This window comes from Acipenser ruthenus, chromosome 5 (assembly GCF_902713425.1).
Source record: "Acipenser ruthenus chromosome 5, fAciRut3.2 maternal haplotype, whole genome shotgun sequence".
Lineage (NCBI taxonomy): Eukaryota > Metazoa > Chordata > Actinopteri > Acipenseriformes > Acipenseridae > Acipenser > Acipenser ruthenus.
The window spans coordinates 1,057,063-1,201,241 of record NC_081193.1 but is presented as its reverse complement, the minus strand read 5'-3'; the positions used below and the strand labels follow the sequence as shown (position 1 = coordinate 1,201,241).

At 41.2% G+C, this 144,179-nt stretch overlaps 2 protein-coding genes across 16 annotated transcripts in view; both read left to right on the top strand.

Annotated features, from left to right (window-relative positions):
• Window positions 1–7,421, top strand: part of LOC117403069 (SR-related and CTD-associated factor 8) — a 37,860-nt gene extending 30,439 nt beyond the window's left edge. For all 7 annotated transcript variants that reach the window (XM_034004957.3, XM_059023495.1, XM_059023494.1 and 4 more), the window contains 8 exons: window positions 2,063–2,163; window positions 2,380–2,493; window positions 2,682–2,838; window positions 3,308–3,438; window positions 3,630–3,768; window positions 3,954–4,016; window positions 4,480–4,707; window positions 5,686–7,421. In XM_034004957.3, coding sequence (XP_033860848.3) covers window positions 2,063–2,163; window positions 2,380–2,493; window positions 2,682–2,838; window positions 3,308–3,438; window positions 3,630–3,768; window positions 3,954–4,016; window positions 4,480–4,707; window positions 5,686–6,791 — 2,039 coding nt within the window. In that variant the 3' untranslated portion in view covers window positions 6,792–7,421. The remainder of the gene's footprint in view (window positions 1–2,062; window positions 2,164–2,379; window positions 2,494–2,681; window positions 2,839–3,307; window positions 3,439–3,629; window positions 3,769–3,953; window positions 4,017–4,479; window positions 4,708–5,685) is intronic.
• A 31,249-nt stretch (window positions 7,422–38,670) lies between these two features.
• LOC117402918 (rho guanine nucleotide exchange factor TIAM2-like) lies at window positions 38,671–140,367 on the top strand. Of its 9 annotated transcripts, XM_059023487.1 has the most exons (27): window positions 38,671–38,943; window positions 71,070–71,226; window positions 72,634–73,767; window positions 75,670–76,087; window positions 79,988–80,160; window positions 80,826–81,050; window positions 89,903–90,088; window positions 90,631–90,771; window positions 92,644–92,700; window positions 97,697–97,864; window positions 101,336–101,440; window positions 101,646–101,724; window positions 102,559–102,648; window positions 103,473–103,682; window positions 113,432–113,535; window positions 126,171–126,350; window positions 126,762–126,830; window positions 127,443–127,568; window positions 128,705–128,813; window positions 131,211–131,390; window positions 132,541–132,659; window positions 133,944–134,052; window positions 134,501–134,559; window positions 134,768–134,873; window positions 136,606–136,693; window positions 138,362–138,516; window positions 138,998–140,367. In XM_059023487.1, the coding sequence occupies exons 3-27, from the start codon at window positions 72,640–72,642 to the stop codon at window positions 139,654–139,656; spliced, it is 5,043 nt and encodes a 1,680-aa protein (XP_058879470.1). In that variant the 5' UTR covers window positions 38,671–38,943; window positions 71,070–71,226; window positions 72,634–72,639; the 3' UTR covers window positions 139,657–140,367. The 9 variants fall into 9 exon arrangements, with proteins under 9 accessions (XP_058879470.1, XP_058879471.1, XP_058879473.1 ...); XM_059023488.1 differs by lacking the exons at window positions 38,671–38,943; window positions 71,070–71,226; window positions 72,634–73,767 and adding an exon at window positions 74,801–74,945; XM_059023490.1 differs by lacking the exons at window positions 38,671–38,943; window positions 71,070–71,226; window positions 72,634–73,767; ... (1 more) ...; window positions 79,988–80,160; window positions 80,826–81,050 and adding an exon at window positions 81,557–81,570.
• Window positions 140,368–144,179: the final 3,812 nt, after the last annotated feature.

Genomic DNA, 144,179 nt, shown 5'->3' with positions numbered 1-144,179 from the left:
GAATGAATGCAAAAGCGGAACGCAGTATTAAAAAAATAAACAATTCTCATTGTGCGATATGAGAACAATATACAGTGCAGTGAAAGTATTTGCCCGCTGTCTGATTTTCTGCATTTTTGCACATTTTTCACATTGTATTTGGTCAGATTTTTTCGTAGGTTGTAGTAGTATATAGAGGGAGTCTGAGAGAAAAAATGATCATCAAAGTTTAGTGCTTATTTCATTTGTTTGGTGTGCAAGGTAATCAAACATGCAATCTTCAGGTGTGAAAAAGTTATTGCCCCCCCCCTAGTTAACTCAACCCAATTAAAGGGATAATTAGGGTCAGCTGTTTGAGTACTTTGGTTAACAACCAGGCCTGATTTGGGCCAGCCCTGCCCAATATAAATCTGACTAACTTTGGCCCTTACCATCAGAGTGAAGTTCTCAGCACACAGGTTCTAGAGGCACATCATGCCACGAACAAAAGAAATTCCTGAAGACCTCCGGAAAAAAGTTGTTGATGCCTATCAGTCTGGAAAGGGTTACAAAGCCATTTCTAAGGCTCTGGGGCTCCACCGAACCACAGTTGGAGCCATATTGTCCAAATGGAGAAAGTTTGGGACAGTAGTGAATCTTCCCAGGAGTGAATCTTCCCAGGAAGTCACAAAGAACCCTAGAACAACATCCAAGGATCTGCAGGCCTCTCTCGCCTCGGCAAAGGTCAGTGTTCATGACTCCACCATCAGAAAGACACTGGGCAAAAATGGGATTCATGGCAGAGTAGCAAGGCGGGAACCATTGCTCACTAAGAAGAACATGAATGCTCGTCTCAAGTTTGCCAAAAAGCACCTGGATGATCCTCAAAAGAGTTCTGGAACAATGTTCTATGGACAGATTAGTCAAAAGTGGAACTTTTTGGCCGACATGGGCCCCGTTATGTCTGGCGAAAACCAAACACTGCATTCCACAGTAAGAACCTCATACTAACGGTCAAGCATGGTGGTTGTGTCATGGTTTGGGGATGCTTTGCTGCATCAGGACCTGGACGCCTTGCCATCATTGAAGGAACCATGAATTCTGCTCTGTATCAGAGAATTCTGCAGGAGAATGTGAGGCCATCCGTCCATGAGCTGAAGCTGAAGCGCAGCTGGGTCATGCAGCAAGACAATGATGTGAAACACACAAGCAAGTCTACATCAGAATGGTTGAAGAACAAGAAATTTAAAGTTTTGGAATGGCCTAGTCAAAGTGCAGACCTAAACCCCATTGAGATGTTGTGGCAGGACCTGAACCGAGCAGTTCATGCTCGAAAACCCACAAATGTCACTGAGTTGAAGCAGTTCTGCATGGAGGAGTGGGTCAAAATTCCTCCACGGCGCTGTGAGAGACTAATCAATAACTACAGGAAGCGTTTGGTTGCAGTTATTAAGGTGGCGTAACCAGTTATTGAGTCTAAGGGGGAGATTACTTTTTCACACGGGGGCATCGGGTGTTACATAACTTTCTTTAATAAATAAATGAAATGTGTATCAAATGTGTCAAATATGCAAAAATGCAGAAAATCAGACTGGGCAAATACTTTTTCATGGCACTTTTTTTTTAAACCTCTTGTATAAAACGTACAAACTCAGCACATCTCCTAAAATGTCAATTTTTCTAATTACGCGAATGCAGTCTATTTAAAGTATGAACGACAGCTGCGCAGTCAAAAAGGCTGGGACCCAATGCGTCCTCCGTACAGCGAATAATGAAGCTGCACAGCTTTTATAGCTGTCCAATGCGTCCTCCGTACAGCGAATAATGAAGCTGCACAGCTTTTATAGCTGTCCAATGCGTCCTTCGTACAGCGAATAATGAAGCTGCACAGCTTTTATAGCTGTCCAATGCGTCCTCCGTACAGCGAATAATGAAGCTGCACAGCTTTTATAGCTGTCCAATGCGTCCTTCGTACAGCGAATAATGAAGCTGCACAGCTTTTATAGCTGTCCGCGCCTGCTGTATGAACCAGCCCTTAGTCATCTTTTGCATCCCCATTTGTTCTGTGACAAATATGGTCTCGTGTTAATACATTTCTTTTCAGTGTGTAGTACAACACTCTGGGTGGGACAAGTGGATAAAAAGGCCACACAACAAGATCTCACTAACCTGTTTGAAGAATTTGGACAAATTGAATCAATAAATGTAAGTGAACTTCATTTTTGTCCAAGAAACTTAAGTTCTGAGTTTTTCAGTTTGAAAGTGCTTTTTTTATGATTTGAAACCAAATTTGATATGTGAAATAGATATTTACAAAGTTTTTTTTTTTTTTTTTTTAATGTGCATGAATTTAAATGTATGAATCATTTTCTGTTGCTACGTAGGATTTAACGGAAGAGAATGTTTCTTGTATACTTTCAGATGATCCCTCCTCGAGGCTGTGCATACATTTGCATGGTTCATCGACAGGATGCGTACCGTGCCCGGCAGAAACTCAGTACCGGGTCTTGCAAAATTGGCTCAAAAGTCATTAAGGTATATATACACATATATACAGGTGTATGAACCCTGTTCATTATATGAGTGTATTTGTTGCGTCATCTTCATCTTTAATTTATAATACGCCTGCCTATTTAGTCCAGAGTCTGAAAACTTCTGTACAGTAACTAATTGTTTTAGAAAAAGTTTTTCACAGATTGTCTTATGATTCTTTTTTTCTGCAGATTGCATGGGCATTAAACAAAGGAGTAAAACAAGAGTACAAACAGTTGTGGGATGTAGATTTAGGTGTAACGTATATACCATGGGAGAAGGTGAAGATGGATGATCTCGATGGCTTTGCTGAAGGAGGAATGATCGATCAAGAGACTGTAAACGGTGGTGAGAGCTTCATTATGGTGGAGGCATACATGAGTGATACCTACATTTTGACATGTATGTTGTAACAACTCGTTTAAAAAAATTATATATATATATATATATATATATATAAATATATAAATATATATATAATTTTTTTTAAAGTTGTTACAACATACATGTCAAAATGATGTAGGTATCAATATACCATTATTCTGTTTCAGAAAGATGTTACAAACAGATAAATACAAGAGAATGTTGAGTGCCATGCATTTAATTTGGGCTTTATGGAAATTGCATTCAAGTACTCCTAGTCTGATTTGGAAACCACATATTTACCCCACCATTTGGTACCTGCAATTCCACCCCCAACAACCACACCACAACTGTCTTTTAAAATCACCTGGTATAGAGTGTGTCATGTACGGACTGGAAAATGTGACTTGAAGAACTTGAAATTTGATGAATTCACCTGAACGTTTGTCTTTAGAATGGGAGGCAGCGAGGAGCTATGACTCTGCAAGAGAAAGCCACACTCAAAGTGCTACAATGGATACCAGTACTATGATTACTACACAGGCAGATGCATATACTCAGCCAGTCACCATGTTACCTGTACAGGTTAGTACTTTACATAAATACACTAAGCATGGGGCAGTTTAAATTGGTCGTGGGCTGACGTTTCTGAAACCCCTGCATTTGAAAAGAGTTAGAGACTTGCTTATCTAACTTGGGGGTTCCAGAAAAAAAAAAAAAAGTATAAATTGAGTTTTTTTAAAAATTAACCTGTATCTAATGTTAATACATTTCAGATGCCAGTGGCTCAGGGAGTCCCTGCTGTTAGCTTGATGCCACCAGCCTATCCAGTGACAATGGCTATGCCTCCTCCAGGCTTTGGCCACCTACCTCCGTTTTTAAGAGCTGGTTTCAATACATCTCAGCCACCGCCTGGTAAACAATTAGTACAAATGCTTTTGTTTCATTTTTGTTTCATTAGTGATTCTTTTCAGGCATGTTTTTTAAATATGTATGTAAATGTGGGGGAAGCCATTCCAGTTTGTTTATAATGCAGTTCAATATAGAGGAAACATGTTAAAATCCTTCAGTTTTTGGATTGATTTTTATTTTATTTTAAGGTTACATGCCACCACCTGTTCCTCAGTCAGCCATAGGACCTGGAATCCCTGCCATACCAACATGTAGGTATAAACACACTTGTTAAAGTAATTGGTGTTTTGGAGATCATATTGGCCAGAATTATTATTATTATTATTATTATTATTATTATTATTATTTATTTCTTAGCAGACGCCCTTATCCAGGGTGACTTACAATTGTTACAAAATATCACATTTATTTTTACATACAATTACCCATTTATACAGTAGGGTTTTTTACTGGAGCAATCTAGGTAAAGTACCTTGCTCAAGGGTACAGCAGTGGGGATTGAACCCACAACCCTCCGGTCAAGAGTCCAGAGCCCTAACCACTACTCCACACTGCTGCTCTATGCAGTGTGGAGTAGATGTACACAACATGGGTTGCTTAGGAAAACTAAAAATATATTACTTTTAAAGTAATTTTGAAAAATCTTTTTAATGTGGCTGCAAATGCAATAAGTGAAAGTTAAGTGCTTATGATTTTTCTTTTTTCTTTTTTCAGCTTTGGTTCAGCCTTCAGTTTCCACATCTCAAGACAATTCAAAGGATCCTTCCTTTGGCAGCCTTGTGACATCAGTTAACACTATTCCTGGAACATTCATTTCCCACGCCATCCCAGGGGGCGGTGACTATAATCTAGGCATGCAGACTCAGCAAGTCGACCACAGAGAATTGGATGACAAAGGGTTCCAGGTTGCAGAGAATCGGACTGATAATAAAACTGCACAAGGTAAGGGACCATGCACAAAGCATGGAGCTAAAGTTAAACTTAATGTGGCACCCTGAAACTCTAGTCAATTAAAGATGACCGACCTATGATTTGAAAACCTACATATTTAAAGTAGGTTTTTAAAGAGTAAATAGATCTAAATGGTTTAAAATCAGCACATGGATTCAAATGATATAAGGTGTCCTTTTGCCTTTTTATGCCATTAAGTTTGTGTTCCATCTTTTTCACTTAACCCTTTGCAGTCCATTTATTAACTGCGCGTCAGGCACGCCAGGTCTAATTAATTTTCACACGCGCAGTTAATTTTATACGTGCTGTTTAAAAGTATTTTTTTTCACAGTCAAACGGGTTTAAATGGCCCTGCATATCAACAAAGCACTCACTAGGCATCTCCAGCCCTGCCCCACCCTTTCGTTTGCTATAGCGTTCAGCTATGTAAGAAATAAATAATAATAATAATAGTCGTACATACCGATCGATCATCTCCGGATCACTCGTTTTATCACCAAACTCCTCAATAATGCGATCCAAGTCATTATTTTATTACTATAACATCTGAAAAAAGCTCTGCAAATGTCCATGATAGTCTCTGTGCGCTGACGCACTCAGCCAGCTTGTTTACTATGAACGCCCTGTTATCAGATACCTGATACCATGTATGACTATTCATGAGATACGCCTTTTTTTTTTTTTTTCCGACTTGTCTCGGCTCCTGTCGCTCCCACTCGGCAATTGAATGGTTTTCTCGGCTTTTTCCGGAGGAAAAACGACTAAACACCCGTTTATTGCGTTGCTATAATGATGTCGGACCCAGTCCGACAAAGGACCTGTGAGGAATAATTGCAATGTCGGACCCAGTCCGACAATGGACTGCAAAGGGTTAACATGCATTCAAATGTAAAATGCCACAAAATGAGGTAATGAAAACGTGTATCCAAAATCTAACCATTATGGGGTTTTTTTTTGTTTTTTTTTCAGGAATCCTAAGTGATGCTCGGAGCTCAGTTAGCCTCCTGGGGATGCATCCGTCTGCAACGTCATTGCACCATCCAGATATTCATGGCCAAAGGATGCCTGGATTATTGCCCTTGGACATCCGCCCAGGAATGCTACCCCCCTCACCTGGGGCACGTTTTTCTATGTTGATGCAGCCTGGAATGCCTCCTCAACCAAACATGCCTCCCACATCAATGCTTGACCCTTCCCTGCAGGCTAGACTTCGCGGGCCATTCCCACCAGTTGACAATTTCACCAGGCCTGAAGGACCTTTTGAGAGACTTGGGAACCAGGCTGACAACAGTATAGGCAAGCCTGATGAGGGGATGCCAGCTGGGAATGACAGCATCCAACAGGAATGCGATCAAGATTATCGATTTCCCCCCGTGGAGAAACGCGAGAGCCTTTTAAGACCCCCAGTCGAGCCGAGTGACAACGTAAATAGACCTCCCCCGTTAGACGGAAGGGATGGGTTCAGAGGGCCGCCAGGGGAAGGAAGAGAGAACCTTGGTAGAAGGCAGTCTTTAAGTGGCTTTAGGCCAGAGAGCCGGTGGGGTCCCCCGCGAGGAGACTTTGATGAACGTGAGCACCGGGGGATGCCCTTTGGTGGTCCAAAAGGTTTAAATGATGATCGTCCAGGCACTGGAAACTTCCGCTTTGATGGGCGTGGTGGGCCGACGTGGAACCGGGGTTTCGAACCAGACGTTCACCGTGATTTTGATGACCGTCGTCGTCACTGGGAAAGGCAGAGGGATCGGGACGATAGAGATTTGGATTTCCGCAGGGAAATGAACGGGAGCCGTTTTGCCCGTGAACGAGACCGTGAGTCCTGGACTGCCCCTCCTGCTCCGCCACGAGCGTTTAAGTTTTTCGAAGGTGTAGCTGAAAGCCAAAAGCGAGACAAGCCACCACAGGTAAATGGTGATGAAACAGACATTGAGCAAGACCAGAACCATCCTGAACTAGCAGAGCAAGAAGCTTCTCCCGAGGATGTAGACAATGAGAAGAAGAATGAGCCAGAAACCGGAATAGACAAACAGCCAGTGGTAGAGAAAACAGAAACTGAGGGGACAGTCATCACTCAGTAGGTAAAAGATACTTTTGTAAAGTTGTCAATTCTCTGTAATAGGTAAATGGCTGACTGGACCTTTTGAGTAATTCACTTCATCTTTCACACAATGGTGTACAACTGACTTGTATAGAGTGCTCTTTTAGTTTATAAAAAATGGTAGGTAATTGTTTTTAATTATTCTTATGATGAAAGCCACTCCCACAACTTTTAATTGGGTACATTTTCATTTTGAGCTCGCCACATTTTTTTTAATTAAACAACAAAAAACAGTTTGACCTTCCTATGGAAGAAAGTAGAAGATCCTGGCTGTTTCCAATGGTTTCACTGCAGATGTTGTAATACTTGAAGACAGCAGGTGCTGGCCTGTGTTCGTCTATTTTTAAATGCTGCTGCAAAATTTTAAAACAATGCCTAGGTGTGTTATGCTTTTGTCTTTTAAGCAAAATATACGTAAACCAGGTACTGAGGTAATAGTACTGAGGTATATAGAAACTGTAAGAACTTTGTGAAAATAAATCTACAACATGCTCTGTGTTATCCCCAAAATGAATGTCTGTGATTTGTTCCTCGTACTGCAGTGAGTAAAAGAAAAAGAAAACAAAAGTGAATGTTTTTAGTTGCTAATAAACATTATTTGTTTGATAAACATGTTCTAGGAATTGTATTTTGTACACACATCCAAAGAATATTTGAATGTGAAATTGCACACATGCTTTCCGTCTCGCTAAAGCGTTTTCTGCTAGACACACGAGCCCGTCGACAATTGTTGCTGAAGTTGAATGATGAATTTGGAAATGAAAGAGAAAGGACAGAGACCCAGATTTAGACATTGGTGTGAGAAGTGTAGCCTATCCTGACAGACTTCTCTAGTCGTACACATTGCAATTTGTTCTTGTAAGACCGAAGTGGGATAAGCTTGGTAGATATAGGAATGGTTTTCCCAAGTGTGTGTTCTTTTGGAGTCTATTTTGTTATTTATAGTTGCTTGTAGGTTTTCTGGGGAAACCAGATGGAAATTCCCCTTTTCATAGCCCTGTCAGAACCCAGTTTAGCCGAAAGTTGCACAAATGAATTGCTAGTGTTACCTGGGCCTCCCTAGGTTGCACAGACCATAAAGACCATATCCTTTTTGTTTGTTTTTTATTTTGAAATACAACAAATAGCAGGTTTTAGAGATTTATGTTAGTGTACTACATGTTTATAGAACTTTAAATGTGGCAACCTTTGTTCTGACGTGTAAATCTTTTTCTGGAGATGAAAAGTGGAACATTGCAAAAACCTGTACTTCATGCTGACTGCTCAGTAGTTGACAGGTAGCTACTGTTGGAGAACTCCCTCTCGTGGTGTTAGTCTTTCATTAGGAAGGAGGAATACATTTGAGTAGTCCTGTGAAAACTGCTTTCAGTTTAGTTGAATTTTGAGCAGTGTGTCAAGCATAGGACTTAAATGGTGTAGGGAGTAGACCTACTAACAAATGTGAACATGAATTTCTAGACACCGTAGTATGTTATTGGTATTCAAAGTAATCATAAAATGCATGAACACAGGAGAGCGAACTACTACCGTAAAGCACCAGCCAGTACAGCACAAGCATTGTTGACAAGTGTAAAATTATCAGAAAACAATGGGTTTGTTAGGTAAAAAAAAAAAAAGTGAGGCAGAACATTGACAAATACTCGTGATCGTTCAACATGAAGTCTTCACAGTTTATTTAGTTTTATTTCCCCCGTTTTAATCATTTATATAAAATAATTTTAGTTGGCATCTCTGTACACACTTGTGTTCCAAATAACTTGCTTTGCTTCATTCTAGGGGAACTGTTTTGTTTCTATTAAAGATCTGCTCATTTTTAGTTACATTGATTTGTTTCAGCCAGCAGAGGGCATATGAAATCGCACAATTTCTTGAATTTGGTACAGTATTATTGTGTTTTTTTTTGGGGGGGGGGGGGGGGGAAACGACGACTCTAGACTTTCCCGTACAGTATGTTCATGAAAAGTATGCATGTGGAAGTGTGTTGTTTTCGTCGCCCTTTTTGTACTGAAAAGTGTTTAGGTATTAAGTGCCATCTCTGCCCTAAAGTTTTTCACTACACTGGTGAAGGGTGAAGGCACTATTGAAAACAAGTTACTGTGTACTTGACTGGATGTTTGTAGGAAGTCTGCAAGTTAAGAACATTTGTAACCTGCAAAAACTAAATGAAATGTAGTTATTAGATGGATTGTGGATAACTAACTGAACTTATTGCATGTAATTGATATTGTTTAGACATGTAGGAAAACACACACATCCTGACCAGCATGTCTGATTAATCCATGTCTCCAGCCCTTGTAATCAACACACCATGCATATAGGGGTTGAAGAAACAATTGGATGCACAGTAGCACACTTGTAAATAATCTTGCCCTCACATGACTTCTTTTGTTAAGTAAATAACCCCCCCCCCTTCACATGTATTCTGCATGTTTAGGAACTACTTTTTTTTTTTTTTTTTTTTTTAATTAGCAGTGGGAGAAAAAAACTTCCAAGTACAGTAGAATCTGCCAGAATTGACGAATACTAAATCTACTAGGTTGGATACTAATGAAAGCATAAAAAATACAAAGGAAAATTTGGCAATTGCAGATTGTTTTCGAAAAAGCTGGGACACTTTGTATGAATGGATTTGAATATGTGAAGGATCGCCTTCTGGTTTGTGAGCTGCCAGTGATGTTTTGCTATTAAAATGCTACTATAGTACTGTATTGGTGTAAGAAAAGGGTGTTTTAAAAACACTTTCAGCTTCTCACCCCAAAGACGGAGCACAAGGAGGTTAAGTGATTTGCTCAGGGTCACACAATGAGGGATTTGAACCAGGGACCTCCTGGTTACAAGCCTTTTTCTTTAGCCACTGGACCACACAGTCTCTTCAGTCTTTTTTCTTTTTCTTTACATTTTTTCTCTACATTTTTTTTTTTTTTTTATTGAGTACGCTTGCTTCAAAGATGCAACATGTTTCAGTAAAATCAAACGCCCAATAAACTTCACATCCCATGCAGAGGGAGAACACAAACGTACAATGTCATTAAGTGGGGTTAGCATTGCAGGGGAGATGCAGAGGTTTCAATCTGTTCCGAGTGACTGTTTTGTAAGTATTATGAATATTTACTCGCCACTGCTACACCCCGTTTTAGAAAATTGACTCTTCCTGCATTTCTACACAAGACTTTGAACATGAGTATATGTGTACATTTGTTTTAAGTACTCGTCCAGAGAACAACTGAGACACAGACAGCAACTAGTCCTCATTAGATTTAATTCGCCTCGGGCGAGCGGGAGTTTCTAACCTTGATTCTGTCATACTCGGCATTCCTTCTAAGCTTTTAATTACTGGGAAACTTGCCGTTTTGACAGAGAGGGTAAATTTATCAGTGAGAAACCTTTGGCCACGCATTAAACAAATTTCCAACAGAAGTATCTCAACAAATTGTACAATTTGATTTAAATTTAAACAAGACATTTATTGAGACTCTACTTCTGATTCTGAATCATCCTCTGATTATGTAAATATAGCATTTATGATGCGTATATTTACCTTTATGAAGCCTCTCTGTGATCTTATAATGAATGCGGCTCTGTCAGTAGGCTGCATGCTTAACTGGTGGCCTGCATGCAGTTGCTTTATACTACTGTATAAAACACTGGCGTCTGCACTGCTTTCAATTGTAACCATCACGGCTACTGATTTTCCTTTCTTGGGATAGCAAATTCAGTTTATAAAAATGGCCAATTCAGGTTTTCTACACCCACCCCACTTAACATATTAAACATGGCATTTGAACATAAATACAATGTTGATAGTCAAAATAAGTAAAATTCATAAATATTGCCATAATTCTTTACTTTTATTAAACCAAAAGTTTTTTTAAAAAGACTTGTTGCTGTAATATTAAGTAAAGCATCTGAAGACACTTCAGACCTGTCATAGTGTTTATAGACATGATTTGGCTCGTTTACTGGCATTAAAATAAAAATAGTTTTGAGCTTGTTTCTTCATCGTCAGATAATATAATGTAATTAAGAAACGGCCATTGTTTAATATTGCGAATTATAGCTTTATTAAAAGGCAGGTAGCATGGAAAGAAATAAACTAAACAATAATTAAACATGCAATTAATTTGGCTTACTTCGGGAAAGCCCCGTCTGAGTGCAGTACAGTACCTTATTTTCCAGCACAGAAGAATGCAGTGCTTTACCATTGCTGCTGTCTTATTTGCTTTCTTGTTCTCTACGTGTTCACAACTGGTAGTATAATCTTTTAATGGCATCAATGATCAATGGAATGACAGCAAAATCATAGATAGTCAGATTTTTTTTAGTTGTATTTTACTGAACCATTGCAGGTTTTTCATTGGTGAAGACGCCTTGTTGAGTTTCACAGAGACACATGAGTGAAGTCACATGATGAATACTCAACTTGCAAAAAAAATGCACATGGTATCATCTTCAGTTACTATATTATACATTTAAATGTATTTTCGACTCAATTAATATTTTGATTTACACTTTTACTAGTTTCAAAACGCTTGATATTTCTGAAATGGTCGTTTTTTTAAAAGGGAAATAAAACAAAAAATGTCAGTATTGTGATTTTTATTTATGTTTACTGTAATATTTATACTTCTAAATAATGCTGAAAGATTGTGCTTCACTGATTTAGTATTGAATTATACGATGAGTTAAAAACTGCAAAGTTCATAAGCAGCCTTATCCATAGAGGCAGAATCGCCAAACACCTGGTTCGCCCACCCTGCAGAGCATGTGACTGTAGCAGAGGGGGACCATTTTGCTAGGAGCATGGAGTGGAATGAAAAATATTTTACACTGTACAAATATGATAAAAGATATGATCCATAAATGATGCATCTGTTGCGATGTCCGACAACATTGTGTAATCTATGAAATTTAACAAAATAATTAATATACAATTTGCACAGTAATAGTTTTATTACAACAGTGAAAGCCATTGTGTGTTTGTATATGAACCTTGTTCATTGCAAATTTCACAAAGCTTATACAATTAAAAAAAAATCTTTAAGCACATGGTATGTGCAAAAAGGTCAGTGTATGTTAGGATCCCAAGCCGAAATACAACCGCATTGGCTTGGGGTTTAATTACTTTTTTTAGATAGCTGAAATGGTGTCGTTGGGCTTGGGGTTGTTTTGCGAATTATCCCATCGAGGTGCAGAAGATTCCCTTTACCCAAAGCGTTTTCATCACTTCATGTAAAAGTGAGACTGAATTATTAAGGGAAATTAATATTTAAAAAAAACTTTCAAAACCCTGTTATTGCTGTGATAAATGTTATGCAGACCTTTTTTTTTTTTCCAAGTGTGAACTTGTCAATTAAAGATATCAAATGTATTTTTGACAAATGAATGTTTTAATAATCAGTTTCACTAAAAACATAATAGTACTCACTGGAACCGGATCCCTGATATTTGTATCTGGTTCGTCGGTACCAAAGCAGGAACCGGGTACTCGATTTCAAAGGAACTCGTTCGCACATCTCTACATTTTACACTAGCAGCTGAGTGTGAGTGGAGCTGGCTGCAGAATTAAAAGCACCGGAGCAGACTGGGTAAATAAAATCCTTGGAGCAAGCGATTTCAAAGAGGAAGAGAGCGAGGAGCGGTGTTTATGAGCGCTCTACTCCGCTCACATGCTTGCGCACATCCGACTTTGCTGTGTTTATGGTACCCTGAACAATTAAGCATCTAATGAGTTATTCTGCACAACCTAAAGTAGGCATTTCAACCCCTGTTTCTTAAGAGGAAGACAATAATCCTCGAGCAGACAGTTTTCACCTGGGAGATTGGTGCGTTCAATTATTTCCACCCTTGATGGCCCTGACGATCAATCGGAGAAGTTAGTATGCTGCTTAAAATGAAAGGTTGGACCCTGGCCAGTGTCCTAATAGCACAGACCCCAAGCCAGGCTCCCTGGGACAGTGTTATCCTGGCCAGTGTTCTTATAGCACAAGACCCCAAGCCAGGCTCCCTGGGACAGTGTTATCCTGGCCAGTGTTCTTATAGCACAGACCCCAAGCCAGGCTCCCTGGGACAGTGTTATCCAGCGCTCCACAGGCTGAAACTATTGAATTAATATACACAAGGTACCAGGAACAGATTCATGTTTTTTTTTTTTTTTTCTGTATCGCTTCTACCCTCCATATCACAAAAAACTGTGTGTGTGTGTGTGTATATATATATATATATATATATATATATATATATATATATATATATATATATATATATATATATAATATAGCTCTGGAAAAAATTAAGAGACCACTGCAAAATTATCAGTTTCTCTGGTTTTACTATTTATAGGTATGTGTTTGGGTAAAATGAACATTTTTGTTTTATTCTATAAACTACTGACAACATTTCTCCCAAATTCCAAATAAAAATATTGTCATTTAGAGCATTTATTTGCAGAAAATGACAACTGGTCAAAATAACAAAAAAGATGCAGTGTTGTCAGGCATTGAATAATGCAAAGAAAATAAGTTCATATTCATTTTTAAACAACACAATACTAATGTTATAACTTAGGAAGAGTTCAGAAATCAATATTTGGTGGAATAACCCTGATTTTCAAGCACAGCTTTCATGCGTCTTGGCATGCTCTCCACCAGTCTTTCACATTGATGTTGGGTGACTATGCCACTCCTGGCGCAAAAATTCAAGCAGCTCGGCTTTGTTTGATGGCTATCAAATGGCTTTCTAAAAGACATCTGTTTATTATAGACTTCTAGATGAAACCTTTGTCATTTGAAAGTTCCTTTTAGTATTTCTAACTTCAACACAATTGTGTTTAATAGTAATTAATATTGAGCTGCAGGACACACTCCTAAAATTCCTACATGACAACCAAAAAAATGATGGCCATGTGCCCTTTGCTGCCTTCACGGTGCTGTGGAATTCCTATGCCAGAAGTAAATGCATTTCATGCTTTTGAAAAAGACAACAGATGTAATTGTTTTTGCAAACAAGCATATTAAACAAGCATATCGATGACAACATTTTAGGCATAAGTAACAGGAAAAGAAGTTCCATGACCATTGCAATCTGTGACATACAGTACGTCTCTGTTTTGCTAAAGAATGTCCCTTTCAAATGTCATCATAACTGGGTAAGCGGTTCTCTTGATGTAAATGTATTGTGTTATGTACAGACAGAGCTTCTACAGTCCAAACAATGATACACTCAGTAGCTTGTGGTAAACGAGGAACAGTTTTAAGTTTCATCAAACTTTGAAAAGTATTGGTTATGTATCCCCAGCGGGAGTTAATATATCAACTAATACAGTACTTTCATAGATGAACGTTGGCCTCTTGAAAGACAATTGAATTGTGTAACAGGACAACATGCAGCACTGTAATACAAATTCATGACTTGTATATAGTTTGTTATAGGACAGCAGATGTCTGTGTAGAATGCATTATCAGCAGAAGTGAATGGAACAAGGGTGGCATGCAGCATTCCAAATGTGTACTCTGTTTGGCCGAAAGATACTCGGCAGTCTATAATAAACTGTCTGGAATTGACTGCAAGACATCATAACTCCGTACTGAATTGGTACCTATTCTGATAAACCCAATGTCACACTTTTTATACCAGAATAAGATTAGCACCGCCCTGTAATTTCAAAGGCTGCCACTCCATTGACTGCCTTGTTGGACGTTTAACCACTTCTGTGCTGCCTAACGTAACTGTTACGTCTCAATTAAAAACAATTTATTTATTTTAAATACTCACTGGATTGTTTTTTTCACTCGAGATCGATCATCGAGAAGCTTTTACAGATGTATGGTCGGTGGTTCTATTTCATTGTTACAATGAAATTAGTGGTGGGACAAACACAGGATTTTCATGTTCGGATGTCATTCGTTTTCAAAAAGTAATAAAAGCTGTCAGCTCAGAACTCAGGCAGAGACAGCATAGCAGCAGGAGCAGGGGGGCATGTCCCGTGTGTGTGTGTGTGTGCGCCTTTATTTTACAGCAAGACGTCAGAATATCCCAGAAGTAAAGAATAAGTTGTGTAGGCCTTACTTTACTCCAGTGAATTAACTACAAAACAAAGCATGCTAAATAGCAGTTTAAGTTAAACATTGCTTTGCTTATTCCCAAAATAAAGTACATAAAGTTGACAACGCATTTCATTTATTTTTTACTTTTTTTTTCATTCCTTGCCATTGCCGTTTCTTCAGAGTAAACAGCGGCCATAGACACGTTTTCATAAAGTGATAACATGAGGTTTACTTGTGCCTTTTTGTAGCTGAACAAGCAAACGAAAACTGAAATTTAACTTTAAACACTTAAACGTGGAAATGGCGTTGTAAAACGAAGGGGGGGGGGGGGGGGACTCACCGTTTTGGTTCTCGTTTATTACATTCCGCATAACAAAGTCGCAACCAAAAATATATAATATATTTAAGCGAGGCATTTCAGAATGACGTGCTTGCCTTTTTTCTGTCCCATGAGATTCTGACTCGCTCTAAAGTAGCACAATGCTTTTTTGATCCAGGTGTCTTTCCATAGAGATCACTATGCGTGCAGGTGCATAAATAGTCTTGAACTGCTGTGTTGATCCTGTGGGGTTTTTTTTGCAGTCAAAAGTTTAAATACCCCAGTGGAAATTGTATAATTTCTAGACATTTCTCAAAAACAAATTGTAGGGAAAATCTTTTGTAGCAAAAGTTTTGCTTTTATGGATGTGGAAAAAAGTTACAATAAACAATTATTGCAATTTGCAAAACTCCAAAAATGCTAATTCAAAAGTATTCATACCCTGACAAGGAAAATTAAATTAATAGCTAGTTGAGGCACCTTTAGCAATAATAACCTCTTCTAAACGATTAGGATATTTGTCAATGAGCTTTTGGCATGATTCTTTAATGATTTTTGATCATTCTTAAACACAAAATCGTTCCATTTCATTCAGATTCCGAGGACTTCTCTTGTGCACAGCCTTCTTCAACTCATACCAGAGATTCTCAATCAAATTTAGATCATTCCTGCACCTTGATTTTATTCTTCTTTAACCATTCCAAAGTAGATTTTGATGTGTGCTTTGGAACGTTGATGTGTTGGAACATCCAGTTGTGCTTTAAACCAAGTTTTGTAGCGGAGGGTTTCAGATGATTGGCCAATATCTTTTGGTATGCTATGGAATCCATCTTACCATGTATTGGAACTAAATGTTCCGTGCCATTTAGAAGAAAAACAGCCCCATAGAAGGATATTACCACCTCCATGCTTGACAGTAGCTATGGTGTTCTTTTATTTGTACACCTCACCAGACTTTCTTCAAACATAACGACTATCAGCGTGACCAAATAGCTCTTTTTTTTGTTTGTTTTTGTTTCCTCACTCCACAAAACCTTTGACCAGAACACATAACCACCATTCAAATGCCGTTTTGCAACCTTTAAGTGATTTGTCCTTGCGATGTTTTCTTAAGAGTGGCTTTTGCCTTGGCCTGCGACCGGTGACCATGCAATACTCGACCTATGGTTGAAATGGAAACCCCAGTCCCACTTGTGGCCAATTCACTTTGAATATCTTTGGCAGTCAATCTCGGATTGTTATTAACCTTCCTCACAATTCTTCTACTTGTTCTTGTTGAAAGAACCTTCTTTCTTCCAGACTGAGGGAGCGTTGTGACAGTATGTGATCAGGATGGCGTGTGTGTTGACGTCAGACCAGGAGGAAGAAACTTGCACACAGACAGACTGGAGTACAACTGCGCTGCTGCACGCTTTTTAATAAATAAAAAAAGCAACTCCACACACAGACACACACAGACTGGAGTACAACTGCACTGTGGCGAGTTTATTAATAAATAAAAGAAGCAACTCAAATACACACACACAGACTGGAGTACAACTGGAGAAAAGCTAGTTTTAATATCCAGTTAGGGTCGGAAAACTTTGCTTCGTTTTTGCCTTGCTCGGTTAAAAAATCCCGAACTACTGGAACAAAGACAAAAAACGCTCAAGTACATGACCGCGAGACAACCACCGAATCTCACCGTGCAGAATGATGTCGTTATACTCTGCATCGCAGTGACTGAGAAACTCGCGTTGGTTTAAGGCTAGTGCACGCAGGTAGTTTACTGTTTTCACAACAAGTTCCATGACTTGAGAGAGTTCCCCTTCTTTTATCTTTGCAACCAGAGCCTCTTGTTGAATTATGCAATGGTATGAAATAAACTTCATTATTCAAAGATACTCTATGATGTGGCTTCATTATTCAAAGATACTCTTGATGTGGCTTCATTATTCAAAGATACTCTATGATGTGGCTTCATTATTCAAAGATACTCTATCATGTGGCTTCATTATTTTTTTCTCCAGTGATGTTTGAGGTCAGCGATCAGAGGCTCAAAGGAGTGTTTATTTTATTGGTTCCTGTACTTGCAACCTTGTATCTCAAACTGCGTTGAGTCTAGTTGAGTTGGTTTTGGAGAGAAACGAGTTCAGCTGATTTTCGATCGATCCGCTTATATAAAATATAATTTAGACTTTATTTTATTTTTTATAATCGTATATTTGATCTAATTTGTCTACCATCCGCAGTTTGTATTTACCTCAGATTGCATGAGGATTATGGGTAACAAACCATTGACTGGAAATGTTATGTTACTCATTTTCTAAAATCCTTCTATAAAATATATACTTTTGCCTGGGTAACATACACCATGGGCTGCATAGTACGAAGTGGAAAAGTCAAAGTGGCCTGGTCTCAGCCTAGAGCACATCATGCCCCCAAAATGAATGAAACAATTTACACAAAGACATAGTCAAATCGAGCAGCTTAACACTAAAATCTTACATCAAACATAAGGATTTTAAGGACTAAGGATGATATAGGTATAATACATTTTATGAAAAAGTTGCATTTTGTATACAATAAAAGCTGTATTTTTGTTGTCACATGACTAAAAATCCATAAAAACTTGTCACCAATGAAAAGTTCAGACTATGACAAAAAAAAAAAAAAATATATATATATATATATATATATATATATATATATATATATATATATATATATATATATATATATTGCCTGGGGTATCTTAAATGGAACATAAGGTGTGAAACAGCAGACTCCCAAAATCACAAAATTATTGTAGCACAGAGCATTAAAAGGGCTTCAGAAGAAAAGGTTAAAAAAACACTTGTTTATTTTGGTTCATTTTAATTTGTAAAAATTGGGCGATGATATGCTTTTCCCCCCTGACAAGACTGTCTGGGTAAAATTCAACCAACGTTCAGGGCCAAGAATGAGCAACACAAAACTTCCATTTGCAACTGCACTATTTATATGAGAGGCTAAAGGTAGAGAGGATCCACAGATAAACAAGCATGTCAGTGCAAACACATTCAACTTTTAAAATACACAACATGATAAAGTAGACTAGTGTAATCTACATCCAATCTGTGGACATGTAGAAATGTTAACTTTGACTTACAGACGAACAGATGTCTTCATATGCCCCTAGATACTTTCAATAGCTTTTGCAAAAGTATGTCCAGAAGTTTTAGCAATGAATAAGTGCTTTTCTATTTACATGTAAAAACTTTGTGTGACACCCAGATTGTTACTTCTTTTTCTAAAGAATGTTCTTAATACGATTCATCAGTTTTTGACAAGTGATTCCCTATATAAATTAAAAACCTACAAGATTAATGAAACCAGTCATATAGCTTGTGCTAGAGAACGTCCTTCGCAAGTTTCATTACTGTTGAGCAAGAAAATCTCTGCATACATAAGAATATAAGAAAGTTTACAAACGAGAGGAGGCCATTCAGCCCATCTTGCTCGTTTGGTTGTTAGTAGCTTATTGATCCCAGAATCTCATCAAGCAGCTTCTTGAAGGATCCCAGGGTGTCAGCTTCAACAACATTACTGGGGAGTTGGTTCCAGACCCTCACAGTTCTCTGTGTAAAAAAGTGCCTCCTATTTTCTGTTCTGAATGCCCCTTTATCTAATCTCCATTTGTGACCCCTGGTCCTTATTTCTTTTTTCAGGTCAAAGAAGTCCCCTGGGTCGACATTGTCTATACCTTTTAGGATTTTGAATGTTTGAATCAGATCGCCGCGTAGTCTTCTTTGTTCAAGACTGAATAGATTCAATTCTTTTAGCCTGTCTGCATACGACATGCCTTTTGAACCCGGGATAATTCTGGTTGCTCTTCTTTGCACTCTTTCTAGAGCAGCAATATCCTTTTTGTAACGAGGTGACCAGAACTGAGCACAATATTCTAGGTGAGGTCTTACTAATGCATTGTAAAGTTTTAACATTACTTCACTTGATTTAAATTCAACACTTTTCACAATACAGTGGCTCTCAAAAGTATTCACCCCCCTTGGACTTTTCCACATTTTATTGTGTTACAACATGGAATCAAAATGGATTTAATTAGGAGTTTTTGCCACTGATCAACACAAAAAAAGCCCATAATGTCAAAGTGAAAAATACTCATATTTAAAAGTTTTCTTTTTTATAATCTTAGAACTCTGACCATCTAGATCCTTTAAGAATTGTTTTTATGGTGTAAATACACGGGCAACAGGAACAGCTGCTAAAACTGATCAGAAAATTCCTGCAAGATTGGCATGGCAATTGTCACAGACTGAGGGGATTTAGAAAATGCTAACATTTTACAAAGCTCTCTGAGGAAATGTCACTTATGCCACCTAGTGGTTAAATACTGTTAAATCTTTATTATTATTATTATTATTATTATTATTATTATTATTATTATTATTATTATTATTATTATTATTATTGCTCCAGTGATATTATAAACTCAGCCAACCTGAAGTAACAATTAATAAAGCGAAATAACAAAATACAAAATGTACTGCTAATTTTTACTGCAACAAAAAGCTCTCTGACGTAATTACTGTGCCAGCAATCCCAGAAGCTTGATTTTATGTCCAATTCATCAACTACGTCCCCACCCTGACTGCTGCCACAGACGCTGCAAAATTCCCTTCATGAGTGCCCTCGTTTGTATATATTTTTCCTGGTGCAATAGTTTAAATTTAGAAGCATTTCTTCTGGAATAATAAAGGTCACATATCCTAGCTGTTTTAATGATTAGGTGACCATTACAAAAAACAATCTTTTTTTCTTTCCAAATTGCAGTGATATGTTAGGCAGGTCTGGTATATTCTTTCAGCTTGTGAGAATTGGTGCTCTCTATCTGCACCACTATAGTTTTATGAATATAGCTATAAAGCTTCATTAAATATTGCACAAGTGAAATAACGGCAAGGCACAGGTTGGAATTATTTGATTAGGCTCCATGTGGCTACAATACAGGTTGCTGTAACAATGTGTTATCTTCATGCCCTGCACAGAAGGGTTTTGAAATTTAGTCCGTTATCTCATTTAGACAAGACATGAATTGCTGTCCTTCTGATATTATCAATTCAATGTTTAAAACAGAGAAGGTCAGTCAAGCCTAGGTACTATCTCAAACTCATGAAACAGAGACGCCATCGCGCAGGAATCATCCCCTGACTCAACCTGATGAAACAGAGACGCCATTGCGCAGGAATCATCCCCTGACTCAACCTCACGAAACAGAGACGCCATCGCGCAGGAATCATCCCCTGACTCAACCTCACGAAACAGAGACGCCATCGCACAGGAATCATCCCCTGACTCAACCTCACGAAACAGAGACGCCATCGCGCAGGAATCATCCCCTGACTCAACCTCACGAAACAGAGACGCCATCGCGCAGGAATCATCCCCTGACTCAACCTCACGAAACAGAGACGCCATCGCGCAGGAATCATCCCCTGACTCAACCTCATGAAACAGAGACGCCATCGCGCAGGAATCATCCCCTGACTCAACCTCACGAAACAGAGACGCCATCGCACAGGAATCATCCCCTGACTCAACCTCACGAAACAGAGACGCCATCGCGCAGGAATCATCCCCTGACTCAACCTCACGAAACAGAGACGCCATCGCGCAGGAATCATCCCCTGACTCAACCTCACGAAACAGAGACGCCATCGCGCAGGAATCATCCCCTGACTCAACCTCATGAAACAGAGACGCCATCGCGCAGGAATCATCCCCTGACTCAACCTCACGAAACAGAGACGCCATCGCGCAGGAATCATCCCCTGACTCAACCTCACGAAACAGAGACGCCATCGCGCAGGAATCATCCCCTGACTCAACCTGATGAAACAGAGACGCCATCGCGCAGGAATCATCCCCTGACTCAACCTCACGAAACAGAGACGCCATTGCGCAGGAATCATCCCCTGACTCAACCTGATGAAACAGAGACGCCATCGCGCAGGAATCATCCCCTGACTCAACCTCACGAAACAGAGACGCCATCGCGCAGGAATCATCCCCTGACTCAACCTCACGAAACAGAGACGCCATCGCGCAGGAATCATCCCCTGACTCAACCTCACGAAACAGAGACGCCATCGCGCAGGAATCATCCCCTGACTCAACCTCACGAAACAGAGACGCCATCGCGCAGGAATCATCCCCTGACTCAACCTCACGAAACAGAGACGCCATCGCGCAGGAATCATCCCCCGACTCAACCTCATGAAACAGAGACGCCATCGTGCAGGAATCATCCCCTGACTCAACCACACGAAACAGAGACGCCATCGCGCAGGAATCATCCCCTGACTCAACCTCACGAAACAGAGACGCCATCGCGCAGGAATCATCCCCTGACTCAACCTCACGAAACAGAGACGCCATCGCGCAGGAATCATCCCCCGACTCAACCTCATGAAACAGAGACGCCATCGTGCAGGAATCATCCCCTGACTCAACCACACGAAACAGAGACGCCATCGCGCAGGAATCATCCCCTGACTCAACCTCACGAAACAGAGACGCCATCGCGCAGGAATCATCCCCTGACTCAACCTCACGAAACAGAGACGCCATCGCGCAGGAATCATCCCCCGACTCAACCTCACGAAACAGAGACGCCATCGCGCAGGAATCATCCCCTGACTCAACCTCACGAAACAGAGACGCCATCGCGCAGGAATCATCCCCTGACTCAACCTCACGAAACAGAGACGCCATCGCGCAGGAATCATCCCCTGACTCAACCTCATGAAACAGAGACTCCATCGCGCAGGAATCATCCTCCGACTCAACCTCACGAAACAGAGACGCCATCGCGCAGGAATCATCCCCTGACTCAACCTCACGAAACAGAGACGCCATCGCGCAGGAATCATCCCCCGACTCAACCTCACGAAACAGAGACGCCATCGCGCAGGAATCATCCCCTGACTCAACCTCATGAAACAGAGACGCCATCGTGCAGGAATCATCCCCTGACTCAACCTCACGAAACAGAGACGTCATCGCGCAGGAATCATGGTGGTGGCAGCATCATGCTATGGGGATGCTTCTCTGCGTCAGGGCCTGGAAAGCTTGTGAAGATAGAGGGCAAAATGGATGCAGCAAAGTACAGAGAAATCCTGGAGGAAAACCTGCTGAAGTCTGCAAGAGACCTGGGACTTGGGAGGAGATTCACCTTCCAGCAGGACAATGACCCCAAACATACAGCCAAAGCCACACTGGTGTGGCTTAAAAACAAAAAAGGTCAATGTCCTGGATTGGCCCAGTCAAAGGCCGGACCTCAATCCAATTGAGAATATGTGGAAAGAGTTGAAAATTGCTGTTCACCAAAGGTCCCCATCCAACTTGACGGAGCTTGAGCAATTTTGCAAAGAAGAATGGGCAAAAATTGCAGTGTCCAGATGTGCAAAACTGGTAGAGACTTATTCAAATAGACTCATGGCTGTAATTGCTGCCAAAGGTGCCTCTACCAAATATTGACTCAAGGGGGTGAATACTTATGCAATCAATTATTTTCTGTTTTGTATTTGTAATTAATTTAGAACAATTTGTAGATTTTATTTTTCACTTTGACATTATGGACTTTTTTTGTGTTGATCAGTGGCAAAAACTCCTAATTAAATCCATTTTGATTCCATGTTGTAACACAATAAAATGTGGAAAAGTCCAAGGGGGGTGAATACTTTTGAGAGCCAATGTATATCCAAGCATCTTGTTGGCCTTTATTTTATAGCTTCCCCACATTGTCTAGATGAAGACATTTCTGAGTCATGCATGCGTACCTCTGATGTGTGGTGTACAGTATGTACACCCGTCCACGCTATATAATAAGGCAGGCTGTCTTTACTGCTGACAAGTCTGGGGGTAAAAATTCCCTATGTATCCAGATCGTTCTTAGCATATTTCGTTACAGTTGGATAAGTGGATCGCTAGATATGTGTAACAAATATGAGCTCTCCCATGCCTTTATTTGACAGTAAGGGAGTATTGCTGCAAATACTGTCCACTGTATTCTGTTAAACACAAAATGCTTGCTACCTGCTGACAGAAATATGAGGTCTGATTTAGCATTTTGAAAGCCACAAAGAGGTTTAACATAAAATTAGTTCTTGGTGCACTGAGCTCCCACTCTGAATAGACAAAAGAATTGTGCTTTGGTCAAGCTTCTTAATGTAGCTATAGCAATGCACACCACATATAGTAGGCTGGTCCAAGCTATTCTGTGGAGTTTATACATACTGTGAGCACATGACAGGTTCAAGAGAAGCCAGCATCACTTTGTGACGTGTCTTTGCAACCACTAGGTGTTCCAGCAATCTTTTAATATATACTCAACGAAACATCTCCTAAAACCCCTTCATTTTCTGTTGCTACTACGGCTTGTATATTGTAGGAAGTGCTGAAGTTCTTTTTATTTTCATAACAGTACTTCAGTTGATCACCCTTTAGAAAGATACTGTTCCAATTTATTAGACATGCATCACTTTTACACCTACTGGCATGCACTTAGGAACTGAAGTGTTGATTGCTGATAAAAAAGAATGTTGTGTCCTCAAATGACTAACCATATACGACTATATACAACAACCCGCACACCTAGGGCCCAAACGGTGTACTTTGTGGCAATAAAAAAATGTGTTCTTGGTACACTTTACATCTGCCATTGCATGCTGTAAGAGGCAAACCCTAATTATCACACCTCTTTACTCTTTACATTAGTATCATTTATTTTTTTCATTAACCAGAAATAAATGGTGGACATTTCATTTATAGGGCATGAATGTTATTTCATATTGTTTGTTTTTATAATTGTAATTGGTAAATAAAAAAAGGTTTGAGAGTGTGGCCCACTGTTTCCATCTGCATTGTGAAACCGCTTTATAAAACTCGTCTCGTTCCGATATCAAACTGGGCTGCAGTCGTTTCCATCTGCACTGTGAAGCTCGGCTCTGCAGTGGAAAAACAACCCAGGCTCCCCTTAACTGCACCGCGAGGGCTCGGTACGGCCCCGGCGTGTCTCGGGTGTACAATGGAAAAGAGGCATTTGATACATCGTGCTGGTTTATATACCAAAAGTACAGCTTAAATGCACTAGCTTTCATGTGAGTTCAGACCCGAGTAAATACAAGAGTAGAGAAATCTTTACCTTTCTGTTTTGAAGGTGTAGAAATGTTTTAATTTAAGCAGTGTACTGGACCACAGGCACATCTAGCTGAAAACATGTTACTTTAACCCTGTCCTTTTTCACACTTCATCCTGCATAGCCACTAGACTTAGTTGCCCGCAAAAGCACTTACAGACTAAGAATGGAGGAAAGGTTTTGGTTAAATCTGATACATCAGTCAGTGTTTCTGAGTTTCACCACCTTCACCAAAGCTTTGTAAAATACTAACTAACCAACAAACAATATCTGGAAATGCTGCATGCTATTGATTGCTTGAAATACATTTAATAATAATAATAATTTCTTTCTTAGCAGACGCCCTTATCCAGGGCGACTTACAAGATATCACATTATTTTTTACATACAATTACCCATTTATACAGTTGGGTTTTTACTGGAGCAATCTAGGTAAAGTACCTTGCTCAAGGGTACAGCAGCAGTGTCCCCACCGGGGATTGAACCCACGACCCTACGGTCAAGAGTCCAGAGCCCTAACCACTACTCCACACTGCTGCCCACTACTCCACACTGCTGCCCAATTACATTCATTACATTACATTCAAAGACATTTTAGTTGTAAATTAGAAAAATACTAGGTATGATATTACATTAGTGTTTGAAGTTAGTTAGAGTTGGTTCATGACCTTGTTTTAAAAAAATAATAATTCAAGTGACATTTTGGGGAAGCAGGTTTCTTTAGAAAAGCATTTATATCAATTAACATACCAACTCAACAAACAGTAAGAGGAAAACCAGTATTCCGCTTGTATGAACCAACGCTACTTTCAGATCAATAACCTAAGCATATGCCACTCTAAACAATTTGATGTCAGGTAACACTTAACCTCAGAATGAGCCTCACGGATGAAGCCCATGTTACCACCAGGTGCCGCTGTTTCATTATAAATGTTTTTTTTTTGTTTTGTTTTGTTTTTTTTAATGGCAACTTTATATTTTGAGTGTTAAGGAACTTCCTTGGCCAAAATCTAACGGGACGTTTCACTTTGACCTGTAACCTAAGATGGCTGATAAATTGACTGACTCATTGGCTCCTTGCTGATATTACAGTCATTTAAGTCATGATTTAAATCATTAGATTTTTTTTTTTAATCATTAAAATTAAATCATTTTTTTCATTTACTACCTATTTTATATAGTTTCTCAAAGAGACGACATGAAAAGTATGTTTTAAAAACCTTTTATTAACACAAACATCTTAAACTCTTACTGTCTATAAACTAAAACTCTTAGGGCTGTATTCTGATCACAGCACAAATGCGAGTGCAAGTGTGAACGGCGCTTGCCCCGATTCTGTGACGCATAAATGAAGTGAAGACGTAAAAAAAATAAAATAAATACTGCACTGACATGGTATTCTGAAGACGTGTCTTGCCCTGTTATAGAGCGCCTGCCCCATCATTAACATATTCGCCTAAGCGATTCTCATGACAGTGCAGTGGGATCCCAAATAGACAATTGAGCTCTGTGTTAAGACCCGCTGAAACCAGGTTTATGTAGTGGTGCAATCAGGAACTTTAACAATTGAACACACTATAAAAAGCAAAGTAGTCCTAAGTAACAACTGTGTGTGTTTGGACTGGCAGAGAAAGAGGAAATCAAAGAAAGAAAAGTAAACTGGGATGAGTCAGGGAGATTTTTCTCTGGCTTACTTCATCGCTAAATTCTTGTAGTTCACATATTGTAGTTCACATTTAGAGGATGCCACAATGATAAATAATTTGCTTTATTTATTTATGTATTCATTTAAGATTGAGTAATTTAGTTTGGTATGTAACTATTCACAAACCACCATTTCCAACATTCTTAAATGTGCAGTTTGGAGGAACTGTAGAGCTACAACTACGATACTACAAAAAAAATTCCATAATTAAAAAATAAAAAATAAATAAAAAAGAATTGATTCAAATCGCCAACCCTGGCTTCTTCCTGGGGGACAGAGGCAGAGTTTTTGTGGGCACCGTTATAGATCAGCTGCCAGCTTGTGAAATGTTTGCAAACTCACTTTCTCACACGCTCACAACTAACTGGGGTACAGCCTCCCCTAATTTCTTGTTTCTATAAATAGAGGTAAATCCGCTCTTGGTATCTATGGAAACCGTTATGAAATGAAGGGGTTAGGTTTAAAAAAAAATAATACAAAAAAAATACACAAAGAAAATAAAAGTAATGATTGTAAACTCTTTTTAAAGGAACCACCTGTACACATCAAAGAATATGTTACACCAACCATCCAGGAGGGAATCTGTATCCGTAACTGTAGAAAACCTTTAATGTTTAATCCCAAACATTGCAGCAATTCGACTGGCAGATGATCAATTACAAAGAGTGGAAGCCTCCACATGTGACACGCTGTGAATATGATGCTGCTGTGATCCTGACATGCAGCCCCCACAAGAGTGATTGTTACAGGATCTGGTTTTAACAAAGGAATAACGATAACACCTCTGGTTCTATCTTTCACATTGTAATGTAACAGGTAACTTGTACTTGTATAAAAACCTGAGCTTCCATTGCATTGGAAGGGTTGTAGCTAACAAAATAAATCCATTAACCTTGCCTGCTGTCGTACACATCCAGTCACTGCCTGGGTCTCAAATGTGGATTTTCAAAACATGGTGGACCCCAGAAGCAGGTTCTTGGCTTAAACTGTTCTTAAGTGAGTAAGAAACGCTCATTAAAAAAGTTTGAAAAGTTTTGTAAATCATGTTCCGACGCTAGGTTACAGAATGGATTTAATTGGGATTTTTACCATTTGATTTACACAACATACTTAACACTTTGAAGGTGCAAAATATTTTTTATTGTGACACAAAAGTTAATTAAACAAAAAAAAGACATTAGTTGGTTGCATAAGTATTCACCCCCCTGAGTCAATACTTGGTAGAAGCACCTTTGGCAGCAATTACAGCTGTGAGTCTTTTTGGGTGTCTCTAACAGCTTTGCACATCTGGATCATGCAATTTTTGCCCATTCTTCTTGGCAAAATTGCTCAAGCTCTGTCAAGTTGGATGGGGACCGCTGGTGAACAGCAATTTTCAAGTCTTGCCACAGATTCTCAATCAGATTGAGGTCTGGGCTTTGACTGGGCCATTCTAAGACATTCAGGTTCTTGTTTTTAAACCACTCCAGTGTAGCTTTGGTTGTGTGTTTAGGGTCATTGTCCTGCTGGAAGGTGAACCTCCGCCCCAGTCCCAGGTCTCTTGCAGACTGAAACAGGTTTCCCTCTAGAATTTCCCTGTATTTGGCTCCATCCATCTTGCCCTCAATCCTGACCAGTTTCCCAGTCCCTGCCGATGAAAAGCATCCCCATAACATGATGCTGCCACCACCATGCTTCACCGTGGGGATGGTGTTCTCAGGGTGATGAGCAGTGTTGGCTTTGCGCCACACATAGCGTTTTGCGCTAAGGCCAAAAAGTTCAATTTTGGTCTCATCAGACTAGAGAACCTTTTTCCACATGTTTGCTGTGTCGCCCACATGCCTTTTGACAAAATCCAAATGGGATTTGATATGGGGTTTTTTCAGCAGTGGCTTTCTTCTCGCCACTCTTCAATAAAGTCCAGCTTTGTGGAGCGTCCGGGTTATATTTGTCCCATGGACAGTTTCTCCCATCTCAGCTGTGGATCTCTCCAGCTCCTTCAGAGTTACCATTGGCCTCTTGGTTGCTTCTCTGACTAATGCCCTCCTTACCTGGTCACTGAGTTTTGGTGGACGGCCTTCTCTAGGCAGATTCGCGGTTGTGCCATATTCTTTCCATTTTTTAATAATGGATTTAACGGTGCTCCGGGGGATGTTCAAAGTTTGGGATATTTTTTTTATAACCCAACCCTGACTGGTGCTTCTCCAGAACTTTATCCCGGACTTGTTTTGATACCTCCTTGGTCTTCATGATGCTGTTTGTTTAGATATGCTCTCTAACAAACTCTGGGGCCTTCCAGAAACAGGTGTATTTAATCTGAGATCATGTGACACTTGCACAGAGGTGGACTCCATTCAACTAATTATGTGACTTCTGAAAGCAATTGGTTGCACCAGAGCTTATTTAGGGGTGTCACAGCAAAGGGGGTGAATACTTATGCAATCAAGACTTTTCAGTTTTTTATTTGTAAATAATTTTGAAAAATATGTAGATTTTTTTCCCCACTTCGACATTATGGACTATTTTGTGTAGATCAGTGACAAAAAATCCTAATTAAATCAATTTTAATTCCAGGTTGTAACACTACAAAATGTGGAAAAGTCCAAGGGGGGTGAATACTTATGCAAGGCACTGTATATGTTACTGAGAAAAAAAAACAAAAAAACATGCATTTTAAACCTTGGTAGAGCCCTTACAAAATGTGAAAATGTAAACTAATCCTACATGCCCTAAGTATACCGCTATGGCCAAAAGTTTTGCATCACCTACAATTATAGGATTGAGATTTTCATTTAAAAAAATAAACTATATGAACATAATTTAGATCTTTTATTTACCATCATGTAATCAAAGAAACTACAAAATTGCTATAAGTCTACTGGAAGCCATAATAATAGCACAGTATTTCATGTTAGATTTTGAAATGTCACATTTTTCCATTTTTGTCTGTTTATCTAAGTATAAGGAAGACTACAAAGCAGTATGTAATTCAATATGTTAACGTAACATTATTCAGCAGGTTTTATGTGACTTTATGAAGCCAAATTAGTTAATTCTTTAGGGTGAGGCAAAACTTTTGGCTAGAGCTGTAGAATAGCCTCCATGTAGGGTGTCCTCAATAACACACAACGGTGTGTCTTACTATACTGAGATACACAGAAGCCTAGGTATGTTGTGACGTAAAGATGTAAACATGATGTGCTGGTATGGGAGCCGAGTGGATTTGCCCTGGGGCCTGGATGTAATCCAAGCTGCTTCATCCACTAAAATATTACTTAGTAGATTCTGTGAACCAGTGGTGTAGTCCTAAATCTGAAGCTACCGGAATACCACTAAAATATCTGAGCTGCCTAAAGAGAACAGTACCGAAACAGCGTTCCAGCGTGTTCCAGCCCGACTACACCACTACTCTGCTGTTTCCAGACATCCTCTTAGCCTAGCGTCCAGGGGGATTCACAACCATTGCACCAGGAAACAAACTCCAACATTATTACATTACCAATCAGCAGCTCCATTGCACACAGTCATTTACATGAAACTTTGCAAATACACAAGGCACTGTCATGTTATTGGGCTTCAGCATCTGGATACTTTCCTTGGAAAGGCAGCACTGTTGCAAACTAGAGCACACATCAACATCACATGCTGTCCGCCAAGACCGTCCACCTGAAATGAAACAAAAAAGACAGGTGTACCTTCCAGTCTAGTATAAAGATCAACCCACTTTCCCTGCAATCCTTTTGCAGTTAGCAATGAGCCTAACCAATCCTCAGCCACCAAAACCATTGAAAATCCAAAGGAGGTGCAGGTCACTCCGCTGTGCCAATCAACCAGGGTTTCACTGCATTGTTACATCAACACGGAATTGTAATGTAAACTGCTTGTCTATCCTGTGTATGTAAGCTCAATAAAAAAAATGCGCCTCACTTGTTTTTGCTGATGCAATATGTGTGTGTGTGTGTGCGTGTGTGTTTCTAATAACTAAGAGTTTGCACTGAATGTAATGCGCTGGATGTTTTTATTTGTGTGTATTCACATATTACTGCCATCATATATCAAATATGTGCTTCAAAAAAAGAAAAGAAAGCCCCCAATGATCTACTATGATATACAAAGCTAGACATGCAATCTGCCATTGTGAACCACTGTATGTACTGTAGTATTGTTTACAGCACTGCAAATACAAATGCTCTGCCCTATAATGCAATGCCATATTCAAAACAATGACAAAACATTGCTAGCAAGTGTTAATGAAATCTCCCCTTGATCAGGGCAGCAGGAGAGGGTCCATCACACTTGAGAGCGGGGTCCTTGAAGATAGCAGGCTGGCTAGGGAGCTAGATAGGAAAGCGAAGTCAGTGGATGATTAACAGCTTCCCTACTTTTATATGAGCACACCATGTAAAGCAGGTTCCTGTTAATGATACTTTATATTATATCAGTACTTAATCTCTTCACACATTGGAGAAGGTTCCCACGTCTTTGAAATCACACACCCGAGGGTTGAAGCGCTCTCTCCTGCACGTGATCACTGCCTGCCTGCACACAGTCATTCAAAAGGGCAGAGCTGAAAGGCAAGAAGCACTCTTAAAAGGGCCACATCCTGCTACCACAGAATCGTTACAAAGTATTAAGCAAGTATTAAAAGTACAATGTGACACAATATTTTAAAGTTATCTTAATGAATATAAACCAAAGACAGCAGTAACTTTAATGACAAGTATGACAAACTGTGCATCCCCTGCCACGACTGTATTAAACATAAAGCTTATCAAGCTGATCAGTAACATGTAAGAGCCAATCAGCATGACCTACAGCCATACGTTTGATATGTAGACAGACTGACATTCTCAAAGTGTGGATGCTCCTGGAGCAGTTAGCCCCAGACAAATGGACACCCTGCCTGCCATTGGCTGTTTTCCAGAAGTTAAAACTCTGGGGCTCCTCCACTGTTCCTAAAAAAGGTGTCTTTGTGTTCTCTCAGCTTTACAATGCACTTCCCAAGCAGAGCCTTGAACAATGATACAGTAATTGAGAGCACAGCTGTTATCTGATGATACAAAACACCTACTGAACTTAAATGAGTGCAATCAGGGCTTCACCCAGTTGGAAACTCCAGCCCAGCACTGCACTGTCCTGGTCAGAGATGGTAGTGCTCCACTGCGCTGTCCTGGTCAGAGGTGGTAGTGCTCCAGCACTGCGCTGTCCTGGTCAGAGATGGTAGTGCTCCAGCACTGCACTGTCCTGGTCAGAGATGGTAGTGCTCCAGCACTGCGCTGTCCTGGTCAGAGGTGGTAGTGCTCCAGCACTGCACTGTCCTGGTCAGAGATGGTAGTGCTCCAGCACTGCGCTGTCCTGGTCAGAGATGGTAGTGCTCCAGCACTGCGCTGTCCTGGTCAGAGGTGGTAGTGCTCCAGCACTGCGCTGTCCTGATCAGAGGTGGTAGTGCTCCAGCACTGCGCTGTCCTGGTCAGAGGTGGTAGTGCTCCAGCACTGCGCTGTCCTGGTCAGAGGTGGTAGTGCTCCAGCACTGCGCTGTCCTGGTCAGAGGTGGTAGTGCTCCAGCACTGCGCTGTCCTGGTCAGAGGTGGTAGTGCTCCAGCACTGCGCTGTCCTGGTCAGAGGTGGTAGTGCTCCAGCACTGCGCTGTCCTGGTCAGAGGTGGTAGTGCTCCAGCACTGCGCTGTCCTGGTCAGAGGTGGTAGTGCTCCAGCACTGCGCTGTCCTGGTCAGAGGTGGTAGTGCTCCAGCACTGCACTGTCCTGGTCAGAGGTGGTAGTGATCCAGCACTGCACTGTCCTGGTCAGAGATGGTAGTGCTCCAGCACTGCACTGTCCTGGTCAGAGGTGGTAGTGCTCCAGCACTGCGCTGTCCTGATCAGAGGTGGTAGTGCTCTAGCACTGCGCTGTCCTGGTCTGAGATGGTAGTGCTCCAGCACTGCGCTGTCCTGATCAGAGGTGGTAGTGCTCCAGCACTGCGCTGTCCTGATCAGAGGTGGTAGTGCTCCAGCACTGCACTGCCCTGGTCAGAGGTGGTAGTGCTCCAGCACTGCGCTGTCCTGGTCAGAGGTGGTAGTGCTCCAGCACTGCGCTGTCCTGATCAGAGGTGGTAGTGCTCCAGCACTGCACTGTCCTGGTCAGAGATGGTAGTGCTCCAGCACTGCGCTGTCCTGGTCAGAGGTGGTAGTGCTCCAGCACTGCGCTGTCCTGGTCAGAGATGGTAGTGCTCCAGCACTGCGCTGTCCTGGTCAGAGATGGTAGTGCTCCAGCACTGCGCTGTCCTGGTCAGAGGTGGTAGTGCTCCAGCACTGCGCTGTCCTGGTCAGAGATGGTAGTGCTCCAGCACTGCGCTGTCCTGATCAGAGGTGGTAGTGCTCCAGCACTGCACTGTCCTGGTCAGAGATGGTAGTGCTCCAGCACTGCGCTGTCCTGGTCAGAGGTGGTAGTGCTCCAGCACTGCGCTGTCCTGGTCAGAGATGGTAGTGCTCCAGCACTGCGCTGTCCTGGTCTGAGATGGTAGTGCTCCAGCACTGCGCTGTCCTGATCAGAGGTGGTAGTGCTCCAGCACTGCGCTGTCCTGGTCAGAGGTGGTAGTGCTCCAGCACTGCACTGTCCTGGTCAGAGATGGTAGTGCTCCAGCACTGCGCTGTCCTGGTCAGAGGTGGTAGTGCTCCAGCACTGCACTGTCCTGGTCAGAGATGGTAGTGCTCCAGCACTGCGCTGTCCTGGTCAGAGATGGTAGTGCTCCAGCACTGCGCTGTCCTGGTCAGAGGTGGTAGTGCTCCAGCACTGCGCTGTCCTGGTCAGAGGTGGTAGTGCTCCAGCACTGCGCTGTCCTGATCAGAGGTGGTAGTGCTCCAGCACTGCGCTGTCCTGGTCAGAGGTGGTAGTGCTCCAGCACTGCACTGCCCTGGTCAGAGGTGGTAGTGCTCCAGCACTGCGCTGTCCTGGTCAGAGGTGGTAGTGCTCCAGCACTGCGCTGTCCTGATCAGAGGTGGTAGTGCTCCAGCACTGCGCTGTCCTGGTCAGAGGTGGTAGTGCTCCAGCACTGCACTGCCCTGGTCAGAGGTGGTAGTGCTCCAGCACTGCGCTGTCCTGGTCAGAGGTGGTAGTGCTCCAGCACTGCGCTGTCCTGATCAGAGGTGGTAGTGCTCCAGCACTGCGCTGTCCTGATCAGAGGTGGTAGTGCTCCAGCACTGCGCTGTCCTGGTCAGAGGTGGTAGTGCTCCAGCACTGCGCTGTCCTGATCAGAGGTGGTAGTGCTCCAGCACTGCGCTGTCCTGGTCAGAGGTGGTAGTGCTCCAGCACTGCGCTGTCCTGATCAGAGGTGGTAGTGCTCCAGCACTGCGCTGTCCTGGTCAGAGGTGGTAGTGCTCCAGCACTGCGCTGTCCTGGTCAGAGGTGGTAGTGTGCTGTTTTTTAGCTGGTTATGGGCTGGATCTCGAGACTTAATGCTGGTTAAACAGCTAGTTTAGCTTGTCTCAGCGTATAGTAACACCTCCTAAGAGAACACCCATGTGGTGAAATGGATTTTTCCCATTGTAAATGCTCCGCCTTAAAAGAACACCTGTTTGGTACCACTAGCGATTCCTTCACAACTGATACAGTACTGTTTTGTAGCATGGTAACTCATCATCATCAAACTTAAATTGAAATGGTTTATTCAATCTTTTCAAATGTGACTTGTCATCGCGTGTCTTGTGGCACACTAATTGGTTTATTCAATCTTTCCAGAACCACCTCATTTTGTATTCTGATTTCCACGAGTGCACCTCATCGCTACAAAATGGCACGTAAACAAATGGCAAAATGCGCCGCTGTTTCTCTTCTTGCAAAAAGTTAGAAATTGTTCGAGCTTCTGATTTTCTGTTCTGGTGAGTTGACTCACCATTCTGTTAAAGAATTTTGTGCATGTCTTGAATATTGCTCCTGTAAAGGTATTCATGATTTCTATTACATGAGAGTAGATGTTAAAACTTCATGCTGATTTGAACTCGGCTCTGGCCAAGATAAGCACCAACTAGACATAGCTTTACAGTAAACTAATGTGATACGTCTGTGTCTCCATCCATTCGCGTTTCTTTCTATCTGATGATGTAGATATCCTTCTGCCTGGTGCTGATGGCTGAAGTGTAATGCTGGCTCCAGGGATCAGCTTATTTTGCCTCCCTAGCGCATCAGCACACACAATGGCTGCGATGCTGGCTCCGGGGATCAACCACGGTGTGGTCTCCCCAGCGCATCAGCATGACAACCGTCTAGATTGTGGGCACCTTCCATCCTCTGTGTTTTGTTGACCAGCCCACGACACCTCAAGAGGGCTCGACAGTGACTGAAGTTTCTTCCTCCCTTACGCCTCATCCAAAGCATCCTCCCATCCTCCCAGGCGTGCTGATCCAGACCACAAGACAATGTTTGGTCGAAGGTTCGTGGTGGCAGTCTCAGGTGGAAAAATAAGCCGTTGACCAAGATCTGCCAGCATTTTCCAGTCTCTAGCAGCTTCCAGTTGTCTCTCCCATCTCATCCATTCTCCCTGCTTGGCCTGGGAAACAGCCTTTACACACCTCATACTCTCCACCTGCTTCCTCCGTTGAGCTGGGGTTGACTTGTGTTATGTAGGAGGAGCTGAACTGAGACCAAGACCCCCTCTTCCTGCTGAACTTGCTCCATAATATCACCGATTCGATATTCCACGGCTTTCTTTGCAGCCCACTTTCTTCCAGTTTTCAACAAAGGTGCTGCCTCCCTTACGTATTTGTCGTGTGAATCTACTAATGTCATTTCCAGTCGGACCTTGGCACACTTAAACTCCTCGGTTAGAGCAGAGACTGGTAGCTGCAGTATTCCTTTACCATAAAGTTCCTCTCTGCTGAGGCAGCGTGGAACTCCCAACCATTTCCTGACGTATTAACTGATTGATGCCCTAATGATTACTTCCATTGTCATGGTAAAAGCCAGTGGAGAAATGGTGCATCCTGCCATTATTCCAACTTCTAGGCATTGCCATGTAGTGCTGAATTCTGAAGTTGAAAAACAAAATCTCCAAAGTAGGCTTTCACAAAATGTGTTATTGTCATCGGTACACTGAAAAAATCAAAAGCTGCCCAAAGAAGTTCATGTGGCACTGAACCATATGCATTAGCCAAACCCAGGAATGTCACATGGAGCTCCTTCCTCTCCTTTTTAGCTGATTGAATTTGTTGCCAGATCACACTGATGTGTTCTAAGCATCCTGGGAAACCTGGACTGCCCGCTTTTTGTACTGAAGTTTCAATGAAGCAGCTCTTTAATAGGTAAGTTAACAATTTCTGAGCAATAATGCTGAAGAAAATCTTCTACGTTTAATAGTGAAATAGGGTGAAACTGACTGATGCTTGTAGAATCTTTTTCTTTTGGTATAAAGACTCCACCTGCTCGGTGCCATGCTCTTGGTACAACCTGTTTTTCCCATGCCATCAATTTCCACAGGATTCGTAGAACTACAGAAGCACTTGTATACTCTGTACGGAACTCCATTAGGCCCTGGTGATGATGAAGCCCTTGCTTTTTTCACAGCGTGCTCTACTTCTTTCCACTTAGGTGCACAGTTCTCCATTTGGTATTCTGGTGGATTGATAGGTGGGATGCCTGAAGGAATTGACATAGGCTCCTGCCTTTTTTAATCTGTATGTGTTTCCTCCAAATATCTCTCCAGCTCAAACTTAGATGATTTTAGTGTGCCATTTTTCTCACGGGTGAATAACTTCTTTACAAATTTGAATGGATTTTTATAAAAGTTAGTTCTCGCACGCTCCTTCTTTTTGTAGCGTTTCCGTAGGTGCTCAGCTCTGCGCAATGTTGCAAGCTTATCTTTTATGACCCTTTGTAAGAGATTGAGTCCCTCCTTCTGACTTTGTTGTGCTCTTGTCCATTACTTCCTCAGCTGCCTCCTTTCTCTAACTAAGCGTTCAATCTCCTGCTGCCGTCTAGACTTTCCAGAAATAGTTTGTACTTTTTCCTTTCTTTTTTCAACTCCAAGCCTCTCGCTTCCATATGAATAGATGATGTCCCCAAATTTATCTAGCTTCTTTTCAACTGTTCCATTTAACCTTTCCAACACAAAACAGAGATCCGTGTTTACTGTGTCGCACGTAGTTTTCTCACAAGCTCTTGGCCATTTAACTCCAGGCTTGTGACCGTTGAGGTTCTTTTCTCTCTTATGCTGGTTCATCTGACCGGGTTCGCAAGGATCATTAGGTTCATCACTAGTTGTATCCATGCAAGTCCTCCTCACATCTATGACAGGGGTGCTGATATCCTGCGGACTGTGGTTTGCTTCCTGTCGCAGGATTTCATTTGACTGACTTGACTGACTTCGTAAGAAGTACTGATCAATGTGAGGCCCTTGTCCCTTCTCCCTGAAGCATTTCATTCACCCTTGATGAAACTTCAAACCCCTGACGTTGTCGCCTTGCTCCAGCCGCAGACACAAACCTGGAGTTCCATGTCTTTGCTAACTGCAGATCTTGAACTAGTCTTTTGTGAAGTACTCTCCATTCTCATATCCGTTTCCATTCCTAAGTCATTAACCATGTTGTCCAACGTTGAGTCATCTTCCGTCCCTGCTCTTGCAGACTCTAGGGGTATTTTTCTCTTTAATTTCTTAGAAACCTTGGGCGGGTATCTCCAGCATCCTGTTTAGCTTTGAAAACACAGAGCTTGATACTGTCGACAAGGGTAGCTAACCCTTGCCAGCCCCAATGGGGTCTCTTTCCTCCTGTCAGCTGTCTCTCCATGCTGTCACAAGGTCTTTCCCTTGTTGCCAGCTGCACTATTCACAGCAGTCACTGGACGTATCTAGATGTTAAAACTTCATGCTGATTTGAACTCAGCTCTCATCAAGATAAGCACCAACTAAGATGTAGATTTGCAGTAAACTAATGTGATCCATCCATTTGTGTTTCTTTCCATCTGATGATGTAGATATCCTTCTACCTGGTGTTGATGACTGAAGGGTAATGGGCTCCAGAGCTGCTGTTGCATTTTTTAACATGTGTAGGGGTGCTTTGTTAATTTAGTTTGACAGTTATTTTATTACTGTTAGTTTGTCTGTTACTTTATTATTATAGTTTATTAACATACACTTGCCTATTGCTTTCTTTTATTTCTAGTCATTTCATTTGTTGAGGCTCATGCGAAATGATAAGTAATACATATTTATTTATTTGTTGATTCATATTGTGCTGGTGGTTAACTTCAGCTAAGAGAACATTTCTCTTGCTTCCCGAGGGGTGATCTCTTAGCCAGAGACTGTATTCCTAAAGTAACATCCTATCTTCAGAATCATTGAATATTAACTGCTTCTTCACTCCCAGAGAGCATTTCCTTGTTTTCTGTATATTTCTTATGATTAGATATGGGTTTATCTACATCCATTAAAGGCCCCTGTGAAAGGGCACCGTTGTGGAGAAGCCTTTAATGGCTATAAAATAGTCGGCAGGTTAAGCAATTTTGTACGTGTTTATTTACAGTAGAGCCCATACAGAGCAAGTACGGAAACAAGTGGTATACTTGTTAGCAGGCACAGCTGTAGATGCAGGGCAGGCAGGTGATCGTCTCTGGAGGTAGTTACAAAGGTAGACTTTCCTTTTTGCTTGGCCCTGCCCTGCCCTGCCCCTTGCCCTGCCCTGCCCCTTATACCTGTGGCAGTATATACAGGGGCTTGCCCCTATCAAATACTGACATTTTTTCTCAAGTCAATAATTTTTGTCTGCATTCTAAAATTGATGTAAACAATGTGCACCTTTTCCTATACCTGAAGGGTATACTGTTGGAAATATGTGCACCAGAATGCTTACCTGCAGTTGCTGTAATTTTCAGTAGGGATTTTATTTATGTATTTATTTTTGCCTCATACTAGCAAAATACAATTCCCTTCTTTGGTTACTTTTGATATATATATATATATATATATATATATATATATATATATATATATATATATATATATATATATATATATATATATATTGTTTTTTACAAACAGCATTTTAAATGGTCACACAACATTTCAATGCCCCTTCGTGTTGTCAATGTTTAATTAACCATCTCAGTGCCATCATGTATGAACCTTTGGACATACCATTCATACAGATCTTTTTCACATTTTATTTTCTGTTTAAAAACATTCAGTCTGATTCTGGTTGTTCCGCTTATATTATTCCCCCGATGCTTATTATTATTATTATTATTATTATTATTATTATTATTATTATTATTATTATTATTATTATTATTATTATTATTATTATTATTGTTGTTGTTGTTGTTGTTGATAACAATAATCTTAGGAGAGCAGACTAAATAAAACTGCAGTGTCTATTTAATATTCAAAAATATTATTTCATGTAAAAAAAAAAGAGCTATAAAATAAACTGTATTTGTGTCAAACCTCATACGATTCTACAATGATGCGAGCAGCCCAGTCTCGTACTAACAGTAGAAAAACATGGTGATCCCTTAAGGAATGGCCCCGCCTAACGCCTTGCTTCATTGGTCCTCCCTGTTCTATATTTAAATTAAGCACACTGCGGCAAAGGTGGTAGGTGGGTTTTCTTGTCCATAATAGTAAGAGGCGGGGTTTGTTCCAATGTTTCATCCTCTGAAATGGATAGATTATGTGTACGGTGGTAGGCTGCGTTATATCAACTTGTCCAGTCTCAGGATCTGCCTTAATTGCAAAGCGCACGGGACAATGGAAAACTGCTTTTAGTTTGGGATTTTACTTGATGTGTTTTCTAAAGGAAAACTAAAAACGGGAAAGCTCTCAAACAGCGGGCGGACAGTTACAGATGTGGAGGGTCTTTCCTGCGACAAGGTGTACATTATATTTACTGTTGAACGCTGACGGTGTCCTTTCTTTTAGCTTCTGGTAAGTTTTCGTGCTAACTTTATTCTCTAATGGAAGGACGTGCTTTGCAGTTCCCAACTTATGTGTATGACTATTATTATTATTATTATTATTATTATTATTATTATTATTATTATTATGAGTAGTAGTAGTAGTAGTATTTGAGCCGATAGTCTTGTTAGTATGCATTCACTGCATATTTATATAAATCATTGACTAGTTTTGTTGCTGTGTAACACAATCATGTCACAGATGTTGGAACTGTACGGGCGTTATTCACCGTTTTGTGTACGGCTACGGTACCGATACTTTTACAAGAGGTATACAGTAATAGTCTCACAACTTTCTAAAGGTGTTCAATGTATGTATGTATGATTATAGAACACTCATCTGGTCTTGGCTATAGTATATTATTAGGAGGGTGCTTGCCCGTGGTTTTTTTGCGTTGTAATTGTTAGGCAGTGGAGTACAGCTGTTACGGCAGCTCCCTATAACAATGTCATTAGCATTTCAATACTGCCCTCAATTATTTGGTCTCGTCTGGAAACAAAACCTTAAATAGACGGTGTAATTGTATTAACGTGTTTAAAATGGATAGCTGCTTCTTAAGCACACCCGTGCAGTCACATAACCCGATCAGATATAATCTGTGCATAAATCTGAAGGGTAAAGTTTAACTATAAAAACGTGGCACGAGGTGGTGACTTTTATTAATGCTTTCTTCCATTCTTTCAGTTTTATGACAGTCCGTACTTGATTATATATGTTAGTTATTTTATATCATTGTAATGCATTTGCAGTTAGACTACACAATGTAGTCATATTTGGTTGAAGGTTTATTAATAAAGCCGGCATATTGAGGAGGTGTCGAATCCCTCCTGAGGGGCAGCAGTACTGCATAGCGCTGTGCAAGCATTGTCTGAGCATAAAGCTAGTATAGTCCTTGCATACACAGCCAGTAAACACCGAGCTGTCACAAAGCCCTTTAAAGAATTTCCACCATGGGCTGCTTTATAAAAGCAAAACACAATGCCTGTCGCCGTTGTATGTGAAGGAAACTGGACACGTCTGTTTATACAGGTTACAACCCTAAAGGAGTTGAGGGGGTTATATTGTTCTGTATGGCTCTCCATGCCTGCTACTGACAATAAAGAAATGATCAGTTGTTTTGTACAACATTTAATTACTTGTTTTGTTTGTTATTTATTTGACACAATACATATCGCAGTCTACCGTAACTATTTCACTACATTATAACTGTATATTTGCAATGTGTAGTGGTTCTACATTACTCCGTTTTGATAGGTTGTTTAGAGGCGCTGGTAACAGAGTTTTATGAACTATGTACTGGTAGTTATTTCTTTAGAAAAACAAGTTACAAAAACCTACACTTGTAAGATTTGTATTATATGTTGCAGGTAAATAAGAATTTAGCCCGTTCTAGAATGGTTCTGACCTATTCTACTCCGGTACACCAAACCTAACCTAGAATTGTGAAAAAAACTTGAGCCATGACTCCAGAATGGCTAGCGCCGTGACTCCAGAATAGCTAGAGCCGTGACGCCAGAATGGCTAGAGCCGTGACTCCAGAATGGCTAGAGCCGTGACTCCAGAATGGCTAGAGCCGTGACGCCAGAATGGCTAGCGCCGTGACTCCAGAATGGTTAGCGCCGTGACTCCAGAATGGCTAGAGCCGTGACTCCAGAATGGCTAGAGCCGTGACTCCAGAATGGCTAGAGCCGTGACGCCAGAATGGCTAGCGCCGTGACTCCAGAATGGCTAGAGCCGTGACTCCAGAATGGCCTGACCGTTTTCAGTATTCTCTTATGGTTCAGATTGGATCAGATTTTGTTTGCAAAAGAACCATTTCTAATTAAAGGGACTTTGGTCACATACATGTAAAGTATAACAAGAGGCAGAGACTTCTAGAAATTCAAAGCTGAATGCAAATTCATGTGAATGTTTAATGGAACTGCTAGCACAGCTGTGCAACAGAATAGTCTGAGTAGGGGCTCATCATTATATTTAGCATTGGCTACTCCTTGCAAACAGCAGTGTCCATGAAGAGGACTGCCTGCCAAATAGAATTCCTGCAGGGAGCAGTTGTGGCAGCAGATCAGAACATATCATTCTGATTATAGGAGTAAGATTGCCTCATCATTGCATAAAAACAACTGTAATTTACTATGCAAGACTACTAATTGTTACCTACAATCTATTTGCAACTCCGTATTTACATACAGCACATCCTTTCATTAGTCTACAATATATTTATTGCAGACAGTGTGATTTGTTGCAAAGTGGATGGAAGTCTTTTAAGTTTGAATTTATAAAATGTAAAACTACTCTACCACATAAAGCAAAGGAGCACAAACCAAGAGGACTATCAGTAGTCTCTTTCATGTTAATTTTGGAACCTCTTCTCTGAAACTACAGAGTAAGTGTAGTTATCTGCAATATGTATGTTTCTCAGCACCAGACCTCTACTCCATACATGTATAATTTAATTATATATATATGTGATTTAAAAACTTAAATCGGGTTAGCCTACCTCTTCATAACAATGATAGCTCCTAACAAACCTTTTAGTTTGACCAGTTGCTCGTACTTGTAAATCTAGGGAGGGAGAGCGCAGATGTGAGCAGTTTCAAAAGGTAAACAAGAGTGTTTGGCTCCCTGGTGTGCCCTGGTGAGCAGAGCACACAGCCCCTGGTGCTGCAGGAAGCCCAGGCATGCCATTTGGTATTTAGCGAGGAGCCTGGCATGGAAAGAAACCCCTGTTATCTCAGCTTGTCTTTCACATCTTCAGCTGTACCAGCACCAGTTTGATAATGACTTCTTTTTTTAAACGGGTTGCTGGTTTAAGGAAGTAATGGAAGTGTATTTAGCTTTTCATCTGTGGCATCCGTGCATTCAGTGAGACTTTCTTTCGGTTTCAGAGAGCTTTGTTTGAGTTTTTTGAGTGTTGCTTTATATAGATCAATAGTGTCCAGCTAGGCATACAGTATCTAGAGGAAAAGATTTAAGAAGATTTTACTTACTGGGTATTATATTTTTTTAGCCTTTATTTTTCATAGTCCATTGTCACTTGACATTCATGTAATCCCATACTGAGGCATGCATTCTTTCTTAAGTGTATTTATAACAGCTGCTTACATTTGCTTTTGACCTTCCTCCCCTTGCTGTCTGCCCTGGTTTTACCCCTTCAGAACACACATCTTAAACAAAGCCCATCCATGAAGTAACCCCACAAGCACAGAGATTCACATGGCAACGTGATGCCTTTGTCAATGAAAAACACAGCTTCTCGCTCCTCCTCGAGTCTTGTCTAGTTTAGTTTTGTATTTTTTAATGAACTCAGGTTAATTCTTCTTTTATTAATTTTTGAAAACTAACGAATATCTGAAGGAATATTTAAATCATGAGTGAATATCCGAACATGAAAATCCTGTGTTTGTCCAGCACTAATTCTGATAAAACCCAATGGAGCAGATTTGTTTTCCTCTGCTAGCAACGGTAGTGTTTGATGTGCATTATTTAGTGGTGTGCCTGTAGTGGTCTGTGGGTGGAAAGGGTTTCACATCAAATGTATTGTGGACAACCTCAGGAAAGGCAGTTACAGAAGCCCTTCAAGGGCACAATAAGATGAAAAGGGATTCAGGGTTAGGGCTGTATTTATTCCACAACAGGCATTTGAAGATATTTCACTATTAAACATAATATTTATGAAAGCAGAAAAAATAGCATTGTCACATTCAAAATGTATAATTCTCTAGAGTTATTATACAACAAATGTTCCTACATGTTTAAATGTTTACCTGAAAAACAGTAAATGCTAACTTATCAAACTAAATAAAAACATAAATAAATGTTAAAATAACAACAGACATGTGAAATAAGTTTACAAACGAGAGGAGGCCATTCGGCCCATCTTGCTCGTTTGGTTGTTAACAGCTTATTGATCCCAGAATCTCATCAAGCAGCTACTTGAAGGATCCCAGGGTGTCAGCTTCAACAACATTTCTGGGGAGTTGGTTCCTGGTATCGTACAGGGATGACAGCTCTGTTATGCGTGCATTTCTCCTGGCGTCATACAGGGATGACAGCTCTGTTATGCGTGCATTTCTCCTGGTATCGTACAGGGATGACAGCTCTGTTATGTGTGCATTTCTCCTGGTATCGTACAGGGATGACAGCTCTGTTATGTGTGCATTTCTCCTGGTATCGTACAGGGGTGACAGCTCTGTTATGTGTGCATTTCTCCTGGTATCGTACAGGGATGACAGCTCTGTTATGTGTGCATTTCTCCTGGTATCGTACAGGGATGACAGCTCTGTTATGTGTGCATTTCTCCTGGTATCGTACAGGGATGACAGCTCTGTTATGTGTGCATTTCTCCTGGTATCGTACAGGGTTGACAGCTCTGTTATGCGTGCATTTCTCCTGGTATCGTACAGGGATGACAGCTCTGTTATGTGTGCATTTCTCCTTGTATCGTACAGGGATGACAGCTCTGTTATGTGTGCATTTCTCCTGGTATCGTACAGGGATGACAGCTCTGTTATGTGTGCATTTCTCCTGGTATCGTACAGGGATGACAGCTCTGTTATGTGTGTATTTCTCCTGGTATCGTACAGGGATGACAGCTCTGTTATGTGTGCATTTCTCCTGGTATCGTACAGGGATGACAGCTCTGTTATGTGTGCATTTCTCCTGGTGTCGTACAGGGATGACAGCTCTGTTATGTGTGCATTTCTCCTGGTATCGTACAGGGTTGACAGCTCTGTTATGCGTGCATTTCTCCTGGTATCGTACAGGGATGACAGCTCTGTTATGTGTGCATTTCTCCTTGTATCGTACAGGGATGACAGCTCTGTTATGTGTGCATTTCTCCTGGTATCGTACAGGGATGACAGCTCTGTTATGTGTGCATTTCTCCTGGTATCGTACAGGGATGACAGCTCTGTTATGTGTGTATTTCTCCTGGTATCGTACAGGGATGACAGCTCTGTTATGTGTGCATTTCTCCTGGTATCGTACAGGGATGACAGCTCTGTTATGTGTGCATTTCTCCTGGTGTCGTACAGGGATGACAGCTCTGTTATGTGTGCATTTCTCCTGGTATCGTACACATAACAGAGCTGTCATCCCTGTACGATACCAGGAGAAATGCACACATAACTCAGAGAGGTTATGATCCTCTGTACTGCGAGAGTGTCTCTCAAGAGCTTCTTTTGAATGATCGTTCATTCTGAAGTGTTAACAACAGACAGAGGAACCCAAATGTTTCCCGGGCTGCTACGGCATGTTTTTCACCATATGTGGATTGTGCTTGTGACTGATCAGGCGCAGGTAATATTTGTTTTTATTGTCACATTGATTCCGGAATGTGTTTGCTGTGATGTACCATGCTCCCACGCTTTCCAAAATGTTGTCATGATTTAGTACTTGGCTCTGTGTTTTCCTGTACTTGTTTCTGGGCGAGTACATTACTGTGTGATTGTATTCACAGCTCCTACAGTATTTGCCTTCAATAGTTTATGACAAAGGTCTTTTCCTCTTTTGTTCACGCAGTACGCCCAATGGTTTTATTTTGTCTTTGTTTTTTATGTGACAAGTTATGGATGTATGTTCTGTATTCTCAATTCAGGGAAGCAATACATTTTGATTTTCATGATATATTGAGCCTAATTAGATACAGAATGTACAGTGCCGTGAAAGTATTTGCCCTCTGTCTGATTTGCTGCATTTTTGCACATTTTTCACATTGTATTTGGTCAGATTTTTTTGTGGTTTGTAGTAGTATATAGAGGGAGTCTGAGAGAAAAAATGGTCATCAAAGTTTGGTGCTTCTTTCATTTGTTTGGTGTACAAGGTAATCAAACATGCAATCTTCAGGTGTGAAAAAGTTATTGCCCCCCCTAGTTAACTCAACCCAATTAAAGGGATAATTAGGGTCAGCTGTTTGAGTACTTTGGTTAACAACCAGGCCTGATTTGGGCCAGCCCTGCCCAATATAAATCTGACTAACTTTGGCCCTTACCATCAGAGTGAAGTTGTCAGCACACAGGTTCTAGAGCAGGGGTGTCAAACTCAGTTCCTGGAGGGCCGCAGTGTCTTCTGGCTTTCGTTCCACCCAAGCTCTCAATTACTTAGTTGGTCTACTTATTTGATTAACTGGACACATTTAACACTTCAGGCCTCAATGTTTCATAAGTAGTGTACCTTGAATCAAGGGCATTTTTAAAACCATCAACTGTAAAAGACCTTGAAAAATATTAAATATGTCAAATTCAACAAATAATTAGATCAATTATGTTAATTGAGAGCTTAAGTTGGAATGAAAACCAGAAGACCCTGCGGCCCTCGAGGACTGGAGTTTGACACCCCTGTTCTAGAGGCACATCATGCCATCAACAAAAGTAATTCCTGAAGACCTCCGGAAAAAAGTTGTTGATGCCTATCAGTCTGGAAAGGGTTACAAAGCCATTTGTAAGGCTCTGGGGCTCCACCGAACCACAGTCAAAACCATATTGTCCAAATGGAGAAAGTTTGGGACAGTAGTGAATCTTCCCAGGAGTGGCCGTCCTGCCAAAATCTCTCCAAGAGCAAGGCATAAAATCGTCCAGGAAGTCACAAAGAACCCTAGAACAACATCCAGGGATCTGCAGGCCTCTCTCGCCTCGGCAAAGGTCAGTGTTCATGACTCCACCATCAGAAAGACACTGGGCAAAAATGGGTTTCATGGCAGAGTAGCATGGCAGAAACCATTGCTCACTAAGAAGAACATGAATGCTCGTCTCAAGTTTGCCAAAAAGCACCTGGATGATCCTCAATAGTTCTGGATCAATGTTCTATGGACAGATGAGTCAAAAGTGGAACTTTTTGGCCGACATGGGCCCCGTTATGTCTGGCGAAAACCAAACACTGCATTCCACAGTAAGAACCTCATACCAACGGTCAAGCATGGTGGTGGTAGTGTCATGGTTTGGGGATGCTTTGCTGCATCAGGACCTGGACGCCTTGACATAATTGAAGGAACCATGAATTCTGCTCTGTATCAGAGAATTCTACAGGAGAATGTGAGGCCATCCGTCCGTGAGCTGAAGCTGAAGCGCAGCTGGGTCATGCAGCAAGACAATGATGTGAAACACACAAGCAAGTCTACATCAGAATGGTTGAAGAACAAGAAATTTCAAGTTTTGGAATGGCCTAGTCAAAGTCCAGACCTAAACCCCATTGAGATGTTGTGGCAGGACCTGAAACGAGCATTTCATGCTTGAAAACCCACAAATGTCACTGAGTTGAAGCAGTTCTGCATGGAGGAGTGGGCCAAAATTCCTCCATGGCGCTGTGAGGGACTAATCAATAACTACAGAAAGCGTTTGGTTGCAGTTATTGCTGCTAAAGGTGGCGTAACCAGTTATTGTCTAAAGGGGCGATTACTTTTTCACACGGGGGCATCGGGTGTTGCATAACTTTCTTTAATAAATAAATGAAATATGTATCAAATGTTTGTGTTATTTGTTCACTCAGGGTCCCTTTTATCTAATATTAGGTTTTGGTTGAAGAACTGATAACATTCAGTGTCAAAAATATGCAAAAATGCAGAAAATCAGACAGGGGGCAAATACTTTTTCACGGCACTGTAGTTTAGTAAGAGTGGTAGTTTATACCACAAATATGTTTCTTTTTAAAAGCAGAGGTTGGGTTGCATCATGAGTTTGTTATATAAAAAGTAGGTGAGGTCGGTTAGGCTCCAGATTCTTTGTGAAAGAAGGCTTCCTTATTGACTGTTTCCAGACGAATGACAAGTAGCTTCCTCTCTGCAGTGGCACCCTGTCATTGGAAAAAGAAACTGCTAAAAAAATACCGTTGGGCTCGGATTCTGCTTAAAATATACAAAGAAGTAGTTATTGGTAACCTATTACAACATGCTTAAAAATAGGGTTGAAATGAGAAGGCTGCCTTGCATTTCATTTCCATAACAGGTTTTAGAAGAAAAAAAGGATAATTTGTGGCCCTTTTGAAAGAAGTTATTCACTTTGAATAAAAACATTTCTTTCTTTTTTGGTGGAACTTATTAACAAACGTATGGATTCGTATGTCAGGTTCCTAAAGGACTGATAAGTGGTCCAAATAGTACAATCTATTCATCAGTGATCTCCAGACTAGCGTCATTAGAAATGACACTGAAAATGGTGCGAGTCAAGCATATGTGTAGGTCATGGTGTGATTGTATTAAACATTATCTAAATGAATCTCTCTGAATACCAAAGCCTGTCCACTGAACCCAGTCAATAAATAATAAAGGTTTACAACCTCTGATTTATGTTTGATTAAAATTAGCAACCTATATAATCAAATTGTCTTTGAAGCAACACTTTTGAAATGTATGTTATGCATGCAGTACCTATTGGTTAAATATAATCCTGCAAGTTAAGTGTTCACTCCTTTATTAAGCCTCATGAAATGAAAAAAAAGAAATATATTCTACATTCATAGCTTTAGCATTTTCAAAACACCGACACATATACAGTACAGAAGTGATACCAAAAATCCATGTAGTGTTTCCATGGAGTGGGTGTGAGAGAATAGCATGACGTTTCTGTTGGGTTTAGCAGCACAACTGTGTGTTCAGAGAGTCTCTAAGCAGGGATGGCTTCACCTCATTTTAGAATTTCATGTCAAACTTGCCAGATCAGGCCACAAACCGCAGTGAGCATTGTTTTTAAAGCTGTGTCCAGGACTAGATACATACACACATGAGCGCTGACATCACGTCAGATATACATACACACATGAGCGCTGACATCCCGTCAGATATACATACACACATGAGCGCTGACATCCCGTCAGATATACATACACACATGAGCGCTGACATCCCGTCAGATATACATACACACATGAGCGCTGACATCCCGTCAGATATACATACACACATGAGCGCTGACATCCCGTCAGATATACATACACACATGAGCGCTGACATCCCGTCAGATATACATACACACATGAGCGCTGACATCACGTCAGATATACATACACACATGAGCGCTGACATCCCGTCAGATATACATACACACATGAGCGCTGACATCACGTCAGATATACATACACACATGAGCGCTGACATCACGTCAGATATACATACACACATGAGCTCTGACATCCCGTCAGATATACATACACACATGAGCGCTGACATCCCGTCAGATATACATACACACATGAGCGCTGACATCCCGTCAGATATACATACACACATGAGCGCTGACATCCCGTCAGATATACATACACACATGAGCGCTGACATCCCGTCAGATATACATACACACATGAGCGCTGACATCCCGTCAGATATACATACACACATGAGCGCTGACATCACGTCAGATATACATACACACATGAGCGCTGACATCCCGTCAGATATACATACACACATGAGCGCTGACATCCCGTCAGATATACATACACACATGAGCGCTGACATCCCGTCAGATATACATACACACATGAGCGCTGACATCCCGTCAGATATACATACACACATGAGCGCTGACATCCCGTCAGATATACATACACACATGAGCGCTGACATCCCGTCAGATATACATACACACATGAGCGCTGACATCCCGTCAGATATACATACACACATGAGCGCTGACATCCCGTCAGATATACATACACACATGAGCGCTGACATCCCGTCAGATATACATACACACATGAGCGCTGACATCCCGTCAGATATACATACACACATGAGCGCTGACATCCCGTCAGATATACATACACACATGAGCTCTGACATCCTGTCAGTGAAAGCGTGCTAATGAGAACTTACTGACGGGGCACATTGCTTACAGTGACAGTAATTCTGATTGATGTGCCCGTCTCTCTGTGGCCGCTTAATTGAAATGGGTGCAAGTTCCATTGTGTTTCCCAAGGGTTCAATGAGGTGTGAATTACAGTGGGAATCCCCCCTCAAGCCAGCATACATTGGTAGTGAACACGCAGCTGGAACACGTAATACATTCAGACAATGCCAACTATGCTAATGAGGCACTATTTCCAGATCCCTGTATAATTGCTGATAGTAAAACCTCGATCCACAGTGAGTAACAGTCTGAAGTATGTTTCTGAGCTCCACAGAGGAGGTGTATAGTGGTGAAGGGCCCGCTTTCTACTGAACACAGTCATCGGCATCTATCATGTATCAGCACCCTGTGATCTGAGAGTGCGGGCAGAGATGTCAGTGTTAAGAAGGGCCATGCTCATGACCGGTAAGTCAGAGTAAAAAGGAGGATTCTGAAATCCTCGCAGCACTTCGTTACAGTAACATTCAGTGCAGGGACTAGAGCACAGCTGCATTTTTGATGCGTTTCTCCTAATACTCCAATGTGACAGACGTTCCATTTTCATGGCAGCATACAGTGAATTACAATGCTGTACAGTAACCTGATAATACGAGAAAGAAGGCAGACATTCGCATGACAGTCTCGGCCTTCACTGTGTGAGATTCATAAGACTGGGATTTGTCAGAGAGGAGACTGTGCGCTTGTCATACTAAAGTGAGAAGGGTGGGTTTGAGGAGCGGAGATCGGTATGCAGGTGTAGGAAAGCCCACTCTTCCTCAGCAGAGCAGACGGCTACCGGTCGATAAGGCAGACCAGCTAACCATTCCCAGGCACTATACCGCGCCCATACACTGGATAGTGAAACCCAGGCTTTTTTTAATATGGGGGGCTAGCCTTGTCATTCAAGATGTCTTTTTACAGTAGTTGAAGTCTACTGTATACATCTTTTTAGGGTCATCTTTATGTATAGTTTGAGTAGTGTACAAAGGGCAATGTTTTCTCAAAGTCTGTTTTTACAGTAAACTCCTTTCTAGATAGCAATGGACTTCTTGATGAATGTCAGACTTTACTGTATTCCTAAACAGCAGAGGCTTCTGACCAGGACTCGTTTTTCTAAGCAGAGGGCTCAGGGTCAGGTACATTGGTTTTCTGTTTATAAGATAGTTTAGAGGACAAAAGGGTTGCTTTAGGTAGCCAGGGACATGTTGCTGTTTTGTGAACATGCCTAAACATTACATTTAATGTATGATTCTGCCTTTCTTGCTTGTTTCTACAATATGTGTCCTGAAGAAAAAGGTCAACTTGTGTGCCCAGCACAGACTTTACACAGGGCAGGTTATCAAGGGCCCTGTAATGCAGTGCATTTGACAGGGTCTTTACACAGGGCAGGTTATCAAGGGCCCTGTAATGCAGTGTATTTGACAGGGTCTTTACACAGGGCAGGTTATCAAGGGCCCTGTAATGCAGTGTATTTGACAGGGTCTTTACACAGGGCCAGTTATCAAGGGCCCTGTAATGCAGTGTATTTGACAGGGTCTTTACACAGGGCCAGTTATCAAGGGCCCTGTAATGCAGTGTATTTGACAGGGTCTTTACACAGGGCCAGTTATCAAGGGCCCTGTAATGCAGTGTATTTGACAGGGTCTTTACACAGGGCCAGTTATCAAGAGGGCAAACCTGCAGTATAAATTTAAATGCAAGGAGATTCTTTGTTTGTATAATTAAGCATACAAGCATTGTAACAAAAATTACCTATCGATGAACAACTAACATACTGTAAGATAAACTTGCAATCTCTCTAATGCATGACTTTCTTAACCATGAGTGGAGACGGGTGGGGTTACTTCTAGTCTATGGTTAAGTGTTTAAAGATGTGGATGATCATTAGATGCGTATCTTTAACTGTGCAATTTAAAAAATAAAGCTGTTCTCCTGTCGGACCCTCCATTCTCACAAGTGGACCGGGTCAGGAACACTGCATACCCTAGATTGCTTCTTGTGGTAATGACTCGCCTGCCAAACTCAAACTAAACTGTGTAAAAAAGAAAGACTGTTGCAGAGGTTTTCCTAGCTCTCATGTATTTGTCTCCTGATGAATCCATGTCGTTGTAATTGCAATAGGAATAGCTCCTGTTATCCCCTCAGATTAGTGAACCATCAATAATCCATTGATTTCTTTTTTTTCTTTCACACCAGCTCAATCCTGATTTGCATTACCCTGAGGGTTTCTCTGTGGGGTACCTCCCAGCTGCCACTGAGCCTTTGCTGATTCAAGAGTCAATATTCTCTTTGTGGGAGGACCAGATGGGAAAATGTGGGAGGGCAACAGTAAATTGGGTTTAGTCAGGCACAGAGAGGAAGACTTGAGTCACTGCATCCTGTGCTTCCTCGGTAACTGTAAAACAACCACGGACTTTTCTACTAATTTGCAACTGTGTGTTCATACTTTGTGGTGTGGGGCGTCGGATATAATGTTATGTTAACTTTTTTTTTTTTTAACAAGATTCCCTGCTGGTTAGCAAAGAAACGGGGCACTATACTTTTCAGTGTTTTGCTCTACGGTTTGCCAGCTTGTTAAAAATAGGGAGGTTTCCACTTTTTATAACTTGCTAACAGAGAAAATATTATCATGGATGGTGAAAGACCAGCAGATTCCTAACCGTCAGCTTTTAAAAATCAGAAACGGATGTTGCAAATTGAGCTTCGGGGAATGGAAGTCTATATGCTGGGCTAACTGTTAGAAACGGCGTGCTTTCTGATAAAGTGGAGGCTGAACTACAGAAGGAAATTTGAGATGACTGCTGGCTGGACAGTGGAGCTTTTAATAATGCTCAAGTGAAAAAGTTCATGTTCATGCTTGCAGGGGGCCATTGTAAATCAGTGACTGACATTCTTATTTCTGTACAGCTTTGTATTTGATGTATTTATTTTATTCTCGCTGTCCTTTTCCACTCCAGAAACCCTTCTTCCTTGTGCTCTGGTTGCTCTTGCCAGCCGCAGCTGAAACCTTTGAGCAGAAATCTTGTATCAGTGAGCGGGCCTGCCTCCCATAGCAGAAATCTCCTGTGAAGATCATATCAGTGAGCGGGCCTGCTTCCCATTGCAGAAATCTCCTGTGAAGATCATATCAGTGAGCGGGCCTGCTTCCCATTGCAGAAATCTCCTGTGAAGATCATATCAGTGAGCGGGCCTGCTTCCCATTGCAGAAATCTCCTGTGAAGATCATATCAGTGAGCGGGCCTGCTTCCCATAGCAGAAATCTCCTGTGAAGCTCATATCAGTGAGCGGGCCTGCTTCCCATTGCAGAAATCTCCTGTGAAGATCATATCAGTGAGTGGGCCTGCTTCGCATAGCAGAAATCTCCTGTGAAGATCATATCAGTGAGTGGGCCTGCTTCCCATAGCAGAAATCTCCTGTGAAGATCATATCAGTGAGCGGGCCTGCTTCCCATAGCAGAAATCTCCTGTGAAGATCATATCAGTGAGCGGGCCTGCTTCCCATAGCAGAAATCTCCTGTGAAGATCATATCAGTGAGCGGGCCTGCTTCCCATAGCAGAAATCTCCTGTGAAGATCATATCAGTGAGTGGGCCTGCTTCCCATAGCAGAAATCTCCTGTGAAGATCATATCAGTGAGCGGGCCTGCTTCCCATAGCAGAAATCTCCTGTGAAGATCATATCAGTGAGTGGGCCTGCTTCCCATAGCAGAAATCTCCTGTGAAGATCATATCAGTGAGCGGGCCTGCTTCCCATAGCAGAAATCTCCTGTGAAGATCATATCAGTGAGCGGGCCTGCTTCCCATTGCAGAAATCTCCTGTGAAGATCATATCAGTGAGCGGGTCTGCTTCCCATAGCAGAAATCTCCTGTGAAGCTCATATCAGTGAGTGGGCCTGCTTCCCATAGCAGAAATCTCCTGTGAAGATCATATCAGTGAGCGAGCCTGCTTCCCATAGCAGAAATCTCCTGTGAAGCTCATATCAGTGAGCGGGCCTGCTTCCCATTGCAGAAATCTCCTGTGAAGATCATATCAGTGAGCGGGTCTGCTTCCCATAGCAGAAATCTCCTGTGAAGCTCATATCAGTGAGCGAGCCTGCTTCCCATAGCAGAAATCTCCTGTGAAGATCATATCGGTGAGTGGGCCTGCTTCCCATAGCAGAAATCTCCTGTGAAGATCATATCGGTGAGCGGGCCTGCTTCCCATTGCAGAAATCTCCTGTGAAGATCATATCAGTGAGTGGGCCTGCTTCCCATAGCAGAAATCTCCTGTGAAGATCATATCAGTGAGCAGGCCTGCTTCCCATAGCAGAAATCTCCTGTGAAGATCATATCAGTGAGCGGGCCTGCTTCCCATAGCAGAAATCTCCTGTGAAGATCATATCAGTGAGCGGGCCTGCTTCCCATAGCAGAAATCTCCTGTGAAGATCATATCAGTGAGTGGGCCTGCTTCCCATAGCAGAAATCTCCTGTGAAGATCATATCAGTGAGCGGGCCTGCTTCCCATAGCAGAAATCTGTGAAGATCATATCATTGAGCGGGCCTGCTTCCCATAGCAGAAATCTCCTGTGAAGATCATATCATTGAGCGGGCCTGCTTCCCATAGCAGAAATCTCCTGTGAAGCTCATATCAGTGAGCGAGCCTGCTTCCCATAGCAGAAATCTCCTGTGAAGATCATATCGGTGAGTGGGCTTGCTTCCCATAGCAGCCTTCCATACACAGTGGATTAGGTCAGCATGCATGCATTGTGAGGGCCGGCTGTCTATTAACCCACGAAATAGGAGGGAGGGATGGAGGGGGGGGGAGTGCATATTAGTTTCATACTGTCGTGTTTACACTGGTAACTCCACGGATATGTCCGTTTTGTGCATATTAGTTTCATACTGTCGTGTTTACACGATATGTCCGTTTTTTCATATTATATTTCTTAAGATTGAGTAAATTGCTGTACTGTTGATAGAGATATCTGCTGGATTCAGACATGCTTTTTGCAGGCTGGCATTATTCTGAAAGATCTTCATGGTATTTGTGTGTAAAATGAAATCCAGCACGGAGGCTTCAGCTGCAGCCAGATACCAGCCCATTCTCCCTTGCAGCGCACTTCTCACAATACATTTAACAGAAATATCAGAACAGAGAATCGAAGGGGCCTCTAATTGTGTTTATTAAACTAACCCTAGCCCCGCTCCAGCAGGACTGAAGTTGAATTCTCTTTATTGTCAGCTTTGTTCAATTGCATGTTTTTTTGAGTGTAATTACCCCAGCATTACAGATTCTCCCCTCGCATCTACTGCATTCACTTTGAAGATGTCGGCCATAGTCAGTCACTCGCTGCTTTAAAAGCAATGGTTGTTTCGGGGCCCGGGGTGTCCAGGGGTTTAGATAAAGGGGCATTCAGAACACAAAATAGGAGGCACTTTTTTACACAGAGAATTGTGAGGGTCTGGAACCAACTCCCCTGTAATGTTGTTGAAGCGGACACTCTGAGATCCTTTAAGAAGCTGCTTGACAAGATTCTGGGATCAATAAGCTACTAACAACCAAACGAGCAAGATGGGCCGAATGGCCTCCTCTCATTTGTAAACTTTCTTATGTTCTTATGGTCCCCCTAGGTGTCACTGTAGATAAATTGCATGGCTGTACTGTATAGCACCAGAGTTACATGTATGATACATGTACTTTACTGGAGCTGATATCCCCAGAGAACATTAATCCAATTGACTCTTGTATGGAAATGGAGAAATTAATCAAGTGAAAGACATTGAAACATAGAACATGGGAACAGTGGTAATCAGTGTGCAGTCTCTATAGCCCCTCACTATCTATAGAACATGGGAACAGTGGTAATCAGTGTGCAGTCTCTATAGCCCCTCACTATCTATAGAACATGGGAACAGTGGTAATCAGTGTGCAGTCTCTATAGCCCCTCACTATCTATAGAACATGGGAACAGTGGTAATCAGTGTGCAGTCTCTATAGCCCCTCACTATCTATAGAACATGGGAACAGTGGTAATCAGTGTGCAGTCTCTATAGCCCCTCACTATCTATAGAACATGGGAACAGTGGTAATCAGTGTGCAGTCTCTATAGCCCCTCACTATCTATAGAACATGGGAACAGTGGTAATCAGTGTGCAGTCTCTATAGCCCCTCACTATCTATAGAACATGGGAACAGTGGTAATCAGTGTGCAGTCTCTATAGCCACTGTTACAGTAATAACATAGCCTGGTTGACCGTACTGATGGCATATCAAATGCTTAGATAACAGATATGGTTGCATTCTTGTAGAACTTAAGGATAAAACAAAATACATTTCAATAAGGAATTGCATTAGTTCTATTACTTGGTTGGTTTCAATAAATACTTTTTGATTTACATATAGGCCTACTATGTGATAGTTTAGGTTATTGAATCTATTTAAAACAGTAGGTAGGTGGTTATTTATTTTTTAATTATTTATTTTTTATTATTATTTGTTTATTTAGCAGATGCCTTTATCCAAGGCGACTTACAGAGACTAGGGTGTGTGAACTATGCATCAGCTGCAGAGTCACTTACAATTACGTCTTACCCGAAAGACGGAGCACAAGGAGGTTAAGTGACTTGCTCAGGGTCACACAATGAGTCGGTGGCTGAGGTGGGATTTGAACCGGGGACTTCGTGGTTACAAGCCCTTGTCTTGAACCACTGGAAAACACACACACACACACACACACACACACACACACACACACACACACACACACACACACACACACACACACACACACACACACACACACACACACACACACACACACACACACACACACACACACAGACAGACAGACAGACAGACAGACAGACAGACAGAGTCACCTCCACAATTATTGGCTCCCTTGATAAAGATGAGCAAAAAAGACTGTATAAAATAAATACCAGGACTGAGCTATATTGTAATTTTCCAACATGTGGAATATATTTGACTTTATTAATGATTCAATGGAATCAACGAAAATTACACATTTCTCAAATTATGAATTTATTTCCAATTCACAATTATTGGCACCCTTGTTTTCAGTACTTTGTGCACCCTCCCCTTGCAAGGATAATGGCACTGAGTCTTTTTCTATAATGTTTAATGAGATTGGAGAACACATTGGGAGGGATCTTAGACCATTCCTCCATACAGAATCTTTCCAGATCCTAGATATCCTTCGGTCTGCGCTTATGGACTGCCCTCTTCAATTGAAACCACAGGTTTTCAATGGGGCTCAAGTCCGGAGACTGAGATGGCCATTGCAAATTGTTGATTTTGTGGTTAATTAACCATTTCTTTGTGGATTTTGATGTGTGCTTGGGGTCATTGTCTTGCTGGAAGATCCACTTGCGGCCAAGTTTCAGCCTCCTGGCAGAGGCAACCAGGTTTTTGGCCCCAGGACCAGTGGAAGCAAAACAGCCCCATAACATCAAAGATCCACCACCATATTTTACAGTAGGTATGAGGTTCTTTTCTGCACATGCATCCTTCTTTCGACGCCAAACCCACCACTGGTGTGCGTAGCCAAAGAGCTCTATTTTCATCTCATCTCATCTGACCATAGCACCCGGTTCCAATCGAAGTGCCAATGCCGTTTAGCAAACTCCAGGCGCTTACATTTGTTGGTTGCTCTCAAAAAAGGCTTTTTTTCTGGCAACCCTTCCAAATAGCCTATTGGCATGGAGGTGGCATCTAATTGCAGATTTGGGGACTTGGTGACCCCAAGATGCAACCAAGTTCAGTAATTCTCCAACTGTGACCCTTGGATTTCCCTTTGCCTCCTGAACCATCTGCCTCACTGTGCGTGGGGGCAAGATACACTTGCGTCATCTACCAGGCAAGTTTACCACTGTTCCAGTGGTTTTGAACTTCTTAATTATTGCCCTAATAGTGGTAAGTGTTCTGATTTATGAAGGTCAACAACCATTTGTCTCTTTTCATTTGTGAGTTCTTTGCCTTTCCCCATGGTGATGGATGACAAATGGATTTCATATGCGTGTTACCTCATTTTTATACCCCAGTGAAACAGGAAGCCATGGAAGGCCACAATACAGTTCCTTAAGACTGAGATGAACTTAAAGAAGTAGAATGTTAATGCAGATTTAATTTTGTTTGATTTTATTTATAAGAATCTTTAGGGGTGCCAATAATTCTGACACCTATCTTTTTGAGAAAAAAAATTCTTACTTGTTAATAAAAAACTTTTTCTCTGAGCAATTGTATTAGAATAAAAGAATATGGTTTTCCCATATATTTGAGCATAAAATACAGGCTTTTTTGCTCATCTTTATCAAGGGTGCCAATAATTTTGGAGGTGACTGTATATATATAGTTATTAGTCGAATAAACCTCTACCGAATAAGACCGCTTTGCTACCTACTTTCCAGGCAGGTAAATCCTCACTACTGCCATAAAAAGTCAACTTCTAGCACTGGTATTATTTATTTGTTGTGATTTTCTGTTACGTGGAATGTAATACACGAGATACAAAACTGAGTTTTTTCACCTTCATTTTACAACGCCATTTCTACGTTTTGTTTTATTTGAGTGTCTAAAGTTTAAATTTCGTTTGCTTGTTCAGCTACAAAAAAGGCACAAGTAAACCTCATGTTATCACTTTATGAAAACGTGTCGATGGTCACTGTTTACTGTGAACAAACGGCAATGGCAAGGAATGAAAAAAAATAAAATAAAATGCGATGTCAACTTTATGTACAATTTATTTTGGGAATAAATAAAACAACGTTTAACTTGACAGCACTTGTGCTCCTGTTTCCCAAGGCAGCAGTGTAAAGTGCAAACATGCATAAAGATTTTAAACACTTGCTGTTTGCAAACACTTTGTGTTCTGTAATGAATTGAATTCATCCCAGTAAACTTTAAAAAGTACTAAGATCTAATTTGATGGCCTCATGTACACTGACTGGCCACAAAAGTAGAGAATACAAGTGAAAACTGCATGCTAACTTGTGTGGTCGTGTGACATGCCTTGTATGCTATTGGACCTGCTGTGTATAAGCTGTGCAATTTGACTGCTTTCAGTGACTTCACAAGGGGCAGGCTAGTGGGGGTCCATGCAGCTGGCTCTGCTCTCAACACAGCTACTGCATCAGCATGCATGCCCATCAAGACCGTCTCCTAGGAAACCACCACCTGAGAGCAACACAATTGCAAGTGGGTCATGAAACCTGCAGTCACGAGAGTGCGGGGAGCTGTGTGGTCCTGTCCACTATTACAGCCATTCTGTATCCAGATAGGGTACATTTTTTGTTTTCGTATGTATGGTCTTGTTTACAGCAGGCTTTAAATTGAACATCATTTTATTGTTTTAAGGTTTTCAGTTGTCGGACGTTTGGATAAAGTGTGTTTAGTTTTCAGCCAATGGAAATGTGTTTTTTACCCTTAGCTTAGTTTAATGAATCACAGCTCCCTCACTGCTTTTGTCATTGATGTTTTTGTACACTAAAGTAAAGTTCTTTTGAGTGCTTTCTGTTATCCACTATAATTATTGCACAGCTAATAACATCCCATAATTGTAGTGTAATACAGCTGTAGGGTTTTGTGCTACTGTGGTCCAGATTTTATTTCGTTTTCCTTTTCCCTAAAGACTGGGAGTGGTGCGCTAATCCATAGAGTTTGTGTGTGTTGATTCTTACAGAGCCAAGCTTATACCACAGCATGGTTTCTGTATTAATTGTGCTACTCGGCCTTCTTCACAATGGCAGGAATGGAGTAGATTTTTTTACATAATCACAACTATAAGCTAGTATTATGGTCAGTTCTCCAAAATACCAAATCCTAGATGATTTAACAAAATGTGTTGGTACAGTATAGCATAATCATTGTTTTCATATGTATTTATTATTTTCAACATTTTGTAATATGTTCAAATTTGCAAAAACAATACATCTGGTTTTTGGTTTTGTATTTAACTTGCAAATATTGTTGTCTTTACTCACTTACTGTAAGTAAATATGCACAAATGTGTTTTTTTTTTTTTTTTTTTTTTTTCATTCATTCTGGAGATATGGTAACAGGGATATACTTAAATAACCTGTAAATACGCTGGGATTTACAGCAGAGAAAGAGAATAATTGCCTGAAATGGAACATTTCCAGAAATGTATTTATCAGACAGCAAACGGTATAGTTTAATGAACTTATTTGAGAGTTAAAACTAGCCTTTCTATTAAGTAATTAGATACAATCTTGCGAGCTAATCCAGCAACATTTAGGCCAAGCACCATCACATTTGCATTTAGTCTTTTGCATAACTGACGACAAATGATGGCAGGACATCTAAGTGTTCATTACATTCCCTTGAAATTCATGCATGATGTCATTTCCTCCATTGGTTTGTTGTTGCTGCATTTTAGGGCCTGGCATGAGAGTACAGTTGTGAGTTTGGCAATTGCACTGATAATCAGATGCACACATGGAAAAATAATAACTACAGCAACTATCAACACAGAACAGGGTTAGGTCACAGTTTTTACTACCGTAATTGTTTACTCTGTGGGGATTCCTCATTTTGTTGCATTTTTCAGTTGTTTTTTTTCAGCATCTCGATTGTTAGTAGTAATAACAAACTTATGTTTCGTTCCTTTATGATTCCCTAGAGTCCTGTTTTCTTTCTAAGAAAGCAGTCTAGTGCCAGACTACCTGCAAGCTCTCACTCAGTCCCTGTGTGATTTCAGAGTGAAGTTATATAGCCTAATGACGTTGGGGGGGGGGGGGGGGGTGTTTAATCATAAAAGGAGAGAAACACTGTTGACCAGAAGTGCCAGTTATACCTGGGTGTTCAAATCAAAATTGCTTATAAAATGATACGTTGCGTTGGCACTAAAAAGCATACATAAAAACTCAATTTAATGAGTGTTTTCCTTGGTTCATTTTTCTTCTTTTAACTGAAACATTTCACTGTTGTATGTAAAAGGTGCCTATTGTACTGAGTAACATTTAACTAGGACTAAAAATGACACTCTTTTCATGTGTTTTTCCTGAAATTGATATGACTTCATCCAGCATTTATTTGCAGAATGCTTTGGTGGTCTTTGAGTAGGCGATGTAACATAAGAAGTGCTGTGCTTTGATTTATTTTAGTATTCCACAGTGCACATGGTTTGACATGCAAGTCCAAGAACACTGCAGCAGCACATCGTGGTCCTCTGCATTCCATGTGGAAATCTCAAGGGACCATCTGCAGACTTGATTAATCTTACTGTCTACAATGTAAAATAGCAGGCTTTTTGTTATGTTGTGTAAGCCTGTGGTGCATTACACATTTCGTAATAGATGAATTTAACTATGTTTTTATTTACGTTCGGAATTGCATGTATTATGTCAGTTCTGAAAAAACAAAAATCACACAAAGACCCTAAGTTGTATTTTGTGCCATGCAGTTGATTTTGAAATGTAGGGTTTAATCCAATTGAAAGTTGTTTCATGCAATCCCGCAGTGTGGATTGGGACAGTAAACCGTTGCTTCCTGACTGCAGCGCTGCTCCTCAGGAATTCCTGAATAATGAATTGGACAGCTGCTGATGAATGGCCTGGGTCAATAGGACTCCAGAGGTGCATCTGGGTGCTAATGGAATGGGTTGCACAGGGCCCTGGTCCTCTCTTTGTGGAAGAGCAGGGCAGGTGCGGCCTTGTCTCTAGAGTGCAGTATTGCATAATCTGCCTCTGACAGAAACGTAAGTACTAGAATATCGAGACTACAAGGGGAGGTAATAATTAGAATAGGTTCATTTCAGTGCTGTGTTGTAGTTTAAACCAAATATTAAATACATTAAAAAGGCCACTTCACAATTAGGGCAACTTTTTTTCAGTCCCAGTTTTTATTGACAGCAGTGGAAAGTCAGGTGGTATGAAGACAGCCATCTGAAGTCCTCGATATATCAACCCTCTGTTGAACTACCTCTCTGCAAGACCACAAGATTACTGTTTCTACTGTGTTCAATTAATACTTCAATCAGTTAATAAATGATATGCCCCTTTAGTGCTAAACCAACCCCCCTATTAACCACATATTTATTTCTTATAAAAATACAGAAAGTTGAATTTAAATAAAATGTCATAAAATGTTACTTCTTAACTTTAAATGTAAGGCTTGCATGTTTTTTTTGTCCCCGTTCCCTTCATGCCTGCCCCTTCCTTAGCTCAGTGTGGTCTCTTATGTTTAGTCAGCTTGTGACCCTGATTCAGGTCTCCTTTGTGGCTCTTGCCAGCTGGTTCACTGATGGAGTGTGAAGGGTTGCTCATTTATCCCCAGGAAAAGAGTCTCCTGTCAGTCCTGGCCCAGGCTGACACATAATTCTGTTAATCATTGAATTTTATCTGCTGAAACTGACAGCTTTGACTCATGGCAGTTTAGCTCCCAAGAGAGTGGAATGAATTCAGCTGATTCGATTTAAGAACAAATGGTGCTTTTGACACTTGTAATGCATGGATTTGCTTTTAGAGTATATGTGTGTGTGTCGATATTGCCATGTCCTCTCTGTTGAAGGTGGTATGCTGAAACCCTAGAACATCGCTGCATAGGCTTACTGATTACTTGATAAGACTTAAGACTTACTTGATAAAAGGAGGCTGTGTGGTCCAGTGGTTAAAGAAAAGGGCTTGTAACCAGGGGGGCTGCGGTTCAAATCCCAAATCCCAGCTCAATCACTGACTCACTGTGTGACCCTAAGCAAGTCAAAGGTGTCTTCTAAATAAACAAATAATAAAACAATAGGTTCCTTTTCAGATTTTATTCTACTTAATATTCACATACGTTTTGAAAGAACAATTAGATACGTACAGCTATGGACAATAGTTATGCATCACCCTATAGAATGAACTCATTTTGCTTCATAAAGTTGAATGAAACCTGCTGAATAATGTTACCTTGTTAACATATTGAATTACACAATGCTTTGTAGTTTTCCATATATGTGACCTATCAAAACCTAATATGAAATGCTGTACTACTATTATCACTTTTGGTAGACCTTTGCAATATACTTTTGTAGTTTATTTGATTACATGATGTTAAATATTATTTAGTATTATTATTATTATTATTATTATTATTATTATTATTATTATTATTATTATTATTATTATTATGTAATGTCCGTAAAAATATAGCACGGTACTGGACTGTCTCTGCTTTTATCCCTGCCTGTGAAACACCTCCTTTATGAGAGGTAACTGAAACACCTCCTTTATGAGAGGTAACTGAAACACCTCCTTTATGAGAGGTAACTGAAACACCTCCTTTATGAGAGGTAACTGAAACACCTCCTTTATGAGAGGTAACTGAAACACCTCCTTTATGAGAGGTAACTGAAACATCTCCTTTATGAGAGGTAACTGAAACACCTCCTTTATGAGAGGTAGCTGAAACACCTCCTTTATGAGAGGTAACTGAAACACCTCCTTTATGAGAGGTAACTGAAACACCTCCTTTATGAGAGGTAACTGAAACACCTCCTTTATGAGAGGTAACTGAAACACCTCCTCTATGAGAGGTAACTGAAACACCTCCTCTATGAGAGGTAACTGAAACACCTCCTTTATGAGAGGTAACTGAAACACCTCCTTTATGAGAGGTAACTGAAACACCTCCTTTATGAGAGGTAACTGAAACATCTCCTTTATGAGAGGTAACTGAAACACCTCCTTTATGAGAGGTAACTGAAACACCTCCTCTATGAGAGGTAACTGAAACATCTCCTTTATGAGAGGTAACTGAAACACCTCCTCTATGAGAGGTAACTGAAACATCTCCTTTATGAGAGGTAACTGAAACATCTCCTTTATGAGAGGTAACTGAAACACCTCCTCTATGAGAGGTAACTGAAACACCTCCTTTATGAGAGGTAACTGAAACACCTCCTTTATGAGAGGTAACTGAAACACCTCCTTTATGAGAGGTAACTGAAACACCTCCTTTATGAGAGGTAACTGAAACATCTCCTTTATGAGAGGTAACTGAAACACCTCATCTATGAGAGGTAACTGAAACACCTCCTTTATGAGAGGTAACTGAAACACCTCCTTTATGAGAGGTAACTGAAACACCTCCTTTATGAGAGGTAACTGAAACACCTCCTTTATGAGAGGTAACTGAAACACCTCCTTTATGAGAGGTAACTGAAACACCTCCTTTATGAGAGGTAACTGAAACATCTCCTTTATGAGAGGTAACTGAAACATCTCCTTTATGAGAGGTAACTGAAACACCTCCTTTATGAGAGGTAACTGAAACACCTCCTTTATGAGAGGTAACTGAAACATCTCCTTTATGAGAGGTAACTGAAACACCTCCTTTATGAGAGGTAACTGAAACATCTCCTTTATGAGAGGTAACTGAAACACCTCCTCTATGAAAGGTAACTGAAACATCTCCTTTATGAGAGGTAACTGAAACACCTCCTTTATGAGAGGTAACTGAAACACCTCCTTTATGAGAGGTAACTGAAACACCTCCTTTATGAGAGGTAACTGAAACACCTCCTTTATGAGAGGTAACTGAAACACCTCCTTTATGAGAGGTAACTGAAACACCTCCTCTATGAGAGGTAACTGAAACACCTCCTCTATGAGAGGTAACTGAAACATCTCCTTTATGAGAGGTAACTGAAACACCTCCTTTATGAGAGGTAACTGAAACACCTCCTTTATGAGAGGTAACTGAAACACCTCCTCTATGAGAGGTAACTGAAACACCTCCTTTATGAGAGGTAACTGAAACACCTCCTTTATGAGAGGTAACTGAAACATCTCCTTTATGAGAGGTAACTGAAACACCTCCTTTATGAGAGGTAACTGAAACATCTCCTTTATGAGAGGTAACTGAAACACCTCCTCTATGAGAGGTAACTGAAACATCTCCTTTATGAGAGGTAACTGAAACACCTCCTTTATGAGAAATAACTGAAACACCTCCTTTATGAGAGGTAACTGAAACACCTCCACCTTTATGACTGGTAACTGTGTGTTTGTTAGGCAGGGTAGGACTCATATAAAGTCTGAAAAGAGTCAGCGCCTAGTTCAGCCTGTGTGTTTGTTAGGAAGGGCAGGACTCGTTACAAAGTCCTGTCTCTCAGTGCTGTGCTGATGACTGAGTGAGCTCCTAGTTCAGCCTGTGTGTTTGTTAGGAAGGGCAGGACTCGTTACAAAGTCCTGTCTCTCAGTGCTGTGCTGATGACTGAGTGAGCTCCTAGTTCAGCCTGTGTGTTTGTTAGGCAGGGCAGGACTCGTTACAAAGTCCTGTCTCTCAGTGCTGTGCTGATGACTGAGTGAGCTCCTAGTTCAGCCTGTGTGTTTGTTAGACAGGGCAGGACTCGTCACGAAGTCCTGTCTCTCAGTGTTGTGTTGATAATGTCCAGGAAGCCCGCTCGAGGTCACCCCAATCAAACCAGTGTCACCCAGACGAAGAACAGAAGAGTTCCCATTGCGAGCAATTCCATTCGCTGAAATGAACGTGTTTTATTTGTCATCTATATATCGCTGTTTTTATTGGATTTCTTTCAGTGTTTTTGTTATTGATCCTCCCCACACAGATCCCAGGAGAAGCGGTTCCTAATCCTCTCTTTTTCCTGCTGTGTCGTGTTTAACCCACCACAATGACCTGGCTGTGCTTGAAGCAAGGGCTTTCCACAGCCATGTATAACCAACTGGTTTCAGGTGCTTGATATTTGTCGTGATGAAATTGCACAGAGCTTCCGGACTCAAGTCTACGTTGGCATTTGGGTTTTCTTTTTCCCTTCGGTAACCAAGACAGGCACACTCTGTAGACTAAGGGGCCAGTATATACACACAGAGGCAGAAAGACATCCATTGACAAGTGCAGAGCAGGGTTTAAAATGTATCACAACACAAGTTAGAAATGCTATTAACAACATTTACAGATCCATTTGAACTACTTCATTCTTTACCAAATTTGACTACATTTACTGTGAGGTTTAAAAAAATACCATGGGGACTTTGGACTCATTGACAGCCTTACTAGTTTTAGGTGTGGATTTCCTTTCTTATGGCTGTAGTGAGAGCAGTTTTCCCAAAAAAGACACTGAAAACACACAAGTGTTTTAAAGAGATATGTGTCTGGAGCCTTTGAGATGCCAATTCTAAACTTCTTTCTGGAGGGGCTGTGTGTGCATGTCTGTGCGTCAGTGTGTGTGTGTGTGTCTGTGCGTGTGCATGTGCGCTGTGTATACCTGGTAACTAACCTGAGATACAGAACAATTCTTCCTGCTTGGGGTGTCTGCTGGTTACATTTAGATTCTGCTTGGAAACATTTAGATTCTGTGTTTTTTTTTTTTTTTTGCAAACCCAGCACTGTAAGTTCTAAGCTTATTGTGCAGTTTTACCTTTTGTTGGCTCGGTCTGTTAAATATTCAGAAGCCTGCTAGAGTCTAAAACTGGAAATCCAATTGCAGTGTCAGAATTATTGTCCCTTATATGTCCCTTCATAAACACACGGTCTGCCATGTGCTTACAAAACACTTGTGAGAGGGCTGAATGCAATAACATGCCGATCTTCTGTTCCGAGAGTGTTTGAGATGCAGATGCAGAATTGACTTCAGAATCCTATTATAGTCTCTTTGTTCTGCATCGTCCCCAAATTTACATACTTGACGGGTGAAAACCTGGTTTGGGCTGCTACAGTGTGTCTGTAACACTGACAGTGTAAGACATGAAGACAAATCCTAAAACACTTCCAATTAATAACACCTCCATTGAAGCATCCTGACCCAGACTATTAAAGAGGTGTTTAAGCAGAACAGATTGTTTGGTTCCTCTTCATTTAGGTGAAGGTCTCTGTGTGAATACCGAATGTAGTGTTATTACTGGAAGCTGGAAAGAGCTCTCGGAGAATTGGGAAGACATTGCGACTATTAAGGACCTGTCTGTTGAACGAGGGGAGGGGGAGGGGGGGGGGGGGGCGAGGCATTAAACACACTGACTGATGGTAGACTCATCTTTATAGGTTCAGACCACTGTAAGCCAATTACTTTATGGTAACTTTAGTTTTTACAGCATTGTGTATTCTGTAGGTTGGATAAGACAAACTGTGTAGTGTGTATGGACCATGTTGTTTTAATTCTGGGAAAGCTGTTACAGTGCAAGGGGAGTTTTTGCAGAGACCCCCGTATGGAGCTTGTTTCAAATGCTTCTTTATCTGGAGGCAGTAATTAAGTTCCAGTTTTATGGACAATAATTACCAGGGTGTGCTTAGATTGGGATGGTGGCAGGCCCTTCTCTCGCCTTGGAGGTGGAGAAATAAACACAAAACAATTAATTCAGACAAAACAAGTTAAGGGTCCCAAATATTCCAGACAAAAAAATCATTTTATTTAACAGTATTTAACCTATTGCAAATGTTCGTGCTCTTCAGCTGAGCTGGTGTAATGTACAAGCATATCGGTGGGGTTTCATTTTTATCTGCCTTGCTAAGCTATTAATTGGTCCACTGGGTGGCTTAATGAAAGCTGCTGTTTCTTAAGCAGCATGGAATAAGACACCACCTGCGTCTTATCAATATGCATGGAATCAGCCCTTGGGAGTACTTTCAAAGGCATCGCGAAAGTTGCTTTTTTATGTGCCTATTGCCTTGGAGACACAAGTGTCTGGAAATTACTCTAATTGATGTCTTCTGTAAATTCGACAGTTATCAGTACAACTTACCCACTGGTTTGCATTGTTTTTAAATAATTTGAAAAGTTAAATACACTTCGATTAAAACACTAGGAAAAGCTGTGCTGTGTATGCTGTCACAAACTGTGTTGTCAGTGTGCAAAGTAGGGAAATCCAATTGGAGAGGGTTTGTCAGGCTCCAGCTGATACAGGCCTCTGCCAGGGCTTTAGGCCCCACACATATTTTTGCTGGTATTGTCCATTCCAGTGCAGACGGCCAGATTTGTCATTGAAACACAATATTTTAAATATTGTTGTTTTCCCGGAATAATGTCGCTCTATGTAGCTCTGTACTGATTCCTTTGCTAGAGGGTTGCTGTAATTTGCACTTTTAGTTTGATTATTTTCCACTGAAACCTAATTTACCTTAAAATATGGTTTCTGTCTATCTTGGCATTGGGATATTGTGCAACGTGAATACACTTTGTTTGGTACAATGACTTTCGATGACAGATAATCAAGCTCTTCAGCCAAGTTGTTTCCAATTAAATAAATAAATAAATAACTCTACAGTATACAGTGTACTTGGGGATTGGAATCAGCTGTTTGTTTAACAGTGTACAGTATACAGTGTACTTGAGTTTCACAGGAATAAAGGGACTGGAATCAGCTGTTTGTTTAACAGTGTACAGTATACAGTGTACTTGAGTTTCACAGGAATAAAGGGACTGGAATCAGCTGTTTGTTTAACAGTGTACAGTATACAGTGTACTTGAGTTTCACAGGAATAAAGGGATTGGAAGTAACTCTTTGTTTAACATGTATTTGGTTGTACTGGCATCTTGTCTTATCACAACAACACATTGGGGAGGGGAAATGGTGTAAAAAGCCCTCTAGGAAAAACTAAAAACACCACAGGAAATCCTTCTCCCCTCTCCCATCTCTCTCTATCTATCTTTCTCTCCCTCCCCCCCTCTCTCATTACAGACGAGTTCACTATTTTGACAGTGTTTAGGATTTTGCTGTTTTTAAAAGTCAGTAAATACTGCCCCCGATGCTGAAATACAGGCAGCATTGCATACTTGCTTACCTGCGGCTGTACACTGCAGATGGAAATGAACAATGACAGCGCCCTCTATTGGTATATTGTATTATCTTTTTACACCAGCAGTTTTGACAGTGAATCATACTGTGTAGACCTGTCTAGACTCTTTGCCAAAGCTTTTGAAGTTAAAATGCATGCTTACGTTAAACCCCTAAAGCCTCCTATATTCAGATCATAAAATGAATAGGAACAGGACTGTCCTGATGGAAAAATAAATTAGAGATCAAACTGGATAACATCACACTTTCCCATCTGGAGGAATGAGTTTGTGGAAAATGGTCAATTGTATGAACTTGATTTATCTTTTTTTAGAAACTGACCTCCAAACGTTACGTAAGATCTGCTTAAGAATGAACAGTCCCTCTACTGATGATTATTGTACCATACTTATTAAGTATAACACATACACAACACAAGGACTGCATGACTGAAGCAGTGATCACACAGTGTTTAACTTTAACTAACTTTGGTATTTTATAGAGGCACTGGAAACGCGGGTCGAAACTGGAAAGCATAACATTCACTGTGTTTTTGGTAGAAGTAATTCATCAGATTGTATGCATGCTGGAAATATGGGTGTGGGTTCTGAATATCCTCTCACCCCAATTTGTTTTGAAAACAGAATACATCAGCCCTCACATCAGCAATCCCCCCCCCCCCCCCCCTCTCTCTCTCTCTCTCTCTCTCTCTCTCTCTCTCGCATTCTGCCGGCTCGCTGGTAGCTTCCCTTCCGAACACTCGTGGAATGCAGGTTCACACAAGAGCCTAGTCATAGTGCTTCCCTGGTGACTCTGAGGCATTACGCCAGACTGTCTGGGCTAATCATTTCAGACAGTCCATGGAAAACCACTTTGGTTAAGCCTGCTTCATCCTCTGTTCCACCAATGGAAAAAAAAGTGAACACTCAGAGGGTGTAGCTAGCAAACAAAAATACACCCCAGGCAGAGAGCCAGGCTGCTTTTAGAACTCAGCAGCACTGAAGACACTGAGTGTGTCTATCTGTAAAAATACACCCCAGCCAGAGCACCAGGCTGCTTTTAGAACTCAGCAGCACTGAAGACACTGAGTGTGTCTATCTGTAAAAATACACCCCAGCCAGAGCACCAGGCTGCTTTTAGAACTCAGCAGCACTGAAGACACTGAGTGTGTCTATCTGTAAAAATACACCCCAGCCAGAGCACCAGGCTGCTTTTAGAACTCAGCAGCACTGAAGACACTGAGTGTGTCTATCTGTAAAAATACACCCCAGCCAGAGCACCAGGCTGCTTTTAGAACTCAGCAGCACTGAAGACACTGAATGTGTCTATCTGTAAAAATACACCCCAGCCAGAGCACCAGGCTGCTTTTAGAACTCAGCAGCACTGAAGACACTGAGTGTGTCTATCTGTAAAAATACACCCCAGCCAGAGCACCAGGCTGCTTTTAGAACTCAGCAGCACTGAAGACACTGAGTGTGTCTATCTGTAAAAATACACCCCAGGCAGAGAGCCAGGCTGCTTTTAGAACTCAGCAGCACTGAAGACACTGAGTGTGTCTATCTGTAAAAATACACCCCAGCCAGAGCACCAGGCTGCTTTTAGAACTCAGCAGCACTGAAGACACTGAGTGTGTCTATCTGTAAAAATACACCCCAGCCAGAGCACCAGGCTGCTTTTAGAACTCAGCAGCACTGAAGACACTGAGTGTGTCTATCTGTAAAAATACACCCCAGCCAGAGCACCAGGCTGCTTTTAGAACTCAGCAGCACTGAAGACACTGAGTGTGTCTATCTGTAAAAATACACCCCAGCCAGAGCACCAGGCTGCTTTTAGAACTCAGCAGCACTGAAGACACTGAATGTGTCTATCTGTAAAAATACACCCCAGCCAGAGCACCAGGCTGCTTTTAGAACTCAGCAGCACTGAAGACACTGAGTGTGTCTATCTGTAAAAATACACCCCAGCCAGAGCACCAGGCTGCTTTTAGAACTCAGCAGCACTGAAGACACTGAGTGTGTCTATCTGTAAAAATACACCCCAGGCAGAGAGCCAGGCTGCTTTTAGAACTCAGCAGCACTGAAGACACTGAGTGTGTCTATCTGTAAAAATACACCCCAGCCAGAGCACCAGGCTGCTTTTAGAACTCAGCAGCACTGAAGACACTGAGTGTGTCTATCTGTAAAAATACACCCCAGCCAGAGCACCAGGCTGCTTTTAGAACTCAGCAGCACTGAAGACACTGAGTGTGTCTATCTGTAAAAATACACCCCAGCCAGAGCACCAGGCTGCTTTTAGAACTCAGCAGCACTGAAGACACTGAATGTGTCTATCTGTAAAAATACACCCCAGCCAGAGCACCAGGCTGCTTTTAGAACTCAGCAGCACTGAAGACACTGAGTGTGTCTATCTGTAAAAATACACCCCAGGCAGAGAGCCAGGCTGCTTTTAGAACTCAGCAGCACTGAAGACACTGAGTGTGTCTATCTGTAAAAATACACCCCAGCCAGAGCACCAGGCTGCTTTTAGAACTCAGCAGCACTGAAGACACTGAGTGTGTCTATCTGTAAAAATACACCCCAGGCAGAGAGCCAGGCTGCTTTTAGAACTCAGCAGCACTGAAGACACTGAGTGTGTCTATCTGTAAAAATACACCCCAGCCAGAGCACCAGGCTGCTTTTAGAACTCAGCAGCACTGAAGACACTGAGTGTGTCTATCTGTAAAAATACACCCCAGCCAGAGCACCAGGCTGCTTTTAGAACTCAGCAGCACTGAAGACACTGAGTGTGTCTATCTGTAAAAATACACCCCAGCCAGAGCACCAGGCTGCTTTTAGAACTCAGCAGCACTGAAGACACTGAATGTGTGAGGACCTTGTCTAAGGTTATCATGATAAGCCTTGTAGCTTCTTTCCCAAACTAGCTGTCTCATCCCCACACTAAAAAGACCAAGCATGTCATACCATTGACCCCCTTGTTCTCACATCCGCAGGACCTCCTTGTATATTTGATGTTGAATCCGGATGTGCATTCGTTTCTATATCTGCCCTTCAGTGTACATAAACAACAGTGCTATTGTTATGAATGTTGAACAAATCAAATCAAATCACTCCACTTCAACCAACCCAGTGTCTCAACATGACCCACAATCTGAGGCTCCTAATCATCAGTCCTTGATTACTCCTTTTTTCTGTCTACCAGAACACTACTTCAGTTGCAATGTCATGCAAACAAGTACAATGATCAGAAGTACTGCACAGTGGTGTGCTGAAACCATGTAGATCGCATATCCCTCGGCATTCGATTTTTGGTCAGATGTTAATCTGAGGGAATGCCCAGGTTTAAAAATAAATGTGGGTCAAGTGAAGTTGCTTTAAAAACATTCCCAAACCCATCAGCTTTCATTTAATCTGCTGTGTCAAGGAACTCGTGGAAAGCTAGTTAAGTGTGGTCTCTTTGTGAATCCTATTCCCAACAGAAAGCACAGTTAAGTAGAATTGAATAAAATAAAGGGCTGATGATCACGTCTCTTCTTTTGTTTGTTTGCTTTTGCAGATAAATTCCAGAGAGTTGGATTGCTGTATCAAGGAAGCAGAGTGCAGTTCTGAAGACCATGCAGATTAGTGGGATGCCAAATTATTGCAGAGTGCAGTTCTGAAGACCATGCAGATTAGTGGGATTCCAAACCTTTCCAGAGTTAACTGTTGAATTGGTAAGAGCGAAATTGGTACTGAACACAGAAATGCACATATCAATAATTACAATGCAGCACACCTACAGTTCTCAAACAGCTCTTTCCAAGCTGACATTGGTTGACTATAGATAACATGCCTTTCTTTTTTTTTTGTTTAATTTAGTGACCAATTATTATTTTTATTTGTTTTTTCCCCCTAATTTGGAATGTCCAATTATGTTTTTTCTCCTCACCGCAGCGAGTCCCCACACAGTACAGACGTTCTGAGGGCGTGTGAGCGTCCTCCGATCTCACAAGCCTAAAGCCAGAATCACTTTTACACCGAGCAATCCAGAGCAGAGGTGGGCGGGCTACCGATCCTGGAGAACAGAGACCAGCCCTGCCTCTTATCCACTCTGAATGTGCTCGGTGTCTGGCCAGTAGTGTTCGCTGTTGCGTGATGAGGAGAAGCAATGCCTGCCGGTTTCCCATCCCCTACCCCGGGAGCGTCAGAGCTAATGTGACGCCCCTTCGGAGTCCCAAACAAAGTTCGGCCTCTTTGCACAGCCCGGACGTGAAGTGCCGTTGTCCAAGTTGTGTGACTCACCCTGTGCTCCCAGCGACAGTGCTTTAGCTGGATGAGCCACTCGGGGACCCCTAACATGCCTTTCTTACCCCCTTCATGCGGAAGATATTGAAAATGGCGGAACAAAAACAAACAAAAACATTTGATGTAGTTTTGGACACATAATAAATACATTTTTCATTGAAAAATGCTTCAGTTTTTTCCCATTTTCTCTTGGCATTCCTTATATGAGGTCGCCATGCAATAAAGGTAACACACTATCTCTCAGCCTCTCTCTCAGTCCCCATATAAAGACTAGAAGAGAGTTTAATCCATCCTCATATGAGGTCGCCATGCATGAAAGGGTTATGGGAGTTGGAAATCACAGTGAGTGGAGGTATTTGTAGGTTTCTAATGGCAAGCACCTGTCTGTCATTCAAGTATTCTTCAGAGGTCAAGCACTTCTCTTTCTAATTCCAGCCATTTCCAGCCTTTCTGGGAGCAATTGCATGCCTTTGTCACACATAACATGCATGAAGACATAAAGAGACTGACTGTCCCGTCCTGATTTTCTGATTTAAGTAAAAGACATGGATGTTCAAGTCTTGAAGGGGGATTGTGGTATGAAACTGGCTTGTTTCCAGTTAAACAGTGTTTTGGTTTCCAATGTATTGAATAATTTGTTCAGTTAGTCGTTTAATTAAATTAAATGCCAAAAGGTGAAAACAAAAATAACCAGGATACATGTACAGTAATACAATATTTAAAAATAAAGATATACCTAGTTTATAAACGTTGGCTGACCACTGTAATTAGCTATCCATTTACATGCTCCATAGACAAAATGTAATTAACATATTTTTTTGTCTTTTTTTTCCCAGATTAAAATGGGGAACTCTGAAAGCCAATACAGCGTTCAGGGGTGTAAAAGCCATCGTCTCGTTATACCTGGCAAGCAGAAGCCTTGCTCCCTAAGAGTTCGAAGTGTTCATGCCAAAGATGAACAGTCTCGCTCTGCACACAGCTGGGGCCACGCTTCCAGTTACAAGACTCGAGCGCAGGCCAGAAGCTGCCTTTCACAGCACAAAAGCAGCCAGCCATACTCCACCCGCCACTACGACTACGTGACCAAGGGCAGTAAAAACAGTGCCAATGACAAGCCCAGAGACTGCAACCCCGGGAATAACTTCAGGTTTGTGTCTGAGAACGACTTCTTCTACGCTGGGTACGACGCACAGAGCAGCCACAGCACAGCCGCTGAGTGCAATGGCCATGTTGAAAATGAGAAGGAGTCCCTGTCGGACACAGTGGAAGACAAAAGCAGTCCAAAGGTGCTCATTAAAACATTGGGGAAGTTTGACGGTAGCCTGAGGGTGGAGTTCACCAACAGTAACAACAACAACACACTCCCTATTTACGACTGTGATGGACCGGTCCAACTGTTAAAATACTCCCCTACTCTCGAGTCAACACCCAATAGTTCAGGTATCTCAAGAAGGCAGAGCCCTAGCCCTGGAGACTCTGGGCTCAGAACCAGTAAGGGAAGCTCCTTCAGCTCTGAGAGTTCATGGTATGATGCTCCATGGGGGAATGACGCTGCTGATTTCAACGACATGGAGCACCCCGACTCCTCCAGCAGGACTGCAGACACAAGCCTGGGAGATGCAGCCCTACAGAACCAGCAGAGATTGTTTGAACAGCAGGCATCTCCTATATCCCTACAGGATCTCTATAGGGATGCAAGCATTGCATCCGCCTTTCCAGCAGAGAAGGGTCTTTCACCGGAGTCCCTGAATGCCCCGAGAAGTAAGAAGCGGGCATCGCTAGCCCCGGATGTGGAGGTGGTGTCTGACTCGGAGGGTCTGGGCAGCATGCAGTACTCCTCCTACACGCTGCCTTGTCGTAAGTCCAAGCCCGTTGTGGAGGGCAATGCCAAGAAAGACACCCTGAAGAGCAGAATGAGGCGCATCAGTGACTGGACTGGAAGCCTGACCAGGAAGAAGAGAAAGCTGCAGGTGAGACACCTACATATTCTCTTACTTTTCACCTTATTTAATATTGTCCTTTTCACACCTTAAAAAGCACACAAAAAAGATAAGAAGAATTTCTCTTCCAAGAAATGCATTTAAGAAAATAAATTATTATTATTATTATTATTATTATTATTATTATTATTATTATTATTATTATTATTATTCATTAAAGAACAGTATTTACCCCTAGAGAGCAGAGTCTAATTTTCAAGGGTGTCCAATAAATACGTTTTGGGGTTCCTATATTCAAACTGCAGAATTGGGGAAATGCTGAAGATGGTTAAGCAAAAGAAACAGGCAGAAGTATCATTCACCCACGTGTTTCTGTGATGAAAACTTCTGTGTTTTAGAAACAAAGACCAATGAGGCTAGACATGGTAGACATTGAATGCAAACTGATAAATGATTTGAGTATTGCATTAGCTGTAAAAGTCAGTAAAACTACAAGACATGTGAAATGTGTCCCTACTGCTCACACTTGGGACTTGGGTGAAGCATAGCCGGGTGTTTAAAATATGGCATATCTGCATAAAAAGTCTCTTTTGTGTTTTGTAGTTTGTAAAAACAATACTTGCTTTCTTTCGTATTGTTGTTTTTGCGGTACATCTCTGAAGTAAAGATATTTGTTTTCTGTCCTTGATAACAATGTCCTCATTTATTCAGGAGACTGAGGACTAACACCCGTCTAAAGACAGACCTGTGTGTGACTTCCCTGCGTTAAGCAGTATGGTGTATTTCATGTCTAGGGAGGGCCGTTTCTCTCTAGTCCCATGTGTGGGCAGTACGGACAGGTTTCACACTGCAGGGGACTTCATTTCTGGCATCTGCGGGTGCTTGGCAAACGCAAACTTAATTTCCCAGCTTGTTAGGGAGGCTAAAGAGGAAGTGATAAGTTGACAGCTTTTTGGCTGGAGTGGCCTAGCTTAATGCATACAGTGGTAGTGCGGCACATTGATGAAATAGAAACACTGACCCTGTACCGACCACATGCCCCAGCTGGACGAGGAGGACCACAGGGCTGTGAAACCACATTGACGATGCTGCACTAGACACCGAGGTGGAAGAAACCGGAAAAGGAGAGTTCTAACAGGGTGGGCACTGTTGATGATCCTACCATGAACAGGCAAGGGGACGTTTTTAGGACTGCTGTAATTGCCAGGGTAAGCAGGGAGGCTACTTTCCTTCACAATATGTTTCCCAAACGGAGGACGGGATTGGTTGTTTTTGGAGGGGCGGTGTTGGTTTAATAATAGTGGTAATAATAATAATAATGCTTTCTAGTCTTTCTTGTGTGATGCTCACGTTTCTATTCTTATTTCAGTTTGTGCCTTTGACACACCTCATGTGTGTGTTATTACTGGGTCATCCTTTTACAGTATGCACAGTGTGCTTTTGATTCAGCCAACAGGAAGTGTGCTATAATGCAGCGCTGTTGATATGTTTGTGTGGAGCTGGACAAGTGCTGCTCTGCCCTTCTTGTTTTAACCCTGATACTGACATTTTTTTTTTTTATTGTGGTGCATTTGTAAGCAGTTTTAACTTGAAACCGTCTGTATGAGTCACAGGTTGGTTGTCTTTGTGCATTAAGGAAGAGTGAATGTTATTTTTGTTGTCTGACTTGATCAAAGCTATTCTTTTGAAGTTGCTGGAGACACAGGGAAATGTTAATTGCTCTATCAGTTTTTAGATCTTGGTTCAGTTTCATAGCATTAATGAGATAATGGCATTGGAACGTTTGACGGAACATTTTAGATATCTGTAAAGTGCATTTAGTCTTATAATCCTGTCTAGTATTTCAGTAATGTGTTTATACCAAATTCAAACCCGTACTGTGCTGGTGTTGGTTTTGTTTGGTCTGACTAAATAAACAAAACTTGTTTCCAGGAACCGAAATATAAGGAGGCGAGTGAGTGCTTTGACAGTGGGATCGATGGCTTCACTACAGACACCAGCTCTCCCTCCCAGGTGTCCAGCTTGCTGTGGCCCCCCAGCGCAGGCCCCACCCTGCCGCTGCGCAGTGAGTCCAGCCACGCCCTTCACAGCGACGCCCTGCGGCAAAACATCTATGAGAACTTCATGAGGGAGCTGGAGACGGGGCGCTGCAGCAGCGAGACGGAGACGGAGACGAGCAGCGACTCTCTGGGCTCCCGGGAGCAGCTGGACCTGCTCTTTCAGAAGGAGCAGGGGGTGGTGCGCAAAGCCGGCTGGCTCTTCTTCAAGCCCCTCGTCACTCTGCACAAGGACAAGAAGCTGGAGCTGGCCCCGCGACGCAAGTGGAAGCAGTACTGGGTGACTCTGAAAGGTAAGCTTGCTTAAACAAGGGATGAGAATCAATGACCATTTTCACCCTGACTGCCTCCCAAACTCCCTCACTCATTCAGAACATTTTACAGTTTGTTTTTTAAAAAGAAAAATGTATATATACAAAACTTAATTTAAGAATATGTAGTAATATTAAAGTTACATTTTCTCAATGTCTTCAAGCAAAATAGTGTGCTCAGTGTGCTAAAAGTGTCTGCTGGGCTATAAGAATGTCTAATAGTGTACCTGCTGAGTGCCCTGGTAAATAGCTTTTATTACAGGAACCACTGCATTAGATTGCAAGGACATAATTAGGTGGAGTTAGGCTAGCAAAACGCAGGTAAAAAAGAAGTGTAACTTTTTACTTCCAATAGTTAGACAGAGAACTGTTTTAATCCAATATTTAGGATAAAATAGTGAAGCCCTGTGTTAAATTCTTTGGTAGGGTTCATAGACCCCACAAGTAATACAGGAAGAATGCAGAGCACTCTATCAGATTCGTACGGACTCTCTTTATTTATATATGTACTCTGAGCACACTCTTAAACTCAGGGGAGACGTTTAAGGAGGACAGAGATGTTTTAAACTCCTGTAAGTGGTTTTGTTTGTGCCCTGGGCGAGCTAAATGTCCAGACAACCTTTTAATAATCAAGAAAATCACACAGACTCATTTCATTTGAAGTTTTAACGAATCAGAGCAGTAGTGGTGCTCTTTCAGTTTATTAAATGCTTTAAAAAGTGGACTGGTTGGTTGCACAGACCACCGTAAATCCCAAGTAATAAGCAATCTGGGCGATCCAGTGCTTTACAGGTTTAACAGCATTAGTACTTCAATGCAGTAATACAAATATGGTTATTATATATTTAGCCCTTAGGCCAGCCATGCAAAAAGCTAAAACACCCACAGCTACGTTCTAGAGCATTGGATATATCACTCTCCACAGCTAAAATATAAATCCTATACCTTATAGCAATGCATCAACATAAACAAGATATTAAATTCAAATATATGCTTAAATAGACTAACTTCGACCAAAGAGCAATCTGTTTTTCACCCTAACCCTAACCCTAACCCTAACCCTCAGAGCATGGACCACATCAGCTTACAAGATCAAGTTGAATGGTATCGAATGGGGTCTAGCTCTGGGCTTATATAGGATTTTCCCTCCATTGAATACATTCGAAGTCCCAAGTAAATCTAGTCATCACATTGGCACATGATTTCATCGCACATAGTCAGGTGGACCAGAGTTCACAGAATCCTTACAATAATACAATACAATACAATGCAAGTTGATATGTGTAAAAAGAGATGCTGTTTTTAATATGTAACACTAGCTCTATTTGATTATATTAACGTGGGTCAAAAATATATGTCTCTCTTAGCCGCATATTATGTTATCTTTTCAGTGTGTTGTCAATGGGTTAGTTTAACTTCATATACAAATGTGTGTTAACAAAGTATGGGACAAAGACTGCCTTTGAATAAGCATACAGTGGTCAGTTCAGTTATTTTCATTTAAATTTTAAACTACAATGAACATGTTATCTATAACAGCCTTATCTAACTGTGCCATTCTTGGACTATGCCTGGCTTCTCTCTGTTTCCAAAAGTTGCCTGCTCAAGCAGGTTTTTAACACACCCTGTATTCTCTCCAAGACCATTGTAAGCCATTGTAAGCACTTCCCCAAATTCACCGCGTGAAGTCAGGTTTCTCCCAAAGAAAGTCGCTACTTATTTGATAAGAACTGATACTGGGCACAACTTCCCTAATTCGTGGAATGCTCGCTTCGACTGCCAGGTTTTCTTCTCATAGAAAGACCTTGGATTCAAAACTGTGGACTACAAGTAAATCTCACTTTGACTGCCAGAAAGAACCTTCCATATCTAGCATCGCTCTGCTTGCAAGCAGATAAGGGCAAGGCTATTTTTCTGTTGGTTTATTGTGTACTAAAATTATTGAATACAGTTTACATTTTATTTGTCTAATATTCCAACCTAACAGTTCCTGTTTTTTTGTTGCAGTAAAACCTTTATATAAACTAAACATTTATATTCTTTAATGTAATGGATATTGTAATGTCTAAAAGATTTTTTGTTTAGTTGGAGAAAGAAACTGAACTAATTCTTCAATTGATTCAATTAAACGCTCGCTCCTGCTTTTACAATCTATTTGTATTATAGTAGAGCCTTAAACAAGCAAAAACACTTAGTTTAAATAGTATGTTATGGTTAGATCAAAATACTTAAAATATATCATTTCTCTTCAGAGAGTTTTGTCACTCTTATTAGATCAGAATACTTTTTTATTTAAAACCTCTATGCTTAGTAACAACACAATCAAATAATATCAGTTAGGTCTTTTTAGTTGCAAATATTGTTCTGTCTAAAAAGGGTTACCTTTTTGTTTTTACTAATTTGCAATACCTAGCCTCCGTGTTTAGTTCCCCCAGATGTCTGCTTGTTTCAAGGTTACAGGCTTCCACGCGCAATAGTCTGACCGGCTTCCACGAGTGTATGTGCACTAATAACAAAGGCACATAGACAAGCTTTTTTTCTAACATTAACACTTGTTCAGTTTTCTTAGTTCAAATCTTTGTAACCTGTTCATAATTTGCTGCAATTATTTATGCTGGTTTTATATTCTTTAGAACACAGTACAATTATTACAATATTCTGACAGTGTCAGTTAGTATGGAACTTCTTTCGTTTTTAACTGTAATATGTTCTTTCAACAATAATAATGTTATTTGTATAACAGTTTAAATTTAAATGATTTTATAACATGCATTTCTAATTCAGCTACTTCAGTATAACAGTTGCTCCTAGAAATGGTAATATTATTTTACTGAATTAAGTCTGACCCCTTTTTTTCTTTTCATACAAAATCCAGTTGAAGCAGGTTTTATGACATCCTAGCCTTTTGCCAATTTTTGGTGTTGATTAATATGAGTAGCATTTTCTAATACTCCTACCTTCTGTTATCAGACAGTAATGAAAGTAAAATAACGAAAGAAACTGGCTACTTTTTCTCATAAAACTTGAATATGCTAACAAGGCCTTATGATAAAAGCCTGCCAAGTTTGACTCCTTCCAGCAAGTGCTTTCATAGACTGCACACCACAGCTAACCCTTATTTTCTACTGGTTGTACAGATGTATTTGAAAGGGGCATATACAGTATTACTACAATTATTGACAAAGAGTATATCATAGTATTTCGATCAGTACAGCTTAGTTTAAATCATCCAGTTCATGTCTAATAACTCAGCACGATCCCAACAGGATTTGAACTCTGTGCCAGGCTCAGCTCGGACTGGTTCTGTGAACACCACGACAGGCCTGTGCATCCAGCGTTTTACATCACAGGTGTGGGCAACCAGGGCCTTTACTTGATACCTGAAAAAACTTAAATCCTGTTAGCTGGGCTCCCATCTCTACATTCTCATTCCCATCATTTAGTGGGAAGACTTCAAATAAATGAAACTGTTTCTATCAAAGAGTCAGGCATCTCAGCCACATATACCCTTCACTCCAAAAAGGTGCTCGCACCTTGTGCAAGAAAAGACTGGTTTTAGGGTCACTTCGTGATAACTCACTTCTAACACAAAATCAGCAATATTGTTTTAAGGGTTTCAGTGTGCTACGTAACGCATTTGCTGGTAATGCTAGCAGGTGTACTACAGTACTGGATTCCATGTGTTTCTGCTGTTCTGTTTGATGAATATAGTAATGATAGAGGAATATTCTGCTTATTATATGTATAACTGATCATGTCTGCTGTTTATTTAGATAAATTATTCTCAACTTTTTTTTAGGGGAAACACATTTGCTTGTTTAGGAATTCCTTCCTGTATGGCATGCCCAGTAACCCTCGCTGCATGCTTCTCTCGTCATTCAGGCTGCACCCTGCTGTTTTATGAAACCTATAGGAAGAATTCCATGGAGCAAGACTTTTCCCCGCGCTACGCCCTCTTTGCTGAAGACAGCATAGTGCAGTCTGTTCCCGAGCACCCGAAGAAAGAGAACGTCTTCTGCCTTAGCAATACCTTCGGAGATGCCTACCTCTTTCAGGTTTTAAGTTTCTCTTTTGTTTGCTTCTCAGTACTTGCTGAAGCACTTGCTTTCCAGCCTAAAGTCACGCTTGACAATTGTATTCTAAGCAACTTTTGTTCACAGGATAACACATCCATTTCAACATGTACCACTGCATGTTCTAGTCAACATTGTTTCATATTGCAGTGGAGAATTAAAGTTGAGCTCTGAGAAGTGGGCCCCCACTAAGCCACTAGCACCACTTTTTACAGAGCATGTTTTTTCTTGTAGGTCCCCCATCCAAGTACAGGTCTGTCCTCACTGAAAGAGCATATTCCAATCTGATACGGCCTCTTGGAACGAAGAGTTTAGTTGATAATCTTGCATGCCTCCATCAGCTTTCCGAAAGCAAGAATAATATGACTCAGGGGCTGACATAGTTTGCCTGCTTCAAAATAGAAGTGTAGTCCAGTCCTTATGTCAACACCGATGTGTTTGACCCCTGTTTAGCAACACAACAAGTTACCCCTTGTTAAAGCAATTGAATTGTCTTTATTTTATTAACCGTCTCACTGATTCGATATAGCCGCGTGTCTGTTGAGTCACGCAGAAGATTTAGAACCAAATAAAAATAAAGATTGTAAACATTGTATGGGTTTTAGTTGCAAACTAAAGCATATACTTTTACTTTTTCTGTCTGGCAGGCTACAAGCCAAACAGACTTGGAAAACTGGGTGACTGCAATTCATTCCGCCAGCGCCTCCTTGTTTGCAAAGAAACAAGGAAAAGAGGAGACGGTGCGACTGCTGAGGAGCCAGACGAGGGGCCTTGTCCAGAAGATTGACATGGACAGCAAGATGAGAAAGATGGGAGAGCTGCAGCTCGCCACTGTGAGGGACCCAAAGAACAGGAAAGCCATTGAGAACCAGGTATGAAGCATGAGGAGAATGGAAAGCCATTGAGAACCAGGTATGAAGCATGAGGAGAATGGAAAGACATTGAGAACCAGGTATGAAGCATGAGGAGAATGGAAAGCCATTGAGAACCAGGTATGAAACATGAGGAGAATGGAAAGCCATTGCAAGCTAGTTATGAAGCATGAGGAGAATGGAAAGCCATTGCAAGCTAGCTATGAAGCATGAAGAGAATGGAAAGCCATTGAGAACCAGGTATGAAGCATGAGGAGAATGGAAAGCCATTGAGAACCAGGTATGAAGCATGAGGAGAATGGAAAGCCATTGAGAACCAGGTATGAAGCATGAGGAGAATGGAAAGCCATTGAGAACCGGGTATGAAGCATGAGGAGAATGGAAAGACATTGAGAACCAGGTATGAAACATGAGGAGAATGGAAAGACATTGAGAACCAGGTATGAAGCATGAGGAGAATGGAAAGCCATTGCAAGCTAGTTATGAAGCATGAGGAGAATGGAAAGCCATTGAGAACCAGGTATCTCCCTTTCATCGCAGTATCACTCCACATACTGTAGCACAGTGTAAATGTGTTTAATTGAGATCTATCATACCACACCTGAGTGTGTTTCAAGTACAGTAGTGGGATGTTGTTTTATTTATTTTTTTTTTTTTAAATTTAGTCGTCGCCAATTATTTTTACCCTGGTTTTCACCCCAATTTAGCATGCCCAATTATTATCTGTATCCCCGTCTCACCGCTCGCAACCCCCCCGCTGACTCGGGAAACGGAGGCTGGAACACGCGTCCTCCGAAACGTGCTCCTTCCAAGCCGTCATTTTTCGCACTGCAGATCCACAGCAATGCCACCAGACCTATAGTGCCGGAGGACAACACAGATCTGGCGGCTCCGCTGCAGAGCCACAGGCGCCCTATCGGCCACAGGGGTCGCTGATGCGCGGTGAGCCGTGGATTCCCTTGCCGACCTAAGCCCTCCCTACCCGGGCAGCGCTCAGCCAATTGTGCGCCGCCCCCTAGGAACTCTCGGTCACGGTCAGCTGTGACATAGCCTGGATTCGAACCTGCGATCTCCAGGCTATAGGGCACATCCTGCGAGGAGCGCCTTTACTGGATGTGCCACTCGGGAGCCCCGGGATGTTGTTAATAATAGCGGGGCTCATCCGTTTTTGACTTGTATGAGAATAAATGATTTGTTTGGAATTTTAATGTTTTAAATTGCTGTTGAGGTTAAACTCTTGGATTTGTTTGTGTAATGGGGATTTGTTACGTGTGTGGGTCGTCACTGGATAATAATGAGGCAGACACAGAGCAGTGGGTGTTGACACGCTGCACAGCCCTGACGCTAGGATAATAATGAGGCAGACACAGAGCAGTGGGTGTTGACATGCTGCACAGGCCCGAAGCTCGGGTACCAACAATGGTAATCCTAGTGCCGGATTTAATAAAGAAAACAAAACAAAGCTACAAATAAAAGTTTGCCACACAAGGCAAAGGGCTAGTCTCACTAAACGAGACGTCCCGCTCCAGGAACCTACTACGCTACAGTTACCCTCTCTATACTTGGTTGGGATCAACAACCCCTTAACTAACCTATTGCTGTTGCTCCTGAAGTCCCAGCCTCCCAGTGACTCCGGGTCGCTGTGCCAGTCCTGGCAGAGCAGCCTTCACAGGCACCGTCTTGCAGTTGAAAGGTTCCGTAGTAGTTTTCCTGCAGAGCGGACGCTCTCCTCCTGGATGTAAACAAAGCAAGCTTTCGCTCAGCCCACGGTTTTTGAACTATGTGCAACTTTCCCGGGCACGCCCCCAGCCAGAACTTGCAATCATCTCCTCGCCAGGGCGAGCCCGCTGCTCAACTGGTCACTTAGCAACGCGTCTCCTGTTGCGTGTCCCAGCTGCTCACCTAAAGGCACACATACACTCCCCGAACCAGAGACAGGACTCTCCCTCTCCCCACACTATTGTGATATCAATATACTGAATGAAACAGATGATTTTGAAAACCTCCTAGGCCCACTTCCCTTAGTGTGGCAAAAACTGAAAAATAGGGCCTCACTCAACTCAGCTGTACATGCTGAAAATGGATATGCATGTAAATTGGGATGACATTTCAGCTGGGCTATAATTCAATAGGTAAGACATCCTGCCCTTGAGTCTTAGTGTTTAATTTAACACTGTTTCTCATTGATTTCAGAAAAATTGTAGGAGTACTCTCCACTCCTACATTTCTTTTTACAGTACCCTTAAGGTAATTCTTCTTAAATTCCATACCTTAAATTGCAGTTGATTAGTATAAAACACATAGGAAGAAAAACAGTGCAGTTTAAAAGCTCATGAATGTGTTAAAACGTTTGTAAAACTCAAGTCACTAATAACAACATTGACTATTTCTCGTATTACATTCAAATTCCCTTCTGGCTGCGGACTTTCTGATTTTGGTGGAACTGTATTAATATTTAGCAACCCTCTATATATACAAACGCCATGATTGTTTTGTTAGTAAGGCTATTAAAAACAAAACAACCATATGTTGTGTTTTTTCTATTGACTAAAGCAGCGTTTCATATTGGGTCTCTACATCAGTTGTTTAGCAGTCAGCTAGAGTAGCATTAGTGTACCTGTGTCACCAGCGTGCAGTGTATAAACTTTCCAAGTGTAAGTCTGCTACATCTCCCAGAACAGAGTCTAGTCAGCCCTAGGAGTGTGTGACCAGGAGGCACACTGTCACCACATGATGCGAGGCGAAGGTTTGTTGGTCAAAAGCCTTCTTGAAATTAAAAGGCAGGAATTTGCCTTCAGGAGACAACTAAGAGAAACTGAGGATTATGCTAAAAGGTGATGGGCTTTAATGCCCTTCCTGTTTGCCCCTGAAGCAGGCTCTGCCCCTTCTCTCCATTTCACATGATTTGTATTATTATTTTTAATAATGAGTAATTGCACATCTTTGTAGACAATGCAGGCCTTCGCTGGAGAGCAAAGAAGCCTCCTCCTGTCCATGTTGAGAGATGAAACGCTTTTACTCCTCCTGTCCATGTTGAGAGATGAAACGCTTTCACTCCTCCTGTCCATGTTGAGATGAAACGCTTTCACACCACCTCCTCCTCCTGTCCATGTTGAGAGATGAAACGCTTTCACTCCTCCTGTCCATGTTGAGAGATGAAACGCTTTCACTCCTCCTCCTGTCCATGTTGAGATGAAACGCTTTCACACCCCCTCCTCCTCCTGTCCATCTTGAGAGATGAAATGCTTTCACACCCCTCCTCCTCCTGTCCATATTGAGAGATGAAATGCTTTCACTCCTCCTGTCCATGTTGAGAGATGAAACACTTTCACTCCTCCTCCTGTCCATGTTGAGATGAAACGCTTTCACCCTCCCCTCCTCCTGCCCATGTTGAGAGATGAAATGCTTTCACTCCTCCTGTCCATGTTGAGAGATGAAATGCTTTCACTCCTCCTGTCCATGTTGAGAGATGAAACACTTTCACCCCCCTCCTCCTCCTGTCCATGTTGAGAGATGAAATGCTTTCACTCCTCCTGTCCATGTTGAGAGATGAAATGCTTTCACTCCTCCTGTCCATGTTGAGAGATGAAACACTTTCACCCCCCTCCTCCTCCTGTCCATGTTGAGAGATGAAATGCTTTCACTCCTCCTGTCCATGTTGAGAGATGAAACACTTTCACCCCCCTCCTCCTCCTGTCCATGTTGAGAGATGAAATGCTTTCACTCCTCCTGTCCATGTTGAGAGATGAAACGCTTTCACCCTCCCCTCCTCCTGTCCATCTTGAGAGATGAAATGCTTTCACTCCTCCTGTCCATGTTGAGAGATGAAACACTTTCACCCCCTCCTCCTCCTGTCCATGTTGAGAGATGAAATGCTTTCACTCCTCCTGTCCATGTTGAGAGATGAAACACTTTCACCCCCCTCCTCCTCCTGTCCATGTTGAGAGATGAAATGCTTTCACTCCTCCTGTCCATGTTGAGAGATGAAACGCTTTCACCCTCCCCTCCTCCTGTCCATCTTGAGAGATGAAATGCTTTCACTCCTCCTGTCCATGTTGAGAGATGAAACGCTTTCACCCTCCCCTCCTCCTGTCCATGTTGAGAGATGAAATGCTTTCACACCCCCTCCTCCTGTCCATGTTGAGAGATGAAATGCTTTCACTCCTCCTGTCCATGTTGAGAGATGAAACGCTTTCACCCCCCTCCTCCTCCTGTCCATGTTGAGAGATGAAATGCTTTCACTCCTCCTGTCCATGTTGAGAGATGAAATGCTTTCACTCCTCCTGTCCATGTTGAGAGATGAAACACTTTCACCCCCCTCCTCCTCCTGTCCATGTTGAGAGATGAAATGCTTTCACTCCTCCTGTCCATGTTGAGAGATGAAACACTTTCACCCCCCTCCTCCTCCTGTCCATGTTGAGAGATGAAATGCTTTCACTCCTCCTGTCCATGTTGAGAGATGAAACGCTTTCACCCTCCCCTCCTCCTGTCCATCTTGAGAGATGAAACGCTTTCACTCCTCCTCCTGTCCATGTTGAGAGATGAAACACTTTCACCCCCCTCCTCCTCCTGTCCATGTTGAGAGATGAAATGCTTTCACTCCTCCTGTCCATGTTGAGAGATGAAACACTTTCACCCCCCTCCTCCTCCTGTCCATGTTGAGAGATGAAATGCTTTCACTCCTCCTGTCCATGTTGAGAGATGAAACGCTTTCACCCTCCCCTCCTCCTGTCCATCTTGAGAGATGAAATGCTTTCACTCCTCCTGTCCATGTTGAGAGATGAAACGCTTTCACCCTCCCCTCCTCCTGTCCATGTTGAGAGATGAAATGCTTTCACACCCCCTCCTCCTGTCCATGTTGAGAGATGAAATGCTTTCACTCCTCCTGTCCATGTTGAGAGATGAAACGCTTTCACCCTCCCCTCCTCCTGCCCATCTTGAGAGATGAAATGCTTTCACTCCTCCTGTCCATGTTGAGAGATGAAACGCTTTCACCCTCCCCTCCTCCTGTCCATGTTGAGAGATGAAATGCTTTCACACCCCCTCCTCCTCCTGTCCATATTGAGAGATGAAATGCTTTCACCCTCCTCCTCCTCCTGTCCATGTTGAGAGATGAAACGCTTTCACTCCTCCTGTCCATGTTGAGAGATGAAACACTTTCACCCCCCTCCTCCTCCTGTCCATGTTGAGAGATGAAACGCTTTCACTCCCCCTCCCCTCCTCCTGTCCATGTTGAGAGATGAAACACTTTCACCCTCCTCCTTCTCCTCCTGTCCATGTTGAGAGATGAAACGCTTTCACTCCTCCTCCTGTCCATGTTGAGAGATGAAACGCTTTCACACCCCCTCCTCCTCCTGTCCATGTTGAGAGATGAAACGCTTTCACACCCCCTCCCCTCCTCCTGTCCATGTTGAGAGATGAAACACTTTCACCCTCCTCCTTCTCCTCCTGTCCATGTTGAGAGATGAAACGCTTTCACTCCTCCTCCTGTCCATGTTGAGAGATGAAACGCTTTCACTCCCCCTTCTCCCCCTGTCCATGTTGAGAGATGAAACGCTTTCACTCCCCCTTCTCCCCCTGTCCATGTTGAGAGATGAAACGCTTTCACTCCTCCTCCTGTCCATGTTGAGAGATGAAACACTTTCACCCCCCTCCTCCTCCTGTCCATGTTGAGAGATGAAATGCTTTCACTCCTCCTGTCCATGTTGAGAGATGAAACGCTTTCACCCTCCCCTCCTCCTGTCCATCTTGAGAGATGAAATGCTTTCACTCCTCCTGTCCATGTTGAGAGATGAAACGCTTTCACCCTCCCCTCCTCCTGTCCATGTTGAGAGATGAAATGCTTTCACACCCCCTCCTCCTGTCCATGTTGAGAGATGAAATGCTTTCACTCCTCCTGTCCATGTTGAGAGATGAAACGCTTTCACCCCCCTCCTCCTCCTGTCCATGTTGAGAGATGAAATGCTTTCACTCCTCCTGTCCATGTTGAGAGATGAAATGCTTTCACTCCTCCTGTCCATGTTGAGAGATGAAACACTTTCACCCCCCTCCTCCTCCTGTCCATGTTGAGAGATGAAATGCTTTCACTCCTCCTGTCCATGTTGAGAGATGAAACACTTTCACCCCCCTCCTCCTCCTGTCCATGTTGAGAGATGAAATGCTTTCACTCCTCCTGTCCATGTTGAGAGATGAAACGCTTTCACCCTCCCCTCCTCCTGTCCATCTTGAGAGATGAAACGCTTTCACTCCTCCTCCTGTCCATGTTGAGAGATGAAACACTTTCACCCCCCTCCTCCTCCTGTCCATGTTGAGAGATGAAATGCTTTCACTCCTCCTGTCCATGTTGAGAGATGAAACACTTTCACCCCCCTCCTCCTCCTGTCCATGTTGAGAGATGAAATGCTTTCACTCCTCCTGTCCATGTTGAGAGATGAAACGCTTTCACCCTCCCCTCCTCCTGTCCATCTTGAGAGATGAAATGCTTTCACTCCTCCTGTCCATGTTGAGAGATGAAACGCTTTCACCCTCCCCTCCTCCTGTCCATGTTGAGAGATGAAATGCTTTCACACCCCCTCCTCCTGTCCATGTTGAGAGATGAAATGCTTTCACTCCTCCTGTCCATGTTGAGAGATGAAACGCTTTCACCCTCCCCTCCTCCTGCCCATCTTGAGAGATGAAATGCTTTCACTCCTCCTGTCCATGTTGAGAGATGAAACGCTTTCACCCTCCCCTCCTCCTGTCCATGTTGAGAGATGAAATGCTTTCACACCCCCTCCTCCTCCTGTCCATATTGAGAGATGAAATGCTTTCACCCTCCTCCTCCTCCTGTCCATGTTGAGAGATGAAACGCTTTCACTCCTCCTGTCCATGTTGAGAGATGAAACACTTTCACCCCCCTCCTCCTCCTGTCCATGTTGAGAGATGAAACGCTTTCACTCCCCCTCCCCTCCTCCTGTCCATGTTGAGAGATGAAACACTTTCACCATCCTCCTTCTCCTCCTGTCCATGTTGAGAGATGAAACGCTTTCACTCCTCCTCCTGTCCATGTTGAGAGATGAAACGCTTTCACACCCCCTCCTCCTCCTGTCCATGTTGAGAGATGAAACGCTTTCACACCCCCTCCCCTCCTCCTGTCCATGTTGAGAGATGAAACACTTTCACCCTCCTCCTTCTCCTCCTGTCCATGTTGAGAGATGAAACGCTTTCACTCCTCCTCCTGTCCATGTTGAGAGATGAAACGCTTTCACTCCCCCTTCTCCCCCTGTCCATGTTGAGAGATGAAACGCTTTCACTCCCCCTTCTCCCCCTGTCCATGTTGAGAGATGAAACATTTTGTGTGCGTGAAATCAGTAACACAAGGAGGTCTTTTTGAAGTGACCCCAGCTCCCCTGTACTTGACACATTCAATAAGTCAATGAAACACTCACAAATATTTGCTTCAGTAAATAATGAATTAAAGAAACAAAAGAAAAGAAAGTGTTCTTATCATTTTCTCTAATGTTAGTACCGACACATGATCCAGTAGCATTGGACGCTGGAGATCCATCTGTGCAGATGGGTGCACTATGCAGCAGCTGAGCTGAGGCTGAAATGCATCGGCTATTCCTGTCCTGTTCGGTTCAGAAGGAAACACTAAGAAATGTGCACACGGTGCATCTTTTATTGGTAAAGTGTATCATTTATTACAGGGATAATCTGCTAGTAAGAAATGTACAGTATGAGCAAAATACAGTATTGAATTCTTCATATATACGTTTGTATTGCACACTATTTGGAGGGCTAAACACAGAACTCTGTAGAAGGAAACATGTATAAAGTCAAGAAGAAAAACCATTTCAACTAAATGCCTTCTCATCAGAGCAATGTGATCTAGCGTGTGTTTAAGTGTTCTTGTAGCATTCTCAAACATGCATTGCTCATCCGTGAAGAGAGCTAATGGAGCTGCAGGGAACAGAACAGCTTGTACTCTTCCAGAGACACAAATTGATTCCAGACTTCTCTGTGGCTGCTTTCAGAACCCTGTGGAGTTCCCTGGAACTTCTGCTTGAAATGCTATTAGTCTGACGCTGTGATTGCCAGTGTTCTTAAAGTTAATATACCTACATCTTGTGTGGCAAAATACAATGTGGTTACATTATAATGGTAAGGAGTCTTTTGAACCCCAAGTGTGGTCAGTTGCATCATAAAGTGGGAAAACGCACAGTGTTTATTGAACATGTCATTGGATATCAAGGAAATGCTGTGAATGAACAGTTTAAAACCTGTGACTTTTTAGGTGTTAGCCATTTGTGAATGAACAGTTTAAAACCTTTTAGGTGTTAGCCTTTTTTGTATGCTGTAATGCATTTAACATTACATAGCATAAGGTGAACTACGGCACTGCATGGTATTTTCATAGTGTCTCACTGAATAATTATTTTGAATGTTTTATTTACCAATTTAGCTATATAATAAATGGCATACACATGGTGTTTGATACACACAGTGCTGTGTCGTGTCAGTCACAGGATTTGTACATTGCGTGGTACACATGGTGTTTGATACACACAGTGCTGTGTCGTGTCAGTCACAGGATTTGTACATTGCGTGGTACACATGGTGTTTGATACACACAGTGCTGTGTCGTGTCAGTCACAGGATTTGTACATTGCGTGGTTCACATGGTGTTTGATACACACAGTGCTGTGTTGCTCTGTTCCCCATTACCTTTCTTGTATGACATTTACTGCAGTGAATTAGATTCCTCAAGAAGGGATTAAGTGTGCCATGTCCGTGCAGGAAGCTGCTCCAGCCTTCTTCTTCCACAGCGATTTTCACATGTACGGTTCTTGTTTGCACCTTTCCTCAAACAGATCCAGCAGTGGGAGCAGAACCTGGAGAAGTTCAACGTGGATTTGTTCCGGATGCGCTGCTACTTGGCCAGTCTGCAAGGAGGAGAGCTGCCCAACCCCAAGAGCCTCCTCGCAGCGGCCAGCCGCCCTTCTAAACTGGCTCTCAGCAGGCTGGGCATCTTTTCAGTGTCCTCCTTCCATGTTCTGGTAAGACTCGCAGGAAGACTCGCCGTGCAGAAAGGCAGCTGGCATATCAGTAGAGATGTACACAATTTCAGCAATTTAGTATAAGAATGCAAGTGGTGGTGCGTCAGGTTATAAGTAGGGGTTTTAATCTTGCTGATCTTTTTTTAAGAGAATGTGATTAAATTGATCAATCACATGTTATAACTTCCATATTACTGTATATGAAATTGTAATAATAGGCTACAAAACAATCAACATTTACATTATAATTATACTAAAATACAAACACAGCTGTTTCCATAAATACATTCATGCATGCAGTGTATTCTGAGTGTAAATGTTTAATGATAGACTTGACCTTTTTGTATTTAGTGTGTAGTTTGGTTCAATTTAACAGAAAACATAATTGATATAAACCCCCCATTTATAAAAACACTCCCTTGGTACCGGCCTCAAACCCTTTATGCACCAGGTTACATGTGGGGTTGTTGTCACACATGTACAACGTTATGTAAGCATGTAGGAGTAAGTGTATACATCTAGCTTGTGTGCTTCCCATGTAGATCTGCTCCAGAGATGAATCTACCCTGAGGAAGCGCTCCCTGTCTCAGACTATGAGGGGTAAGAAGGGACTGTTCTCCTCCCTCAAAGGGCTGGACAGTCTGACCAAACGAGGAAAAGAAAAGAGGGCTTCTGTGTCCCAGGTAAACTGCACTGCGATACCATTTCTACACTACAGTTTGTACCAATGCACATACCCTTTTACTGTGATAGCCCCTTTGTACACAACCATTGAATCTTCAAAGATCATTTGGCAAAAGTTTTGGAAATCAGGTTTTAAAAGATTAGCCAATGATTACGTGGATGGAAATAGGACTCCTATTGCATATAGAGTTTCATCCATTCCAGGTTTTACTATAAGCTTGATTAGCCCCTATGTAGTGGTAGCAAGCACAGGTGTGTCTTATTAAACTTGTAGTAAAACCAGGAAACAATCAAACTGCTATGCAATGGGAGTCTCATTACTATCATTGGATTACCAAATACATTTATGATATTATCCTGTATTCCCAAATCTTGAAGTAGTCGCAATACAGCTATTCACAATTATTTATGTATTTAATATTTAAATTGAATATCTGTTCTCAGATCAGACGACAGCCTGGGTTTATGTGAACTCAACGAGGGGGAACCCAGTGTACACAGACATCATTCAGTAGCGCTTCCATTTCAAGCACCTGTAACACACATCAGTTTGTTTCCTCATTTTAGAAGTGCTCTAATTTTTAAAGCTTTGGGATGAATTGGGATCTAAGCAATTCTGATTTACTAGAAACATATTTGTATTGCTGTGTATACTCACAGAGCAATGGTTACACTCAAATACTTTGCATGAATTATTCTGTACTGAATGTTGTAAATAACACTCAATGGAAATCGCCTCATAACAACCAACAGATAGTTAATATGAACAGTACCACTTGATTCATTATTAAATACTTCAATAGAAATGCAGGTTTTTTGTTGCCAAATAAAGCGATTTAATGTTCCAGAAGATTGAAAAAGCTCCTAATGATTCTGTGAGTGTCACACAGACGTGTCTCTGGGCACTTCTTCATGTCACATGTGTGGCACTGTAATAAGTCAGATCTATTGTTCAGAATATAATGTGTATTATCACACATCCTTTTCCAATGTCTAGCGTCAATTACACTGTCCAGTTGTGAAGTACAAATCTGTTTTTTTTAGAGGGTCTAGTTTTAATTGAATTTCAGTTTCATTAGGAGTTGGCAGCACAGTGAACCAGCCGTTGCACGACAGTCATTTTGACCTGATTTCCTTGATGTTGAAAATTCTGTTTTATTCAGATGTATTCAGTGTGTCCGTTAAGGCTTTTTTTTCTCCCTGTGGTAACATTTTCTATTGAACAAACATAAACACTAAGCTTATAAAATGATAACGCTAAAGATGGTATCAGATATTCCTTTCTCTTCCTGAGACGATGGGGATAATCTGGCAGCTGTTCAGGGAGACGGCTACATGTTCAAAAAGGCATTTGGAGGGGAGTCTTAACATTCACCAGGATTTTCTCAAACTCATTGCTTAGCTGACTGGCATTCGCAAAGATTGTTCACTCTGTTCCAAAGTAATTCAGTCAGAAGAATAAGCTGACCATCTGTCTTGCTCCAAAACTGAGATGTATTTTGTATACAAAGTGGAGGTATTCTTTGTTTTTCACAGTTGCTTAGTCCTCTGATTTGCTCAGGCCATGCCTAGTCGGATCTCATTGTACAGGATTAGTCACCCGTGCTAAATCAACCGCAATACAACAGACAGAGTTCTGAGTCTGGAAAGAACTAAACGCTTACCAGACAGGGGAAGTTCTTACGTGTGCGCTGCAAGATATCATTTGAGCATCTCTAGACTAGTCATTATTTCCAATTGAGCCTGGTTAAAAATAGGATCAAGGCAAGAGGTTGAAAAATGTTTTAATTGCAAACAGATGTTCAATCTTATTTGTAGTACTATTCCACTCTGCAGTTTGTTTATTTATTTATGTATGTATATTCTTCCAGATTTTTGAAAGTGATGGACAAATAACCCACATTCCTTTGAACCCCAGCAGTTGTGAGGTGAGATTTTTATCTGTTATATTTTTCTAAAGTCTATGCTGTTTTTACAAGCAGAAGAGGGGTCTAAAAGCACAGTGGATTCTGGGTGCTGTGCCAGTTAAGCTTCTGCAAGTCGTGCAGAGTCTGTTCAGAAGATTAGTGTGGCATCAATGCAAGGATTTCTGGCTTCACGGTTGCAGGTGTTTTCTGTAGTGTGGCACTACAACAGAACATTTTCAAAACACTAGTTTTAGCCAGATCTCAAAATATAAGGAGGTATGCCTTATAACGCAGATTAGTTTGATAGAATTATCTCACTTTGTTACTTCCTAAGCTATCATGCAAACTTAAAAAAAAGGTTAAAATGTATGGACTAAAAATGTGTTCTAGCAAATTAGCTGCTGAAAACCTGTTTCCATTACCTGTAATCTGAGAAGCTAGAGAGAAGGACAGATTTCCAAAAAGACAGAACATACTAGATTTAATTCAAGAATAGTGTGCGTTGTTCTGCATAATAGTATGGCACAGCCAGACCTCATTACACTGCATTTATCACTCCAGTGATTTGCTGTGGTGAGGCCAGCCATGCTTGACGACTCAAACTGCTCCTCTCACTGTAATTTGAAGCACTGTACAGTATAACTTCTCTCCTTTTGATTACCATGCAATTTACTGTATGTGCAAATCAATTTCTTCAACAAATAAGGCAGCTCCCGTTACTGTTGAGGCTATTGGCACAATAGCCTGTTTCAGTAAGTAGACAGGATGTGTTGTAGCAGTGCTCACATTGGAAGTTGAGCCTCCTGTGTTTCAGTGAAAGTTACCATACTGTGTTACGACACACAAAGCTGTATATTCATAAAGGTTTTTGGAATACATTGCATTACTAATTCTTTATAAATAAAACCCTTCTAAATAAAAAGCTTTTACCACAGTGACGCCCTGTAACAGTAAGACCTAAAAGAATGAGGTTATTCATTTGCAAAAAAAAAAAAAAAAATGTCTATAATAGGATGCATGTATCAGCAGTGGATTCTAAACTGTGGAAGAACCACAGCTGCCTTATTTCCCAGGAATAGGTATACTTGAAGTCAGATCTGGAAAGGTTCAGAAAAGCAGCTGCACGGTCCTTCACCAGATTAACGAACACCCTGAACTGCAGGGGAGCGTCTCCTCTCTGGGGAGTGTGTTTTTAGGACCAGGTTTTCAGAGACCGCTGCATGCAGACAGGCCTGTAATAGCTGGGATTCGCCTCCGAGCAGCTGTGATAACGGGCGGGGATGTTTGTGGACACAGCGCTGCAATAACAGCAGCCCAGCCTCGTGCAGAGATACTTTCAGAAGCTGCCAGTGCTAGGCACGGACGCAAGCCTTTATTCAGCAAGGATTTAGTTGTATGGGTTCACAAATCCTTAGTCGCTGTCCGAGGGCACATGTTCAGAAAAAGGTTTTGTGCCGAGCTGTTTTGATGTAGTCTAAAAAGTGAACCCATTGTCTACAGTAAGTGAACATAATCATTGTTAGTACTGAACATAATACAAGTTTATCCTAGTTAGTACTGAACATAATACTTTATGAGTATGAGTTCATTGAGATGAGAGGGGACTCGTTTTGAATGTATAGGCCCTTTCAGATTCAGCGATTGCACAATCCTGACATTTTTAGGGTTTTGGTTGATTTGTTGAAAAACAAATTCCAAATGTGTTTTCATGAAACAAGGAAGCTTCTTTTTCCATGTGCTGCATAAACTAATCAGAAGACAGGCAGCAGTTAGGATGAATTTATTTGGCTGTGTTTAGCTTTTAAACCCCTTAGATTGAAAGACACGGAATAGAGGGTCATTAAAAACTCAGAAGGGTTTGTATCCATACTGCGTTTCACAATGCTGTTCAGTGGATTAACATTCATCAGCTTTTCCTCTGCCCACCGGAATGATCACAGCTCATTTCCATTTGCTAGACTTTGTAGGACCTAGTGAGCTGGTGTCAGCTTCTCAAACCCTGTATAGGACATTGTGTAGTACCATGTATAGGACATTGTGTAGGACATTGTATAGGACATTGTATGGGGCATTGTATATGACATTGTGTAGTGCCATGTGTAGGACATTGTATGGGACATTGTATGGGACATTGTATGGGACATTGTATAGGACATTGTATGGGACATTGTATGGGACATACATTGCTTGGTAGTTTCCCCACATCGCTTTCCAAGCACACCTCAATCCAAACCAGTCATTTCGTCGTTTGCCTTAATTAGACACGACCAATTGATGGGGATGGGTTTTTTTGCGGTGGAAATAAAGCCGAGTGAATTAGCTTGTGGTTCCACCTGGCCCCAGCAGTGCCCCACTATCCCCTTACTTTACAAAACCTTACAGACTTCAGAAACATTCTGATCCATCAATCCTCTGACCATTCATTCACAAGTAATCCAAACTGTTTTTTTCCTTTAAACTTTTATATACAGTTGTTACAGTACAGCCATGCTCAGATTGGATGTTCAGCGTATACAGCTGTGGCCAAAAGTTTTTCATCACCCTCTATATAGAATTAACTCATTGCTTCATAAAGTCGAATGAAGCCTGCTGAATAATGTTATGTTAACATATGGAATTACACACCGCTTTGTAGTTTTACATGTACGTAATGAAAAACTGACACAAATTGAAAAATGTGACATTTTGAAATCTAACATGAAATACTGTACTACTATTATGGCTTCCGGTAGACTTTTGCAATATAATTTTGTAGTTCCTTTGATTTACATAATGTTAAATAAAAGTACTAAACTATAGTTCATATAGTTTTTTTTTTATTTTTTATTATGTCTCAAACAGAGGTTATTGCATATTTTGAAATAATAATGCAGCCATTATGAGTGTCCTCTGAGAATAAGTGACTATTGATATTGGGTGGAGATTACCACCTCAAAGTCATCTTTTGATGTACAGTAAGGAAGATATGAAGTAATGTGTTGGTTTAAAGCAGCCCCCCCCCCCCCCCCCCATGCATCATGCCATAGCACATGATGACAGGCTAGAGTGGAATATTTGAAGGGCTGTTACAACTCATGGCAATGAATGAATGAATGTACTTCAGTATTAGGTAGAGAGGCAGGAGCAGAACTTTCCACATCATACAACTGAATGGGAACAAGGGTTACACAACATTGTGGAAAGCAAAATAAAAATGTCCTGTATACCTCAGACAAACAGGATCTTTGGAAACATAACTGTTATTGAATACAGTCTCTTACAAACAGACTTTCTTTGTGTGCTTTCTATAATTGCACCTAGCTAGCTAGTCTTTATGTTGGCAGGTTTTAGGTTTCTGTAGTCACACCACAGCCGGACTCTGGGTGTGATGGTTTGTCGTGCTTTCTGTCTCTCTTCTTTATCTTATTCTAATAAAATGACCCCCATCGGGTGCTCATCTTGCATCAGCATTGTTAATACAAAGCCCCTTGTTTCTTTGATCCAGTCAGAGGGCACGAGTCACACTTGTTGAGTTGCACACAGACCATCTGGTCAGTCATTCATTCATTCCTCATTGTTCGGAGTCCAGATTGTTGTAGTACAGGCTGCTATTGTTACTGAGCTGCTCTTTAAACATTGGGTTGGGGGGTCTCCCTCAAACCCCTCCCCCACTCCCTTGTACTGTTAACCCTAACCCTTCTATCTCCCCACTCCAAATCCCTCATAACCCCCACTCCCTTTTACTGTTAACCCGAACCCTAACCCTAACCCTAACCCCCACTCCCTTTTACTGTTAACCCGAACCTTAACCCTAACCCTTCTATCTCCCCACTCCAAGACCAGATGTTGTTGAACCCTCCCCCTCACCACCAAATCATAAATCCTGTGTAACGCTAGACAGCTTTCAGGCACGTTCTCAAATCATAAATCCTGTGTAACGCTAGACAGCTTTCAGGCACGTTCTCAAATCATAAATCCTGTGTAACGCTAGACAGCTTTCAGGTGCGTTCTCAAATCATAAATCCTGTGTAACGCTAGACAGCTTTCAGGCACGTTCTCAAATCATAAATCCTGTGTAACGCTAGACAGCTTTCAGGCACGTTCTCAAATCATAAATCCTGTGTAACGCTAGACAGCTTTCAGGCACGTTCTCAAATCATAAATCCTGTGTAACGCTAGACAGCTTTCAGGTGCGTTCTCAAATCATAAATCCTGTGTAACGCTAGACAGCTTTCAGGTGCGTTCTCAAATCATAAATCCTGTGTAACGCTAGACAGCTTTCAGGTGCGTTCTCAAATCATAAATCCTGTGTAACGCTAGACAGCTTTCAGATGCGTTCTCAAATCATAAATCCTGTGTAACGCCAGACAGCTTTCAGGCGCGTTCTCTAATCATAAATCCTGTGTAACGCCAGACAGCTTTCAGGCACGTTCTCAAATCATAAATCCTGTGTAACGCTAGACAGCTTTCAGATGCGTTCTCAAATCATAAATCCTGTGTAACGCCAGACAGCTTTCAGGCGCGTTCTCTAATCATAAATCCTGTGTAACGCCAGACAGCTTTCAGGCACGTTCTCAAATCATAAATCCTGTGTAACGCTAGACAGCTTTCAGGTGCGTTCTCTAATCATAAATCCTGTGTAACGCTAGACAGCTTTCAGGTGCTTTGTCAAGCAGCTCATCGTAGGAGGCGTTCTCAAGCAGTTTCATCAAAAAGAGTTGCCTTAAAAGTTGTCTCTGATGTTACATTGGGTTAACCCTTTTGCAAGGGGCGCTAACTTTCTTATTTTTCCAACGAGGTGCACGGAACATTTAAAATGTACTGACAGGTTAGCTATTGTCAGTTCCTTCCTGGTGATACCTGAGTGACTCAAATGTATTTTAAGAAGAACCCGTTTGAACAGCCGCTCAGTCCCTTGTGTACCTCAAGGTGTTAAGTGCAATCTAAATACATATTTCGTGTGCTTTACCTCAACCCTTTTTTGTTTTCTTTTGACTGCTGACTGACGTCTTTGTTCTCTTGCTCTTTCTAATAACAGAGAATTGATGGCACAGCTAACATCTACTCAGCAGCACCACCTGAAGGCAGTCATTGGGAAAGCTGTTTTGATTCTTCGGCATGTGTGTATTTACCTGACACCCAGGGAGTAACTGTGACCGTTCATCAGGATCTTAGGGTTGAAGATGTGCTGAACTTGGTGTGCAAGGTGGGTGTCGAGGGTTTGGAACAATCTTTACTCTTCGCTGCTGTATTTTTTTTTTTTTAAATTTCAATTTGTATATACATACTGTGGTAAGTGAGAAGTGAAAAGGTTCTTTTGAAATTCAGGATTTTAGGAAAGTCTGCACACCCCATTAGAAGTAAACAGAGGATAATCTGTTTACAGAAAATAATAAAAGGCAAGTAGGTTAAAAAAAAAAGAAAAGAAAGAAATACATATTTAAGTGTCTTGTTTTTATTATATTTATTGAAATTAATTTTGAAAATGTGATCTTTTATTAGAAAATGTTTTTTTCTTTTGTTATCTGCCGGCAGCGTTGATTATGAAAATAGCATTATTAAAAAACCTTTATAAAAACAGACGCAGCATTGTAACAGAGTCAGTTATTGGGGTGCCAGGTAGTGTCAAGTGTATTGCACTACCAAAATATAAACTTGTCTGACGCACATGACCAGGACTCAAACGTATACCACACTGTCTAAACCCTGTTTAGAATCAGACAAAGTGTGTGGGACAAACAGTAAAAGAAGAAGTTATAGCGGCCAACATGTTTAATTGACAACCAACTTAGGTCCATACAACAAAACAGGTCAGTTTAATACCCTTCAAAAAATACCCTTGATCTCTAACTCTAGGCATAGTGCAATAGTAACATTCCATCAATAGTTTTGTTCTTCCAAAAGAAAGTAGCCATTTGTTTATTATTTATAGAAAATAAACGTTTTAAATCGCTTTTGCAGTCGGTCGTACGCGCATCCACATCTACCACTCATCCAGCCACAGCACTTCCTAGTATGTCACACGCCCAGACGTCTTCGCACAACAGCAGACAGCAGACATGCACACAGCAGACATGCACACAGCAGACACGCACACGGCAGACAGCAGACAACAGACAGGAACCAGCGATTCTCCGAGCAGCAGCATTCTGGCAACAGTCCACACAGCCCCTCTCCTCTCTCTCGCTCTCCCCCTCTGGTAACAGGGCTTGGTGCTTGCATTTTGTATGCAGCATTTAAAGAGACAGTGCTGATTTACCGAATCCGCTACAGTATTATGTTGTATTTTGAAGGGCTCTTGTTGATACTGATTTGATCCTGTAAACAGTGAAGATAAGGGGAGAGAGTGTTAGCAGGATTGACTAGCTGAGACTGATTTGATCCTGTAAACAGTGAAGATAAGGGGAAAGAGTGTTAGCAGGATTGACTAGCTGAGACTGATTTGATCCTGTAAACAGTGAAGATAAGGGGAGAGAGTGTTAGCGGTATTGACTAGTTGAGACTGATTTGATCCTGTAAACAGTGAAGATAAGGGGAGAGAGTGTTAGCGGTATTGACTAGTTGAGACTGATTTGATCCTGTAAACAGTGAAGATAAGGGGAGAGAGTGTTAGCGGGATTGACTAGTTGAGACCGATTTTATCCTGTAAACAGTGAAGATAAGGGGAGAGAGTGTTAGTGGAATTGACTAGCTGAGACTGATTTGATCCTGTAAACAGTGAAGATAAGGGGAGAGAGTGTTAGCGGGATTGACTAGTTGAGACTGATTTGATCCTGTAAACAGTGAAGATAAGGGGAGAGAGTGTTAGCGGGATTGACTAGCTGAGACTGATTTGATCCTGTAAACAGTGAAGATAAGGGGAGAGAGTGTTAGCGGGATTGACTAGTTGAGACTGATTTGATCCTGTAAACAGTGAAGATAAGGGGAGAGAGTGTTAGCGGGATTGACTAGCTGAGACTGATTTGATCCTGTAAACAGTGAAGATAAGGGGAGAGAGTGTTAGTGGGACTGGAGAATAAAGGAGTGCCCACTGTAATGTACCGACTGCAAAAAACTGAAAGGACCACAATTGAAGGCTTTTAACTGACAAAGTACATTTACTATATTGATATTGATATTTACTATATTAATAGTTACTATATTGGTTTTGCTGAAACAGTCCCAATTCACCACATCAGAGAATCATCGTACCCTTTCTTCTGCTCTGTGGAGGAATGCTACCATTTTATAAATAGAGGAAAATCCATAAATTACTTTTCCTTTTTTTGCGTTGATTTTATTAGTTTTTTCTCGTTTTATCAATTTAGGACACCAATGGCTATATAAGAGTATCACTTTTTAAATGTCGTTTTTTCTTTTTGTGTTTTCTCTCTCCTGTCTTTGTTTCACCTTTGTTTCCATCTTTAGTGATCTTTTAAGCTGATTTGTTTCCTTTCCATCTTACCTGGTTCTTTGCTTCTTCTTCATCTTCCGTTTTCTTTCTGCTGGTGAGTTTCAGTAATTGCTCCATGCAAACACTAAAGCTGAGGAAACACGAAGCTACTTTTTCAGGAACAGTGGCTTGAAACCTGGTTCCAGGAGACCAGGAGACCTAGTTTGAGTCTCCCCTGGTGTGCCCTGCAGTGGCCTGAAACCTAGTCTCCTGAAACCAAGTTCTAATCCACTGAGCTGGTAAAAAGTGTATGTAAAACCACATAAAACAGAAGATATACTGTATTTCTGTCTAATTGTTATTAAAGGTTACTAACACAGAATTGTAAAGTACACTTTCTATTTAAATGCCTTTGGATATATTTAATTATTCTAAGTATTGCACTGCAAGTTCTTTAAACAAAACATGCAGTGTTCTCATAGATGCACACAGCACCTGTTGTGTCTTTCAGTTCAGTTAGCTCAGGTTTTTCCACAGCAGCAGAACCTTCTCATACATGCAGGACCAGCTGTAGGTCCTCTTGTTGTATTGTAGAGTATGTATGGTAGTTGCACTGTAGAGTATGTATGGTAGTTGCACTGTAAAGTATAGTTGCACTGTAGAGTACAGTTGTACTGTGTAGTATAGTTGCACTGTAGAATATGTATGGTAGTTACACTGTAGAGTGTGTATGGTAATTGCACTGCAGAGTATGTATGGTAGTTGTACTGTAGAGTATAGTTGCACTGTAGAGTATGTATGGTAGGGGCAGTGTAGAGTATAGTTGCAGTGTAGATTATGTGTGGTAGCTGTAGTGTAGAGTATGTATTGTAGTTGCAGGGTAGAGTATAGTTGCACTGTAGATTATGTATGGTAGCTGCAGTGTAGATTATGTATGGTAGCTGCAGTGTAGAGTATGTATGGTAGGTGCAGTGTAGAGTATAGTTGCAGTGTAGAGTATAGTTGCACTGTAGAGTATGTATGGTAGTTGCATTGTAGATTATGGTTGCACTGTAGAGTATGTATGGTAGTTGTACTATTAGAGTATAGTTGCACTGTAGAGTTTAGTTGCACTGTAGACTATGTATGGTAGTTGTACTGTAGAGTGTAGTTGCAGTGTAGATTATAGTTGCAGTGTAGAGTATGTATGGTAGTTGTACTGTAGAGTGTAGTTGCACTGTAGACTATGTATGGTAGTTTTTACTGTTGTTTGTGGGAGAGTACAAGGAGACAGGAACCTGACCAAGTGCAATTTTGTGTTTCTAGAAGAAGCTGCTGGACCCAGCCCAGTACTGTCTGCGTCTTCGAAGAACAGTGGGAGGCAATGTGGAGCTCAGCATGCCAGCCTCCAATGAGTACTTGCAAGGACTGGTGAGAAAAGCATGATTATGAAATGGGATTGTTTGGTGCTCTGCAGTGGTTTGTTATTTAATGGGATACAAGGTGACATTGGTCAAGTAGTCCACACCTAAGCACATGTATGAAAGTGCTATATGAGAAATAAATATTTATGATGAAGAAGCTGCTTTTTACAATATTAATATATACACATTTTTTATTTTGTTTTATTTTACAGATTTATGATGAATTAGAAGTCTTTCCCTTGAATGTTTTTCATTTGCACCTGTTAAGGACCGGGACTACAGTTGATTTTGGTAAGTTACAGAGAATGGAAATTTAAAAAGCTCAACTGGGATGAGTCGGAGCAGTTTTCTGCTTCACTGTGATGTTGTATCTCACTGTGTTGACCCCTGCACTGTGAGAGAGGTGTGTGTCAGGAAGCCAGTCTCTGCTTCACTGTGATGTTGTATCTCACTGTGTTGACCCCTGCACTGTCTGAGAGGGAGAGGTGTGGGTCAGGAAGCCAGTCTCTGCTTCACTGTGATGTTGTATCTCACTGTGTTGACCCCTGCACTCTGAGAGAGGTGTGTGTCAGGAAGCCAGTCTCTGCTTCACTGTGATGTTGTATCTCACTGTGCTGACCCCTGCACTGTCTGAGAGGGAGAGGTGTGGGTCAGGAAGCCAGTCTCTGCTTCACTGTGATGTTGTATCTCACTGTGTTGACCCCTGCACTCTGAGAGAGGTGTGGGTCAGGAAGCCAGTCTCTGCTTCACTGTGATGTTGTATCTCACTGTGTTGACCCCTGCACTGTCTGAGAGGGAGAGGTGTGGGTCAGGAAGCCAGTCTCTGCTTCACTGCGATGTTGTATCTCACTGTGTTGACCCCTGCACTGTCTGAGAGGGAGAGGTGTGGGTCAGGAAGCCAGTCTCTGCTTCACTGTGATGTTGTATCTCACTGTGTTGACCCCTGCACTCTGAGAGAGGTGTGGGCCAGGAAGCCACCTCCGTGCCCTTATTTGGTTAAAGCCATTTGGACAAACTGTCAGGCAGGAGCTGCTGTGGATGAAATGTCTGCTTCTGTGGTCTCGTCTCTCCCAGGTGGGTTCCCAGCTTCAGTGATGAATCACAAGCCTCTTTCATTAATTGCAGGCTTTGCAGTAACAGGTCACATTGATGGACAGCGAAACAGCCGCATATTTGTGAGTGAAGTGCTTCCAGATGGAGTGGCTTACTGTGAAGGTATTTACAAAGCTTTCATAGTTTGTGTTTCTTTTTTTTTTTTTTTTACTTCTCCAATTTTGTTATGTACTTCCTGCTGGATAGAGATTCATTATCTCAGGCTCTGCACTTCCTCCTGGATGAAACTAGCTGTCCTGCCTTTTCTTTGACACAACTCACACAAGGCTTCCTGCTGATTATGCTAAAGAATCCATACAGCACGGTTCTAGTTTTTGTGTTTAGCATATATTTGTAATTTTAATCTGCTTTTTTGGCATTGCTAATTTATTCATTTTGATCTGGTTATTTATTTAGCTATATTATATAGAGTATACGTGCCATTGAAAGATCAGTAACTATGACAGCAATCTGATGCATGTGGTAACAACGCTGAGTTCTCAGCCACCACCCTGACTTACCAGAAGCCTGTATCAGTTTACTGAATTCTTACTGTAGTTATTTAATAACATATTTGTGCTTAATTTAGTTCCCATTAAGGGTGCAGGAATGCAGCTATAACAACCTCAGCCTAAGGACTTGAAATTTTGTATTGCAAGCATGCACATGGGTTATTACTGTGCTTGCATGCATTGCTGTATCTAATGCTAACATTAAGTCTATTGTACACCACTACTGGAGACTGTTTGTAGGGAGCACAGATATTGTTGTTTTTTTAAGTACAGAAATAAACTATTCGCCCTGCATCAAACCAAACTCTTTCTCTTTGTGGGAAGAAAATAAGCTGGTACACAGTGTTATTTTGCTTATCCTAACAGCTCAGACAATTCATTTTTGTTAATTGAACATGCTATGTTTGTATTTTGTCCTTTGTTCTTTTCTCCCAGGCTTGAGAGCGGGGGATGAGATCCTCAGTGTGAATGAGAAGACTGTGTCGACCCTTGACCTTGGCCTCATGGAGCCCTTGTTCAGCCAGCAGAGTCTGGTGTTGACTCTCAGGAGGGATCTGCTGGGCCTGCCTTCACAGTTACCTCCTCCCAACCAGTCTGAGCTTCTGGAAGAGTTTCTGGACAAACATCCAAAGCAGGCATCAGCTGGTAAGAAAACCAACAGGTTTAAATAATGTTTTACTTTACAGACACATCTACACATCTTATACAATGAAAACAAAAAAAACATGCCATCTCAACCAAAAACATGCACATGGTTTGTACAAAAGAATCTAAACAGAGCATCACCACTGCTTGATAATATGCTGTCATTTTCCAATGTAATCTGACAGTAAACCAGACTCCAGCTCAGCGGTCATTCCCAGTAAAACCAGACTCCAGCTCAGCGGTCATTCCCAGTAAAACCAGACTCCAGCTCAGCGGTCATTCCCAGTAAAACCAGACTCCAGCTCAGCGGTCATTCCCAGTAAAACCAGTCTCAAGCTCAGCTGTCATTCCCAGTAAAACCAGTCTCAAGCTCAGCGGTCATTCCCAGTAAAACCAGACTCCAGCTCAGCGGTCATTCCCAGTAAAACCAGTCTCAAGCTCAGCGGTCATTCCCAGTAAAACCAGTCTCAAGCTCAGCGGTCATTCCCAGTAAAACCAGTCTCAAGCTCAGCTGTCATTCCCAGTAAAACCAGACTCCAGCTCAGTGGTCATTCCCAGTAAAACCAGACTCCAGCTCAGCGGTCATTCCCAGTAAAACCAGTCTCAAGCTCAGCGGTCATTCCCAGTATTGGAGGTCTGCTGTGGCAAAAAACACATTTCCCCGGAGAATTCTCCTTTTGCGACAATTAGTGATTTGTTCAGTAGCGTGTTAAGGATGTGGTACAAGAAACAGATAGTTGGATTTATTTAAAGTGTGCAAATATCATATCCATGTATCTGTAGATTATTGACGTAGAATATGGTTTGACTAGTAATAGGTTGTGGTCGTTTAAAAGACCAGTGGTTTGCAAATATAGCAATGTATCTCTCACACTGACAAGGGGTGCTGTAAAGTGTCAATTCTGCGAATGAGGAACACTATCTAATGTAGCAAGTTTATTTATACCATATATCAGTAATGTTTTGTTATTGAATCAGAGAGTGAGGAGATCCACTGATGTAGTGTTCCGAGCAGATGTTATGTAACCCTTTTAACGTACGAGCATAGGCCTTTTTCTATCCAACTTTTAAGCTTATTAAAACTTATGCGAATAAGAAAATACGGTTGAAGTCGACTTTTAAGAAGTTTTTACTCACATGACAAGCTCGCTCGCTGGAGGTGGTTTTATTTTTTACTCTCATGACAAGCTTGCTCGCTGGAGGTGGTTTTATTTTTTACTCTCATGACAAGCTCACTCGCTAGAGGTGGTTTTATTTTTTACTCTCATGACAAGCTCACTCGCTAGAGGTGGTTTTATTTTTTACTCTCATGACAAGCTTGCTCTCTAGAGGTGGTTTTATTTTTTACTCTCATGACAAGCTCGCTCGCTGGAGGTGGTTTTATTTTTTACTCTCATGACAAGCTCGCTCGCTGGAGGTGGTTTTATTTTTTACTCTCATGACAAGCTCACTCGCTAGAGGTGGTTTTATTTTTTACTCTCATGACAAGCTTGCTCTCTAGAGGTGGTTTTATTTTTTACTCTCATGACAAGCTCGCTCGCTGGAGGTGGTTTTATTTTTTACTCTCATGACAAGCTTGCTCGCTGGAGGTGGTTTTATTTTTTACTCTCATGACAAGCTCACTCGCTAGAGGTGGTTTTATTTTTTACTCTCATGACAAGCTTGCTCTCTAGAGGTGGTTTTATTTTTTACTCTCATGACAAGCTCGCTCGCTGGAGGTGGTTTTATTTTTTACTCTCATGACAAGCTCGCTCGCTGGAGGTGGTTTTATTTTTTACTCTCATGACAAGCTCGCTCTCTAGAGGTGGTTTTATTTTTTACTCTCATGACAAGCTCGCTCGCTGGAGGTGGTTTTATTTTTTACTCTCATGACAAGCTCGCTCGCTGGAGGTGGTTTTATTTTTTACTCTCATGACAAGCTCGCTCTCTAGAGGTGGTTTTATTTTTTACTCTCATGACAAGCTCGCTCGCTGGAGGTGGTTTTATTTTTTACTCTCATGACAAGCTCGCTCTCTAGAGGTGGTTTTATTTTTTACTCTCATGACAAGCTCACTCGCTAGAGGTGGTTTTATTTTTTACTCTCATGACAAGCTCGCTCGCTGGAGGTGGTTTTATTTTTTACTCTCATGACAAGCTCACTCGCTAGAGGTGGTTTTATTTTTTACTCTCATGACAAGCTCACTCGCTAGAGGTGGTTTTATTTTTTACTCTCATGACAAGCTCGCTCGCTGGAGGTGGTTTTATTTTTTACTCTCAGACAAGCTCGCTCGCTGGAGGTGGTTTTATTTTTTACTCTCATGACAAGCTCACTCGCTAGAGGTGGTTTTATTTTTTACTCTCATGACAAGCTCGCTCGCTGGAGGTGGTTTTATTTTTTACTCTCATGACAAGCTCACTCGCTAGAGGTGGTTTTATTTTTTACTCTCATGACAAGCTCACTCGCTAGAGGTGGTTTTATTTTTTACTCTCATGACAAGCTCGCTCGCTGGAGGTGGTTTTATTTTTTACTCTCAGACAAGCTCGCTCGCTGGAGGTGGTTTTATTTTTTACTCTCATGACAAGCTCGCTCGCTGGAGGTGGTTTTATTTTTTACTCTCATGACAAGCTCGCTCGCTAGAGGTGGTTTTATTTTTTACTCTCATGACAAGCTCGCTCGCTAGAGGTGGTTTTATTTTTTACTCTCATGACAAGCTCGCTCTCTAGAGGTGGTTTTATTTTTTACTCTCATGACAAGCTCGCTCGCTGGAGGTGGTTTTATTTTTTACTCTCATGACAAGCTTGCTCGCTAGAGGTGGTTTTATTTTTTACTCTCATGACAAGCTTGCTCGCTAGAGGTGGTTTTATTTTTTACTCTCATGACAAGCTTGCTCTCTAGAGGTGGTTTTATTTTTTACTCTCATGACAAGCTTGCTCGCTGGAGGTGGTTTTATTTTTTACTCTCATGACAAGCTCGCTCGCTAGAGGTGGTTTTATTTTTTACTCTCATGACAAGCTCGCTCGCTAGAGGTGGTTTTATTTTTTACTCTCATGACAAGCTCGCTCTCTAGAGGTGGTTTTATTTTTTACTCTCATGACAAGCTCGCTCGCTGGAGGTGGTTTTATTTTTTACTCTCATGACAAGCTTGCTCGCTGGAGGTGGTTTTATTTTTTATTCGCATGTCAAGCTCGCTCGCTGGAGGTGGTTTTATTTTTTACTCTCATGACAAGCTCGCTCTCTAGAGGTGGTTTTATTTTTTACTCTCATGACAAGCTCGCTCTCTAGAGGTGGTTTTATTTTTTACTCTCATGACAAGCTCGCTCTCTAGAGGTGGTTTTATTTTTTACTCTCATGACAAGCTCGCTCTCTAGAGGTGGTTTTATTTTTTACTCTCATGACAAGCTCTCTCTAGAGGTGGTTTTATTTTTTACTCTCATGACAAGCTCGCTCTCTAGAGGTGGTTTTATTTTTTACTCTCATGACAAGCTCGCTCTCTAGAGGTGGTTTTATTTTTTACTCTCATGACAAGCTCGCTCTCTAGAGGTGGTTTTATTTTTTACTCTCATGACAAGCTCGCTCTCTAGAGGTGGTTTTATTTTTTACTCTCATGACAAGCTCGCTCTCTAGAGGTGGTTTTATTTTTTACTCTCATGACAAGCTCTCTCTAGAGGTGGTTTTATTTTTTACTCTCATGACAAGCTCGCTCTCTAGAGGTGGTTTTATTTTTTACTCTCATGACAAGCTCGCTCTCTAGAGGTGGTTTTATTTTTTACTCTCATGACAAGCTCGCTCACAGGAGGTGGTTTTATTTTTTACTCTCATGACAAGCTCGCTCGCTAGAGGTGGTTTTATTTTTTACTCGCAGCGCTGTTTTATTCGACACTTGCATGGAAACCGTAGGAAGCGTATTTCTGGTCCAGTGGTTAAAGGCCAGGGCTTGTAATCAGATTAGGCTATGACATCACAAAACGTCATGGGGAAATCCCTTTGACTCGCTAGAATTTGCATATTTTTGTAGCAATTTTAATGAGTAACTTATAAACTCGCTCGATAAATGGATGGAAAGCGCACTATTGTGTCACATCAAACAGCGTCTTCTGAAGAACTGCTGTTACTGTTTTGGGAGGAAATTATTTGAATTTCTATTGCAGACTGTAATTGTCTGGCCATGTAACTTTTTTTTTATTTTTTTGGATAAATTTAGAATTTTTATTTTTCCCCCAAGTTGGAATGTCCAATTATGTTTTTTCTCCTCACCGCAGCGAGTCCCCACACAGCACAGACGTTCTGAGGGCGTGTGAGCGTCCTCCTATCTCACAAGCCTAAAGCCAGAATCGCTTTTACGCTAAGCAATCCATAACAGAGGTTGGCGGGCTACCGATCCCGGAGAACAGAGACCAGCCCTGCCTCTTATCCACTCTAAATGTGCTCGGTGTCTGGCCAGTAGGGTTCACTGTTGCGCGATGAGGAGAATGAGTCCCTGCTGGTTTCCCATCCCCTACCCCGGGAGCGTCAGAGCCAATGTGATGCCTCCTTTGGAGTCCCCAGGAAAGTTTAGCCTCTTTGCACAGTACGGACGTGAACTGGCACTATCCAAGCTGTGTAACTCGCCCTGCGCTCCCAGCTGTTTCACTCTTGTTTGTTTCAGTCTGTTTCAGTCTTGTTTGTTTCACTCGTGTTTGTATCACTCTGTTTTCATTTTTGCTTGTTTCACTCATTTGTTTCACTCTGTTTCAGTCTTGTTTGTTTCACTTTGTTTCACTCTTGTTTGTTTCGCTCTGAGGCAGTGTGGTCCAGTGGTTAAAGGCCAGGGCTTGTAACCAGAAGGTCACCTTAAGCAAGTCATTTAACTTCCTTGTGCTCCATCCTGCAGATGAGATGTTAAATCAATGTCCTATTGTAAGTGACTCTGCATATAATGCACAGTTCACAGCCTGCCTCTGTAAAGCTCTTTGTGATGGTGGTCCACTATGAAAGGCGTTATATAAAGATAGTTATTATTATATATAAAAACTGACCTTTTTTATTAAATTACTACTAAATGAAGTGGTAGAAACTTAATTTCCTAGTGTGTGAGTTGTTTGAATGTGTATTATGTTATTAAACCAATCGGAAGCATTACTATTTTTTTTTTGTATTTTATCATGTCTCCGCCAAAAATACTTCCTAGTCTGCTGGAAGATTTCATATGAAATGCACCAGTCCAAAGCAACCCCACACACAACTATTTGTATTAAAACAATAGCCTCTTTATATACAGGCTGATTAGAAAGTAAGTTTACCACAACCACGTGTGAGTTTCTAATCACTCTGTACTTATTATATACATATCTCCTACTTGCAATCCAGTCCTTTTACAGAATTTGCATTAAAATAACATTGTTCAAATATCCTGTTTTCCCTGTTCATAACCCTCCTTCCTTGTCAAATCTGCAGCTAATCATTCCCTTGTGTTTATCTACAATTGTCTGTGTGCGATTGTGACACACAGTTCATTTCCATGGAGACCGCAGTTGCATCAAGGGCTCCGTTGTGCCTCAGCAATACGGGGTAAAACACCCTACAGTAGACATCCTTCAGAAGCGAAATGAATTGTCCTGAACACCTAGGGAGCGCTCTGAATACAGTACATGCTTATGTTTCTGGTTAGTCAAAGGGGTTAAGGCAGCAACATCTTTATCGCTATAATGAGGGATTTTACTCAATTTTGTATTGCATGTATTCATAGTTCAGGGTTTCTGAAATGGAACATGTGTGGCTGTTCAACAGGCTGATTCCTCAAAGACGGATTGCACTAATGAAAAAGTGACACTTACAGAGACACGTTTATTAATAGCAACGTGGAAACAGTGCACTGTACACACTGGCTACTGTTAGAAAAATAAATATGACGTTTCTGTTCATTGGAATACAGAAGAGAGAAGATTAGAGATCTGGGATGCATGTAAACACGGAAAAGAGGCCTGTAACTAACCATTAACATGAAGTGCTTGTTATACAAACAGAATACTACATGAACATGCTAGGAGTGCTGTGATACTCCATGAACATGCTAGGAGCGCTGTGATACTCCATGAACATGCTAGGAGTGCTGTGATACTCCATGAACATGCTAGGAGCGCTGTGATACTCCATGAACATGCTAGGAGCGCTGTGATACTCCATGAACATGCTAGGAGCGCTGTGATACTCCATGAACATGCTAGGAGTACTATGATACTCCATGAACATGCTAGGAGCGCTGTGATACTCCATGAACATGCAAGGAGTGCTGTGATACTCTGTTAACATGCTAGGAGTGCTGTGATACTCTGTTAACATGCTAGGAGTGCTGTGATACTCCATGAACATGCTAGGAGTCCTGTGATACCCCATGAACATGCTAGGAGTGCTGTGATACTCCATGAACATGCTAGGAGTGCTGTGATACTCCATGAACATGCTAGGAGTGCTGTGATACTCCATGAACATGCTAGGAGCGCTGTGATACTCCATGAACATGCTAGGAGTGCTGTAATACTCCATGAACATGCTAGGAGTGCTGTGATACTCCATGAACATGCTAGGAGTGCTGTGCTACTACATGAACATGCTAGGAGTGCTGTGATACTCCATGAACATGCTAGGAGCGCTGTGATACTCCATGAACATGCTAGGAGCGCTGTGATACTCCATGAACATGCTAGGAGTGCTGTAATACTCCATGAACATGCTAGGAGTGCTGTGCTACTACATGAACATGCTAGGAGTGCTGTGATACTCCATGAACATGCTAGGAGTGCTGTAATACTCCATGAACATGCTAGGAGCGCTGTGATACTCCATGAACATGCTAGGAGCGCTGTGATACTCCATGAACATGCTAGGAGTGCTGTAATACTCCATGAACATGCTAGGAGTGCTGTGCTACTCCATGAACATGCTAGGAGTGCTGTAATACTCCATGAACATGCTAGGAGCGCTGTGATACTCCATGAACATGCTAGGAGCGCTGTGATACTCCATGAACATGCTAGGAGTGCTGTAATACTCCATGAACATGCTAGGAGTGCTGTAATACTCCATGAACATGCTAGGAGCGCTGTGATACTCCATGAACATGCTAGGAGTGCTGTGATACTCCATGAACATGCTAGGAGTGCTGTGATACTCCATGAACATGCTAGGAGTGCTGTAATACTCCATGAACATGCTAGGAGTGCTGTAATACTCCATGAACATGCTAGGAGTGCTGTGATACTCCATGAACATGCTAGGAGTGCTGTAATACTCCATGAACATGCTAGGAGTGCTGTAATACTCCATGAACATGCTAGGAGTGCTGTGCTACTCCATGAACATGCTAGGAGTGCTGTGATACTCCATGAACATGCTAGGAGCGCTGTGATACTCCATGAACATGCTAGGAGCGCTGTGATACTCCATGAACATGCTAGGAGTGCTGTGATACTCCATGAACATGCTAGGAGTGCTGTGATACTCCATGAACATGCTAGGAGTGCTGTGATACTCCATGAACATGCTAGGAGTGCTGTAATACTCCATGAACATGCTAGGAGCGCTGTGATACTCCATGAACATGCTAGGAGTGCTGTGATACTCCATGAACATGCTAGGAGTGCTGTAATACTCCATGAACATGCTAGGAGTGCTGTAATACTCCATGAACATGCTAGGAGTGCTGTGATACTCCATGAACATGCTAGGAGTGCTGTGATACTCCATGAACATGCTAGGAGCGCTGTGATACTCCATGAACATGCTAGGAGCGCTGTGATACTCCATGAACATGCTAGGAGTGCTGTGATACTCCATGAACATGCTAGGAGTGCTGTGATACTCCATGAACATGCTAGGAGTGCTGTGATACTCCATGAACATGCTAGGAGTGCTGTAATACTCCATGAACATGCTAGGAGTGCTGTGATACTCCATGAACATGCTAGGAGTGCTGTAATACTCCATGAACATGCTAGGAGTGCTGTGCTACTCCATGAACATGCTAGGAGTGCTGTGATACTCCATGAACATGCTAGGAGTGCTGTAATACTCCATGAACATGCTAGGAGCGCTGTGATACTCCATGAACATGCTAGGAGCGCTGTGATACTCCATGAACATGCTAGGAGCGCTGTGATACTCCATGAACATGCTAGGAGCGCTGTGATACTCCATGAACATGCTAGGAGTGCTGTGATACTCCATGAACATGCTAGGAGTGCTGTGATACTCCATGAACATGCTAGGAGTGCTGTGATACTCCATGAACATGCTAGGAGTGCTGTAATACTCCATGAACATGCTAGGAGTGCTGTGATACTCCATGAACATGCTAGGAGTGCTGTAATACTCCATGAACATGCTAGGAGTGCTGTGCTACTCCATGAACATGCTAGGAGTGCTGTGATACTCCATGAACATGCTAGGAGTGCTGTAATACTCCATGAACATGCTAGGAGCGCTGTGATACTCCATGAACATGCTAGGAGCGCTGTGATACTCCATGAACATGCTAGGAGTGCTGTAATACTCCATGAACATGCTAGGAGTGCTGTGATACTCTGTTAACATGCTAGGAGTGCTGTGATACTCCATGAACATGCTAGGAGTGCTGTGATACTCCATGAACATGCTAGGAGTGCTGTGATACTCCATGAACATGCTAGGAGTGCTGTGATACTCTGTGAACATGCTAGGAGTGCTGTGATACTCTGTGAACATGCTAGGAGCGCTGTGATACTCCATGAACATGCTAGGAGTGCTGTGATACTCCATGAACATGCTAGGAGCGCTGTGATACTCCATGAACATGCTAGGAGTGCTGTGATACTCCATGAACATGCTAGGAGTGCTGTAATACTCCATGAACATGCTAGGAGCGCTGTGCTTAATACACTCAGGAGGATGGCCATAAACAACTTGCACGCCCACTTGTTGGCTATTCAACCATCCTGTTGAATAACTACAGTAATCCACACATGTTCATGGGGTCTGCTCTATGTGTACAGCATACTTCCTGTCTTCATGTCTAAAATGTCAGCACTGTTAGTTATTATTATTATTATTATTATTTATTTATTTATTTCTTAGCAGACGCCCTTATCCAGGGCGACTTACAATTGTTACAAGATATCACATTATTTTTACATACAATTACATTATTTTCTTTACACATTATTTTTACATACAATTACCCATTTATACAGTTGGGTTTTTACTGGAGCAATCTAGGTAAAGTACCTTGCTCAAGGGTACAGCAGCAGTGTCCCCACCGGGGATTGAACCCACGACCCTCCGGTCAAGAGTCCAGAGCCCTAACCGCTACTCCATCATATATTTTGCAAGAGCTCAGCCCTGCACACACAGAGCTGTGACTACAGCAGGAAGGAATATTTCACAAGTTATCTTGCAGCGATAGTGACTTGATTGGTCTGGTGATTTCAGGGGTGGTGAGCTTTGGTGTTAAAAACGCCTGAAAACAGGATATAACAGTTCAGCATTCAGGGGGCTGGAGACTACAAGAGAAACTGTTTTGAAATGACTATTATTATTAAACATAACGCTTTCTCAGATTCCACGCATCCTTGTCAAACGTTGAGAGGCTCAACCCTTTTGGTTCTCAAGTGTTTCTGCTACCACGAGTAGAGATTTGGAATGACACTTTGAAAAGCGTGACTAGGTCCTGTGACCTGTATGTCTTTCATTGAATTGAGATTGACATGCGCACAGCTGTTTGTACAGGGTTAATAATGACAGGCTTTGTGGATTTCAGACGTTGCTGATGTTCCTGATGTACCCAGCAGTGTTATAAGAAGCACTCCTGATGATTCCCTGGAGCTGGCACTGCCAAGAGAGAAGACAGGAAACCATCCAAGGGTGAGGAATGTGTGACAAGTCTAGTAACATAGATGTGATTTTCATTCAAATAAAATCATTCAGTGCTGTCTGTACCACCGATTTGAAATACTAGATGTATGCGTGTGTGTGTGTATATATATATATATATATATATATATATATATATATATATATATATATATATATATATATGACACACACAGTATGAGCCAGATTGTCAAAGATATTTACTCCGAACTTGAGACTGCGTTAAACAAAAAAAAAAAAACATTACTGAAATGTTCAGGCTGCTTATCTCTGGTTTGGTAACTTTTTCCTTTCTGAGAAAAACCTGCTGATGACTATTTGCAGTAAAGAGCTATATATCGTGTAGAAATGCTCATCCACATAATGGTGTGAAAAAAACGCCACCGAAACTAAAAGCTATGAAAGTTCAATTACAACCACTTTTATCTGCCATGTTACAAATAAAGATCATGAATGTTCATTTCTAAACAATATATAATGTGCTGAAAGTATAGGTGGAGGAAAAGCTTGAGGCGATATTCAGTTTCTTATCTTTCACAACTGTTGCATGTTCTTTCTACTAGCGTGTGCCTATTTCATGTATAATGTGTTTTGTTTTCTTAATTCTGTTTGGTAAAGATCACAGTGCATCCATAGGGACATAGCTCAGAATACTGCTTTACAGTGCAAGCCAGGTCCCATTGGAGCTGATCTCTAGGGTTTCCTTAGATCCTTACAATTTAACCATCCGAGTTCAGCTATCAGGAAACTGCTTTACATCTCTGCTCATTTTATCCTCCTGTTGAGAGTAGAATTGTGGCGTCAAAAACACGAAAAACTATGTGATGGCAATAAAAATGATTGTCAATGAAGGAGGAGTAGCTGTTGGGTGCAGTGTAGCAGAGGGTTAATTCAATGACCTGCTTTAGAGAGGCTGGCTGGATGAAAATGATTGTTAATGAAGGAGGAGTAGCTGTTGGGTGCAGTGTAGCAGAGGGTTAATTCAAGGACCTGCTTTAGAGAGGCTGGCTGGATGAAAATGATTGTCAATGAAGGAGGAGTAGCTGTTGGGTGCAGTGTAGCAGAGGGTTAATTCAAGGACTTGCTTTAGAGAGGCTGGCTGGATGAAAATGATTGTTAATGAAGGAGGAGTAGCTGTTGGGTGCAGTGTAGCAGAGGGTTAATTCAAGGACTTGCTTTAGAGAGGCTGGCTGGATGAAAATGATTGTTAATGAAGGAGGAGTAGCTGTTGGGTGCAGTGTGGCAGAGGGTTAATTCAAGGACTTGCTTTAGAGAGGCTGGCTGGATGAAAATGATTGTTAATGAAGGAGGAGTAGCTGTTGGGTGCAGTGTAGCAGAGGGTTAATTCAAGGACATGCTTTAGAGAGGCTGGCTGGATGAGTGGAGGAGGAGCAGCAGCTGTAAGCTGGTTTTTGACACCTCCGGAGTGTCTGTGTGTGAGGACTGTGTAATTGAATGCCTCATTACTTTCATTGCCACTGTTGAAATTACTTATTACTGTCAGGGGTCCTTTCAGCGTGTGTCAGCTGCTTTCACAGTGGATACGAGCACAGAGACTCTGCAGTACAATTAAGAAATCACTCAAAAAAAAGAATAACCGTGGGTTAGCGGGGGGGAAACACTCATGATGCGCTTTCAGTAAAATCTGCAATTATTATTATTTTTTTTAAAGAAGACAACAGTTTTCTTCACTAAAGACAACTCTGTGTTTTTAGAGGTACCGTTGTCCGTGCTACAAGTGAGAGCTGTGCATAATACAGTTTGTGTGGAAGAGTCGAGAGTCTCCATATTCTGCACAAGATTCTTTCTAGAAAACCTGCAGCAAGTTTTGGTTAGTGTGTTTGCCAGCTTGTACTGATACTGAGAAGAATTGACTTTGCTTTACCAATCAGCGGTATGTATCCATATTTATGACCTTTCCTGATTTCTATGCATCAGTAATCTTTAAGATACTTTAACGTCAAAGAAATGCCTTCCTTTCTACCTTTCTGTTTAGGATTTGCTTACAGTATGTGAATGTTTGTGGCTTTTAGAATTCTGACTTCTATGTAAAATTGATTAATCAAGAAAAACATTTTGAAAAGGATATATTTTATACATTATCTTAGGAAAATGTTATCATTGAAAGAAAGAAATGGAGTAGTAAAGTAAAACAGTGTGAACGTGTATTTAAGGAAGTTCAAAGATGGGTGAGAGTACAGTAGTGTCATACCAGTGCCACTCAGGCTGCATGTTTCATTGCACTGGAGTATGCCTTGAGCACCACTGTTTTTTAAACATGTTGGCTGGTGTTTTATAGTAGTTGGACACTATGGCCAAAAGTTTTGCATCCCTATAATTTTAGGATACTACAGCATGTCTTTAATAAAAAAAAAATAAAACTATATGAAGATAAGTCTACTGGAACCCATAATAGTAGTACAGTATTTCATGTAAAAAAAATGTTAATAAGTATATGGAAAATTACAAAGCGGTATGCAATTCAATATGTTATCTAAGAAATATATACAGTATGTATTATAGCATTATAAGTTGTTGTTTTTTTTTTTATCAGAGGGGGCAGTGTCTCCGATTGCAAAGTCCTGTCTGTCTGAAACACAGTAGTCGCAGTAACAGACTGCGTGATCTGAGCACGGGTTTTAGTTGGAGTATCATTCATTTATGAGTATTGAGTGAAATTGCATCATTTCATTTTATATCGCATCAGCGGTAAGAAACACAGTATATGTTGTTGTTTTATTTTGGTGTTGTCTTGTGCAGGTGTTACATGTAAAATGGAGGATAACACAGTCTGTTTGCCATGCTAGATTGTACTGAAAAACTAAAGATAACATCTGAAGGGAGGCCACAACCAGAAATTGAGATTGCTAATAAGAACAGGTCATTTCATAGTGGCTGGTGTGACAGAGTGGACTGGCTGACCGGAGGAGCAGCAAATAGCCGTCTTTATTGCTGGCCTTGTTTACATTTCAGTAACTGCGCTCGCATGGTCAAAAAATCTGGATTGGACTATGAAGCGTCACAGCAAGTTGAGAGACCAAGTCGGTTGTGAAGTTAAACTTCAGCTTGTGGGGCTGGTTCGTGTGCATGTATACAGGTTTTTTCTGTCAGTCAGTGACAGTAGGAGCAGCAGGAAGAGTTTTTAAATGTTTTTTATATAAATCTAGATCAACTCGGAAGGTACACAAAATGACAATAAATGTTTAATTATAATTAGGGCTTCTGATTTTCGGTTTTAACCGATAAAACACCCCTGATACAAAAAAATTAAATCGGTGGATAGCCAATAAACACCGGAAAACACCGTAAAAACTGTGTAAATGGTTAATCAATTCACGTTGACTTTACCCTATTCCCGTTAAAAAATAAAACCTACTACAAAAATAATAATAAATACATGTCCCTGTGCTGCAGGGCAATGTCCCGCCTTCCTGACTTGCATCTATCATTGATTCGTTATCAATACTTTAAACCCACCCCAACTACTGAGTGACAGCATATTCCTACATTTCTATTGGAGACTCTGCTTGCGAGATTTAAAACGAGATTACAATCAGGATGGAGGCTTGTTAGCGGGATTTAAAGATGTATTCCAGTTAAGACACGGAGGATTTAAAACAGAATTTTGGCGAAATGTACAAACATGACTACACACAAAAACCCCAGAAGAATGTGCCCGTGACCACAGGGATTTCGTTATGAAGACAGCAAAGGAAAGAAGGTACAACTTAAGTGTGCAAGTACTGTCGAGTTACTGTTCATATTTTGACAAAAAAAAAATACTCAAGCATGTTGGAAAGTAACCGAAAACACTAATTTCATACAGTATATCAAAAACAAAAGCCCCGAAAAAAACTTGAAAATAGCTAAAAATAAGCAACAAAAAACACAATTAATAAAACCTGAAAAACAGAAGCCCTAATTATAATTAAAAATGCTGTTTCTTTTTTTTCTTCTTACTTTTGGGAGGAGGTTTGCCATCACCAGCCACCTTTGCTTCAAGATACAGCTGAGTAATGTGCCTTGCTCCAGAACTAAAGTTTGTACTAATTGCTTCTTTTATATTACATTATATTACATTCTTGAAATTTATTTTTCTTTACGACTGTAAGTCACCCTGGATAAGGGCATCTGCTAAGAAATAAATAATAATAATAATAATAGATATGATTGATATGTACAGAATAGTATATCATTAATTAAGTTTAACAAATTAAGTCGATAGGATCTGCTTGATTTTTGTCTGACTTTCACCTGCTTTAACAATTTTGTTTAGAAAATATTTAATTCAAAGTATGTTAAAGTGATGTGGTCTTGAAATCTAAATGCTGTATAATGGTTGTATTTTAAACATACGCCGGCAGTGTGTAACAGTTACATTTATTAGAATAAATTACACTGGGCTACTGTTTTCTTTTTTCTGCTGGCTGCTGGAGAAAATGCGTTTAACAGCTTTGAATTGGGGTGAAATGTAAAGAAGATATGAAAAGTGTTGTTGGTCAGAATAGAACAATAGGATTCTTCTGCTGCTGGTGGCTGAAGAGGATCCCAAGACCTCTGCTTTTTTTCTGCCTCCCCATTTTTTTTGACCACCAGCCGCCAGGTAACATTATTCAGCAGGTTTCATTCGACTTTATGAAGCAAAATGAGTTCATTCTAGAGGGTGATGCAACACTTTTGTCCAGAGCTGTATATGATAAAAAGAGAAGTTGTGCTCTTTTTTTACTCATGAAGAGCTGAGCGAGTTTTCTGGAAGGAAACCAGATGTTCTGATACCTTCACTTCTATAAATATGGTTTATGAACAACTGCTTGAGCCAAGATTAACGGAATAGTTATGTTACAAAAGTGTATTTTACAGTCGTTTGAATGCTAGTGTGTAGTGAATGGCACTGTGTAATTGCACAGGGGAAACAGATGCACGAGAAGAGACTGTGTGTTATCTGTCTGACAGCATTACATTCGTTTTGCATGGTCATTAATACTAATGGAGATTCTAATTGCATTTTTTAAAAAGAAAATTATTCATGGCATACTCGCTCAGCCATAGTTCCTTTGCAACTTAAAAAAAATAATGTTATATTATCTTTGCTCTGAGCTGACTGTAAATGATGACAACTGTAACCTCCAAACCACTTACATGATTGACTTCGCAGTCATTGGTTCAACTTCTGCAAAAGAATGAACTGTAAAAGAATGTATAGCATCCTGCTGATAATGTGTGGTCAGCATGATTTCTAACCAGGTTGTATTCTCATACAGCTTCATTCTTTCATTTTACTGTGTTTGTTTGGGGTGGATGATTGCAGAAGGAACAGAGATGGAATCCAATGGAAAGTTGAAGTCAGTTTACTGCAGTTATCTAGGGAAGCACTCACACATACAGCTATGGCCAAACGTTTTGCATCACCTCGCATTTTAGGATTGAGACGTAATAAAATCTATTTGAACATAATTTGGATCTTTTATTTAACATCAAACAAACTACAAAATGATATCGCAAGTCTACCGGAAGCCATAATAGTAGTACAGTATTTCATGTTGGATTTCAAAATGGCACATTTTTTTAAAATTGTCAGCTTTTTGGTAAGTATGTGGAAAACTACAAAGCGGTATGTAATTCAGTATGTTAACGTAACATTATTCAGCAGTTCATTCGACTTTATGAAGCAAAGTTAGTTCATTCTACAGGGTGATGCAAAACGTTTGGCCAGCGCTGTAGATGTTAACTAAGTAATACAACTCCAGCTGTACAAAGGGTTCTCTTAAGAAAGCGTGCTAGCAAGTGCAGATCTGATGCTGCTTGTTCCCTTGCCTAATCACTTGCAAACAGATGGACTGGCAAACACTCTCTCTCTCAGTGAGTAGGTTTAAAGGCGATGTGAAACACATGTGAAGGAGGGAGTCCAGGCAGGCACAGCACATCACTGTAGTGATAAACAAATATATACATGCTTTCAAAGTACTTAACATTGTGGCAATGCAACAAAAACACACTGCTGGCCACACTCTATACATTATCACAGCTGGCCAGTACCGGTTACATACAGGTGTGTAAGGAATGAATGAAATGTACACCATGAGAAACTGGATCCCTAAGCCAAATATAAAGCCAGTACCAGGGCCTCTCTTGTGCTCGGAGGAGAATTTCAAAGCTTAGGGAAATGGCATGAGGAAGCCCTGCTCTGCAGTCTAGACACTGCAGCAGCCAAAATACAGACTGCAGTGGAAACAGTTTCTGCAGGAAGCTTTGCAAAGCTCATAGAGGTCACATGTAGAGCTCAATTCACAGGCTTCTCATAGAGCTCAATTCACAGGCTTCTCATAGTCACAGGTAGAGCTCAATTCACAGGATTCTCATAGTCACAGGTAGAGCTCAATTCACAGGCTTCTCATAGTCGCAGGTAGAGCTCAATTCACAGGCTTCTCATAGTCACATGTAGAGCTCAATTCACAGGCAGGCATTCTGTTTTGATTATAATATTTGATCTGGCAGCTGTTGGTGTGTCAAAGCATACTTAAAATACAATGTAGGGAAAACCCTGAATGTTATACAGTACACACAAACTAAATGCTTTAGCGAGACACTTTTAAAGGTACTGATTTTCCTCTATTAAAAATGTGCAAGTCAACTTCGGTTTGTAGGCACGATAAAAAAACGAAACTTCGCTTTAGTGGGACGATAGGTGGGCCGCTCACCAGTGTTGCGCTTTGCCTGTACCCCGAAAGTTGAACAGCAGTTTCAGCAAAAGTTGTACAATACCGCAATTTCAGTACAAAAATGTCTCAGCGGAGAGAAACATACTTGCTGACAGGATAAAGCTTCTGGAAGCTCTGCAGAACCCCACATAATCTCTGTCTTCCATTGCTGCTCAATTTCACATCTCCAAAAGCCAGACAGTTAGGATAAGCAAAAACAGAGGTGCTATTCTGGGTGAGTGGCAATCAAATGCAAATCTTAGGACCTCACTGTACAGATGGGGCAAACACAGTTTGAACCAACCTATAGATTTCTTTCTCACTGGAAGCAAAGACACCAGATAGTGTTTAAGCGTGAGGATGGTGAAAAGCAGGGTGCTGATTCAGCAGCAGCACAGACCTGGGTAACCGAGATCCTCCCAGGTCTAATCAGTAATTACACTGCAGACAACATTATGTACGTTATGCATTACAGACACATCATGTAAATATGTTCAGTAAACAAAATTACAGCAGTCAAGTAAGACTTAATTAGCAATAAATTGTTTTTTTGGCTTTAAATACTTGTTCACGTGTGTTTCTGTGTGCTTAACATCAATATATAGTATTTTTATGAAGATTCCTTCACATTTATCAACATTTAAACGTTTTGGTGACAAGGTACTCATGTCACATGTGTTGAAACGCCGGCACAGGCGCGCAGGATTTATTAAACACAAAACAGTTGCATGCACTTTTCAGTTGCATACCTTCTACTTACAGAATAAGAAGGTCTAGCTATAGAGACCCTTCTATTGATTAGTTTGTAGCCTTTCATCCTCTCAGCAATGGCCGAGTTTAAATAGGCAGGCTTTAGCTCAACATGATACTTTGTTTGGTGTCTTACAAGATCCAGACATCTATTTATTAGTTGCTACTGTACTGTACATCCTTTTTTATCTCCGGTAAGACAGCATGAAATGTGTCTCCGATTTTATTATATTTTTTTCATAGTGGAGTGAGTTCTTAGTAATGTGCTTCAGATCCAGCTCCTACACAGATCACGTTTCATATTTGTCAAATCCTTTTTTTTTTTTTTAACTACCGGTATGTTACTGTGCAATATTTACAGTGTCGTACATTTTATAAAGTTATTTACTGCCTATGCTGGATAAGTCAATGTGACTGCAAAGCAACCTACTGTAGTTTAAAAACATATTTTCACCCTTTTTAGATGTCTGTAGAAGAAAAAACAGCCGTAACTCCTTTTAGTTGAAATGTATTGAAATGTATTTTTGTTTACGACTGTAAGTCGCCCTGGATAAGGGCGTCGGCTAAGAAAGAAAGAAATAAATAAATAATAATAATTAGTTAACATATGGCATGGAGCTACCTAATAATCCAGGCTTACATTACCATGTCTGTCAGGGTGTTTACTACTCAATAAATTGCGTGTAATTTAATTGGGATTAATAGCAGGACAGACTGAGGGAGACTTGAGTATCTAACAAAGAATACCGGGGACAGACTGGTTTGGTTTAGTTTTGATTTGGTAGCTTTATCAGATGCATTGTTCTTTTCTGTGGTAAAGATGTTTTGAGACTGTACCCTTGTGTGTTATTGCAGCACAATTTTCATTTTATGCTGACCAGTAATCCTGTTACTGTCACCCCTCCTCCACGGCTGGCATTTAGGAGTTTCCGTGTTTTTCTGCAGTTAAGAGCAGTAATTTAGTGACCATGAAGCAGCCCGGGGTGCTATCTATTTATTTATTTATTTATTTATTTATTTATTTATTTATTTATTTTTAAAATTTAGTCGTCGCCAATTTTTTTTTCCCCCCGGTTTTCTCCCCAGTTTCGTATGCCCAATTATTATCTGTATCCTCACCGCTCGCAACCCCCCCGCCGATTCGGGAAACGGAGGCTGGAACACGCGTCCTCCGAAACGTACTGCCAACCCGTCATTTTTCGCACTGCAGATCCACATCGATGCCACCAGACCTATAGTGCTGGAGGACAACATAGATGTGGTGGCTCCACTGCACAACCACAAACGCCCTATCTGCCACAGGGGTCGCTGATGTACGGTGAGCCGTGGATTCCCCTGCCGACCTAAGCCCTCCCTACCTGGACAGCGCTCGGCCAATTGTGCGCCACCCCCTAGGAATTCCCGGTCAAGGCTGTGACATAGCCTGGATTTGAACTTGTGATCTCCAGGCTATAGGGCACATCCTGCACTCCGCGCGGAGCGCCTTTACTGGATGCTCTACTGCCCGGTGCTATTTATTTTAAGAGCAGTAATTCAGTGACCATGGAGCAGCCCAGGGTGCTATTTATTTTAAGAGCAGTAATTCAGGGACCATGGAGCAGCCCGGGGTGCTATTTATTTTAAGGTGTGTTGTTTCCTGGGTAAGTTTGCATTTCATTACAGATCCGGAAGCCTGGAAGGAAAAGAGGGGATGCTAATGAGATGATGTTGCTATATGTGTGCAATGGCAACGTTCAGCAGTTGAATGTTGTCTCCACCATGCTTCAACATTTTAGTTTGGTGTTAATGAAGGAATAGGAATAGTGAGATTATGAACAAACAATACAACTATAAGTTAAGGAAAAAAAACATATTCATAATTGAAACTGTAAAGGTGGATCATAGATCGCTTTGAGCTGACAATTCAAAGTTGCTGCTGTTTATCTCCGTCTTGTGATATGAAGTCACTGGAGGAACACTAGATTGGGTGTCAGTTCTTTTTTTTATTCCCCAGACTAGATTGGCCTGATACAGGACTGAGCAAGAGAGAGCTGGGGAGAGTGGGGTTACTGCGAGATGCAACATCAAGCCCTTCCGAGGTTAAACACACTTGTAATCAGATATAAATGAACAAGTAAATAACGTTGTGCAGCCTTACTTTACAGTATTGAAGAGTCATGAAATGGCAGCATTCATCAGCAAGGTTTCAAACATTATTTGTTGAGTTACTGTAGGGGTATTTATAATGCTGGCTGATTTTTCTTTTTTTTTATTTTGGTGAATTCTACAATATTGGTATTCTTAGAATATATTAGGCCAATTCCGACTTTCAGTGAACAGCAGTTTTAGTAAACTCTTCCGCTCCAGAATCAATCTGCAGATCATTAACAGTATTCCCTACGACAGCATTAAGGTACTGCTAAAGGAGTAGGAATGACTGTATTTGGGGGGCAGGTGGGAGAGAATGGCGGTGGGGGGGGGTTGTGTGTGTGATCTTGTACCGAACAAGAAGAAAAATGCGGCAGTAGGGAAATCGGGATTGCTGACCTGTGCTTTTCTCAGCCACGGTGCATTTTGAATGTGAAAAGGAAAGGTTCTCGGCGCAAGCCTTGATGCCTGCCTCTGGGAGAATGCGTCTGGGGTTTCAGGGTTTGTCCCTGGTGCGCAGGACCAAGCGGCAGGCTGCTGCAGCCTACACGGCAGTCTATAGAATGTGCTTCATGGTGAGTTTGTCTCAAAAGTTATTGTATTTCTTGCTCTTATTGTATTACTTGTATTGTAACACTTGAAATGTATTTGCTTACGATTGTAAGTCGCCCTGGATAAGGGCGTCTGCTAAGAAATAAATAATAATAATAATAATAATTTACCTTGGAATTCAGTTCCTGCCATGGTGGGTTACAATATCGTTCTAGAGAAGTTTATCACAAGGGCATGTGAGATCTAATCCGATGGGTTTTATTGTTGTTTTTTATCACATGGGCATGTGAGAGCTACCTGCACCATGTCTGTCCTAGAGAGTAAAGGTTACCCCAAGAACGGTCATTAAGAGAAAGCACTTATCGGTGCAGCAGCTTGAGATTTTATAGTGGCCAAAAATGTATGCATGTATATATTGTATGTTATTATTGTATGCATGTATATATTGTATAGAATTATTGTATGCATGCATATCTTGTATAGCATTATTGTATGTAACAATTTCCTGTTTGATTCTAAGTTCACTACGGAAAACAGTAGCAAGTCCACCTCCCCACCCAGTAGAGCGAGCTTTCTGGGAAAAAGAATAGTTAGGTGGAGAAGCCTCTATCAGGGAAACATTGTCATTCGGAACAAGCCATGTTTCAGTTAAAGAGAGAATATCAATGTTGTAATCCTGACTAAAATCATTAATTAACGGAGCCTTATTAGACAGAGACCTGATATTAAATAAACCTAGGCGTAGGTTTATTAAAGCAAGTGATTGCGCAGGGGTAATAGGAGTTTGACGAAGGTTACTGTAGCACACACCTGTTTACTCAACGGGTAGCAGGAATGGCAGGATACTTAACCTGAATTTTACATGCCTCTTTAGATTCCCTCCCCTCCCCAGTTCCTAGTTTAAATACCTTGCTAGGTGATGTTCAATGTATTTAGCTGCAGTCCATCTTTCCTATAATATGTTTTTATTTTCCAAAAGCAATCCCAGTTGTTTATAAATCCCAGCCCACGTATCTGGGCACTCATAACACCACATGCATATTGAAATGACACTCTGTGATCTTGATAGCTTAGAAGAAATAACATGTCAAAAAGCAGAAAATAAAATCTTGTTCTTCCAGTTCTGTTAGTTGAAGAAGCAAACCCTAGTAACTGAAGAACCATTCTGTGAAAATCACATCTTTGTATGACGGATCCATTTCTCCTAATAACTTAAATTAGTTAAAGTTAAATCAACCCTATAGATTATAGCTTTGGCATTCTCTCAACAGTATTGCAAGTACTGCTTAACGCAAGCCTCATTATCTAATGGGACAACATGAGCTGCTTCTGATGAATGATCATTAGGGGTTGCTGGAGCTGCTATGTTAGTGGGGAGTCCCATCTGTGCTGACGAGTGTCCGAGTCTGTAGAAGAGGAAGGAATTCTCACGGCAGACAATCAGATCATTTGGTTTGTTCAGTGGGGGCAAGTTCTCCTATTCCGTTTGCTGACCATGACTGCCAACCATTTGTGCCACGGGGATGTCTTTACGTTTTTAACACTCTCCATCGCCATGAACAATAACTAATGTTGCTTTTAAATTAAGAGTGCCCCTTGCTAGGAACTAAATCCTAGCTTAATCAAATGTCTGTGGCTCCTGTGCCGAGGGAATATTAGGTGTGGTTTATTACTCTTCACGCTGTAGACTGAAATACAACCCAAAATGCAAAAGTGATGGCCATATTGACGTGCACACACATTATAGTAACATTCGTTATGTTATATAATGTATGTTATGTTTCAGTATAGGGCCAAAAGTAGAATCTGCGGGATGAAGCACAATCTTTTTGAGTGAAGAAGTCGGCCCCTACATGACTGGTTATAGATTTAAACTACATTTCCCAGAATGCCTCGGTTTAATAAAGAAGATAATTAAGGGGGAATTGTGGTAATTAACACCTGTGGTTATATAGCAGCTTTGCACTGTCAGGGAGGGGCTGATCAGGCTGAGTCGTGCACACAGGCCTGGGAATAAAAAGGAAAACGTCAAGGTAAAAGAAGAGGATCTTTTGTAATTGGGATGGTTTGGGAGTCAGTAAGCGGTTTAGCTGCCTGACCTTTAGATAGCAACTGTTTAAGTTTAGTTAGTACTGCAAAGAGGGAGTTAGGTTTGATTTGGTTTCTTGTTTTGCTTGTTGTCCTGTGTAAAAGGAAACGGCTTTACCTCTGTGAAGAGACACTGCTATCAGTAAGCAGACAGACACCGCCCCGTATTCACTTCCCTTGCTGTTGTGAGAGTCCTGATTGATAACAGTTAGATAGCGTGGAAGATCCGGAACTGTGTTCAGAGTACACGCCAAGGGCAAGCTTTGTCACAGTAGAGATCATTTAGATTTCTTTTCTTCGGCAGTGTTTCTGTATGGTTGCCATACCTTTCTCAAGGGAGCACCCCGTATGTCTGATATAAGCAGTGATATTATACATGTTGAGACCCATTTCTTGTTTCTCTTCCTGCAGAGTGCAGACCCCGGGAGCACCCTGTACCAGAGCTTCCAGGAGGTTACAGCGGGTGTGATGGAGGGGCAGAAGGAGGGGGCTGATCCCCCTCTCAGGCACGGCACTGGCCACATGTCAGTCACAGAGAGGCTCAGGAAAGTCATTCAGGAGCTAGTGGACACAGAGAAATCCTATGTGAAGGTACTGCAGGGCCCGGCCATGCTGTTTATTTGAGGTGCCCCATGCATAATTTATTTTGAACCCAGGCTATAGAGGAGGTGCCCCATGCATCATTTATTTTGAATCTAGGCTATAGAGGAGATGCCCCATGCATCGTTTATTTTGAACCTAGGCTATAGTGGAGTTTTTTACCTTTATCTTGATAACCGCTCATGTAATTGTACTGATGCAGATTCCTTAACACAAGTTTTATAGGAAGGGGAGTGGGGACTGTACATCATGCTGCTGTTAAGCAAAGCGTGCTTGACAATGCTAGGCAGCTGAAGCATTGTGCTAGCAGAATAAGGCCGTCCCAATTATGATATGTACCACAGCAACATACAGGTTGGGGATTCCATACATATCAATACGTTCCTCTTTTTAAACTCCCAGGATTTGAGCTGCCTCTTTGAAATCTACCTGAAACCCCTACAGAACGAGACCTTCCTCACTCAAGATGAGGTATGGAGAATGGCTCTCTCATTTTATTTTTGTATTCTTGTCCTTTGTATTCACTTTCTTTGAATGCAGAGGGAATTCTTGAGTGGAATTTATTTGAGGTGATATGAAATGTACAGCGCGAGACGTTTCACAAACGAGTGTGATATTGCTCTGGCTGGTGAAGCTCTCCAGGTAGATTGCTCTGGCTGGTGAAGCTCTCCAGGTAGATTGCTCTGGCTGGTGAAGCTCTCCAGGTAGCAGTGTGGAAGCTAAACAAAGGCAATGGCCATGAAGAACAGTGCAGTTCTTAACGGGTTCCACGCATTGGAATAAACTCGTTTACCACCCAGAGACATCCCTACTTCTTCTGTGTAATGCATTCTCATCATCGCTGGCATTTTCACTTCTTGGAATAGAGTGAGGGCTCTGTATTCCAGTCATTCTGGTAAGTGGCAGCTCATGATAAGTACTGGGTTCTGAGGTACAGTAATCAGCATGTTTTGGAAGTTCAGCCATTGAGTAGACGTGTGTTTTACATTGGTCTTCATTGGCTGCCTGTATTGAAATGCTGGTACTGGAGAGCAGTTTAGTGTCTTAGTGGAAATGCATGTGATGTGTTTACCATTCCCACAGATGGAGTCCCTGTTTGGGAGCCTTCCTGAAATGCTGGATTTCCAGAAGGTGTTCCTCCAGACGCTGGAGGAGAAAATCGCTTCCTCTCCTGATTTCAGCACCCTGGAAAACCCATTCCAGTTCAAGGTGAGTAACGTTTTACCTGTTTTTCAATGAAACAGAGTTACAGAAAAAAAATCCATTATCTGAATTAAAACCAAAATTGCTAAGATTATGAAAAGTTGCAAAAAGCACAAGAGAGCATTGTTTTTTTCCTGCATGCTTGCATTGCTGCTTCATTTGGTGTTTTTTTTCTTTAGTAGTTCCCTGTGCTTGGTGTATTTATGTATTTCTGCCCTGCATGAAGATATGATTTATTTTTCTTTTTTTTCGGGACTGTAATAAACTGTTCTCTAAAACAAGGAACTAAACTAATCTGAACTAACATACTGACGTGATAACCACAGAATGTAACAAAAATAAGGGTGTAAAAACATTTTAACAGCCATTTCAGGAAATTCTTATTTATTTCTTAGCAGACACCCTTATCCAGGGTGACTTACAATTGTTACAAGATATCACATTATTTTTACATACAATTACCCATTTATACAGTTGGGTTTTTACTTGCGCAATCTAGGTAAAGTACCTTGCTCAAGGGTACAGCAGCAGTGTCCCCACCTGGGATTGAACCCACGACCCTCCGGTCAAGAGTCCAGAGCCTTAACCACTACTCCACACTGCTGCTGATGAAAAATATCTGAGCAGCACTGTTTTCTCATGCAGATGTATGATGCTTTGGGCTTTAGGGACATTTATTAGATTTATTACATTAATCAGAGTAACAGCCGTTATACAGTAACATTTATCAGAGTAACAGCCGTTATACAGTAACATTTATCAGCGTAACAGCCGTTATACAATAACATTTATCAGAGTAACAGCCGTTATACAGTAACATTTATCAGAGTAACAGCCGTTATACAGTAACATTTATCAGAGTAACAGCCGTTATACAGTAACATTTATCAGAGTAACAGCTGTTATACAGTAACATTTATCAGAGTAACAGCCGTTATACAGTAACATTTATCAGAGTAACAGCCGTTATACAGTAACATTTATCAGAGTAACAGCCGTTATACAGTAACATTTATCAGAGTAACAGCCGTTCAGCAATTAACATTTATCGGGCTGTGTCCACTGATGTGATGTGCATTGTTTTTGTTTCATTTAACGAGGTTCCTTTTCAAGAGGTGTGCGTATGGAATTGTGTGTTTCAGAAGCTGCTGTTTTCCCTTGGAGGCTCCTTTCTGTACTATGCTGACCACTTCAAGCTTTACAGTGGCTTCTGTGCAAACCACATCAAGGTTCAGAAAGTGCTTGAAAGAGGTAAAAAGACAAGTTCTTTAAATATTGTTTTTTAAGAAACAATTATTACTATCCCATGGGGGGGGGGGGGGGGGAGAGATAGTATGTTTACAGTTGAAGTAGATTAGAGTGTTTAATGCTATTAAAGTCTCTTAACAGGAGTGCTAACACAGTCTTTAACATTAGTGTTCTTACTACTTATTAGATGAAGAAACCTTATCACAGGCCCCCCCTTTTATCACGATTAGAATCCGTGCTCTGTAAACATGATGTAAATGTTATTAACAGCAAGGGATTATGTGTAGAGATGACTCTCTAATACAGTACTTTCTCTTCGCTAGAAGAATGTTATGAGATACATTGTTACACGATTTATGGTCATCACCACTTCTAACAGGACCCTAAACCACAGTGCCTCCTGGGTCCTAATCACACCCAGTGCAGGAGGTCAAACGGTCTGATTACAGAGCAACATTTACACACAGAACAGTGAATGATTAGCTACAGCAGCTAAATGCAAACACATCTGCATATCCTCAATTGCAGTTTAAAAAATAGGCAGAAAAGACCAAACAAAAAAAACGATTTATGCAGGAAAGCAGAGGAGGGTGCGATATATTGCTTGTGCTAATGAGAAATGTGATTTTACTATAGTGTTTGTCAGTTTTTAACAGCAAGATGTTAAATGACATTTCTGGGAATATGAAAGTGTGGGTATGACAGTGGCTAGACAAAACTAACAGAATTGTGTGCAATTTGTAAACGAATGTACAAACATTAGGTGTATGAAGCTTCATTTTCTTGCGCGTTCTTCATTTGCTGTTATGAAGTGTGCTGTGCTCCCAAAGAGATGCTCGTGACTCCCAGAAGCTGGCAGCGCCCTCTTGTGGTGATTAGACTAACTTACCTAAGAGGAGGCTCTGAAGTTTTGTTAAAGGAGTGCTAACCACTGCTTTAAAAAATTAAAACAATAAATAAATAAAAGGTGCCTACCTCTTCAGCTTTATCAACATTATTACTGGCCCTCATTTGTTGTGTTAAAAAATTAAATGGGTTCATTTTTTACAATAATTCAAGATATGCAAATATTTCAAATTACTGACACTGTATTTTTTTACTGACATCATTTAAAAAACAAATAGAAAAAATACATAAAAATACATTATAAAATAGTCTAGTTTTGTGTACTTCCATTTCTTTAGGTCTTATCTCCTTCTTCTGGTCATACATGGACGCATTTGCAGGCTGGATCGTTGCTCTGAAGCTGGTGCTGTTTTTAACAGCCGTCTTGATAGTCAGAATTCCATTCAGAATGTCTGGAGACTATTGATTTCTTCTGTCTGTTTTTACAAGGTTCATCTGAGAAAAAAAAGTGTTTTAATTCTGCAGTGCTGTGTGGCAAAGTCAGCATAGTAATGGCACCCTTGGCAAGTGTAGTAAGCGTGGCTCTCCGCTAGGTATATACAACAGTGCAGTTTTGTGCCCGTTTTCATCAGCTGCCAGATCACATATAAGATCCTCCGTCAAATCAGTCAGTCACTTGTTATTCCATAAATTCCATCTAGGCTATCCAGCATATTTCCAATAACAAAAAAGCATTGCAAGCTGGACGATGTCTCCCGAGCTCGCTGTGCTTTGTTTACTTACTTGGTTGAAGAATGCATATGCTAATTTCATCACAGTATTGTTAATTGGTATTCTTCTTTTGATGCTTTTCAATGCCGTTACATAAGGTGTGGGTATATTTCATTCGAGCTGATTGGAAAAGCCGCAAGCAATACAAAATATGCCATGTTTATTTTACTTTACTTGTGTCGCCGCGTGAAAGTGAGCGAGACAGTAAGTTCTGGGTCAGCCAGTTTGATTTTCTGTGAACACAAGTGAGATACACGACCTAGGTTGAAATGTCAGTGAGTGAAGTTCTTCCAGTTTGTGTGCAATTCCGTATCTGTTTAAAAATTAAAAATAAAAATAACTTTTCGTTTTGGGCCCCCTCATGACTTTGGGCCCCAGGCAGGATCCTACTTTGCTATGCATTAATCCAGCCCTGCCATTGATAATATTATTAGTGCTGATGATAGAGGTCAGAAACCATGTAAGCACAACTTTACAAGCACTGCCCTGCCCCCAGCCGCCTGCATCCTTCAGGCTGTCCGGTAACAAGCTCTCTGTTATTGGCACTAGTAATATTACCAATGGCCAACCTTTTGGTTGGTTGCTGTAACACCAACTCTCCAGAGTGCAGTAACTGTAGGTTCCTTATTTCATTCCAGCCCAGTTTACCATTTTTTGTTTATTTTTTATATAAAATGATTCACGCCTTCACCCTTATAGTTGTCCCAATTGAACCGATGAAACAGTCTACAGTAATACAGCCGGGTTCAACACCGCTAACCGACAGTGTGTTGTGTGTTTTAGCTAAAACAGACCGAGCTTTTAAGGAGTTTCTTGGCGCCAGGAACCCGACCAAGCAGCACTCATCGACATTGGAGTCGTACCTCATCAAGCCAGTGCAGCGAGTCCTGAAGTACCCTCTGCTGCTGCGGGAGCTGGTGTCTCTGACAGATGCAGAGAGCGAGGAGCACTATCACCTGACAGGTACGCCTGGGACTGCAGCACACGAGAGTGAACATGTTCTCATTGTATACCAGGGGACTGCAGCACACCAGAGTAAACGTGTTCTCATTGTATACCAGGGGACTGAAGCACACCAGAGTGAACGTGTTCTCATTGTATACCAGGGGACTGCAACACACCAGAGTGAACGTGTTCTCATTGTATACCAGGGGACTGAAGCACGCTGGAGTGAACGTGTTCTCATTGTATACCAGGGCATTTGTGGCCATATAAAAAGCTATACAAACCATTATATTATATCCTCCAGTAATATTTTGGAATTGTCAAGCAATTCCAAAAACTTTCTTGTCAGTGTGTGCAGCTCTGGCCAAAAGATTTGTATCACCTAGAATTTTAGGATTGAGACATAATTTAAACAAAAAAACTATATGAACATAATGTAGATATTTTATTTAACATCATGTAATCCAAAGAAACTATACAATGATATTGCAAAAGTCCACTGGAAGCCATAATAGTAGTACAGTATTTCATGTTGGATTTCAAAATGTCACATTGTTCAATTTGTCAGTTTTTTGTTAAGTATATGGAAAACTACAAAGCGATGTGTAATTCAAGATGTTAAAGTAACATTATTCTGCAGGTTTCATTCGTTAGTTCATTCTATAATCTCCTGAATAATTTCATTGCATGGTTTCAAAGGCTTGGTTTAAAATTCTGATGTTCTCAAAGATTGCCTTGAAATGAACATACTTGTGTTAAGTTGATATATTCTAATATAATTTAATGAATTTTAAACTATGCAGTGATTCTGTTTTTATGATGCAGGATATCCATGAATATATGAAATACACTTTCTGATAAATGTTTTAAGTGTGTTACTGCATATTTGCTGACTGCTACTGAATTTGAATCGCAGGTTTCAAAACCATCATTACACTTTGAATACTTAAACCTTTGTATTGTACTGGATCATAAAACTAACAACTAAAGTAAAATGATACTTGATGTATGGTATCGGTCACTTGCTGTAAATGCAGGTACAATAGTATTGAAATATACTCACTTTGAAATATTATCAGCAAATTTGCAGTAACAAGCTAAGTGTACTGAATATAAAACGCATGATACATATGTGGTGCTAATAATGATTTTGCATTCTTATCTGTAGAAGCATTTAAGGCCATGGAGAAGGTGGCCAGCCACATCAATGAGATGCAGAAAATCTATGAGGATTACGGGACAGTGTTTGACCAGCTAGTTGCAGAACAAAGTGGAAGTGAAAAAGAGGTAACTGCAAACATCTTCCCCATGTGGGCATGTCATGGAGTGGCTGGGAGATCTGGTTTGCATTCTTAAAGGAGGGTTTTCTCCCAAGCTTTGGGTTTCGTCTGGCACAGATCAGAGTGACGTGAAGATGTCTGGCCTGGCTGCAGTGCTTGTGTTATTGAAATCATATTCCCCAGGGATAGATCGGCACAGCTGGCAGTAAATGGGGGAGGAAAGTACTGTTTGTTTATTGTTTAACTGAGTCCCTGCCGGTTTCCCATCCCCTGCCCCGGGAGCGTCAGAGCCAATGTGACGCCCCCTTCGGAGTCCCCAGGACAGTTCGGTCTCTTTGCACAGCCCGGACACGAACCACCGCCGTCCAAGCTGTGTGACTCACCCTGCGCTCCCAGCTGTTTTGAGACTCGTGTCTGTAATGTCACCAAAGTGTCTTTTTTATCATCTACGAAATATTACTAAGGTTAGACCTTGTCTTTCATTGCTTGATTCTGATAAGCTAATTCATGCTTTTGTCTCATCTAGACTTGATTTGCTGCAGTGCTCTTTTTGGTGGGTTACCAGACCATGCCTTTTCATGGTTATAGCTTATTCAAAATGAAGCAGTGCGGTTGCTTCGTAAAAAAAATTAAATGTGGCCACAACTCCCATGCTGGCTTCTCTACACTGGCTTCTCTACACTGGCTTCCAGTACGATTTAGAGTTGATTATAAGATCCTACTTTTGACTTAAAAAAGACTTCATGACCTGATTATCTAAAGAGCTCTTGTCCCTACATGCACCTAGACGTGCTTTAAGGTCGTCTGATTCTGGTCTTCTGTCCCTCCCAAAGATTAGGAGCTTTCAGTTACAATGCTCCCAGATTGTGGAATAAACTACCATCTGACATCAGAGATGGAGAGTCACTTAATATTTTTAAATCAAGATTAAAAACTCACTTGTTTACAAAATACAAAATGTTAAGTGTTCTTTCATCTTCTCTTTCTATTTCTCTAATGTTGATGTTTTTTTTGGTGTTTTGATTTATTTCATTGTAACTTTTTCATGTTTGTCTTGTTTTTTTATTATTGTAATTCATTTTATTGTAATTGTTGTTTTTATTGACTTGTACAGCTCTTTGGGATACTGTTGTATGAAAGGCACTATATAAATAAATACACGTACTTTCTTAGGCTCGCTTCTCACTTATAGGGGTACAATCACAGACTCTGAGGCTACATTACGCACAGTGGTGTGTTGCATTGTTAATAGCTGATGGGAAGACTGAAATAGCTGCTGTGTAATTCTCAGGTCACTGAGATTTCCATGGGAGAATTCCTCATGCATTCCTCTGTAATCTGGCTCAACCCTTTCCCGTCACTGGGTCGGATGAGAAAGGATCCTGAGATCACTGTATTTGGTAAGTAAATGCTTTTGAAAATCTAAACCTTTAGTAGAGAAAGCATTGGATTTAATTTGAAAGCCGTGTTCTTTACAAAGTGTCAAAGACACACAGCAGGCTCTATTGTAGTTTCCCATAGTAACGGTGTAACCCATAATGTGATGTAATTGAGGGTTATTATGTAGATGATATGCAGTACAATGGAAAGACTGTCACTAAGTGCAGCTGTCATGTAAGGTGCAGCGCTATGCTGTACTGTAACAAACACAACACGTGCAGTGCAGCAAGTTCAATTCATCTCAATATGAAAAGGGAATAAAATGCCCCAACTAGCAAACTGAGCTAATCAGTATGGCATAAAACCTTTATATGCTGGTTAAGGATCATTTATATTTGATGTCTGTATTTCACAGTACTTGACTACACCTTACATTTTATAGAAAACCATTTTATTTTCCTCCTTCAGTTTTTAAGAAAGCTGTGATCTTGGTGTACAGAGAGAGCAGCAAAATGAAAAAGAAAACAGTAAGTATCGCTGCCTTTTGTATTGGAGTTATCCTTGGTGTTTGTATTTTGTGTTTTAATTTAATGACATTACTGTTGCACACAGGTTCGTTTGAATGTATTTTTGTATTGGAGTTATCCTTGGTGTTTGTATTTTGTGTTTTAATTTAATGACATTACTGTTGCACACAGGTTCGTTTGAATGTATTTTTGTGTTGTTGTTTTAAAGCAAGCTAACACTCGAGCTGCATACATCCACGGGGATATGGATCCATTTAAATTCCGCTGGCTTATTCCTTTATCCGCTCTTCAGGTGCGGCTGGGGAATGCAGCAGGTGAGCAGGATTGTGTGCTTGTGTAACTGGAAGTGATCGCTGATGTTCGTTGAGTTCAGTATTATACCTTCACATTATCGGATTGATGTTCAGTTATTCAAGCATAGTGTTTGCTCTTTGCAGCCTGTATGTATGATGTATATGTGTTTGTATGAAAAAAAGACACAAAAAAAGAAAAAAAGTATAACCAAGAAATGTAGAACACGTAGAGTTAGATGTGATTGTATTACAACCTCTTCATCCACTTTGCACTTCCATAATTATTATTATTATTTATTATTATTTATTTCTTAGCAGACGCCCTTATCCAGGGCGACTTACAATCGTAAGCAAAAACATTTCAAGCGTTACAATACAAGTAATACAATAAGAGCAAGAAATACAATAACTTTTGTTCAAGTAAAGTACAAGTTTGACAAACCACAATTCAATAATACAGCAGGTAATAGTGATAGTTACATCAGGATATGATTAAATAGTGATAGTTACATCAGGATGTGATTAAATACAAAGTACTACAGGTTAAAAACTTGGCAGATTACAGTATTCTGAAGTATAGGATTAAATGCAGTAAAATAGGGGGCAGATAAGAGCAAAATAAAGCACATTTACATGAAGGGTGATAGTGTCCCAGGATATAAACAGAGGAGTTCTACAGGTGCTCTTTGAAGAGGTGAGTCTTAAGGAGGCGCCGGAATGTGGTCAGGGACTGGGCAGTCCTGACATCTGTAGGAAGGTCATTCCACCACTGCGGAGCAAGGGTGGAGAAGGAGCGGGCTTTGGAGGCAGGGGAGCGTAGCGGAGGTAGAGCCAGTCTTCTAGTGCAGGCGGAGCGGAGAGGTCGAGTGGGGGTGTAGGGAGAGATGAGGGTCTGGAGGTAGCTGGGTGCAGACTGGTCAAGGCATCTGTAGGCTAGTACAAGAGTCTTGAACTGGATGCGAGCGGTGATCGGGAGCCAGTGGAGCGAGCGGAGTAGTGGAGTAGCGTGGGCGAAGCGAGGCAGAGAGAACACTAGGCGGGCAGCAGAGTTCTGGATGAGCTGGAGCGGACGGGTGGCGGACGCAGGGAGGCCAGCCAGGAGGGAGTTGCAGTAGTCTAGGCGGGAGAGTACCAGGGCCTGGACCAGGAGCTGGGTAGCATAGTTGGTGAGGAAGGGTCGGATAAGGGTTTTATTGTATTTTCTTAAGTTAAATGGAAGAACACAATACAAGTGCAAAGAATCAACAGGAAAGGCATAAGAATAGGGATATGAGAAAATGATTTAGGGATAGGCATGGGATGGGAATGTGGATGTGAATGGGGACGGGGATATGACTAGGGATAGGCATGGGAATGGGGATATGGATAGGGATAGGGATGTGAATAGGGATAGGGATATGAATAGGGTTATACATGGGGATGAGGATATGAATAGGGATTTGAATAGGGATGGGGATGTGAATAGGGATATGAATAGGGATGGGGATGTGAATAGGGATGGGGATGTGAATAGGGATGGGGATGTGAATAGGGATAGGGATGGGGATATGAATAAGGATAGGGATGTGAATAGGGATAGGGATGGGGATATGAATAGGGATTTGAATAGGGATGGGGATGTGAATAAGGTTAGACACGGGAATGGGGATGGGTATAAGGTGCTGTTTGTCATTATTGAGAAACCTGCTGTTCATGGAGAGCCAAGTTCTGTAACATAAAAAAATTAATTTGTTGTATTTGTATATATTTACAGGAACAGACACCAACTGCATCTGGGAATTGATTCACACAAAGTCTGAAATTGAGGGAAGACCTGAAAGTGTATTTCAGCTGTGCAGCAGGTACTGTCTGCTCCTGGACTCAAATATGTACATTATGTTAACATCTGATTGCACACAATCTTAATATTACTGTAGGAAATATAATACTTTAGTGCAAGCTTTGATTCACATAGCTTGCCCCCTCACCCAGTCTTGCTATCATCTTCTTCCTATGGAAAGGGGTGAACAAAACTGATGTACTCGATTCAGAAGTGAAGTGAATTCAGTTATTTCCATTTGCTGTGCTAAAGTCTGAACCCTGCTTGTGTAGACTTGCTATAATGATAAAGGAACATGATCAAGTGTGTTGTGTTCTGGGATGATCTCTCCGTTGTATTCAGAAGCCTTGCAGTCTGTCTCATGTTAAGGTCTGCAGTAGCATGGATGTTAGAACGTGTTTCAACAACATACAAACATCATCAGCGTTATCCACAGAGGACTGCTTCAGATTTCAGCTTTTCCTAATGACCAACCAGTGAATGTTTAAGATGGCCAAGTTTCAAAAACGGTGCCATAAAATAGAGCTGTATACTGTATACTGTACGAGCATCAACATATTATATAGAGCTGTATACTGTATACTGTACGAGCATCAACATATTATATAGAGCTGTATACTGTATACTGTACGAGCATCAACATATTATATAGAGCTGTATACTGTATACTGTACGAGCATCAACATATTATATAGAGCTGTATACTGTATACTGTACGAGCATCGACATATTATATAGAGCTGTATACTGTATACTGTACGAGCATCGACATATTATATAGAGCTGTATACTGTATACTGTACGAGCATCGACATATTATATAGAGCTGTATACTGTATACTGTACGAGCATCAACATATTATTTGCTATGAAGGGCAGATTGTCGACATTTGTTAATAAATAAATAAATAAATAAATAAATAAATAAATAAATAAATACTCCTACCTTAAAGTTTCCTGCCTTATATATATATATGTATATATGTATATAATTCTGTTTGTATGTATGTGTAATTGTCACAAAGACGGCCGGAGTGGGTGGCGTCAGACCAGAAGCAGGAAGTAAACAGACAGAGACTTGGAGTTTGGTGGAGCTGAGCGAATGGTTTCGCTCAGCATTTAATAAAACAGCACAGAAAATAAAAAGTTTGAAACAAAACAGGACACGGCACTTTAAGCCAAAATAAATAGACAGACAAAACGAACTAACACTTAACAAACGGTGCACGGAGACAAACACGGTGAGAACAAACACTTATATTTACGCTTTCTTTCACTGTCTTTCACTTTCTAGTTTCTCCTTCTCCACACCCGTTCTCCACTCTCGAATACCCAACACCGACTGCAAGAAATGTGCGTCTATATATACTATTGTGCTGGGATTCAATTACTAATTAATTATTCACTTGAATCCCAGCACGTGAATTAATTCTGTGCAACCCCGTGCTTACATATTACATTTAACCAGCACGTGAAGTGATTTGTGCTCTCCTCGTGCCTAAATACAAATCTACACTTTTTAAATACACGTGAAACACAGACCCGTTTATATCCCGTGTACCAATCTACACACCAACATTTAACACGCACGCAACATACAACACATAATAAGCACACGGGCGGGGCACATTGCCACAGTAATGTATCTTTATTCTTCTTATTAACAGACCTTGTTTTTCTTTTGCTGCAGTGTACCTGAAAGCAAGGCACATATAATTAAGGTTATTCGCTCAATTCTGAGGGAGAACGTCCGGCGACACCTGAGATGTGAGTTTCCTCTGGAGAAGATCTCAAAAGAGCGCCTCGTTCCCTTACGAAACACAATGCCGCTGTCAGCCAGGATCGGTAAGCACTTGATAGCACGCTTTCTTAAGGGAACCCTTTGCACAGCTGGAGTTGTATTACTTAGTTAACATATTGAATTACACACCGCTTTGTAGTTTTCCATATACTGCATATAAAACGGACAAAAATTGAAACATATCACATGAAATACTGTAGTACTATTGTGGCTTCCTATAGACTTTCATTTTGTAGTTTCTGTGATTACATGATGTTAATAAAATATCTAAATTATTTATTTATATATTTATTTATTTATTTATATAAATTATTATGTATTTATTTTTTAATTCTATTAATCAAAATAGAAGAGCTTTGAATGGGTTCATTCTCAGGGGAGGGTGGGGTGTGAATGGGTTCATTCTCAGGGGAGAATGGGGTGTGAATGGGTTCCTTACCCCTTGTAAACAAGGGCACCTACTGTAGTCTAACTAAAACGCAACTTCATTGTTCAAAAAAATATTCCTATTATGTATCATTGCAGGTTCTTCGAGGGCCTCCTGGTTATGCAAGCTGCCATCCAGCAATGAAGGAACCTTAAAGGCAACCCTGCTGGATTTGTACGAGGGGAGTCACAGTAGTGGCACTCAGAGCAGCGACTGTCGGGAAGCAGAGAGTATGCTGGATAACCACCCGCCCACCAGCCGGGACAGAGAGAGCATGCTGGACTCCCAGATACTGCGGCCAGGTGAGCCTGAGGACAACGCTGTCAAGGAATCAGACATTCTGAGTGACCACGACGATTACTGTGAGACTGGTAAAGAGTCTCCAACCAAAGACATTGAGGTCCAGTTTCAGAGGCTGAAGCTTTCCGAGGACTCCAGTGCAGACAGACAGCTAGCACCCTGTGTTCAGCCTGAGGCTGAAGAACTGGACGGGCCGGAGAGGCAGCCCATGCTGGTGCAGGGACACTACTGTCCCATCAAACGCAAAGGAAACAGCCTGAAAAGGAACAAGGGGGTGTTGTTAGCTATGAAGGAACACAGCAGATCTCTGGACAGCCAGTCAGAAGCAGCCATCTTGGATCTCAATGCCCTCCTGGAAAGGGAGTTTAGTGTTCAGAGTCTGGCCTCGGTCGTCAATGAAGACTGTTTTTATGAAACATCAGACAGTGATGAAAAACCAGTCTTCCCTTCTCTATAGAGTTTGTCCCATTGTATGCATTAGCCTAAACACTGAGGCCAAGTGAATTTTCTTTTAAGAGAGAGACTGAAATGGGTTCTGAAATAAAGGCATTTCTTTTTCCCTGTTTGATACAAGGATTCAAATTTTACTTAATGAGAAAATCCCTTGCTGTATCTGTGCACGAAGTACACATTTTGCCTAAATAGTTTTATTTAATTTTTTCTGTTGTTTAAGAAAACATTTCCTTGTATTTATTATGGTTAGTTTTCATTTAGAAAGCTATTTATGGACCAGTAGTTTGTCTTCCCAGTTAAAACGTATTACACGATGAAAAAGGACCATTTATTTTTCTGTACATTTTATATAACTTTGGGGAATGTAGAAGTATTGTTTGTGTTTTTTTTTAAATAAACGTTATCAAAGTGATCTGTTGATGTTCAATTTGGGGCTTTCCAGTTATGGTTTTACGTGATTGAAATCATTATGTATTTGTGCAACAGCTCTTTCAGGTTGGTGATGGCCTTTGTTTTGTTTGTTTTTAATGCTTTTTTAATTTCTTTTTTTTTTTTTTTTTATATATATATTTTTGAATTGTTAAAGCTACATGAAGACTAATGTATTTTCTGAAAATGACTGTACTGTAACTTAATTTGGGATATAGTTTGTATTCTTGACATTGTACAAGTAAAAATAAGTGCTGGAATTTGCAATAAATACTGTGTCTAGTAATATAGTGGTGTGTGTTTTTATCATTTAGAAAATGTACAGAAGGTTTAAGGTTCAGAAAAGACAAGGGCCCTGAAAGACTGGGATTCCAGTCCCATTGATAGACACAGTGACGCATTGCAGCTGTAGCATTGCAGCACAAGTGTCAGCAACAGATCAGTTTTATGGAGCAGTTTCAATTCAAAATACTGCATCAGTTCATTACCTCATGATGCTTTATAACTTTAATCACCATGACCCTATCTACACACTGTAAGGAGTTCTAAGTTAATTTTACATTTCACCTTAAGGAGAGGTCAAAGGTCACGATCAAGGTAATTTTTGAATAGAGCGTATATGGGTTCCTAAATGTGTTCTACAGTAACCATAACCCTATGTGCACTGTAAGGAGTTATAAGCTAGTTTTACATTTGACCTTAGAGAGGTTCAAGGTCACAAGCAAGGTGATTTTTGGATACAGCATATATGGGTTCCTATCTGTGTTCTATAGTAACCAATAACCTATATACACTCTGTAAGGAGTTATAAGCTAGTTTTACATTTTAACTTAAGGGGAGGTCAAAGGTTGCAGGCAAGGTCTTTTTGGATAGAGCACATATGGGTTCCTGTATGTGTTCCATAGTCACCATAACCTATCTGCACTTTGTAAGGAAATAAGCTAGTTTTCCATTTGACCAAAGATTTTGATAAGTTTTTAAAGAAATGTGTCAGGTGGCCATATTGGTTTATGCAAACACGGGGATGATACCTGCCAAGTTTCATGGTGATTGGTTACACCGCGTGTGAACAGGAGCAGTTTAAAATTTTAGGAGGAAAAACAATAATAACAATAATAAAATAAATCAATAAATACATTTTAAAAAAATCTTTACAATAACAATAGGCTTCGTAAGCCAGCTTGGAAGCCTAATTATGTTCATATATTTTTGGGGTTTTTTTTTTATTATGTTTCAATCCTACAATTGTAAGTGATGTTCAACTTTTGACCGTAGCTGTAGATTCAATATAAAGAACTGCTATACATCATGGTAAGGTCATAGTGATGCATTGGTGCACAGTATAACCATGTGAAGAGTAATGAAACACAAATACTGTGGTAAACTTGTATAAGGGCATTGCTTTAGTTATTCTCCAGCATAACGGTGATATTCAAACTCCTAGACATATATACAAATCCAAACTTGTTTTAACCATCAGGCCTCATTTAATTACATGCTATAACAGCATCAAAGGGTTTGTTTTAGCAAAGCACTCATAAGAACATAAGAAAGGTTACAAACGAGAGGAGGCCATTCAGCCCACCTTGCTCGCTTGGTTGTTAGTAGCTTATTTATCCCAGAATCTCATCAAGCAGCTTCTTGAAGGATCCCAGGGTGTCAACTTCAACAACATTACTGGGGAGTTGGTTCCAGACTCCCACAATTCTCTGTGTAAAAAAGTGCCTCCTATTTTCTGTTCTGAATGCCCCTTTATCTAATTTCCAGTTGTGACCCTGGTCCTTGTTTCTTTTTTCAGGTCGAAAAAGTCCCCTGGGTCGACATTGTCTATACCTTTTAGAATTTTGAATGCTTGAATCAGATCGCCACGTAGTCATCTTTGTTTAAGACTGAATAGATTACATTCTTTTAACCTGTCTGCATATGACACACTTTTTGGGTTTTAAAAAGCACTTCAAATGAGACCATGTTGTGATCTCAGTTTGCCAATGGCTCTCTGACCTCTGTTTTAGTTATTCTGTTTTCGTTATTTGAAAAGACTAAATCAAGGCATGCCTCCCCTCTAGTCAGTGCCTTGACAAACTGCGTTAGGAAGCAGTCATTTGTCATTTCTACCACTCTAAGGCTTCGTACACACACACTGCAGTTGGCTCGACAACCATATTTACAAACGGCACTCGCTGCGGTTTGTTGCACACACACGCCTTTCATTACTGAAGTGAGTGACTCCCTGTTTAAACAAACCGCTGAACTCTGGCCATCATTACATGCCGATCAGGAGGTTTTGTGTGACAACATGGAGGCCGTGTTTTTGTTTATGCTTTTGGAAGAAAGTACAGTACGCAATAGACAAGAGCTTGTCAAGCACAGCAGTGCTCTTTTCTGCAAAACCAACAGAGACGCTGTTTTGCTTTTTCTACACTGCTAAATACAGTGGCGATGAGTTGCAGTACCATGACAGTAGATCGAAACATTTGGGCGATCTTCCGACCAGAAGGCTGATGGGAACAACTTGAGTGGATTAAAAATGTACGCATGTCTAAGGAGTCGTATATGCGTCTTTGTCATTTACTGACATTTCCTGGAGTGCCAAAACACACACAAGATACGTTCGGTATCGGTGGAAAAACGAGCTGCGGTGGCACTGTGGCGTTTGGGGATATGAATTGTCCCATATTGTTTTATTTAAGTTGCAAAACCAAAAATACCATTTTTGTTCTAACAACAAAATATTATACAACTGTACTTTGATTAAATAAAAAAGTATATTATATGTATGCACTATTTACCCTTGTTATGACTTTACTATTCATCAATATTACAAAATCAACTTATATATATATATATATATATATATATATATATATATATATATATATATATATATATATATATATTGCCATGTTTATCACACGGAAATGTCTGATAAACAATGACATCATTAGTTGCGCAGAAATCCACTGAGCACCACCTGCAGTTGTGTTAGTGCTGTTATAATAAAACACACACAGTTAGTGCGCATTAACTAACCCAACTGAATTAATAACCGCACTCGATACTTGCTCTGAAAAAGATTAACTATTGTGGTTATCGCTACCCTTTGAAACCGAACTGTGTGTGTATACAAACCGTATTACGAGAAAAAGGTGAACTCACAACTGCATTTACCCTGTGTGTGCGTAGCCTAACAGCACTGCTAAAGAGATTGTATTAGTACAGCTTTAATCTGATGTATGTATTGATCTGATTTGACCTCCGAAACAAACCCCTTTACTTGGCAGAGCAACAACTTGTAATTAAACAGGAATTTGCAGGGTGCCCTCTGTAGTGAGAAAACAAACCCATCCACACACAATAAGATAGATAATTCCTGAAACGCTACACATTCTGCAACAGTGCAAAGTGTCTAACAATGTAAGAGCTCTTTGTCTGCCACAGTAAGGCTTGTTATTATTATTATTCAATAGAAGACACCCTTATCCAGGATGACTTAAAATTGTTACAAAATATCACAGTACAAAATATCACATTACAGGTCAGAGCAGTTATAAAGTACAGTAAAATCAGTAGAACGTGAGATCAAATTCAAATAAGAGGAAAATAAAGAATACAGTAAATAATTACATTAAAACATTTGCTTATAAGAGTAAATTCCAGTAAGAGCATGTAGTAAGTACGCTAAATGGATGAGAATGATTTCAAATAAGAGCAATTACAAAAAACATGAATACGGATACCTTTATGAGTAAAATCAAGTACAAGCAGTCCTGATAGCTGTGGGTGGATTGATCCCCCACTGAGGGGCAAGGGTGGAGAAGGAGCGGGATCTGGAAGCAGGGGAGCGGAGGGGGAGGGTACAGCTAATCTACCGGTGGTGGAGGAGCGGAGAGGGCGAAAGGGGGTGTAGGGAGAAATAATAGTCTAGAGATAGGAGGGAGCAGAAAGGTCGAGGCAGCGTAAAGGCGAGTACAAGAGTTCTGAATTCGATGCGAGTGGCAAGGGAACCAGTGGAGGGCTCACAGCAGTGGAGTAGCATGGGAGAAATGAGGAAGGGAAAAGGCAAGGCGGGCAGCAGAGTTTTGGATGAGCTGGAGTGGA

Coding starts and splice junctions, on each gene's coding strand:
- LOC117402918 (XM_059023487.1), top strand. CDS start 72,640: ATGGGGAACTCTGAAAGCCAATACAGCGTTCAGGGGTGTAAAAGCCAT. Junction 97,865..101,335: donor TGCTGAACTTGGTGTGCAAG/GTGGGTGTCGAG, acceptor TTGTGTTTCTAG/AAGAAGCTGCTGGACCCAGC. Junction 136,694..138,361: donor GTATTTCAGCTGTGCAGCAG/GTACTGTCTGCT, acceptor CTTTTGCTGCAG/TGTACCTGAAAGCAAGGCAC.